The sequence below is a fragment of the Equus asinus genome, chromosome 12 (genome assembly GCF_041296235.1).
Source record: "Equus asinus isolate D_3611 breed Donkey chromosome 12, EquAss-T2T_v2, whole genome shotgun sequence".
NCBI lineage: Eukaryota > Metazoa > Chordata > Mammalia > Perissodactyla > Equidae > Equus > Equus asinus.
This window is the reverse complement of record NC_091801.1, coordinates 29,403,554-29,546,572: the sequence shown is the minus strand read 5'-3', so window position 1 is coordinate 29,546,572 and position 143,019 is coordinate 29,403,554. Positions and strand designations below refer to the sequence as shown.

At 44.9% G+C, this 143,019-nt stretch overlaps 3 protein-coding genes, 2 long non-coding RNA genes and 1 pseudogene across 14 annotated transcripts; 2 read left to right on the top strand and 4 right to left on the bottom strand.

Moving 5' to 3' along the window:
• The first annotated feature begins 2,511 nt into the window (after window positions 1–2,511).
• On the top strand, window positions 2,512–9,339 carry MRPL15 (mitochondrial ribosomal protein L15). The gene is made up of 5 exons (XM_044744177.2): window positions 2,512–3,121; window positions 3,987–4,141; window positions 4,741–4,906; window positions 7,392–7,515; window positions 8,011–9,339. The coding sequence occupies exons 1-5, from the start codon at window positions 3,014–3,016 to the stop codon at window positions 8,346–8,348; spliced, it is 891 nt and encodes a 296-aa protein (XP_044600112.2). The 5' UTR covers window positions 2,512–3,013; the 3' UTR covers window positions 8,349–9,339.
• On the bottom strand, window positions 8,560–23,521 carry LOC139039898 (uncharacterized). The gene is made up of 2 exons (XR_011493218.1): window positions 20,811–23,521; window positions 8,560–20,614 (listed from the first exon to the last, which is right to left on the bottom strand). It is a non-coding gene; the product is annotated as an uncharacterized lncRNA (long non-coding RNA).
• Window positions 23,522–32,400: 8,879 nt separating this feature from the next.
• Window positions 32,401–44,715, bottom strand: LOC123275868 (ral guanine nucleotide dissociation stimulator-like). 2 transcript variants are annotated; one of them, XM_044744168.2, is made up of 14 exons: window positions 42,224–44,715; window positions 41,668–41,784; window positions 40,612–40,802; window positions 39,037–39,149; window positions 38,542–38,903; window positions 37,549–37,764; window positions 37,086–37,189; window positions 36,523–36,589; window positions 34,939–34,992; window positions 34,446–34,520; window positions 33,849–33,881; window positions 33,362–33,483; window positions 33,052–33,155; window positions 32,401–32,727 (listed from the first exon to the last, which is right to left on the bottom strand). In XM_044744168.2, the coding sequence occupies exons 1-14, from the start codon at window positions 42,356–42,358 to the stop codon at window positions 32,570–32,572; spliced, it is 1,851 nt and encodes a 616-aa protein (XP_044600103.2). In that variant the 5' UTR covers window positions 42,359–44,715; the 3' UTR covers window positions 32,401–32,569. The 2 variants fall into 2 exon arrangements, with proteins under 2 accessions (XP_044600103.2, XP_070337377.1); XM_070481276.1 differs by having other exon boundaries at window positions 33,362–33,447; window positions 42,224–43,456.
• Window positions 44,700–83,844, bottom strand: LOC123275873 (uncharacterized). Its single transcript, XM_070481278.1, has 5 exons — window positions 83,269–83,844; window positions 81,509–81,581; window positions 47,316–47,494; window positions 46,945–47,136; window positions 44,700–46,723 (listed from the first exon to the last, which is right to left on the bottom strand). The coding sequence occupies exons 1-4, from the start codon at window positions 83,789–83,791 to the stop codon at window positions 47,099–47,101; spliced, it is 813 nt and encodes a 270-aa protein (XP_070337379.1). The 5' UTR covers window positions 83,792–83,844; the 3' UTR covers window positions 44,700–46,723; window positions 46,945–47,098.
• Window positions 65,895–70,962, bottom strand: LOC123275869 (elongation factor 1-alpha 1 pseudogene; annotated as a pseudogene).
• A 1,692-nt stretch (window positions 83,845–85,536) lies between the features above and the next one.
• Window positions 85,537–124,960, top strand: LOC123275875 (uncharacterized). Of its 9 annotated transcripts, none has more exons than XR_011493215.1 (8): window positions 85,538–85,552; window positions 86,038–86,132; window positions 88,740–88,781; window positions 109,599–109,688; window positions 110,952–111,210; window positions 111,742–112,135; window positions 113,273–113,671; window positions 122,218–123,302. It is a non-coding gene; the product is annotated as an uncharacterized lncRNA (long non-coding RNA). The 9 variants fall into 9 exon arrangements; XR_011493212.1 differs by lacking the exon at window positions 88,740–88,781 and adding an exon at window positions 88,855–88,898 and having other exon boundaries at window positions 86,020–86,132; XR_011493213.1 differs by having other exon boundaries at window positions 86,020–86,132.
• Window positions 124,961–143,019: the final 18,059 nt, after the last annotated feature.

The window sequence follows — 143,019 nt, the reverse complement described above, 5'->3', positions numbered from 1 at the left end:
GTCATAAGATAAGTGAATCCACAATGTCAAAAATTGATAAAACAATTAGTGATTGAGATCCTTTAATTTATAAATATGGAGGCAGTCACCGGAAGAAATAAAAAAAAAAAGTGAAAAGTAATTGCCTGTGGAGAACTTTTGTTCCTCATTATTATTTTGTATGACTTGATTTTTTTCATAACAAATGTATGCGTTAGTATACTTTAATAAAATTAAAACAGAAACTATTTAGCTGTGAATGAAGGCCTTGAAGTCAGGGCCAAGCTTTGATACAACTGGGTAGGTTTTGTCGAGGTGACATTTATTTCCAGCCCCTTCCCGTGCCCTCTGATTAGCTCTCTCGGAATTGGTTTTCTCCCAGTATCAAAGGGATTCACTGCCCTCCTGCCCCTGGCTTCCTCCCGCCTTCCCTGAGGAAAAGCACATCTCTGGTTCTTTTCTGCTCCTCAACTTTGATCATTACAAAATGAGTCTATTCTTGGTCTCATTCTAAAAATGATTTGTTTTTGGCTCATGGTAAAAATCAGTAATAATCTAATAACTGAAATTCCCTTCCTCCTCCTGTTCCCATCCCTGCCAAATATTATTTAATGTGTGATCTCATTTAGGGAGATTAGATGGGAGAGTTTTATATGCATGTTTTTGTTGTTTTTTAATCTCAGAAACAGAGGGTTAAATTGATCAGATGCTTCACTTCACGGTGTATTATTACTATGGTTCATACAAAGTACCTCATGTGATAAATTTATCCCCTTTTATTTTCATCCCCCTCTCTCAGTCTCTACCCACCTTGAGAATTTTAATTCTAAATAATGAGCTCAAAAGAATTCATCTCTGTTGGCAGACTGTTAAGGCACTGGGATAGGTAGGGGAAAATTATTTGGGAGTGTGTGAGAAAGAGGCCTTCCCAAGGAACTTCAAATTACACCATCTTTACAGGCTTGTTTTATTCTTTTTACATAATGATTCAGTAGTCACTATCAACTGGGACTGGAATTAGGATGGACTTTAAATCTGTTGTTGAGATGTTTTCTTATGACAAGGTCTCATTAAAATCATTTAAACAGAGTATAGCACAACACCCCAAGCAGGTGGGTGCTTAATAAGTATTATCATGCAATGATAATGATGATGTAAAACTATAGGCTTAAGGTAAGGGTTGATGACTTATTCACCACACACCTTAACCTACATTCTTAAAACACAGATGAAACTCATTAAATTATTTTGACAGTTTTATATGCTTCATCAGCATGTTGGATATGGGATAAACAAACGGCCTACAATTAACTACAAACAATTATTTCCACCATTATTAACATATGTTCACCAATAACACTATATAACCTACACAACAAAGAGCATCTACTTGCAAGAAATGCAGCACATTGTTTTTTATTTCCTGTATCTCATCTATTCAATACACATTTTTTCCATGAGAAACATTATTGGTGTTAACACTCATCCGAAAGTTCATTACTTAATGCAAAAGATTTTCTAGGTAGAGAAAAAAAATTGTATATATTTCTGTAGATTAGAGCACATTTTGCAACATATTTTGTAATTTTCCTCTCAGAAGTATGAAAATTCTAAAGAAAAGATTATGAAATATATTGAAGTGAAACCTCTTAAAGGCAGGAACTAGCTTATTTTTTTTTCAGTATTTTCTTTTGTACTTCTAAATAGAGTCTGGACTTTATCTTCACATTGTTTTATAGAACTCATATATCTGTATTTTTCTTGAATTTGCATTATTAGGTCCACAAGAGACATACTTTTTTTTTAACTTTTATAAAATACTCCATTTGGGAAAGTCTGTCCTACTAGATTTCAAACAACGTGGGAGCAAGATGTTGTTTGACTTCATCCACGTATATCTTTCAGTAACAAGTTTCAGTGTCTTGCTCATAAATATTGTTTAAATAAAGCATGAATGCAAAATTTTCTTTCTGTAGTATTTTATACTTCTTTTAAAATAACTTCAAAAGGGTTTAATTAAACATAGAAGTAGCTCCCCTCCAAAAATTTCTCTCCTTCACTATTTGTGATCACTAAGAGGAACCAGAAAGAACAACTCCCCAGCAAGACAGTGAAATATAAAAAGAATAAGAGAAAGAAAAAGAAAGGAACCTTGTCTTCTATACCACATTCACTTAAGACAAAAATAGGGAAGCTATTTTTTTGCTTGAAAATAATATTATGTATTCTATGCTGCAGATATTCAATTTTATATCATAGGAAACACTACTGTTCTACTAGGAGGCAGTGTAAGTGTGAGTCCTGGCTCTGCCGCTTGTTGTGAGACCTTGGTCAAGCTACCCGACCTTGCCAACCCTTACCGTCCCGGTCCGTAAAAGGTAGTAACATCTACCTCCACAAGCGATTGATCGAATAAGGCTGACAACACAGCGATGACACGTGCCAAGCGCTCCTATGGCACCTGTCATCACGAGCAGCAGCTCAGTGAAGTTCGTTATCTCAGCGACTCGGTGGGTCAATGCAGTACACGTAGAAGCACGCTGATGGGAATGCGTAGGTTGAATTTCATTACACAGGTTAGTATTAGCCAGGCATTTTACTAGCTGGACTCTGAGTATTGTTTAATCTCACTGTGTTTAATTAGCCAAATTCAAAATTAGTAATTCTGCGCTCAGGTTATCTGATTCTCCAGGGCGCGGTCAGAGAAGACACTGCCTCTTGAGGACCGCAGACTGCAGCGTTTGCAGTGCGCGTTTGCTGTGGCGGAAGAGAACACCGGACGTTCAAGCCCGGGCTCAAGCCACGATCTCTCAAACCCTGATGACATCCGCAGCGAATTTACAAAAAAAAAAAAAAAGGCAGAGCAACACCGACATGTCAATCTTCTAAAGCTTCCGAAGCCGCTGCCGGAGTCCAGGGCGCTGGCTCGCTCGCGGCACTGCGACAGGGGCGGGGCCGCAGCCGTAAAGCAGCGCCCCAGACCACGTGGGCTCCGACGCGGCCCGGTGCCCTTGGAGGCTCTTCCTGGGGGGTCATGGCAGGTTCGGTGCAGGGCAGTGGGTCCAGGGCTCTGGACCTGCTCCGGACCCTGCCCCGGGTTAGCCTGGCCAACTTAAAGCCGAATCCGGGCTCCAGGAAACTGGTAAGTGGCTGGTGGCGTTGCGGGCAAGCGCTGGCGCACGGGGCGATGGAAGCGGCCCTGCACTGCCCGCGCTTTCCGGGGACTGCTTATTCCAGAGGGTATTGGGATGGAGGTAGGGTTTCTGAGTCCCTGTTCTCCTTAACTGCAGAGGAAAATCTTCTCGCGTGGTCTCAACTCGTAATACGGTTTATGCTTAAAAGCATAATTATGCGAGGACGTAGGAGCGAAGTCGCACTGCAAAATGATTGTCCCGTTCAAAATTGGAATTAAAATGAAGGACTTTTCCAGTATAGTTTCATGGGAAAGAGTTGAATTGATTTATTCCGTTAGATGTCTCTTCAAATCACTAAATACAGCCAGAAAAGCTGTTAGGTGACGTACTGTAATTTTGAAAATCAGTCCGTTGCCTTCGTGAAGTGACAGGAAGTAAATTAAGAAAAATGTTTTCTTTATAAATTAATCTTTAAATAAAATAATATATGGGTAGCAATGACATATTTACAATTCCAAAATAAAATTTCTTAACTATCATGTAAGCTTTGTTTGTTGTGGATGTTTAACTCTAGGTTTTTTTCCGTTCCAGCCTGTTGTAGAATCCTTATCCCCATCCCATCCTTGGAAGTTTGCCTTTGAAACACAGCTTGCACTTTGGTTGCAAGAATTAGGTACATCTTCAGAGGCAAAGATGCTGATTTAGAGTGTTTGGACGCTAGAGCAGCTAGGACAGTGCTTGGCACAAGGTAGTGTTAGCTAGTACTGGTTGGTTGGATGAATAAATGGTGTAACAAAAAATATACAACGAAAAGATGAGATACAGTTTATAAAAAGGCATCTGTAGATCATAAAACTTTGTTCTTTCTTTTAGGAAAGACGACCGAGGGGGCGGAGAAGAGGTAGAAAATGTGGCAGAGGCCATAAAGGAGAACGACAGAGAGGAACCCGGCCCCGACTGGGCTTTGAGGGAGGCCAGACTCCATTTTACATACGAATCCCAAAATACGGGTTTAATGAAGGACATAGGTAGGATGCTTTGCTTTTTAAAGTCGAAAGCCCTGTTTTTCGCTGAGAATCACCTAAAAAATAGCTTGGTAGAAATTGATAGTCACTTTGAAGCAAACTTTTGCCCCTGTTCCTCTGAAGCGTCTTTAGTCGTGCAATTAGTTTGGAATAGTAGGGAAAAAAGCCCAGACATTGAGACTGCAAAATGGAGATAATGATGCCTGCTCTCCTGGTTGTTTAGAGGCTTAGCAATAATATATATAAAAACCTGGCTCATTGTGATTACCCAATAAATGACAACTACCATGGTTACTTTGAATTCCATTAATGCATAATTCAGATAGTGGGTTAAATTTTCCCCAAATTTGTTTGTTTATTTGTGTAAATGAGTGAAGTAAAATGCTTAAGAGGCAAATTATTTTTAGCAAAATAAAGGAAATACTGGTTTTGTTTCATTACCAAAAATCAAGCAGTATAATGTTTATGTTGTAGTCAGGAGGGTCTTATTTTGTTACCATCTGAATTGTTGGAGGAAAATAGAGAACAAAACTTTTAAGTTGATTTGGAGAACTTAGAGGAAGAGAGTTGAGTTTTCCAACTGTTACTTTCTTGTTTTGTAGCTTCAGACGCCAGTATCAGCCTTTGAGTCTCAACAGGCTGCAGTATCTTATTGATTTGGGTCGAGTTGATCCTACTCAGCCTATTGACTTAACCCAGCTTGTCAATGGGAGAGGTGTGACCATCCAGCCATATAAAAGGGATTATGGTGTCCAGCTGGTAGAGGAGGTAAGTCTGGATTAGTATTTTTGGAGTTAGATAGGAGGCTATTTCTGATTTTCATATAATCTATACTCTGCCTCCTTTGTTTTTATCCCTTTTGAATTGTTATAACCATTACATAGTGGTGATTGTGTTTATACTCAGTTGTGGTTTTAGAAAGCCAGCATGATCACGTCGAGGGGCCTCTGTTCCCATGGTCCGGGAATGCTCTTCTCCCGTGTGTCCGTTCAGCTTGTTCCCTCCCTCCCTTTGGTTCTCTGTTCAGATCTGATAATATCAGAAAGGTCTTTTTTGATTTTCTTTTATAAAGGAGCACTCAGCCCCCACCCGCTTCCCCCACAGTCGTACTCTGTCTGCCTTACTCTGCCCGAAGTATTTTTTCTTTGAATATATGAACACCTGACATTTATTACTAAGTAATGCATTTATTTTTCATTGTCTTCCTCAGTGTGATGTAAGTTCTTTGAGAGCAGGTACTGTGATTCATTCCTGTGTTTGCAATACTGGAAATATTGGCTCATGATAATAACTCAGTATTTATGGAAGAAAGGGATCAAATCCAATTCTAATCGCAGTAAAGGACTTTTCTATTTATAGAAATTGGCCAGGAATTTCATAAGCAAATAAACGTGTTGTTAATTAACTACTCCTCCTTCTTGTTGTCAGTAATGTAACTGTGTGAGTAACTTAGTGTCCACTAGAGGGAGGCATATGTTTACGGAAAAACCTTTTAGATTCCTTTGAAAAAGTAAACCTTACGGATAAAGGATTTTCAAATAAGATGATTTGAAGATAGATTACCGAATATGCGATTAAGTCTCAGTATCCTACTCTGGGTGTATAAGGGAATGCACATGTAAATTGACATGGAAAAATCCGTGACCTCTTCAGCTGTTAAACTGCGCATCCCAGCAACTCACAGGTCTGTGTCTATTAAACTAACAAAAATAAGCCTGAAAACGACACCAGGGCAGTGGTTGTGTAAGTACAGTTCCACATCGTTTACAGCTCTGTAAATTGATTTCAGATTTGTAGTAAATAGTGGATAATAAGACTTTCTGATCCTTCAGCATAAAATTACTAATTTGGAAAGATATGTTTTCAAGGAAAAACAAAATAAACCTAACTGATAGAAAGACATTCCTAAAAATGCTTTTATAATACTTAAAATACTGAAACTAACCCTAATGTCCAAGGATGGGGAGTGGTCAAGCAATCTATGGAATAGTAATTAAAAATCACAAATTATAGGGGCTGGCCCTGTGGCCTAGTGGTTAAGTTTGGCGCCCTCCCCTTCTGTGGCCTGGGTTCAGTTCCTGGGTACAGACCCACACCACTCGTCGACGGCCATGCTCTGGCAGCAACCCGCAGACAAAATAGAGAAAGACTGGCAACAGATGTTAGCTCAGGGTGAATCTTCCTCAGCAGAAAAAAAAAAAAATCACAAATAATATGGCAAGACCTTACTTTATTGAGTCAAACGTACCATAATTATTAAAATGCAGGTCGGTATCATAGATGGAAAAAGTGTATCTTAGAATTGATGGAATATTTTTTAAATATATTAAAGGTTCATAATTAATAAAAGGAACTTGATTGGGAGCCAGCTTGTTTCAACCACACCAAAATAGGAAAAAATTCTTATCACTACAAAAAGAATGGTAATGATGCCATCTTTTTATTTTTGTCAGAATCTGTTTTGAAATTAAAATATAGCACATCCTAACTAAAGTGATCAAAAGTAGAACTTAACAAAGTTCAGGACTACATTTTTTAGTGTTGACCATGGTAGGGAAAGGTAAACTTATTTTCTGTCAGTTTAGAGGCTGTAATAAAGTCAATAATGAATGCAAAGTGGATTTCTGTTGTTATTTGCTCCCTTTTTTCCTAGAGGGGTTGATGCCTCCAAAGCTCAGATATTTTATTCTTTCACTGATTCTAGCCCACTCGTCCCCCTCTTTAACCTTCTCTTGGCCTCTTGCTTATTAAGGGATAGGAAGATAAGTCATGATCTGTATCCTACAGCGTAATGTTGTGGTTAAGAACACATACTGTGGCTGGACTGTCTGGGTTAGAATCCTAGCTTTGTGATTTGGGGCAAGTTATTTAACCTTTCTGTGCTTCAGTTTCCCCATCTGTGAAGTTGGTTTAGCAATAATGCTGTCATAGGGTTGTTATGAGGGTTAAACAACCAACTATTACCGAAGTACTGGGAATGGGTGCTTATATTGGTATCTACAAAATACGTAAAGTGAAAATATAGTCATCTCTGCTCACAGGGAAGGAAAATTGGTAAAAGAAGGGGGCCTAGAAAATGTAAAAGAATTTGATGTTATTTGATAGGACCTCAAAGCAGAAGTCTTTGAAGTAGGAATTGCTGTTACATTGTGGGCATTTTGGAGGAGAAAACCCAGTGTCAAAAGGAAGCTTGCCATAGTTAATTTACTTTTAGCCAAGCTAGCTACTCACAGACTATTTTGACGTGTTACAGGGTGCTGATACCTTTAAGGCGAAAGTTAATATTGAAGTACAGTTGGCTTCAGAACTAGCCATTGCTGCAATCGAAAAGAGTGGTGGTGTCGTTACTACAGCCTTCTATGATCCCAGAAGTCTGGGTAAGCTTGCTGTGCAGTCATTTTCTTCTCTCCCTCTTTGTCTCATGCTGGCTGCATGTGAGGATTGTAAAAGTCCTCATGGCTGTTTGACTTGCCGTTTGGACACCTCTGTTTTCTGTTTCAGGATTTCTTATTAGTGCTGTGGCTGGTGGGGCTCTGTCCTCTAATAGACCTCAGCCAGTAGGTCATGAAAAGGTTTTGTTTTTGTTTTTGAACACAGGGCTTAAATACAATGTTACCTATGTCTAGAAACTCACTAATGGTTGGTAGCCCAGGAGTAACTCTGACTTTCAAGATACAAACTTTTGAAAATTAAGCATTTCCATTTGTTTACTTAAAACAAGCTTATTTAATTAAAAAAGTTCTTGGAATTAAGTTCTCATCTTGGTCATATTTAAAAATTAATGATTATAAAATACCATTATTAAAAGAAAATCATGTAAATAAAATAGTCAACATTTGCAGTTCTCTTTTTTAATTTAAAAATTGTTTTAGAAATTCTATGCAAACCTGTTCCATTCTTTCTGCGTGGACAACCCATTCCAAAACGAATGCTTCCACCTGAAGCACTGGTGCCGTATTATACTGATGCAAAGAATCGTGGTTACCTGGCGGATCCGGCCAAATTTCCTGAAGCAAGACTTGAACTCGCCCAGAAGTATGGTTATATTTTACCTGACATTACTAAAGATGAACTTTTCAAAATGCTTACTACTCGAAAGGACCCAAGGCAGATTTTCTTTGGTCTTGCTCCTGGATGGGTGGTGAATATGGCAGATAAGAAAATCCTGAAACCTACAGAGGAGAATGTCCTCAAGTATTACAGCTCATGAATTCCCTTCCAAGAAAGCAGAGTTGTAAAAGAGGACTGGAAAAGGGACTGAAACATACGTATTTCTCTTTGCATTTTCTTAATTTGTAATTCTCTGGATGTTCATGTTAGTTTTTCATGTAATCGTCTCTCTTGCATTTTTATCTAAAATTAAAATGAAAATGCAGTAAGCAAGGACTGCATAGAGGAACGATCTGTGTGGGTTTTCTCAATTAAAGATACAGAATTCCTGGTTTTCTACCAAAGGAAGAGTAGAACTTTTAGAATATTTCTGGTTGATTTTTTCATGATCTTTTCATCGGTTTTGTCCTATTGTTACAAATCTGAATGAATGTGCAAGTGGAATGGAATTGATTCATAGGCCTGCTCAGTCAAAGTTACAGCAATTGCTAATGAGCTGGTGGCCCCTCTTAATCATTACCCTCAAGAATCTCTGCTACCTGGTGTCAAGATGAAAGCCTTCAGCTCTAGGTAATTAAGACATGGGATCTGAGTTTAAGGTTTAAGACTGGTGAACAGCTTCTAAGGAGTATATTTGCTAGCAAACTGGAAACAAAAATTCCAAGTGAATTCATTTTCTCAGTGCTGATATGAGTAGACTGTGATTAAGCCATTAACCTATTTTCTTGAAGAAGGTAAGTGTTCTAATTCTAACTGATATAATTTTGCTTATTTCATAGATATTGGAGACCTTTGTCTTTCAGTCGTTTTAAAAGATTTTGAGAAAAACTGTTCAGTGATTATATAAGCCATAAAAACAATTGGTAGTGTGAAAATTAGTCAGTGAATGTGAAGATTCAGCAGTCAGTAAGCTTGTTCAGCTTTTGAAAGATATGTTGTATCTAAACCATATGAAAGCTTAATTTATCTTGAAAGCTTAATTTATCTTGATGCAATTAAGTCTTGAATAATTCATGCTAATTTTTCCACAGTAGAAAGAAAATGATCCCTCGTTATTTATTTTCTTAAAATAAAAAATTTAAAAATGTAAATGGTGCAGTATTTTGTTCTTTTGGCTTATCGACTTCCTATACGGTTGACCTCAGATTCAATTTCTAAAGTAATTTGTGTACCAAGAGTCTACTTCAATTTGTATCCAGGATTCTATAATTTGGCTTGTTATTAAATCATTTCTTAATACCCAGAACTTAGAAGAATCACTGGTAGGACCATCTTCAATGATAGTCACCTAGGAATTTCAGATGACAGGCAAAAGTTTAAAGACATGTTTCTATTTTTCAGAGAACCCAGGTGACAGAGTTGGGGTGTTAGGGTTAGTTTTAGCTCCATTGATAGGAACCCCAAGTCATAGAGGCTTGAATGAGATAAAGTTTATTTTTTTCTCACGGATGAGGTACTGAGATCAGTGCAGGGCTGATTGCTGGCTCTGCTCTGTGAAGTCTGAGAACCCATGACTTCTTCCTATTTAGCTCTCCCATCCCTAGACAGATACACATCTTCATGATCTAAATAGAGATGTCTGAGGAGCCAGCTTTTCCTAAGGAAAATTCCTAGAAGCTGCCACAGAAAATTTATGTTTATGTCCCATTGGCCAGAACTTGGATACAGTCCTCCTTTTTCTGCAAGGGGGCCTGAAATTTTTACTTAGGCCGCTTATGTTCTTAGCTAAAAAGGTGAATTATGATAGGTGTATAAGAGAGTGGGTATATTGGACAACCAGCAGGGGGATTGACCCCTATTTTGGTATTAACCAAACTTCAACCCTGAGGTTAATTGACTTACAGTAGATAGACATTGGAAAAAGGTGAGAACCCTTTAATTCTTTGTTTCAGTAGTATATCCACCATTCTGGAATGCTGAGTTTGTAACTGTGGGCCCTCCAGGGCCAGTTCAACTCACCCCATCTCTTATCAACAGAGTGATTAAGAATTGCTTTTCAGAAAACGTGCAAAGTCACATAGCCAGAGAATGCATGGAAGAGGAAATCTTGACCTGAAATGATGGGCGGAGCCAAAGATCCTTCTTCCCATGGCACCCAAGGACCGGGACACGACAAGAACTTGAAAATCGGACTCTTAAATCAGAAGCGAGGGGTCCCTCACTCAGCAAGATCTGTGTTAAATTTCCTTCCCTACCTCATCAAAAACGTTTAGAACACTGTAATGAAAGTTTAGAACATCATCCTAAATGTTTAGAACCCTGTTGTAAATGTTTAAAAGCTTACTGTGAATGCTTGAAGCCCACCAATCAAAACCTGTCCCACCAGCATTTCCACGTGCTAACCTGCTCTCCCTAACCTTGAATTTTGCCCCAAATCATGAACTGGGGAGACAGATCTGAGGGCACGCATCCCGTCTCCCTGCAGGTCAATCTCACAGAATAAAGTTGATGTCTTTTCCCAAAGGCTGATGTCATAATTAATTGGCCATTTGTGCACATTGGGCAAGAGAACCCCAATTTTGTGTGGTAACAAGCTTAGTAAGTTATAAAAGTAAGTTGGTTAATTCATCAATCTTGGTAAGGAAAATGTTTTGGAAGGAGAGTGATGAAGCACAAAAATCATCTGAGGAGTCGTTTGCTTTTTTCTGTGCCTGCTTTTCCTAAATATTTTAACAATAAAGCCATCTTATGCTTCCTATGTTAGGTATCTAAAAAGTTACATTTGAATGTAGTGTATGAAGGAAGAGAGAGAGGTTGCAAGTGTGGGGGATCAGAATTGGCCACCTCAAAATGTGTCTCTTTGGCTTGATTATTTTTAAGAACAAAAGACTTCCAAAGAAACTTTGCCCTTCTGCCTAACTGCCTGAAAGAATTTGAGATGGCCATCACCATAGATAGCTCTGGGTATCAGTAGACTGTGAGGGTCCTTGCTAAGCCCATTTGATCAGAAGGTCTCCTTTGGGTTCCATTGTCTATAGAGGCCTAGCAAACACTTGTTTAACAAACATTTACATTTTCGTCTCCATGTAAATTGCCTGCCTTCCCTTTGAAGCCCCAAACTACTGCACGGCGCCCAACGTACTCCTTTGTCTTTGGCTGAAAATGATATTTAAGGTGGCAGCTTTGGCCAGTCTGTCGAGTTACTCAGTTTTCCTGGGTTTCTCCCATGTATGCAGGTTATAAAACTTTGTTTGATTTTCTCCTGTTATTCTGTCTCATGTCAATTTAATTCGTAGATCAGCCAGAAGGACCTAGAGGGTGGAGGAATTGTCTTCCTCCCCTGTGCAAGGAGAAATAGCAAGGTACAAAGAGAATGTTTTGGTTGACTATTACAGTGAGTAGGGGAGTAGAATACATTGTCTGATTTTTAAGTCACTGCTGGGAAAAGTCCCCCAAAACCTGTCTATATAAAAGTAGTACATGCTTGTTTTGAAATTATGTAATATTGAAGTGTAAAAAGTAAAAGGCCAATTCTCTTACTGTTGCCTGTCCCTGAGCCACTTGCCAGAGGTAACTAAACTGCACTGCTAGTTTGGGTCCTTTTTAAAAAAAAAATGGAAATGGAATAGACTGTTGAGCTATTCTGACCTTACTTGTTACATCTAATATTTCAAAGACAGTTTTTCCGAGTACTTTCCATTAGGGTATTTAAACTTTGCACCCTTCTTCCTAAGATTTGAAATAGGATCCATTAGACAAATCACTTCACCTTTCTTAGCTGTGTAAAATGCAGTGACACTTAATCTTTGTATAATACAAGAGTTGAGTAAAGTGACCTATAAAGTCTCTCTCTTTCAGCTCTAATACCTTAATGACAGAGTTGTTGCCTTGGGCTGAGGACAACTTTGACCTCAACCTATTTGCATGTAATGAACTTCCTTAAATTTAAACACATCCTGTTCTGTATCGGGTCACGAAGTATGGAAACAGACCCGCGGGCCGTTTTCTCTGTGCCAGAGTGTGGGGGCATAGCTCTAGGTAAGTTACTGCCCCAACTTATTTGTGTTGCCAGAGGTTTTCTTCGTGTGATTCACTTCACAGCTGTCCTTTTGGAGAGGCGGGTATCGCCTCAATGGGAAAAGTTCTTAACTGGAAATGGGGGAGGAGGTTAGACGGGTAAAGGTAGATTACGAGGCCCACAGCCTTCCAGTCTCAGAACGGACTCTTGAGGGCCCTTCGGTTCCTCTCCCCCACCCCCTCCGTGGAGAATCACTAAGCTACCCCTAGCAACAGTTAACGATGGAAAAGGAGACAGCAAACACCAGGCTTGCTTAATTGTGGCTGTCTCAGGTGGCCTAGAGGTGAAAGGAAATCGGGATAGAATGATAAAGGGAAGAATGAAAACAGATGTCTGGTGAAGGTGTAATGCCCGGATTGTACTTATTTTTGAGCATGGGCTTCATCACAGACAGCTGGATCCTGCTCTTAATATAATCGCATAGATAATTCTCAGCCAAAACAGGCACGTGCCATAAGATCCATCCATTCTGTTTCATAAAGGCACTGTGTAGCAGGCAGACTCAAGTTCACTTGAATTATGTGACAGTGCTGGACCCTGAGGTACTGGCATACTGCTGGTCATTTACAAGAATAATGAGGGAGAGAGTGAGATGGCAGATGGTAGCTTTATCTTAAAGAGTTCACATCACTTGAAAATCTAAGTATAAAAGAAAGAAGGCTTCACTCTATATGTGAGTCCTTCCCTGGTGTGTAACTTCAGCCTGTTTTCAGTATATGTGTCCTGTTTGTGTGCAAGACAGAAAAACTTGAGTTGATATGCATTAAAAAAGATTTTTTAAGGGGCTGGCCCGGTGGTGTAATCGTGGGGTTCGTGTGCTCTGCTTCAGTGGCCTGGGGTTCACAGGTTTGGATCCTGGGTGCAGATCTATGCACCGCTTATCAAGCCATGCTGTGGCAGGAGTCCCATATATAAAATAGAGGAAGATGAGCACAGGGCCCATCTTCCTCACCAAACAGTATACCTTAAAAAAAAAAAAAGTCATGGAAGTATGGAATAGAAGGCCTTGAGTATATGATCCAGTTAGTGTGGGGAGGCAAAACAGGCAACCCCACCTAAAGAAGGAGTGCTGCTCAGTGCCATGATAACTTCACCACCACTACCATCACAATAACAAATCCAACCCACAAAGGAAACTTTGGTGTGTTGGTCTTAAATTGGGAGTGAGACTCTCCTGAAAATGAGAAATCATAAGTATCCCTCATGCGGGTTCAGAGTACATGATCATGTTTCTGAATCTCCAGAATAAACTATAGCCAAGAAATAGTTCTGAAAAGTTATCATTGGTTTGCATCCTATAGCAGATTGTAATTTCCACATACTGCCTCCCCAATATATATCTCTTCTCATGTCCTCTCATTGCGTCTCACAAAGCCCCCTCCTCTTAACCTTGGATATGTCTCTTAAAGTTCATGCCACAAAGCATGTCAGAAATGATACTATGTGCCTTCTGAAGAGAGGTTGTAAAACGTAATAGAGATTCCACATAGCTCTCCCTCTTTGGACAAGTGCCTTTGGGGCTCTAAGGTAGATATAAGAAATAGGAGTACCCTGAAGTTTGTAGACTAGAGAGAACACATACATATTGGGAGAGCTTACTAAGGAGCCCAGCTGTTCCAGGCCCCAGATGGTCAAGTCTTCACATGCAGGGGCCACACATGTGAGGGAGGGAGCCTTCAGATGAGTCCAGCTATTGAGCTGCCCAGGCAGCTGCCCAAAGTAATACACAGACTGTTGAATGAATATGACATCAAACAGGATGTCATGGTATTCCCATGAATTCTCAGATTCATAAAGCCCAGCACATCGTAAGCAAAACCAATTGTGTAGAAAGTTTAAGGCAGCAAGGTCAAGGAGGACATCTTAATAGCATACAGAGAACAAATCAGTATTGCCTGTGAAAGAATATCAGTTAAGACTTGTAATTGACTTCTCAGCAACAACATAGATGGCAGAAGAGAGGGGAATAATATCTTTCAAGTGTTAAATAAAAATATCTCACCTATAATATGTACACCATGAGACTATATATGATATTTAAACACATACTATCAAATTGTACAGGCTAAAACAAAAAGTCTTCAAAGAAACTCTTATAGCACTTGATGCATATATTTAAAAGAAAAAAAGACCAAAATAGTTACCTTGGATCCTGATTTAGATGTCATAAACAAAACAGAATAAAATATGCAAAAAATATGAGAAATGAAATGATAAAGAGGACAGGAATTAACAAATTAAAATCAACAAGTTAAATAGAATCAACAAACTGGAAGTTGCATCTCTGAAAAACTGGACAAAATTTAGGAAGCTCTGGTAAGAGTTATCAGGACAAAAAAAAAACCCAGAAAAGGAGCACAGAAAATTGTTTAGAATGAAAAGAAGAGATAACTAGAGACACAGTAGGGAACATAATATTAAAACCAGCCATTGAGCGCTACAGAAGTATGTGTTATATGATACAAATAGAAATCAACAACAGGTGAGATAAATAGGTTTTATTTATTTAAAATGATCAAGATAAGAAATGAAATGGTAAACAATAAATTTTAGAAGGAAAGGGGACGATAAGGTCATGGGAATTTTATGTAATGTTCTATTATGCTGTTCGATGTGTTCACAGGTATCCATAGTAAATTGTCTGTTATACTTATCCTGTTTTATGTATGAAATATGTCAGAATAAAATTTTTAAGAGACACTTTTCTTAGGGGGTAATAGCAGATTCACTAAGTGAGTCTAGCCAACTGTGTGAAGACATTTTACCGTCAATTCAGAATACGTGATAGTTGCATATCTTTCTAATTAGATATCTGGCTGGGTAGCAGAAGACAATGTAACTGTTAATATAGTTATGATTGCTTACGTTGCAGAAAAAAACTTGTATCTTGACTATTTCATCTATGACTAATCTATCACAAAACTTCTCTTCACTATAAAAGTGAAGATTTAATTAATTAAAATCTTCTTCAAGGCTAAAAAATAAATCATCATTTTATTGGTATAGTTTATATAACAAATATTCCACAACTAGCATTTTAATATAAAATAACCTTATTTTAATAGTTAATATTATTTCATATTTCTCCACTCTGCACAGGCAATTTCCTATGTGGTTTCAGTGGGCACTTTTCATTGTTCTTGCCTTGTATTAATGATCCAGAAATCTAAAAAGGGTTATGACATATTCAATAAATTTGTGCATGTTCAATAAATTTGTATTCAATAAATATTATTTGTGTTCAAATAATGGAAAATATGCCTTTGTAAAGCACAGGCATGTTAGTCTTGGATTCTTTTTATTGTTGAGACTGTTTTATGACTTTCTCTCAATAAAACCATAAAATCAAAATGTCCATGCAGGGGTTTATGAAGCACCTCTCACCCAACATGGTGAAGCTAATGATAGCAAACCTGTTTCCTGAATCTGCTAAAATACCTGGAGAGGACTATTGTACAGCATGTGCACAAACAGGATGTCTGGGAAATCCTTTTCTTGGGAAACCCCTCATCTGGCAGCTGCACATAGAAAAAAAGTGTCAGTTTCCACAAACTGTATTTTAAATATTGTAAATATATGTCAAACAACATCTTAGCTGTCATACTTTTGAAAGAAACAAATGAGAAAGACCTTGACAAAAATTAAGATATAATTACTGAAATCATGAACATCAATAGTTACTAGAACATTACGCAAGCTCCCTCTCTCATTGCATTTCTCTTCTACTAGTAGAGACAAAAAATGAGTGACAGAAACGTTAAATCATTGGATGAAATTTCTTTAACCGTCATTTCTTTCCTAAAAATAAAGATCACACCATCTGAAGGATCTGAGTTGAGGGGAACAGAATCTATGCTCAAATTATATTAACAAAATTTTTTCTCTAACTATTCTAATAGATTTAATTCTCTGCTGTACATGTTTTTATGGCTGTGGAAAGGGTAGAAAAAAAATTTTCCCTCTAACATTTTGTGACCACATGCTTCCATTCACATGGATTTTTGTGCTAATATTTGTATTGCTTTACTTATGAGGTCTGGGAACTCAGACGACACAGGATTTCTGAGATAAAGTCGCACCAAATGGAAACTTTCAATCTAAAATAACAAAATACAAGAGGAAGCAAGCTATCATGATGTCAGCAGCAGACAGAAACAAATCGCATCATTAATCTGTCAAGAAGAGCAGAATCGAATTATTGGGCGGAGACTATGTGGTGTAGACTGGCTAGCTGTTCTCTCAGTGTGTTTCATCTTCCTCTCGGATTCAGAGATGGAGTCATTACATTTCCAAGTTTCCCTTATGGTTGGCTATGGCCGTATGACCAAGTTCTGGCCTACGGAATGTGTCACTTTCAGGCCTACTTGATGTAAACTTCCAAAATACAATCCTCCATTCTCAACCTTGCAGAATGGAGAGAACAGTATGGGTTTGGAGGAGGAGGATCCAAGATGTATACTCAAATAGGCACAAGGAAGACCACTCAGCCCCAAATACCTGTTGATCTGATTTCTGCTTGCAAGGAATATATGGCACAGAGACTGGTTGCGTTTTTGCAGCAACAGCTAGCACTAAACAAATCAATAAACTATAAAATATGTGTAAGTGATTAAACAGATAAAAGAAGGAATTGAAAATAAGAAAAAGAAAAACTCTTTCAGTAAGGACCAGGCAGATTTGGAAAAGAACCAAAGTGAATACCTATAAACTATATGCATCATCTTGTATATCTCGGGAGGAGACTAATCATAACTAGCTTTAGACATGAATTACAGTTATTAAAGTTGTTAAAATATCACGAAAGTAAGAGAGAAAGAAGATAAAACCCTGTTTCAGGAATCATATGAAAGCCTGGGGGAGGGTGTGGTCTTTACTCCCAGGGATCATCATCTGTATTATTGATCCTTCAGCCAGTTGCAGCTATGTGACAGTGAGGTCCAGAGATGGTCCTCTGCTTCAAGCAAATTTGGAAATATTCCCTTTAGCGGCTGCCACTCTGATCCTAGATTAATCCATAAAAGCTATGATCTTAAGCATTTTCCATCAAGCTAATGAAGCTCAGCCATCAGGGTCCCTACACTTGCTTGCACTCCTTAAGGGCCTTGGGATAAAATCTAGCAGTTTGTTCACCTGGTCAGAGATTTTTTTGTAATGTTGAAATAGTTTTAAATGCAATTGACTCCTGTCTCCAACTCTCAACTTTCCCTACATCCCACATTCTCTCGTATCAGAAGGCTTGAGAACGACAAAGCTGACTTAGGGTATGACTAAATTTGGCTGAATGGCACTGATTTTTGAGGTTTGCAGTCACATCTGTATTGTTATTTAGAACAGATGTAGCAAGATGACCACTCTCCACTGTGCTGATTCATCCTGCACCGTTGTGACACAACAGTGTCACAAAATATGTCAGGTGCAGCTCATGTCCTTTTTTTCATTGGAGTAAAGGCTTCTACCACAGTTCCTCATGCTGTTGACTATTTCAATATTTTACAATAGTTTACATTTTCTTTGGGAATTTGGCTATTATGTGGAATATGTTGACTACAGAGCAACTTGAGTTTTTCTTTATCATTTAAATGTAATAAGATGCTCATTATACAGCTGTTCAAGCCTTGTAAGGTGAGTACAGCAAGGTTTTGAAAACTAAAACATATTTTTGCTGAATTAGAGGAGAAACCCATTCACAAATGAGATGCAAAATATGTATTTAAAAAGCTAATAAAGTTTGAATCCTCTATCTTAACTGAAACGGCATTTGGAAGAGTTTCAATGAACCCTGTTAGAAGTGGCAGATTCCTGGTTGGGTGTAGGAAGTTGCTGTGGATGGGTGGCACGGAGGCTCCAATATTTCACATCCCTCGGTTTCTGTGCCCTTCGCCATGTGACTTGCAGCGTCTGCCAACTCAGCCCTTCGAAACAGGCCTAGACTTGTGAGCTGCTTTGGTCAACAGAGTGGGCAAATGTGCCAGTGTGCCAGTTCTGACCCTAGGCCTTCAGAAGCTGTGTGTGCCTGTGGAGTTGATTTCCCCTCTGTCGTGATCATGAGAACACGTCTGTGTAGCCTGTTGGGGGATCAGGAACCATGTGGAGGAGAGATGCCTCACTCCCCCTAGAGGACATTCCAGACCAGCCAGCACCCAGCTGACAAGCCAGCTGAATGCGGACACCTGAGTGAGCCCAACAGAGCTCGGCAGAGCCCGTCCGAGACCAGCGCAAGCAGCCAGCTACCCCCGAGACTGTGCAGAAATGGTCAGTAACAGGTTTTTTGTTCTACCCAAGCTATGTTTTGAAGTGGGTTTATTATGCTCGTTATTGTGACAACAGATGCCTGACATAGAGGGATGCATTCTTTGTTTTGGTTTTTATTAATGAAAGAAATAAGAGGAAAAACAGCTAAGAATTAGGGAAATATGGGAAATGTAATAAAATGAGCCCTAAACTTCATAGACATTATTCAAATACTGTAGTGGGCTGCACGGTGGTCCCCAAAAGATATGTCCACATCCTAACCCCTGAAATTGGTGACTGTTACCTTATTTGGAAAAAGGGCCTTTGCAGTTGTAGTTAAATTACAGATTTGAGATGAGATCATCCTGTAGGATCCAGGTGGGCCCTCAATCCAGTGACAGCTGTTCTTATAAGACACACACAAGAGAAGACAGACATAGAAGAGGGGGCGACGTGAGGACAGAGACACATTGGAGGGATGTGGCCACAAGCTGAGGAAGCTTCAGCCACCAGAAGCTACAGGGGCGTGAAGTGGATGCTCCCCACAGTCTCTGCAGGGAACGCGGCCCTGCCGACAACTGGATCTGAGAATCTTGCCTCCAGAGCTGGAGGAGAGGACATTTATGGTTTTTTTAGGCACCAAGTTTGTGGCAACTTGTTACAGTGACCCTAGGAAATTAATGCAGGTACCCAGAAGTAATTTGTAGTCAAAACATTTTAGATTCTGACCAAGCCGCTGCCTCAGAAACCACACGAGCCTCTTATTGTCTGTGTTGGTCTCTAGGGAATGAGCTGGTCAGAGTCAGGAAGGAGGGGCTCGAGACCTTCCCATCTGTTCACCAGCAGCGATGCCCTGACACTCACCTGAGCAGGGGCCCTGGGGGGCCCAAGTCCAGGCCTGAAAATGACCAAGTGGTCCCTTGTGAGGGGGCTCAGAGTCTGGAGGAGAGAAGGACAAATGCACAAAAGCAGGGACATGTGAAAGAAAAGAACAAGTGCTAACCTGAAAATGAAGAGTGTGTGAGGGAGGGCTGGGCAGTCACTGGGTGGGAGAGTCTGAAAGGCCTCACTGAGGTGACATCTCCTGGGGCCAGGAAGAGAAGAGGGAGCCAACCCTGCCCAAGTCTGGGAGTAGCGTGGCGGGGAGGAGGCACCACTGGGCAGAGACTCACAGGCAGAAGTGAGTTTGATCAGAGGAGGCTAGAAAGGTGGCCAGTGTGGCTGGAGGGAGCCTGGGAAGAGCGAACAGCAGATGGGATGGATGGTAGGGCCAGGGCCTGGGGCCTGGTGGACTGTGTTAGCTATCTGCTCCTCTCTGGCAACATTACTCGAAAACTTAGCTCTTATAAAGCACCATATCTAATAGCTCGCAATTGCTGTGGGCCTGGACTCCAGGCACAGCTTAGCTGGGTGTCTGCCTCAAGGTCTCTATGGAGTTGGGGCTTTGGCCTCAGCTGAGGCTCCGCTGTGGTGGGATTAGCTCCAATGTTGCTCACATGACTATGGTTGGGATTCAGTTTGGACTGGGAGCCTGAGTTCCTTTCTGCCTGTTGGCATGGGCGCTCTCTAGGCTGCCGTTTTGCTGACCAGCACCTGATATTCGATTCCGTCTGCTCCGCTCCTTCCCCTCAACACACAGTCAAAAGGAGGAAATAATACTCTGCAGACAGCGCACTCAGCGTTCAAACTTGAACACGGGTTAACAACAGAGGGAAACTGGGTGGTTGTGAACAAGCGTGGTAAGGGATTGCTAAGAGAATTTCATCCTTTTTTGGAATCTTTCAAAATTTTATGAAAACTTTAATGTGTTTGAAAGTGGAGAAAGTAAAGAAACGATTCCTCGTTGCTCCCTCTGGTCCAGCCCTCTCCGTGCTCCCAGCCCCATGCTGCACACCTTCCACCCCAGCGCCTGTCAGCCTGGGTTGCTTGAACTCACCTGGTGAAACATCTGGGTCCTCATGTGCTTCTGCTCTCACTCATCTCTGTGGCCTGTGTCCACCGCAGGCCTGAGCCCATTGCCTCCCGTGCACAGTTAGAGAGAGAATCCTCCCCACACCGAGACCAAGGGACGGAGGACAAAGCCACCATCTCCCACACTTCCTCTCTGCAAGAGCATCCTGAATGGAGAAGGGAATAAATGAATCAATTAGTGAAAATGTTGGGAAGGGGCTAGTTTCTTGACTCCCTGATCTGCCATGTGAGGACAGGGCACTAATATTTCCTGGTGCATTTAGAAGATCAAGGCCAAGAGGAGAAATCTGCCCAGCTGGCAAAGACGGACCAGCTCAGGAGTGTGAACAAGTACCTACTCACCTGTGTGTCGGTGTCAGGAGCTCAGCCCCACCTGTCTCCCTCTGTGTCCTCATCCAGGGACAGTCTGAAAACCAAGCAGATAAAGCAAAGAAAGAGAAACATGCCATGAGAATCCAGGCTTTAATAACATTGCTAGAACCAGCAGTCATGAATCCCCCCCCCCCAGACATACACCTGCCAGTGACCCTGCCCAACCCATGCACCTGCAGGTGACCTGAGACAAACAGGACAGCCTTCTCCTCTCCCAGGGCTAGGGGTAAGAAGGCTTGGACACTGCTGCTCATAAGGAAGACAGTAATAGCCCCACTTGTAGGTAAGATGATATTCAGAGCCTTTTAAACTTGAATTAGACCTCCCATTTGGAAGTATTATTTAATTAATATTTAATGCCTGGGATTAACACCAAATCCTAGGAAACCCTCACAGTTATCACTTGGGAATTCTTGTCTCTACAAGGACACCGCTCTGGAATTTCTGAGGTATTAATTCTTGGTTAGGTGCACACACGTTTCTTCTCCAGCACCCGCCCCAGCCCTCTCTAGCCCCCACCCTCCCTGCCGTACCCTGCCCCCTGCTCCCTGACACACCCATCCCCAACTATCTTGGCTCTCCTCCAGGTGGGATTCAGGCAACATGAGGACATTGACCCTGACTTGCCCTCCATGGCCTTGGACATGTGGCCAGGCCACTTTGGGATCTCCTAATGGTGGGTGAAACATGTCAAGGACTCACATCGTGTGAGAAGGTTCACTGACTCTCATTGTGCATATCAGGGACCAAAGAGCCCTCACACAGGAAAGAAGCAGGAGGACACACGTCATACATAAGTCTACTGGTGTGTGCCACGATCCCAACAGGGCAGATAGGCTCAGCAAATGCAGAGTGCAGGAATTTAATTTGGGGAGTAATTTAGTTGACTTCTTCCTGAAACTGAGGATGAAGAGGTTAAAAAATCTTTCCTGGACTAGAAGTAGAGAAAAAACCTTTGAGATAATCTTTGCTAACTGCAACTGTACATACTCAGCATAATCAACTGTTGTTCAAAACTAACCAGATCTTTCTGTCCCTCCCTAGTATGTGAGCGAGTTGTCTTTCCCAAGAAGTAAAGGTCCAGACATCAAGATTCAGCCTCACAAGGCCAAATGCAGGCTGAAGATGAAAACTAACCAGAAAAGTCCGGAGAGTCAAAGGAAAAAAATCTCAGCCTTCAAGGCCAAGTGCAGGCTGACGGGAAGGAACCAACCAGCAAGGCAACATGCTCCCCCTCCCCTGCCTAAAAGCCCAGCACAAGCTGCCTCCTCTGTCTAAAACCCCTATCTTCTTCCCTTCGAGGAGGTGGATATGAGTTCTATCTCCCATCTCCTAGTCTGCTTGCCTTTTGATAATAAACCTCTTTCCTTGCCACAAGCCTGGCATTTCCAGTTTTGGGCCTTTCAGTGTAACAGGTAATGAACCTGTGTTTGCGTTCAGTAATATTCACATATCTTAGTGAAATGGTGTCTGGAGATCTGTCTTTGTAATTAACATCACCAGGATTATACCTTCTTCTCACAATTTATGTGTATTAAAGCATGTGTCACCTCCAAAGTACTACCCACATCAACGTTAATAATTCTAAATACGGCATGGACGAATAATGCAGTGTGTCAGGAACAGGGGTGGGGTACAACCTTTAGATCCCGAGCTCCTGAATAGAGAAACCATGTCTGGTAGTACGAATTGAAACCCAGTGAGTGGGAAATACACGTATTGGCTCATATAATATTTCCCTGAGGTTTCCAGAGGTGTTACCCCTTTGACAAGTGAGGTGACCTGCGCTCAGAAAGCTTTAGTGATACCCCAAAATTCCATGCTACAAAATGAAGAGCTAGAGTGTAAACCTACCTCTGTTGTCTCTGAATCTCAAACTTCGAAACGTGCTAGTCTTGAGGGAGTAGGTCCCAGACCCAAGTTGTACCTGGGTGTCCCCTCAGATGAACGATCAGACACTCTTCCCTCTCACCATGACTCTTCTCCTTTCAGCAAGTTCCCACAGTTACTCCCCATGTTAAGCTGCTCCTAATTCAGGGGAACTTTCAGTGCATTGACCCAAATTCCCAAATATCAGCCCTCTGCTCTCCTCTGTTTTACGGATGTTTCACCTCCACTTACTCATGTCAGCACATATGCACCAGGAACAAACGTGCTCACGGCCCTCCAACCTTTTACCGCATCTGATGATCCCAGCTGACTCCAAAAACTGGATCGCCCTTCTCGTGGCTGCATCTGCCGCAGCACGTGATTAAAACACTGACCAGGTCTAATTGTGGCGTCACAAATCTCCCAGTGGCTTTCAAAATGATGAGACATCCTACGGTGCCTTGATAATTGACGCGTCCTTCCGTGCTTCATAAATATTTCAGACCTTCACCGAGCCTTTCGAATCTAAAAAGTTCTTGCCTTTCCTCTCACTTTCCACCAATGGGATCATCTCCTACTATGTTGATGAGTTAGATCATTACAAGAAATACTTGAGCTCACTGCCACAAAGTCTACAAATATGCCACCATTCTTAACCATCAATGACTCCTCTCCTGATTCCATTGAAAATTCATCTTGATCCTTGGTTTAGCCTAATTGTCTCCCTTCTTCCTCTTCTCTAGAGAAGTTTTATTATTGATTCCAAATGTCATGTTCTCTGCTAGCAAACTCCCCACCCCCATCGAATTCCTTTCACTCATTCAATCTCTTCATTATTGAAACAACAGCCTCTCCTGAACCCATTTCTCTCTAGTTCTCACCCCACGTCTTCCTTCCCCTTCACAATGAACCTGAAGGATCAGTGTTCATGGAATTACCATCTCCTCACTCCCCCACACTTCAGACTTACTGAATCACCAATGGTCTGTGTATTAATCAATCTTGATAATATCACAGCTATCTCCCCATAATTAAATGCAAAGAGTGTTTCTGCATCTTTCTAATACTTGGAACAAACGCAGAACTGGGCCACGATTTTCTTTTGGAATGATTCCCTGTCCTCGGTTTCTCGACATCTCAGGCTGCTGACTGCCTGTGAACCAGCTCACACTCCCTGGTGTCCTTCACCGGGTCCTTCTCACACAGCACTATTGCGAAAGCTCAGGACTCAATGTGAGCCCTATTCTCTCCATTGACCCTACGTTGTCTCAGTACTCTTGTGCATTTCTTCTATTGCTTCAATGCCTTCCACTGTTATCTCTATGATGACGATGTCTAAAAACCACGTCCAGATCTTATTTCTGAGCTATAATGCTACAGGTGTATGTTATAGGCACCTTAAGCAAACATATTTCCAACGGAAGCTGTTAACTCCCCCTCGCCAACTAGACACCCCTTCTCCTCTCGGTCTCCGATCTCGTCTGATGACTACAGTTGACATCCAGGGAGTGATGTTTAACGCAAACTCTCAGAACCACCTGACAGAACAAGCACTGCTGCTGCCAGCACACTGAGCAGTCACCCTTCATCTCCGCCCCAGGATCCACACACGTATTCCTACTCTATACTCCGTTTCAGTTCAAAACGTCAGGTCCTCCGAGATCCCTTTGTTCAAACTGCTGCTGAAGTAAGCCTTCCCTCCCCGCCTGTTGTCTGGTGACTTTCCCTTCAGGCCACTGTGGAACAAATTAGGACATTCTTTTGATTGCATATTGTGTAACCTTTGAAATTGTCTCAAATAATAGTAAAATGATTATAATCACAGTGGATATTTGAGAACTGAGATATGAAAGTAGAGAGCAGAATCCTGATTTTATAAAAACAAATGCATGTTTACCTCTGCAGGGAAAGTTCATCCTCTATCGCACCAAACAGCATCCTCCCAGGGGATGAGACAGTGAAGCACGAGGCCTGTGCTCATTAAAGAACAAGGTTCCTGCCAGGAGGCCAGTAAGTTTGTTTTTCCATTGTTGCACCTCACAGTTAGACGCTTTGCGTGCCCTACGTGAGCAATTCATTTGATTTTTTTTGTTTCTTTTCCAGATTGGCGCCTGAACCAACATCTGTTGCCAATCTTTTTCTTCTTCTTCCCCTTCTTCTTCTCCCCAACCTCCCCTCCCCAGTTCATAGTTGTGTATCCTAGTTGTAGGACCTTCTGGTTGTGCCATGTGGGATGCCCTCTCAGCATGGCCTGATGAGCCGTGCCATGTCCCTGCCCAGGATCCCAACCCTGGGCTGCTGAAGCGGGGCACGGGAACTCCACCACGTGGCCGTGGGGCTGGCCCCCCAACTCATTGAATTTAACATGTGCTCTCTCTCTCTCTCTCTCTCTGGGTTGTCTTGTTTCAGTTTCGATGGGGTAGGGAGTAAGGTGAACATCCCTGAGGACTCCCCTTGCTGAGTGGACATGTGTGGTCCTGGTGAAAGCCCTCACCCAGTGGGGCTCCTAGAGATGTGACTCAGGGCCACTAATTCCCTTTTGGTGCCTGGCAAACTGGGACTCATCTTCCTCTGTCTGCTATTTGCTCTGTATTATGTCTGCTCCTTTGGAAGACAAAAATTTGTGTCCAAAGGGAAAGTTCCAGAAATGCTTCCAGGGATGATGATGGGACTTTGATTTCCAAGTGAGTATTTCTGGCATCTGATTCAATTCCGTTGTCATTAATCAAAAGCTGGCTCGTTCTGGATTGGTTCCATCCTTTCACAGCGATAGCATCATCTTCTACGGTCATTACCAAAAGTGATCATTTCGTTTGAAAGCTCTTCCCTTAGAAGCCACTGCTGTGTTAGTACTTTATCAAGTTAAAACACTTAATTTTACATGCCTGGGTTTCTGTTTTGGTTTTTTGGTTTTTGAAAGCAGCTGAGCATGTTTGGACTGAAAATGAAAAGTATTTATTATGGAAGTACCCATGCTACCTCATTAGGATAGAATAGGACATATCATTTATTTGTTATAAGATGCGAAAATTCAGAAGTTTTCCCTTGATCGGTAAAATTGCCCCTCTCAAGAAAGTTTTTTTTCTTGATGTTCAGTAACTTATTTTGGAGACCCACGGGGTCATGTCCAGTGAGATAGTTCTGTTGGAGTGAGGATAGTGCTGCTACAACCTGTCCTTCATGCCACCTGCGACATGCCCTACTCTGCACCAAAGACCAAGGACGGTCCTTCTGAAGACAGGGCTATGTTTGCATTATGAGTTGAGAGATGCTGCAAAGACCTCCTATGGTTTCCCTTCTACCCTACACTACACAAATAGACACTTATGCTTTTAAGTCTTGACATTTCGTCTCGAGTGTCTGTTAAAACATGAGTATCTAGGATAGAAAGCGGCTGTCATCCAGAATCTTACCAGGGTTTCCTGCTGGCCACTTTGGAGGACAGAGCAGAGTGACCCACTAGGGGAGGGGCGCGTGACTGCCGGGCCTTGGGGAAGAGCTGACCGGAAGCTGACTCACCAAGGACTGTCCATGCTTGTCTTGGTTGGCAGTGACAGCAGCTGAACGCAACTTAAAGGATTTTAATTTGCATGCAGCTTTGCACAACAACTTTCCATCTTACTTCATCCTCCTTGCTTCCTGTGACATTTGGGGATAGGATAGTTTCAGGGATTCACTGAACTTGTTTACAATGTCCAAATAGTCTTGTATGATGTGTGCGCTTGTTAATTGAGGTATAATTGACATATACTTTATATTAGTTTCATTTGTACAATATAATGATTTGCATGTATCGTGAAATAATCACCACGATAAGTCTAACTAACGTCTGTCCCCAGACGTAGTCAATATTCATTTTCTGGATGAGGACATGTTGTGTTTTAAGGTGCAGAAGAATCGGTAATGATGTCATACTTTTCCGTATACAACTTGATGAATTTGAACATAAGTGTCCACCCATGAGACCATCACCACCATCGAGGCCATAAACATATCCATCATCTACCAAAGTTTTCTCCCACCCCCTTTACTATTATCATTATTTTGTTTTAAGAACACTTAACAGAATATATACTCTGTTAGAAATTTTAAGTACAAAACACAATACCGTGAGATTGCTACATTGTACGCTAGGTTTAATTTTTAGAGGAACCTCCAGACTATTTTCCATCATTACAGTATTAGTTTACATTCCCATCAACAGTTGCAAGGCTTCCTTTTCCTCCACAACCTCACCAACATTTGTCACCTCTACTTTTTTTGATAATAGCCGCCCTAACCGGTGTCAAGTGATATCTCCTTGTGGTTTTGATTTGCATTTCCCTAAAGATTAGTGATGCTGAGCACCTTTTCATGTGGCTGTTGGCCATTTGTGTGTCTTCTTTGGAAAAATGGCTATTCTACTCCTTTGCCCATTTGTTAACTGAGTGCCTTGGTGTTTTTGCTATTGACCCGAGAGATGAAAAAAGAAAAAAAAAGTCCAGGCATTATGGATGCTTCCCAGTTGATGCAGATGATTTTGTCTTTATGGTGATGAGAAAATATCGTGTTGTGTGCTTTTTCTTCAGCAGTTATCATAAGACTAGCAGTAGAATGGCAAAGCAGATAATCAGGATCTCCCGGGTTTCCAGTTTTACAACACAAATAAGACGAGTGGTAAGGAATTTTTGATTATTTCAAGGAAATTATTGAGATCACAGTCCGTGGAATGTAGGACTGACAGGTCCACGAGGAAATTAAAGTGAGGACATGGTGATCTGGCATCATTTCCGATCTGAAGGAACAGGTATCTTCTGTATGAATGTTTGAAGACATATTGGAAATCAGGAATTTGTGGTGGATGAATACATTTTCTGAAGGGTTTATTTCTTTATTTAGGAGGAAGATTACCCTGAGCTAACATCTGTGCCAGTCTTCCTCTCCTTTGTCCGTGGGATGCCTCCACAGCGTGGCCGATGAGTGGAGTAGGTCTGCACCTGGGATCTGAACCCGCAAACCTCAGGCCCCTGAAGCAGAACACACACAACTTTAACCACTCAGCCATGGGGCTGGACTCTAACTTATTTAGTTGTGAACATGATCGTTTGGGTTATGTAAATGTCAGGACCTGGGAGTGAGTCGCTAAGAGTGGGGTAGTTGATAATGTCACAATTGATTTAGACCCTAAAGAGGCTAAGAGCAACAACTGGCCAATGGGTTAACCAAAGGAATAGTCAGAAAACACAGAAAGGATGGGAATTGGGATCTATAGTAAGCTGGGGGATCACGTGTCCTCAGAGAGAGTGCCAGGACTTGCACAGAGGAGAATGGCAAGAGCAATAAAAGAGAATAAAATCACACTGAAACAAGGAGGGGGTGTTACGAGATGGGGGAGGAAAACTGATCTGGAGCAGTCCTGAGTTTTGACCTTGAGCTTTCTGTCCTTGACCCAAATCTGCTTGACGATGTCCTGGGACACAGGTCAGAAGAGCTCCAGAGGGAGAGAGGAAGGGTGGAAGTATAGGGAAACTGAGATAATTGTCCTAAGAAGCCATGCTTCATTTCTCATTTGGGTCCAGTTTCATGATGACTTTTACAGGATGAGAGGAAAAGAAGTGATGATGGTCAAGTCTTCGCAGAGGAAGCTGCGTGATCGTGGGAATCAACCCAAACCAAAGCCCGGATTAAGAATTCCCATCTCTTTGAGGATGCGCAGTTACATATTCAGAAGGCCAGTTACTAGAATGCCATCCCACCCAGCAGTGAGGGGTCATTGGGAGAGCACGTGGGACGAGCCCCAACAGGTCTGCTGGCAGGAGAGAAGTGGTAAGCCCTTTGGCACTGGCCATACGTAGCCTTGCAAAATTGCACCTTGCAGCAGAGGTGAATTCCTGCGGGGTGTGCTCGCATGGGGTGCCCCGTCCGGTCCCATACACACCTCTGCCCGTCCTCAGATTTGGCAGAGATGATTCTGGGAACTGGTCTGGGCATCCCACAGCTCCACAGCCAACAATTGCTGGTGACTGTGGAAGATCTGAGCAAACAGGAGGGGACAGGGAAGAGGGCGGGAGAGAGCAATTGTGGACAGGCTCAGCAGCGAGGCAGAGAAAGTGAGCGCCCAAGAAGGATGTGCTGACAGCACCAGGAAAGAGAGGAGACGCTGGTGCCCCTGCGATGGAGCCCGGCACTTCACTGACGTCTCCTTGAAGGGTCCCACGTTTTCTTGCTTGAGCTCTTGCAACTTCAAGACATACCAATCCTTTTCTTTTATTAAACTCCTCTGTGGGACATAGGAAGCATAGACAGGGATTTCTTGTGGAGGAGAGACTGGATTTCAGCTGAGTAGAGCAAGGAGGGCTTTCCGTTTCACGGTGCTCTCGCATTTTCCTTTCCGAAGTATATTATTTATCTGCGCTTGAAAGTCACAGAGAGTTACCGATTCGCGGGATGATTCCGTTGTCGCCCTCACAGCGACACAGTAAAACCTACCTAGTCGGAATGGATCATTCCTTCTGTGTAATACTCCGGTAGATTCCAAAGATCATTTCAAAAGCGCTGGTATATCTCTGTTCTCAAATAAGAGGTCTGCTTCCAGGTCTCCATTTTTCTGCTCTTTATTGCATGTTAATTCAGAGTTGCAAGGAGGAAATACCACATTCGCCTCAATCTTTAGATCTCTATGTGCTGGAAATTGGATTCACAGAAATGGACAAGGCCTTTGAGGGATCGTGCTGTCAACAGAGACCTTTTCCGGCATCAGCAACGTGACAATAAACCGCTGCTTGTTAGGACTTGATCGTCTATTGGAGGGATGGAGCTTGCAGTATTATGGAAATCCTCTTTAGAATTGCTTACCTTCACGTGACAGATTTATCAGTTTCTGAGAGTGATGTGTTAAAAAATGACCTAGGGTGGCGCAGGGCTTAAACTGGCCCACTCCACTTTGGAGGCCCGGCATTGGCACGTTCGGGTCACGGTTGTGGACATTCACACCGCTTATCGGGCCATGCTGTGGCAGACATCCCAAATGTTAAATAGAGGAAGATGGGCACAGATCTTAGCCCAAGGCTAGTCTTTCTCAAGGGGAAAAAAAAAAAAAAAACGAGGAAGGTTGGCAATGGATGTTAGCTCAGGGTGAATCTTAGCCCTTGGGCATCTTCAGCTGTGGTCATTTGCAAAATATGTAGACCATGCATGTACTGGGCAAGCCCAGGCAGGACAGCGCAGCCGGCCTCCCGCCTGGGTGCTTGGGCTGCTTGTCCGTCTGGGTGGATTCAGTGCAGAGAACGATGACCACGGACTGCCTTGCTTCTCCCTCAGAGTTTACCCTGAGTTTTCTCCATCTTGACATGCAAAGCAGACACTGTCTGGAGCCCTCGTGTTCCTCTGGGACTCGGGCTTCCCTCTGCTCCTCAGCCTGGAGAGGAGGAAGCCCACGTGTGGACTTCAGGAGATTCCTGACCGCGTTTTGTGGGCTAGCACGTCCTGGGCTTGAAGTCCCCAGGGAATGAGCAGAATCCAATCCAGGTAGGACTGCCATGACCCAGACCCTTCAGGAAGGCAGGTTATGGTCGCCTAACCAGGCAGAGCACCATGACCAGCCGCGGGGTTTGTGGAGGGCGAAGGGAAGATGAAATGGGTTCTGGAAGAAGGTGCTTATAAATACCAGCTACCGAGAGGGAACCAGCTGCAAAACCGTGCATTTGAGGAGTATGAGTATTATTTCTTGATTCTGTTTGGAGTAAGTTAGAGTGCATGATATATTTGTGTGTGAGTGAACATATATATATAGCTCTCTCTCTAAAATTTATATCAAAGTAACATAAAGACTGATGAGATACAGGTGCTGCACATGTGGGCCTCTTTTTGTTGGCGATCAGTCCATTTTTGGCCATTGGAAGCCCAAAGAGGCAACGAGTTATTGTCCTCTGCCGTCTGGTAGGCTCATGACAAACAAAGCGCTGCAACCAAAGGGTCGGCTCTCAGGAGCCTCACGGCCCTGTGAGGGAAACCCCTTGGACACGGTGTCTTCCTCCTGGGCCTGGACTAGCCTTGGGACTTGGCACTTCTCTTTCTCTGTGGCGGGAAGGTACAGCCGGCTCCGGCTTCCATTTAGAAAGTCACCTTCCTGGATGGCTGTGCCATACCAAGAAGGGCCTGGGCTGCTGGGAACCAGCATTCCTCCTCAGCTGCTGGCCGTACTGAGGAGGCCTCCCTGGCAAGGTTCACGCTGCTGTGTGTCTGGGTGACACTTGCAGCCATCAGAAAGGAGGGGAGAACTCAGAAGGGCCAAGCACTTCCTGTGGTCCTAGTCTTACAGGGGCTTTCCCGGGGTGGGGTTGGGGGGGGGCTTTCAAAATGCCAGGTGGTAACCCTCTAGCTCCTGGTCACCGGGTGGGTTCTTGGAGTGAGCTCGGAGCAGTGTCTGCTCACCACCAGACTGGAACCATTTAAGTGTTTTAATTTTGTCAGGCTGTGTTTACCCATCATCCGTTTGCTTGCGTTCCCTGCTGGACCCCTCAACCACCCTCCTCTCACGACTCATCTCTGAAAGCTTCCAACAGGAAAGATTCACACCCACACCATAAACGGAGCATAAGGCTGGGCAAGAGAACACAGCCCTCCGAGGGGCTGCATGGTTTATAGGCTCAGCTCCTCCTGCCCCGTTAGGATGAGTCAGAAACAACATGCCTGAGTGTGTGAACAGGTCATTGCCTGAGACCACACACCTCAGAACCACAGGGGCCCAGATGTCACCCTGGGCAGCGAGGGAGAGTATAGGTCATTCTTTGGCCAGGATTAGGGTATCTAATGTTTGCAAAGCAGACTCCACCCGTGATCCGTCAGACCCTGCCAGGGAGGAGTGGCCACGAGGTACGGGACAGAGAGGCCGAGGCATTCGAGGGAATTTCTGCCCTTCCAAGAATTGTAGAAGGAAGTGCACGGAGGCAGGGAATCCTGGTGGACAAGGAGCAGTGATGCGTCGGGAAGGAAGCCCAGATGCAGCCTTCAAAGCGGCATCACAGATCTGTCCCCCTGGATACCAAACTTGCAGGGAAAGGAATTCAGAGCCGTGGACCGGGATCCCAGAGGATTCCAATCCAGGTGAAGGGTGAACATGGAGCCCCCAGAGGGGCCGGGGGAGGGAGGGTCCTGCCTGCCCTTAGTCCATCTGCACATGACCTTCTCCGGCCTTGACCCTCCACATGCACGTTTTGAGCTTTTACATCGTTCTCTGCACTTAGAGCTGCTGCTGTCCAGAGCCTGATTAGAAAACAAGTTCCTAACATCTGGTGAAGAGGAACCTCCACAAGAGAAGCCGAAAACGTGGCCTCTCCTCCAAAGGGGTGGAAAAGCAGCCACTGTCCTGGGGCAGGTCGTGGTGCTGGCCCGTGCCATTTGAAAGACACCCGCATTCCAGTGGTTGTTGCTCTGCCTGTGAAAGTACCTCCACCCTCTAAATGCCAGGAGTTCTGGGTGCTGTCTCTGCTCCTGACCCACGTGAACCACACTGAAATGAACCCGTCCTCTGAGTAAGGGGGGGCGCGGAGGTGTCCTTCAGTATCCAGGGAGGGGCCTGGCCCTTCTCCCTTCTCTCACATACAATAAGCCGAGACCCTGCAAGATTTCTTCATTCCAGGAGGAACGCGAGAGTCTGCGTCTCCTTGACACGAGCACAGGAGGGGAAAGAACCAGACCGTGACTCGCAGGCTGGAACAGAAACAGGATTTTAACATCAGATTCAAAACTAGCACTAACTATTAACACGAAAGAAATACGGCCCCTTTCCAAGTGGTAAACAGGCGCTGGGGTGGAGATGCCAGGCCTGTGGGGTGGGGTCGTCCCCTCCCTCTTGGGCTCCAGGGGTCCCAGGAAAAGGCTTAGAATGTTCTTCTCCCCATCAGCATGGGAGGAGTCGGCCTGGGGCCCCGCGTGTTTCCCAGCTGTGTCCCCGCCGCTGAAGAGCAGGCTGCACTCGAGCTGTTGGAAGGACCGGGATCTGCCACTGTTGCTGGGTTCTGCGTCAGGGGTCTGGTGACTGAAGAGAAGACACTGATGATTGGGGGGTCACACCAGTATCCCAGCCCAACACCTCAGCCCCACTGCATTCTGCTCCAAACCTTGTCCTGAGTGCTCAGTCAACACTACCCCATTGTCCCTGACATGGGAGCTGGCATTTCGCTTCACCCATTTCACAGAAGAGGAAGCTGAGTCCCACAAAGGTCAAGGGAATTGTCCCTCACAGGCCTGGTCAGCAGTGGAGCTGGGATCCCCGTGCCGGCTGTCCATCTCCCTAGGCCCGTGCTTAGCCCGAAGCTTTCCGGAGCCCCTGGCTTCAGTCCCTGCCTGTCTGGACACTCACCGAGCCCTGAGCTGAGAGATGCGCGGTTCTTCTTGGGCAGGAAAAACCGGCGCATCTTGCCGGCCCTCTCCTGTGGGGGCTCCAGGTGGCAGGACAGGCTGTAGCTAAAGGACAGAGTGGACTTTTCAGCTACCGGGAGCCACACCTCAGGTGACCCTCCCAGAGACGGCCAGCAGTTGGAGTCCCAGGGCCCCACGGGGGACCATGCGACAAGCCCCGGGACTGACCCGGAAGCCACGGGCACGGGCTCCCTGGAGCTGGCCATCAGAGAGAGTCCGCCTTGCCCTCACCAACTCCTGCCCCGCCTCACCTCTCATCCTCGCTGAGGGGCTCCATGGCCTCGAACCAGGCCCCAAATCGCTCCTCAGCCTCAATGTGGTAAAGATGGACTGCCTCCTGGAGCAGGAAGATCTGCTGGGTGACTTTGAATTCCTGGGAGAAAGGACATGATGCAGACGGGGCCTGGGTGGGGGACCGTGCTGGGGACTCAGACAGGTGAGAAGAGGGTCAAGGAGCTGGTCTGGGGTCTTGGCCCACATGGGAACCCTCCTTCCCTCCAATTCCGTGCAGGACTTGCTCGTTCTCACAGTTGGCTTGAAATAGCTCCTCCTGCAGGAAGGTGTCCTTGGTGCCAGCCCCTTCCCCCACGCACCAATGGGACGGCTTTCCCAGCTCTGGGTGCCGAACTCTCCCAAGAAAAGCAAGGCCCAAGGCATCGGGCCAGAGAAGGTCTTCCCCGGAGGAGTCTCTGATTGCCACAGCCCCACCCTCCGCACGGGGAGGCCACAGCTGCTCACCTCACTCCTTTTCTCGTAATTGATCTCATTTCCCTGGAAGGCAGAGAGCCAAAGTCCATGAGCAACAGCCCCCTTAGCCCATAGCTAGCCCCCGTCTCCACCCTTTCTCAGGTTGCACTACCAGCAGGGTCGACCAGGGAGCAGGCGCTACCAGAAACAGGAATGGGTCCCGGGCAAGACTCTGAGCTCCAGAGCAAGGAGGCCACGGGGCTATGGCTCAGGGACATTCTAAGACAGCCCTCTCTGACAGACAGACAGACTGAGGCCTCAGGCAGGAAGGGATGCTCAGCCACTCGTGTGCTTCCTGCCTTGGAGGGGCCTGGCTTCACTCCCTGCAGGGGCGGGGCCTGAGGGAGAGGCTGAGTCCAGCTCAGACACACCCTCCAGCAGCTCCGCAGTCAGGCAGCCTGGACTGGCGGCTCACCTGGATCCTATATTCACTCATCACTAAGATGGGCATGACACCCAGCTCCCGGGGTGGCTGTGAGGCCCTCACGAGAGGACTCTGCCAAGGGTTGTGAGCTCAGGCCTCAGTGCAAGTCTCTCCTCCCAAATCTCCGAATCCTGATCCCCAGCCCCACCTCCAGGCTCACTCACCTCCAGGTAATCCTCCATGTTGGTGTCCAGCAGCAGCAGGTAATTGAGGAATGTGCCAAGGAAGGGGACGAGCCCCTGTGCCAGCGGGGTGGAGATGGTGATGAGATCCCGCTCTCAGGAGCCGTCAAAGACCTCTCCTCCACTCCTCACCCCAGCCTCCTGCCCAGCCCAAGCTGCCCACCTAGGCGGCCTCCCCCCAGTTTCCTCCTCTTCTCTCCTCCAGGAACCCCAAACTCCTCCAGGCACCTCCCAGCAGCCGGCTCTGGCTAAACCCAGGGTACGGGGTCCCCACCCCTCCCTGTCCCAAATCCGTTGTGCGCCCATCCGTTCCAGGCCTCCTCCTGGTCACTTCCAATGCAGGCATTTCAGGTCTGTGGCACCAGGAGCAGGGCTGGAGGAGAAAGGCTCCCTCTCTGCTGGTAGAGACCTCCGGCTAGGAAGGGGAGTCCCCTCTCCTGCAACTCCTGGGCCCCTCCTCCACAGGCACCCTTACCTTCTGGGCACCTATGGGGCCCGTCTCCAGGCTGGTCAACATAGAGGTCGCCTCCTGCCAGGGTGTTGACAGGGCCAGTGAGCCGATGCTCCCCTCCAAGTGTCCTCCCAGACCCCTCCCAGATCGGGGACCCTGGACATGTGGCCCCAGTCACCTGGTGCCCCTGCGGCTCCCACCTCCAGGGTGCTCTGATTCCAGAGCCATCCCAGCTCCAACACTCACTCCTGTGTGACCTTGGGCCTGCCCAGGCCTCCCTGAACCTGTTACCTCGTCTGGAAGGTTTGACGAACTCTGTCTGCCTCCCACAGTCTCCTGAGGCCCAAGCGTCATCTGACCGTCATCACTGCTCTCCGCTCAAGCCTGCCTTTGGAGCCAGGTCCAAGCTCCCCACATTCCTCCCCACCCTTGATCCTCGTCACCCACTGTGAGGCCTGCACCACGGCTCATCTCCCTCTGGCTCCCAGATGAGGAGACCAAGGCCCACACAGGGGCAGGGACTTGCTCATGGGGCCCCAGAGGAGAGGCTGCTCCCCCTCCCAGCCACAGGCCCTGTCTCCTCTGCCTTCACACCACCCTCTGCCCAGCCGCTGACCACAGTGCTGTCCTCGGGACTCTCAGGCTGTGTTCGGGCCCCCAGCTGGGCCGAGCCATGGATGGAGGGAGATGAGGTGTCTCAGGAGGCCTGGTCAAGTGGCTTCTGCCAGCCCCAACCCCCAGGAGTCTCTGATCCCAGGCCGAGGCCAAGGCCTTGCTAAAGCCCTCAGCTCCCTAGGATCCCCTCAGGGAGTTCCCCTGCACAGAATTCTTTCTTCATCCGCTCAGGATGGGGACCCCGAATGCCACGTCTGACTAGCAGGGGAGGGGGCGACCAGGGCACTGCGGGGTGGCATTTCCTTTCTGTTTTACGAGGAAACTTCTGACGTCTGGGCGGGAAGGATCCCTGAAGAAGCCATCAGTTCCCTGGGCACTTGCCCTTGCCCTCCGGGGCACATGTCATCGCCAACAAGGACCTGGGTGAGCATCCCACTGGGACTGTCTGCAGCGCCCACTTTAGGGGCCAGAGTGGGGAGTCACAGAGGGGACACAGATCTGTCCCAGGTCCAGTGTCCGTCCCAAGGCTGGGAAGCCCCTGAGTGCCCCCGGCCCGTGGGATCCGGCAGTGCCCATCCCTCAGGCAGGCAGGGTGCCCCTCTTGCGAGGCACAGTGAAGACAGAAGGAGCAGTGGGGCCCTGGCTTCCTGAGCACAGACTGGGCTGACTTCGGAAGAAAGGAAGCCCGCCCACTCGCTCCAGCCAGTGGCCAGGAGGAAGATGCAGGGCAGCTGATGGAGCAGCATGGAAGCCAGACACCGGCACCTTCTGCCAGGTCCTCAGCCTCCTGGAACAGTCCAGCCCGCACCATTCTATCCCATGCCCCTGGCCTCCTGTCCCAAACTGCCCCCACCTGCCCATGGAGCTAGCACATCCCTCTTCCTGTCCATCTTTTCCTGACCAACTTCACGTGACAGGAGAACCAAAGCTCATCCTGCCGGGTCCCCTCCCCTCTCGCTCCCCCTCCTTCCAGATGTGCAGCCTCCGTCTTACCTTCACCAGCTGCCTCCTGCTCACCCACTGGTCTTTGATGAACCTCTTCAACTTTCGAGAGCTCTTCCTGAGGGGAGAGGAAAGAAGGAAAGAAAACCCGGGGCGGTTGAAGGCGAAATGCCTTTTGTTGAGAACCCGGAAGGTTCAAAGGGCCTGGGGCCTGGACGAGGGTTTTCCCTGGGTTCTTCGGAGCTCTGAGGTCACCGTGGGACTCGGGTGGAGGCTCTCCTGCGGTCACCTGGGGCCTCCATTCCCACTCCGACTGAGCACATTGTTTCTAACAGTGTTGGTTGCTGATGAGGGCTCCGTTGCTGCGAAGTACACCCTTGGAAATCTCCAGTGTGGCTCAATCCAGGATGTGCCAAGGGGGGAACCTGACTCCTGAAGCAGAACCACTGCCTAGGGTCTCAGAGAGTCTCAGAGACCCGAGAAAGGAGGCCAGTCCCCATCCCTAGGGTCCGCTGCCTCCCAGATGGTCCTAGCTGAATGAGGGGTCCATGGCAGTCGTACGGGGGATGTCTGGTCCGCCCTGGTGGTGCTTGGATGGAGCACGGCCTACCCACCTGGCAACTCGTCCCCATGTCTTTTGCAGACGGCTGATGGAGGGGCTCTGCAGAGCAGACACGATGGCACGCAGGGACGCATAATTGCCAAGGACTCGGCACTCCTGAGGAAGGGAAGGGAATGAGCTGCGACGGCGGGCTGGAGCCCTGCCTCCTCTGGCTTGTGTCCCCTCATGGGCTTCTGCTGTCCTGGATGAGGCAGATGCCCAGGGAAGCCAGGGAGGGCACACCTGGGAGCTGATGAGTAACGCTCGCGGGCAGGAAGATTTTAGCTCAACCCAGGGCGGGAAGGGAGCTTCCCACCACTGGGACCAGCACTCAAGGTCAGCAGGCCCTTGGCAGCAAGGGGCCTAGGACTTTGCCGAGGCCCAGACCACCGACTTCAAGGCTGAAAGCTGCGAGAGGAGAAGGGGCAGTCCCCCTGACTCCAGGGAGGGGCTCCCTGGGCCCTGCCACTACTGACCTTGGCCACCTGAATCCACAGCTCGACGACTCTGGCCCTGTCCTGGGCCGTCATGCTGAGGTCCCCAAGGCACGTCGTGATGACGCAGCGGGACACGTGAAGAAACTGGTTGATAGTGGCCCCAACGGTGGGAGCCAGGTACTCCTTGCTCCCATTGGGCCGCTGGCACCACACAAAACCCAGGCAGTGGCGGGGCTCCACCTTCTTGAACAGCTCCTGGGGAGGATGGGGACTGTCACCTGACCCTGCCACACCCGAGCTCAGAGTCTGCAGGCCCCCGCAGCCCCAGGCAGGAGGCACTGGTCAGCTGCAGCTCAGGAACCTGAGGAGGTGGCCTGAAGCTTCTGGGAGTCTCTGGGTTTTGTCTGTGTCCGCTGAGGCCGCCCAGCGCAGGATGACCGAGGACCCAATAGGCGCGGGGAAGAGAAGTCCCATTAGCTCGCAGCCCAGTCTTGCTTCCCCCAAGCACCAGAACACGGCTCACACCTGCCCATCTCAAGGGGCATCTTCCACCCGTTCCCATCACCCCCTGGTCCCACTCCCCTTTCAGATGCACATTCCCCCGAGGCAGCAACAACCGTGGGCTTTGTTTGCCTGTCTTCCATGTAGGTAAGGACGCACTAGGTGTCTAATAAGTACGGAGGCTGTTGAGGCCTCCTGGGCCGATGGGTGAGTGACCCAGGACTTGGCAGCACTCCAGTGAGCTTCCCTCCCCCACCAGAGGGCTATTCTCTGCCCCGCTTCCTCTCTGTTCGACCTCCTCCATCTGCACAGCCACTCTGCCCAGCAGGTGCCCTTAGTGTGCTCTCTACTGTCCATGTGGGGACAGCAAGACTTGGGGGCCAGAAGGTGGCCCAGGTCACCCGGTGGGTAAGTGGGGGAGCTGTGACTTGCACCCACATCGTTGGATTGCGGCTGAGGGAACAGGAGGTCTGGGGCAGCTGATGGCCCACCAAGGCGGGCCCCGCCTAGCCCAAGAGCCCCGCTGCTCACCGCATCCATCCGCGTCAGCTGCTCGGCCACCAGCTTCGGAGGGAAGTCCAGCAGCTTAGGCCTCTCCTCTCTCAGCTCGGCGCTCACTTCTGCGGTGACTTCGGCAGCTGGAGGCAGAGTTCGTCCAAAAGTCAATGGCGCATCTTGCTCCAGCTCAGAAGCTGGCACTGGGGCTGAAGCTGATGGCCCTCGCTCCGGCCCTGGAGAGGCCGATGGAGGTGAGGCTGCTGGAGGTGAGGCTGCCGGTGGTGAGGCTGCCTCCAGCTCCGGCGCGGACGGTGGAACTACAGCTGGAGCTGCCTCTGGCCCCGGAGCTGGCCCTTGCTCTGGCTCTAGAGCCGGCAGGAGCTCTGGAACTGGCGCTGCAGCAGGAGAAAGAGAAAGTTTCACCTACGTACCCGACTTTACAAGACAGGAGAGACTCCGCTGTCTTGAAGGGAACCCCAGCCCATGGACCCCACCGCAGACAGTCTTCCCAGACTGCAGTCCCCTCACCTTCCAGCTCTGCCCTCCTGGGCCCCAGATGTTGCAGCTGGACCTGGGGAAGGTAGGCAGGGCCTCCCAGGTGCGACCCAGGCCAGATGACACGCGGAGAGGCCAGCCGCATCCTGAAAGAGGGAAAGGGCGTGGGCTCCCAGAAATCCTGCATTGGGTCCAGCCAGGTTCCCACCATAGAAGACGTGGTACTGGGCGGAAGCAGTTGGGCCACAGAGCCAGAGGCCTGGCCGTCACTTCCACACTGTCCTCCCAAGGCACCCTGCTTTGGGTCTGGGCCCTGGGCCTGCCCCTTTCCACCAGGGGGGAATCCCACCCCGGCGCTGACTCCTGTGTGGCCATCCTGGCAGTGGCAGGCCTGCTCATCCAGCAGGTGGAACACGGGGTTTGTGTGAGTCTCTTCTTCCCACTGCCACTCTTCTCGAAAAGAGCCTGGACACAGTCCAGCCCAGCCCTCCACGCCCTTGTGCAGGTGGACTGAGGACTGAGGCCGATGTGTGAGCGGCTCGCTGACACCCCTCCTCTTCTGGGCCTGCTGGTGGTGGTCAGAAGGGGTGGATATGGAGAAGGGGAAGCGGAGGGAGGCGGGACTGTGGTGGGGATGGGTCGCTAGGGAACAGCTCAAGCCAGCCTCCCCTCTGGTTCCCAGGGGCTCTGGGACCCCACCCACAGCTCTCTTTCACTCCTGTCCCCTTGGAGTAGAAGCCATCAGACCTCAGCCCTCCCAGAGGAATCAAAAGATGAGTGAGATCAGACTTGTGCCGGGCCCGCCCCAGCCACAGTCCTCTGTCCTCTTGTTCTCCCCCAGCCCTGTTCTGTGGAGACAGGAGGCCCTCGTCTGGCACTCAAAGAACACTCAGGTCTTTAGTTGGCGCTGGGGTCCATCATGCATGAGAACGTGGGAAGAGGCCTCCAGTCGTAAAGGAGCATAGGAGGGCATCCCCTGGGACAGGCGGGGGATAGGATCTGTGGATGATATGGTGTGTGACTATCTGAGTCTCAGGCTGCTGGGGGGGGGGGGGGGGGTCCAGGGGCTGTGTCTGCTTCATTCACTGCGTTGTGCCAAGTGTCTCTAAAGCTCCTGCATGTCACAGGTGCTTAATATACGGTGTTCTCGAATGAACTCCAACCAGAAGCATCCCCGGTAGCTGAGTGGGCCTGGGGCCCCTCCGCGGCCCCGGAGACCCCTCCTTGGCTACTCCAAGGACCCTCCCCACGACCAGCTGGATGGAATCCCACACTCCCTGCCAGAGTGCTTTCCGTGTGCCTTTGCAAACTCAGAAAGGCCCCATCCCAGCGATGGGGGAGCAGACTGCTCTTCATCGGGGAGAGGGAAAGAATAACCAGGAACAACCACGGCACGTCTCTCAGCCCCTTCTGTAGAGCCAGGCCCCAGGGAAGCACCTGCCGTGGCTCATCCCATTCGTGCCCACCAGAACCCGATGAAGTTTATCCTCTCCCACTCCACTTTGCAGAGGAGCAATCGAAGCTCAGAGAGATGGAGGGCCGTTTCCAAGACACACAGCTGGCAGGGGGCAGAGTCACCACTGTGCTGAGGAGGGGCTGGGCACTCACGTAGCAAGTAGGTGGTCCAGGACCCCGTGGGAGGTGAGGACAGCCGCGCAGTCGAACATGATGGTGGTGACGTTGGCCATGTTTCGAGGCGCCAAGGCTGCTCCCATGGACTGCGGCAGCCTCTCCAGCAGGCCTGCCTGGAGGGCCCGCATCCTGCAGGCCTCATTCCGCTGCCCGAGTGACTCTCCGCGCTGGGTGAGATGAGGAAGGACACAGAGGCACCAGCACCAGCGTGAACCTCCAGGAAGTCAAGGTCTGGAGGTCCCCCAGGAACTGTGAGCCCCTCAGGGATGTGTGCAGAGGAGGGACAGGATTGCCCACAGCCAACCGGTTTCCAGGCTTGAAAAGTCCAATTTGAGTTTGGGCGGGGGAAGGATTATACGATGAGTTCCTCAGGACACTTGGCTGGCTTGGCAAGGACAGACCGCCCCGCACCAAAGCGTGCAGTAAGAGCACTGACCAGCGAATCCAACACAAACATCCCCATTCTAGAGATGAGAGGATGGAAGCTTCGGGCTGCCAAGTGGCTGCTCAGGGTCCTGTGGGTCGGAACTGAGAACCGCCCTAAGCCAGGGCTGCAGGACTCCCCCGCTCCCCCACCTGAGGCTTCATGTGCTCCTGACATGACGGGAAATGTCTGGGGGGAACCTCAGCCCTCCCCAGTCGGGAGACAGTGCACAGGCAGACAGACGCTGTGAGGATCTGGCTGACTACAAGAAAGGACGCTGGTTTTTCTTTCTTTGACACGAAAGGGAGGTTTGAGACCCTCGTTACAGAGGTCTCAGATTCAGAAAATGGCAAATTTCAAAGATGCCCCTGGCCGAGTGTGAAGCGCAAACATCAGTGTTTTGTCTACTCCGCCTAGGGTTAGGAAAGAGCGACTTCCCACCCTCCTAGGTAGCTGGGTGAGGAGGCGTGGAAGTCCAGATGCCTTTGGGACTGGGCCCTTGGGACACTCCAGTGGGAAAGCCCTGGGCGGGTCCAGGGGAGCGCTCCGGATTTGAATCTGGATTGTGGACACACCCCGGTGATCTCAGGGCCCCGGGTGTCACTCACTCTCCCCTCAGTCCAGCCCCGGGCAAGGTCGGTGGTCTGCTGCACTTGCTCCCTGTCCAGGGAGATGGAGCCGTAGGACCCATGCGCCAGCTCCTGGACCATCTCCTGGGTGGAGCTCTGCAAAGACAGCGTCCGGTGGCCACGGCGGCAGGTAGCAGGGGCCTGCGTGCACTTGCCCACAGGGGGAAAACTCTCCCGCACACCGAGCACAGACAGAGGGGCATCCGCATAGACCTCCAGACAGGCAGCGAATGAGATGACACCTCATGGGCTTGGGATTCACCTACGCGTAGGGCAGCTTGGCCCCCAGCACTCACCTTCCATCCTGCCAGCCACCACCTGGGGATATGAACACGACATACCGCCAGGCTTCCAAGCCCTAACCGTCTGCTCCCGTCCAGGGTAGCTCCACGCTCATCCCTGCCTTCCGTCACTCCATGCCCGCCAACACACACACACAATAAGGGTCAAGGGGTGTGGGGCTGCCCGCATGGGAGGGTGGGATCACACTTGTGGCCTGACCCGGAGTGGCCCGCCCTGGGCTGCCTTCTGTTACCTGAGGGTTCCTTCTTCCGAACGGCCCGAGGTCTTGGAGGTGCGGTCTCAGCCAATGTCGACAGCGATGGAAAAGACTGTCATTCTTGGCTTTCTGTGCGCCAGAGCCTCGCAAAGAGGGGATACATGAACACATCCTCCTGTGTCGAGTGTCTCTGGTCAAATGGGCTATGTGTACAAAATGGCTGCCTGGTGACCAGAGTTCTAAGTTCTGTTGGGGTCGGTCGCCAAGGAAGTGAGGTCATGTCTCCAAGGTTCCAGGATGGGGGGGCCCTTCCCTCCATCAGACCCACCCAAAGCCCCCTCGGGGCTGTTGACCGCTCACCCTCCTTGCCCGTGTCATCTCCCGAGCTGTACAGAAAGTTCCATCACAGCCCTCCCCACAGCTCCTTGGGATCGGAACCAGCGCCCCAGCTTTGAAGAGAGAGCGCCCAGTTCGGATCTCCTTTTTCCTAGCAGTTCTGTGTCCTGGAAAAGCCACTGTGCCTCTCAGGGCCTCCCCAGTCTCCCAACCTGCACGATGGGATGGCGCTAGAAACACATTCCTAGGGACGTCTTCGGGTGGACATGTGATAGCGCCTCCCATATCTGGGAGGTGGTGCCGCCTGGGTCTGGACCCCGAAATTAGAGGTGGAAGAATTACAAGAAGGGGTGGATGCAGTCGGGAATACCTCTCCAAACAGGCCTGGATTCCAGCCGTGTGATTTGGGAAAAGTCACTGCCCCTTGGGGGCTCATTGTCAGGTCTGCACCTTCAAGGGTTGGAAGTTCGAGGAAATTCAGATATTGTCATTCACTAGCATTCAACCTTTCCCAGTCTCCTGTTGGCCTTAGAACCAGACCCAAGCGCCTCATTGTCGGCCTATGTGGTGGGCAGCCTCCACCAAGGCTCCCAGCGCTCCCTCCCTCCTGCTGTGCACATCCTTGTGGAACCACTACATCCTGAGTAACTGGTTTCTGAGCGATAGAATACAGCCCAGCTGATGGAATGTCACATCCCAGTTTTAATTACAAAAACTCTGTCACTTCCCTCTTGCTTGCTTTCCTGAGTTCCCTCCCTTTATCTCCCCCTCTGTTTCCATCTCTTGAGCGCTCTCTCTGTCACATTTCTGGAAATGAGATAGCAAGTGGCGATGATTTCAGTTGCCCTATGTAGAGGCCAAGGGAGGAGAGATCTGAGGGAGTGCCCAGCCAACAGTCACGTGGAAACTCAGACTCTCAGTCCCAATGACTCCTGACACCACCCGTGTGAGTGACTTGGGAGCAAATCCTCCCCTAGTCTAGCCTCAGTTGAGACTGAAGGTCCTGCTTCACGGAGACCTGGAGACAGGCTCCCAGCTAAGCCGTGCCCAATGCCTAGACCACGGAAACCGGGAGAAGTTCAATATTCGTACTTCAGAGGTGCAACTTTTGGGAGCAATGTTGTGAGAGAGAAACCCAAATGAACGCAGACTACCGGGTTCCCTGATCTGGCCCTGTTAACCGCCGCCCCTGCCGCAGCTCCTGTTGCTTCTCAGGCTCCCTCCAGCCGCCTGGGCAGCTTTCTGACCTCCTCTGCTCACGCTCACTTCTGCCCCAGAGTCTCTGCACCAACAGCGCCTTTCCCCCTGACTCCCTGTTCCTGGACCTACGCAGGCGTGGCTCAGTCTTGTCCTTCTGGTCACAGCCTAGGTCACTTCAGTGAGGCCTTTCAGAGTCTCCCAGGCACAGTCTCTGCCACCACACATCTCACACCTGGAAGCGTCTTCAACTGTTTCCTCCTCCTTGCTCCCATTTGGATAAAGCGAGCCCAGGACGAGGGGCTGTCTGCTTTGGCTGAAGGAGACATAATTCCTTCTGGTTGCCCCCGGCACACGGCTGTCTCCTCCAGGCTGAGTTTTTCCCACCACCAGTCCATCGGGAAGGCACACTAGCCTTCCCTCTCTCCCGTGGGGCTGGTGTCCCAGGAACACGGTGAGCCGTCCTCTCTCCCTGTCATGCAGCACCAGCCCCTCACCCCACGGCCAGAGAACTAGCACCCAGTCTGAAACTCCACCAGATCCTGAATTCAGTTACTGCTGAGACCCTCCCATCCATTTGGGGATTCCCTGGTACCTCCTGAGGACGTCTTTCCCTGAGACCCCACTCCCAGCCTGCCCTTGCTTATTCCAGTAACAATGGCCTTTCCTCAGAGCCCTCCCAGTCTGGAGAAGAAATGTGTTGAAAGGTTCTCTGTGTTAATTTTCAGGGCCAGGGGATATTGGTAGAAGGAATTTGGGTGTTTCTGTGCAGTAGTTCCCAGGAAGAAGATTCAGCCCTAAAAAGAAATGAACTTCTGACACATGGTACAACATGGATGAACCTTGCCAACCTTACGCTCAGTGAAATAAACGCAACCCAGAAAGACACCTGTGATACGGTTCCCCTTACATGACGTGCCGAGCACAGGCAAATTCATCGAGATGGAAGGAAGAATAGAAGTTCACAGGGGCTGGAGCTGAGGGTCATGGGGAGGCAGTGTTTAATGGGGACAGAGTTTCTGTTTGAGATGATGAAAAGTCTTGGAAATGAACACGGTGATGGTTGCACAGTATTGTGAGTGCATTTGATGCCACTGAATTGTCCGCGGAAAAATGGTTCAAATGGCCAAGTCTAGGTTATGCATACTTTGTCACAATCAAAAGGCACTTAAAAATGGAGCGGGGGGTCAAGATGCAGGTTCTGGGGCCCTCAAGTCAGCGTGTGGGCCAGGTAGGTGTCCAGGGTCTGAGATCTTGGACCCTGGTGAGGCTCTGGAGCGGTCCTGATTGATGCTAGTTTACAAGTTCAAAGTACCAGGATTGGAACAATTTCACCGATTGGGGGATAAGAAAGGAAACAACTGCGTTCAGTCCCATCCAACGTGGAAGAGACCTTTTTCTTAACGGGAAGCAAATGTCAGTCCTTCAAGGAAGTCACTTCTCAACGTCTCTACCCCTCCCCAACCCCACCCGCTACTCCCAGAAAGACGCCGCAGTGCAGAGCTCGGGTACCGTGGTTGTGGCCTCATCCGTGAGTCATGTTTGGGGTCAGATCCCCTGTTTTCCTTCCCCAGCCGTGTGACCCTGGGCGTGTCACTCAACAAGACTGAACCTCCATTTCTTCAACCATAAAATGGGGAGAATCATCCTTGTAGGGAAATTATGAAGGTCACAAGACTTTCTCAGAGGAGGTAGCACATGGCAGAGGCATTATGCTGAGAGCCGCGCCCCACAGGTCACACGTTTTCTGATTCTGTTGATACGACCTCCTCAAAACAACAGCATTATAAAGATGGAGAACAGATGAGTGAAGGCCAGGGGCTGGCCGGGCAGATGTGACTATGAAAGAGCAGCACGAGGGAGGGCTTGTGGGGATGGGACAGTTCTGTGTGTGGATTGCAGTGGTGGTGGCAGAAATCTGCCTGTGTCATAAAATGGCATAGAACCACGCGCGCGCGCAAACACACACACGCACCCCAGGGAGCTCATGTCAAACTAGCGACCTCAGAAGTCTGCGGTCTGTGGGTTTAACACTGTCAATTCATGTCCTGGTCGTGCCACTGTACTAGAGTCCCGCAAGATGTTAACCCCCGGCAGAAGCTGGTGGAAGGGTCCAAGGCACTCTGTCCTATTTTTGTTGCAACTTCATGTGCTTTCATATTTATTCAAAGGGAAAAGTTAACAGTGAAAGACACAACAGGACACAGCCTGGCATGTAGTAAGTGGCAAACAACACGGTTCTCGGTGACAATTCTTTGCGATTGTAATTGCATGTTCATTTCCAGTCTCTCTCGAGACACAGTGACCTTGGTGAGGGACGGACACACCTCACTAACGTCGTCTGCCCTCTGCCCAGCACAGAGCACGCGCCCACTCAATATTTGTCCACTAAATCCCCCGTGGTTCCTGCGCCAGGTGTTCTTACGTCCATGTTCACTGACCCTCCACGACAACCTTAGGCAGTGTTATTCTTCGTGCTTGGCAGGTGAGGAAACTGAGGCACAGAGAGGGAAAGTAAATTGTTCCAGGTCAACACACTGGACCGATGAGGAGGTGCCATGCCCTGCTCTGGAGGAGAGCATAGGCTGTCCATGGCAGCTCCAGGGTCCCTCACGGCGGCTCCTCTCTGCGACTGCCAGGTCCTAACTTTGAGGCCAAATAGCTTGACTTCCTAGAGGGAGCTGGAGAGAGAAGTCACCTACCTGTGGCGCTGGGGAGGTCGGTGGCACCAGTGGGTTCTGTGGGAGGAGCATGGAGGTCACAGCAGCTGAGGAGAAATGGTCTGGAGTGAGACCGGGGACTCCGAGGGGGGCATGGAGGCCACCGCGTGCATCTTTCCTATCCAGCCTGAGCCACTGATTGCGGGTCCTCTGGCTTCTTCTCCCGTGGGTGCCCTGGGATGAGGAGATCAGTTGCTCTCCCTAAGGGGCCTGCAGCACACGGTCATCAGAGCCCTGAGGACTCACCGCGGGGAGTGAGGGCTGAGGTCCGATGTGTAACCTGCTGTGAGAAAAGGAGACAGAATTGGCATGCAAGAGGGGCACGAATGTCCAAGATACAGCCCGAGGACCACCAGCCCCACCCACAACTGACACTTCCAGTCTACACGGTTCCACATTATGATTTAGGAGCAACTATCTCTTATTCCTAAAAGGCTGACAAATCAAAGATCCCGTCCCTGTTTTCATGAGTTTGCAATTTATGTGTGAGATCAATGCACTAACCTTGCTCGAACATGGGTTTGCCAATTGTGCTCTTCAGGTTCCAGAGGTATTTAGAGGTGCTGGCAGGGAGAGAGAGGAATAGCCAGACTCTTGAATGCCCATTGGCTTCAGAGGGATACTCTCTTTCATCTGACTGGAGAAAGGCTTCTGTGCCTCAGGCAAGGGGACGAATCACAGCCCCAGAGTGCAGAGCTGCAAAGGGAAGAGAAGGATTCACAAAGTGCAGGGCCCTGGGGGTCCCTGAGCCTTGAGGGAGGTTGCTCAGCTGGAAGACTAGACACACAGGATGGCTCCTGAGGAACACTGGAGAGTGCACATCCTCCTGGGGCCCATCCTTAGCTTCAGTATGGGGTTACCAAATAGATGCTCACCATCGACGTAGAGGCTGTCGCTGTCCAGGATGAAGGAGCCCAGCTGAGTGCCCCCACAGGTCTCATGTCTCAGCTTCCGTGACAGCCCCTCTTTTTCCAGCTTAAGGCCCACAGTGTCAGGATGGGGAGTGAGGACAGTATCATCTCCGCCGGCTGTTGCATTTTTCTCAGGCCTGGAGCTGGAGGGACACAGGCATGGGGAGGTGGGGACTCCAGGCAGGGGCGCTGAAACGCCTCCCTGAGGGAGGGGACAGAGACGGCAGGAAGACTGATGGGCAGCTTGGAACAGCCTTGGTGCTGGGGGAGGGTTGTAAGTGAATAGGACAGCCAAGGTCCCTGAACACAGAGGAGGTAGCACCTCCAAATGTTGATGTCGGTGCTCAACTCTGAAAGGACGTTCATGATACGGCAACGCACACCCTAACAACAAAGCGTGCGGCAGCGAGCGGAGGCAGGACTCTGGGCACAGGACCAGGTGAAGCAAGGCAACATCAAGTTGCTTAAATTGCAGCTCTGCCACTCGATTTCTGCATGCCTCTGGGTAAGTCTCCCAACCCCTCTGGCTCCTTTTCTTCATCTGTCCAGTGAGGTGAGAGTACAGACCTCACAGCACTTAGCACTAGTAACTGTTCGATAAAAAGCGGCCATTTTCCTTAGGTATTAATAGGGCCCGCATTCTTGGTGTCAATGGACCTGGCAGGGAGAGAGACTGAGCCTTTTGAAGGCAACACTTAGGGCAAGCAGCCGTCCTGGGATGGAGGCGGGGATTGGGCTGTGTGGGATCTCAGAGCCAGAAACCTCTCAGGGCCAGTGGAAAGGGAAGACACGCTGCATCACGGCTGCAGGACAATGGCGAGGACCTTTGGAGCTGGGTCATTTCATCCTCAGACAAACGGGTTCATGATTGGGAGGTTCACGCGAGGGCTGAGGCCACCCAAGTGCTCATGCGGGGGTTCCCACGTGCTGGGGTCCTTCTCACAGTTGGGTGTAAGAAAGGGTGCGAGTCCTTTACCGCTTATTGTCTACATGTCGGGACCTTTGCTAAGCACTTTTCATTTCCATCCTCACACAAATTCCTCTCCCCAGTGAGAAGCAGAGTCTACTTCCCCATCTCTTGAATCTGGGCTCGGCCACATGACAGGCCTTGGCTAATGGATGTTAGTGAATGTGACGGAAGCAGAGGCTTGGGAAGCACGTGTACACTAGGGCTTGCCATTTCTTGCTGCTCCTGGAACTCGGAGCAGCTCAATGAGCCCAAGGTGCCCACTGGGGGATGAGAGAATGTGCGGGAGACCCGAGGTCCGCCAGCCAGCGGCCGACCGCAGGCACATCAGTGAGCCTCAGCTGAGATCAGCTGAGCCAGCCCCGGCAGGAGAACTTCCCAGCAGCATTCAGAACAAATCACCATCCAGCAGAATGTGGGCTAAATTTGTTCTGCAGAAAAGCAAACTGAGCCCTTCCGATTGACCGATGAGGTGGCCGAGGCACAGAGAGGTTTAGCAACTGGTCAGGGACACACAGTCTTGAAGCCGGGAACTACGATCGGAACACAGGCCTGTCAGACCCCCCAAAAACCATGTGACCACCGTGCTCTACTGCTCAGGAATCCTTCTGGGGGCGCGCAGACATAACTTGGTCTGTAGCACATGTCACATATTTAACACTCTGCTGGAATTAGGCGTGTTACACAAATGGTTGAGCTGGTCAGGACGGAGCGGTGAGGAAGTGGAGAGTGTGCATCATGTCTACAGCATGTAGAAAATGTGCAGGGTCTTGACTCACGAAACAAAGAATTCCTGAAGGCAGAATTCAAATTTCAGGACTCCAGTTTACATCCCATGACTCCAGACTCACATGGCAGGATTAAGGGATGGGGAGGCCCAGCCTGGGTCAGGACACAAGCATGAAAAAGACTCATAGACTTGACTTTTTTCTTCTTTTCTTTGAGGAAGCTTAACCCTGAGCTAACATCCACTGCCAATCCTCCTTGTGTGCTGAGGAAGATTTGCCCTGAGCTAACATCTGTGCTGATCTTCCTCTATTTTATACGTGGGATGCCTGCCAAAGCGTGGCTTGAGAAGTGGTACACAGGTCCACGCCTGGGAGCTGAGTGGGCCAGTTCACCGGAACCACAGACCGCTGAAGCAGAGTGTGCACACTTAACTGCTACGCCACCGGGCCAGCCCCCATGGACTCAATTTTAAAAATGAATGTTCAGAGCTGGGATACGACAGGTTCCACGGCATCAATCAAGCCTCTATATCAGGTTCCTGGAAACTCAGGGGCTCTCAGATCCACATTGGGGCCAGATGAGGAGACAGGGCTAGAGTCAAAATCATGACTAAGATCCAGAAAGATTTTCTGTCTGTTCAAATAGAACCCACAAATGTGGACATGTACAGACATTGCTACATCCATGCATTCATTCCTGCAAGAAGCATAAAGGGAGTGTCAACTAGGTACTCGGCGCCAAGGTGACAAATGCCTAAAGACTGAATACAGCAAATGATAGTAAATTCCATGAAAGAAATACTCAGGGTGATATGGGAAGAGAAAACCTGAGGGCCAGGTGTGTGTTCAGAAGTGCTACTTCATAGAAGGTGGTCTGGGAAGGTCTTTCAGAGCAGCTGATGGTTGAGCTGAGATTTGAACGGCAATGAGGTGCCAGGCATAGCTGCTCTGCAGGAAGAGGTAGGATAAAGGCCTGATAGAGGTTAGGACATTAGTAGAACAGACAAGTGTCTGAAGTGGTTAACGACAGAAAGAAACCGAGAGAAAAGAGGAAATGAGACAGCTATGAGGAACAAAGATTGGGAATGTGGAGGTCCTCACACACAGGAGAGACAAGACTGAAATTCTTTTGCCAAACGTTGTTTCTTTCCTCCTCTCCCTCTTCTCCCCAGTGCCTCCCAGTACATAGCTGTCTATTCTAGTTGCAGATCCTTCTAGTTGCACTATGTGAGACACGGCCTCAGCATGGCCTGATGAGTGGTGCCAGGTCCGCACCCAGGATCCAAACGACTGAAACCCTGGGCCACTAAAGCAAACCACATAAACTCAGCCACTTGGCCACGGGGCCGGCCCCCTAGACTGAAACTCTAGCCCAACGCTCAGCAGCCCTGCTATCTCTTCCCTCCAGGGCAAGGGCACCTGCTGAAACGACAAGTGTTAAGCAACCCCAAAAGGACTACTAAGGACAGAGGCATCTCATGAGGAAACAGTGCACAGCTACTGAGCCTCTCCCCACTCTTCTCAGGACAGGAGCATGTTGATCAATCTTTTAGAAGCATGTTTCAACTGAACCCCCAAGTAGGAAGAGAACAGAGGCTGTTTGATAGTAACCTCCTAGTTAAGCATCCTTACTGTAACTCAACCAGAGACATGCACGCCACACAGTGGGATAAACCCAGATTTTAAGGCAATATTCTCATTTTTCCTGGAGACATTAGTGATGCGGATCAAATTGAAGGCATTAACACCCTCTGAAAAGTTATCTACTTTTCTTCTTTGGCTTCCAGGATAAAGGAGCAAAGGCCCAGTCCTGATAGGTTTAAATTACTAATACTGGGAGATGTTCTGTTTCAGCTGACGCATCTCAGACACTCCAGGGTTCTGCAAGGGCACACACTTCAACCATGTCCTTGTCAGCGCTGGACATGCAGACTGAGTCACCTTCTCCTACATATGACCATCAGGCCAGGGAGACAAGTGTCTCAAAATGCCTGTGTGCCCCACTCTAAGGGTCTTGGCAGTAGGAAGGGCTAGGTTCCCAGCAGTCTCACTAATTCTAAGCCCTCAGAGACTGATCATGGAGATCAGGCTGATGGAGTAGATACAAAAGGTGTTTATTTCTCTCCTGGGCCTTGAAGGCAGTGGAGAGAAAAGGGGAAAAACAGTAGAGGGACAAAGAGAACACTCAAAGTTCATCAGTCTACAAATCTGCCATTTCTGTGCACAGCTTAGGTAATTTCCAGGGAGATTAAACACACACACACACACATGCGCACACACATGTGCACACACAAACAAGAACTTGCATACGGAGCGTCACTTATTGTTTTGGCCTGAGCGCAAAAGATATCCGGAGGATGTCTGGTTCCTGGATCAAGAAGCAAAGGGGAAATAACCCACCCAGTATCAGCTCTCCATATCGACAGACACTTGGCTTCAGATATTGAAAACAGTTCAAATAATTTATCTCACGTGCAGCATGTAAAGCCCGCAGGAGCAGGAAAAGACACATCAGAGAGAAAGACATAGCAGGGTGTGCCCAATATAGACAGAAAACCAGCATCAAAGCTGAGCTGAGGAGAAGACAGAGCTGGAGTCAGTCTACAGGCTCTGCCCTCAGTAAGGAAAATTTCTCCTCATGTAGCCACGGCGTATGCCCAATACTACTCTGCCTCTCAACTGGTCGAAACACAGTGGGGCATGTGCCAGACTGGCATGCCAGACAGGGCACAGCTAGAAGGAGAAACGAGGCATTTATAAGGGAGTCACAGTGCTGAGACCTCGCCCTTAGAACCCGTGATGAGAGCAGACTGGCTCCCCCTTCTTTCCACTGCTTCATTTCAGTCCCATCAAGGAGCTCTGGGGATGCTCCTGCCCTGCAGCTCTGCACCTGTCTCCCTCCACCCTGGTGAAAAACAATTAGGAAAACCTGCTTTTCCCCTCGCCTCTATGATTTCCTCTGGGTGTGAGCAGCAAGACGTTGGTGGCAGGGTGGAGGGTCAGTGAGGAGGAGCCAAGCCCATGCTGAGATAGAGCTCTGCAATTCTGTGTGCACGATTCATGTCCCTGCAAGGAGCTTGGGGTGGTGGTGTTAGACACTGCTCTGAGGGATTGGGCAGGTTTGGAACAAGCTGGCATTGGAATCGACAAAGGATTATGTAGCATAAACTCATCTGATGCTTTACAGGAAGGTAAAAGATAAACGTTAGTTATTAATGACCTGTGTAACATATAGAAGGTACTTTATTTATCTCAAATAAACATTCATTTATCTCAAACTTAGTTATCTCATACCTAGAACCTAACTTCCCACCTTCAAGAACTAGAAAAGGAAAAGAACATTAAATCCAAAGCATTCAAATGGAGGGAAATAATATAGACTGGATCGGAGACAAATGAAATAGAGAAAAGCAATACGGAAATCAACAAAAGTTGGTTCCTGGAAAAGATCAGCAAAATGCACAAAGCTTTAGCTACATTCACTAAGGAAAAAGAGAGATGACTCAAATTACTAAAACAAGAAATGAATGTGGGAGCATTACTATGGATTATGCAGAGACAAGAAGGATTATGAGAGAGTACGATAAACAACTGTATGCCAACTGATTGGATAACCTGGATGAAATGGACAAATTCCAAGAAACACAACCTACTAAACTAAATCATGACGAAACAGAAAATCTGAAGAGACCTAGAACGTGGAAGGAGATCGAATCAGTAATCAAATCCAACGAAGAGAAGCCCTGGACCGCATCACTTCACTGTTGGATCCTACCAAACATGTAAAAAGTAATTAGTACCAAACCTTCTCAACTGCTTCCAAATAATTGAAGAGGAGGGAACACTTTCTAACGCACTCTATGAAGCTAATGTTACCCTGATACCAAAGGCAGACAAAGACAGTACAAGAAAAGAAAGCTACAGACCAATATCCTTCACGAATAGTAATGGAAACATCCTCAACAAAATACTAGCGGATTGAATTGAGCAGCATATTAAAAGGATTCTACAGAGTAACCAAGTGGGATTTATTGCTGGAATGCAAGGATGGTCCAACATACGAAAATGAATCAGTGTAATAGATCGTATTAAGGAAATGATGTGGGGAAACCCACTAGATCTTCTCAATTGATGTAGAAAAAGTATTTGAAAAACATTCAACACCTATTTGCGACAAAAACACTCAACAAAATAGGAATCCAAAGAGATTTTCTCAACATAAAAAAAGCCTATGTTGACTTCTCAGCATAGTATCAAAGTCCTAGCCAGGGCAAATATGCAAGGAAAAAGATAAAGGCATCCAAACTGGAAAAAAAGAAGTCAAGTTCTCTCTCTTTGCAGATGACATGATGTCAAATATAGACACCCATAAAATTACGCATGCACATCCCCACACACAGAGAGAGTTAGAATTAATAGATGAATTGAGCAAAGTTGCAGGATACAAAATCAACACCAAAAAAAGTCATTTGTGTTTCTAGACACTAACAGCAAACAACTCAAAAAGGAAAGTGAGAAAACAATTCCATGTACAGCAGCATCAAAAAGAGCAAATTGAGGGCCCGCCCTGGTGGCGCAGCGGTTAAGTGCACACGTTATGCTTAGTTGGCCCTGGGTTTGCCAGTTCGGATCCCGGGTGCGGACCTAGCACCGCTTGGCAAGCCACGCTGTGGCAGGCATCCCAGGTAGAAAGTAGAGGAAGATGGGCACGGATGTTAGCTCTGGGCCAGTCTTCCTCAGCAAAAAGAAGAGGCTGGGCAGATGCTAGCTCAGGGCTAATCTTCCTCAAAAAGAAGTTTTAAAAATAAAATAACAAAAAAAAGAATAACTTCTTAGGAATAAACTTAAGCAAGCAAGAAAAAGACTTGTACTCTGGAAACTACAAAGGGCTGCTGAAAGAAACTAAATGAGACATAAAATGGAAAGACGTTCCGTGTCATGGATTAGGAGACCTGGTATCGTTAAAATGCCGATACTACCCAAAGTGATCTACTGATTCCATGCCGTCCCTCTCAAAATGTGATGATGGTTTTTACAGAAAACTCTATCCTAAAATTCGTATCCAATCTCAAGGGACTCGGCATAACCCAAACAATCTTGAAAAAGAAGACCAAAGTTGGCAGCATCCCACTTTCTGATCTGAAGACTTCCTACAAAACTACACTCATTTAAACGGTGTGGCACTGGTACATAGACTAATGGACAGAATCTAGAACTGAGAAGTAAGCACCCATATGTATATGTGGTCAAATGACTTTCAACCAGGACGCTAAACCATTCCATGGGGAAAGAGCAGTTTTTTCTACAAATTATACTGGGAAAAGTGGCAAAGTGAAGGCAAGCTGGGAGTTTTCCATACCTAAGGAGGCCAAGGCAGAATTCTTGAGATGGCACCACTCATCAGGGTGATGAGCCCTGGGGGGCAGGTAATTACATCGGATTCATTAGGCCACTGAAGGGGCAGTGTTTTCTTTTTTTCTGGAACAGACGCTTCCTCTGGCTATAGATTTTCCTTCCCTGCACACAATGCTTCTGTGGAAACTCCTTACGTAGACACACAAACGCCTTATCCACTATCCCGCTATTCCACTCAGCATGGCTTCTGATGAAGGAACTCACTGCACAGGAAATGGAGTGTGGCAATGGGCAAATGCTCATGGAATTCACTGATCTTTCCACGGCCCCACTATCCTGCAGCAGCTGCCATGACAGAACAGTAGAATGGGCTTTTGAAGACTGAGTGACAGTGCCCCCTAGGTGGCAATACCTTACAGGGCTGGGGACATGTCCTCCAGGAGGAGGCTCTATGTGCTCTAAATCACTGTCGTGATATGGCACTGATGTTCCCGTCGCCAGGACTCATGGGTCCAGCGGGCAAGGTGGAAATGTCAGTGGCACCACTAACTTTCAGCACTGTTACCCCTAGTGATCAGAATTTTGGCTGAATGTGCATGTGACTCTAGGTTCGGCTGGTCAAGAGTCTTCATTCCTAAGGGAGTTAGGCATCGACCAGGAGACACATTGATTGCATTGAACTGGAGGTTAAGATGGCCACCCACACTTTGGTCCCCACATGTCTCTGGCTCAACCGGCAAAGAATGAAATGTTTGTCTGGGCTGAGGTGATTGATCTTGATGCTCTTCCCTCCAAGAAGAAGTTGGACTGCCGCTCCACAGTGGGGGTAAGGAAGCCTATGTCTGGACGTCAGGAGATTCCTTAGGGCCTCATTGGTATCAGCGTGCCCTGTGATTAAGTCAATAGGAAACTACAAGACGCCCACCCAGGCAGAACTACTAACAGCCTCACCCTTCAGGAGTGAAGGTTAGGGTCCGCCAACCAGGGAGAGAATCACAACCAGTTGAGGGGCTTGCTGAGGGCATAGGGAATATGAAATGGGTGATGGAAGAAGGTACTTATGAATACCAGCTACGAAAAGGGGACCAGCAGCAAAAACATGCATTTGGTCGACACTTTTCTTTCTTATTGTGTCATGGTTCGGTTTGAGAGTGTGTGTGTGTGTGTGTGTGTGTGTGTATATATATATATATGCACAATGGATACATACAATGTATACATGTGTATATATGTTAAATTTTCATGAATGTAAACAAACATGGCATGATATGTGACCCACGCTGCAAACATGGGCCTCTAGTGGGTGAATGTCAGTGCGCTTTTGTGCGATGGAAGCCCAAAGACGAAAAAATTTATTTGCAGAGAAGTTTGATTAGAGAGAGCTCTGGGGGCTCAAAGTAGGCAGGTTAATATTAATTATAGTTTAATACTGAATATAATATTTGTCTTAATAAAATAGATAACTTTATAGAGAAAAAAAGGAAGCAATCATGAAAGAGTAAACAGGGGTGGATATTTTAGGAACCTAAACCCAATGGCTACTTCTTAGTACAGTTATTGCTTTAGCCGTCCGACGATATGTTGTATTTGTCCTCAAGGGAAATGTTATCTAATGAGAACTCTGACACATGCACAGCTTTTATTTCAGGAAAATCATGTTGGTCCAAATCACACTAGGTCAATGATGTTTGAAGAACAGTAGGAAAAAGAGACTGTGCCTGGACTGACAGGATCATTTTAGCCTTTGTAACAACAGACTCTACTGTGACAGCTGAATGACATTCACCCTTGGCAATTGTAATAACTTTATAAACTGCAGAGCACTTTACAACCATTTTCTCTTCTTACTCTCTTAAGAATCTTCTGAGTTAGGACTATATCACGCCACTTAAAATTATTTTTGAATAGATAATACATTTACCTGGTTCAAAACTCAAAATGTACAGGTGAGTATTCAATAAAGTAAACATAAGAGAATACGGTAAAAACAATATATATATATATATATATATATATATATATGAAGTAAAACCGTCCCCGTCCTGGGAGAATTCAAACAAGAAACACCATCCCACAGAAAGAAAGGATTCTTAACTCTGCAGTGAAAGGCCTGTGTTCACATCCCAGCTCTGCCACAGATGGGCTGTGGGACCGCGGGAACAACAGTGCTACGTGCCGCTCCCACTGAGAGCTGGCCTCCAGCTTCCTCACCTTGAAGATGAAGGGAACTCACAGTCTCACATGGACGGCAAAGATTACACAGGATAACGAAGGTGGCAGCGATCGGCACGAGATGTACTCATACATAAGGTGTTCAGATCGCATGAAACAAATGGACAACAGTACAGAGTAATACGGTAAAGTTAAGATTTGGTAGGAAAATGTCTCAGGAAAAGATGAAGTCTTCACGGCGAACAGGTGAAGTGAGCTGGCTTTGCAGGCTGGGGACGGTGTGGACTCCGGTGGGGGCAAGCCACAGTAGAATCGTGGTATTTCAGAGCTGAGTGACTTCAGTCATGCCCAGTGTGAAGCCACCACTGCTTAAGAAGCCCCTTAGAGAAGCGGTCCCAGCTCCTTAGAGAGACCTTGGCCAAGGTCAGCAGCTGGCTGGCTAGACAGGTTGGAGCAGGAGTGCAGGTGCAGCCACGCTGGTGTTGCCCAGGTGGGGGGAACACAGCAGCAGCAGGAGCAGGTGATTTTAACTGATAATTTAAATGATTTTAATAGTTACATACTTACTTTAGTGATTAGCAGGAGAAAGGTAGCCAGTCTACCAGAGCTGTGAGAGCACAGGGTAGGAGAAATGAGGTGGAAAGCAAGAATTCTTCATTGAAGGAAATGGGAAAATTTTGGATGTGCAAAGGAAACGAATGGCTCACATAATTTGCGGGGGGGGGGAGGGCGGTGTTGAATAATAAGATACCAAAATTTTGAGCTTAAATGACTTGTAGGCAAAAATGATGGTTTTTTTTTTGGAGAGGTGGGCAGGCAGAGTTGGAGGTGAAGAAAGTTACTTGGAACAGGAAGATGAGTAAACTGAACCTGGTTTTTCACGCTGAAACAAATGCTTACGACTCCAATTGTCACAGTTCTGAGAGAGAAGAAAATGGCTGTCACCTCATTTTTTTAATGAGGCTTAAGTGAATAGTTAAGTCCCAAACGTTCCAAAGTACAAATTGCGTGACTTTAAAATTCGGTTGGAATTCTCAATATTACCCTCTCATGGGATCCAAAGGGTTCCGAGGAAAAAAGTCCCCATTTTTCCGAGGAAAAAATACACACGTACAGTATTTTCTTCCTCTCTTTCTCAAGACGCCGTGCTTTCCCTCTGCGTTATACCTCAGCAAACACTTCCCTGTCCTCCTGCTCAGCCCAGGAACTGCGGGAGTGGCGCTGCAGGACAGGCGGTGACCGCAGCTGACAGAGGCCCCTAACTGCGAAGCTCTTACAAGGGGGGAACCTGATCATTCACTGAATTGTTGAGTTGACGGGATTCGTGTAGCTGGTTATAAATTGATCATCTAAATTCATTCATTCAAGCAGAAATCGATTTTGTAACTCCTTGAGAGTTTGTAATAATGCTTACCTCCCACTGCTAGCTGCATTCTCTGTTTCATAAAGCTGGTCGGAAACAGCTGGATTCAGGTGACCTGCTTGCTCATTAAATCTGTTACATGTTCCTTCTAGTAAATGATATTAAGCTGAAATGTCCTAACGCTGATTTTTTTCTTTAATTTTATAACAGCAATAACCTAATTTGTAACACAAAATAACAATCTCCTCGGATTACTTTGCCTTGTGAAAATATTTTATGCATTTTTCATTTACACAAAGGTAATGGAAAAACACTTAAACTATCTGTTATTTAAACCACAAGAGACATGTTACTGAAAGTCTGATAGCTACAAAATGATTGTCTCTTCACAGTCTTTACTTTATATCTGTAATAAAAGGCGGACAATTCAATTCATTGGTTAGTAAACTACGATAGCTTTTATTTTATTTTCTCTGCACTGCTAGAACTAAAATCTGATTGCTTTTTAAATTCATTTAGAAATAGACTCATTACTTTCCTTTCCTCTCTCTAACCTAAAATGTCTAATGTCCATTTGGAATCTCACATTTTCTTCATCAACAGAAGTTGTAACCTAATTCTAAATCTCATATTAAAAGAATCGTTTTCCAAGCTATTCTCTGTCTGAGTACAGAGGGTGAGTAATGAAATCAGAGCACCTGCCTCTTGTGCATGAGACTATTAAATACTTATTTCTAGTAACCTCCTGATTTCACTTCCTTTTCCTAAATAAAATTTAAAATAGAAACATCCAGGATGCCAGAACAACATAGGTAAAATATGTCATGAGACTGGAAGTGACCAATCATTTTTATTGCTTTAATAAGTGACAGGAGTTTCTCAGATCAAGGAAGGTAAGTGACTGGAGCCCAAATTCTCCTTCTTTTCAAATGCTCCAGCATCTACACAGGAAGCCACGCTCATCATTTTATGGCCTCAAAAGCTATAACTGTTAAAAATTAAGATAACGCTTGTTGACCTGCCTTTCCAATAGGAACCACCTTATGGCTGAGATTTTAAACAGGCTGATCAAAATAATGTCACTAAATCTGTAAACATACTAAGACTGAAGACTATTTTAGTATTAAAAACTGAGCTTAAGTATTTTTCTAAGTATTATCCCTAGCACTGAACTTATCATGTGATGTTATTTCAAAAGTTTACTTAAAAAAATTTCTAAAGACCATAACTATTCATATCACAGTAGTTAAAAACAGAACTTTAACATATTAAGAATAAACGGCTTTATAATCCTAATCTTTAAAAAAGTTCTTTAAGAATTAATTTTTATTTTGAAGTGCACGTCTCAAGGTCAAAACGAAGTAACATACTCACTCACTCCAAATGTATGTGGACTTCTTTGATCTAACACAGAGTTTTTTTTTTTTTTTAAAGATTTTATTTTTTTCCTTTTTCTCCCCAAAGCCCCCCAGTACATAGTTGTGTAGTCTTCGTCGTGGGTCCTTCTAGTTGTGGCATGTGGGACCCTGCCTCCGCGTGGTTTGATGAGCAGTGCCATGTCCGCACCCAGGATTCGAACCAACGAAACACTGGGCCGCCTGCAGCGGTGCGCGCGAACTCAACCACTTGGCCACGGGGCCAGCCCCAATCTAACACAGAGTTTTTTAAGGAAAAAAAAAAAAGAGGAAAGAAGAAAGCCCGCAGCATCTCTTAAGTGAGGCAGCCCCTAGAGTCTACCCAAGTGAATTACCCAAAAAAGGTGGTGGAAAGATAAAGCGTTAGCACCTTCCTTCTCCATCTCCCACCTGACCCTCCTCCTGAATGTTTTCCTCAAAAAAGAATGTAGAATCCATTGACAATTTCTTCGAAAACTTTAGTCTAGTGAAAACAGTAATACAACTCGTGTCCAGTAGGATATGAAGTAGAAGGACTCAGAGCTACATGCACGTTATCAGCAAAACCACTCAAGAAGTGAAGTGAAATACTATTTTCACTGAAGATCGGGGTTAGTTTCTTGCACGGTACAATGCCTACTTTATCTTGCATCTCCTACTTCACAACTTACCCTCCCAAACCTCATCCTGGTCCAAGACACAATCACCCTCCTCTACTTACAGCAGCGATGTTCTAACCAGTCTCTGGTCCCCCTTTGGTCACCGTGCCCCCAGTCTCCACACGCAGCCCGAAAGCTGTCCTCCAATGTACGTGATCACCGATCACTCCTCAGCTTCGGCAGTGCCAACTACGGAGGCCCACAACGCCTGGGCCCCTTTCCCACTTCTCCCTCACTCGCCTGGCATCTCGCTGCACCGTCCTTCTTGAAAGCTGGCCTCCAACAAAGATCCAATAACAGAACATTCAGAAAGGGAGTCACTGCATGTTCTCAAACTATTTTTCACAAAAGAAGGCAAAGAGAATACTTACATCCATTGAGTAAGTAAGATTTCTAACATGTTCTTACAGAGAACATGGACACAGGATCATGGCTCACTATTTCCGGAACATGTGAATACCATTCAGTCTCCAGGGTACTCCATTGCCTTTACGTCTAGGTAGTCAATAAATCAATAATAAACTATTTTTTCCTTATCACTCATAAAAAACTCTACTTGGTCTTCAAATTCACTCCCAGATTTCTGCCCAAACTCTCTGCTTACTGCTTGCGCGTGTACTCTGCTGAGAACTCCTCAGTGGTCCCCTTCTCCAATTTCCCTTTTCACTCCGTCCTGAACGCCACTGCCATCTTCTGTAAATGGTTCCTGATCAGGGGACACGTGTAGAAAGCACCACCCCTATCACCTGAAAATCTCAGTACTCACCCTGGCACCTGCACCGCATGAACACACGTCAACATACCAACAATATGATAACCCATGTTCTCCCCTCCTGCCACGCCCACGCTGCCCTATCTGAACGCTTCAAGTAAGAACGGAGCATTTCCTGATATGATTTCTCAGAAAATTTTAATTTTAATCACTTATGTGGTTCTCAGTTATTTCGTCACAGGAAATCTACATGATTTTCAGTAAACTGTACCTTGACCTGACTTGGTTTTTGTTGATTTTCCTCATTTTTTAATCAGAAATAATTTCAAACTTAGAATTTACAAGGATAGTAGCAAGAACTCCCTCATGCTTCCGTCTCCTTCCTCACTGTAAATGTTTTGCAACATGGGCTCTATCTACTCTCCCTACATACACACTGTTTTTTCTTTTATGAACCATTTGAGAGTTAGTTGCAGAACTGATGCCCTTCTACTTCTAAATCTTTCACGGTGAGCTTCCTAAGAACAGGGACTTCCTCTTCAAATTTCACCAAATGTCCCAGTAACGTCCTTTAGAGCAAAAACAAACAAATCCAATCCCAAAAGCAAAGAAAGAAAGAAAAGAAAAGAAAGGAACAAAGAGGAATTCCAGTCTGGGGTCCACACCAGGACCATGCACTGATTAGCTGGCATCCCCCTTCATCTCCTCTATGCTGAACAGGCCCCCATTCTCCCGATCTACAGTGCTCTCGTCATGTATTAAAAGTACAGCCCAGTCATTGAGTAAGATGTTCCTATACGTGAGTACCTGATTCAAACTGTTTTCTATACCCTAGACCTAAAAAGCATTTTACACTCATGAAGCATTTAAAACCCAGCTCAGAATACATTTTTCCAAAGAACTTTCCTTTGATTAGGGAGCACTGTTCATTGTTACTTATTTGCTGAGTGTTTTGTTTCACTGTTTAACACTCCAGCTTCCATCTGATTTTTAAAAACCAACTTTATTGAAGGATAACTTAGTCAAGAAATTAGACACATTTTGAGTGTGTGGCTCAATGAGTTTGACAAATATACGCACCCTTATAAGTACCACCACATACATAGAAGACACAGAATATTTCCATCAGCCAAAAAAGTCTTCTCATGTCCCCCATGCCAGCCCCAGGAGACCACAGATCTGGTGTGTGTACATCACTGTCAAGCAGGATCGCCTGTAACAGATTTTACAGTGAATGGAATTGGATAGTACTCAGTCTTGTATGTCTGCCATTGTTTGCTCAGCATAGTGTTTTCACAATTCATCCACGTAGCTGTACATATCAGTAATTCATTCATTTTTATTGCTGAATAATATTCCATTTTACGGATAATTTGCTTATCCATTCACCCGTAGACCGGTATTGGGATTATTTTTAGCTTTTGGCTATTATGAACAGAGCTACTATAAACATTCGTACATAAATCTTCACATGGACGTGTGCTTTTATTCCTCTTGGGGAAATTCCTAGGAGTGGAATTGCTGGGTCATATGGTAAGTAAGCATATGTTTAATTTTGTAAGAAACTGCTAAACTGTTTTCCAAACTGGCTGTGCCATTTGACATTCCCACCAGCAATGACAATTCCAGATGCCCCACAGCCTCACTAACATTTGGCATTCTCAGTCATTCTAATTTTAGCCATTCTAGTGGCTGTATAGTGGCATGTCATTATGGTTTTAATTGGCATTTCCCTGATGAAGGGTGGTATTTAGCATCATTTGACGTGCTTTTTAGCCATCTGAATATCTTCCTTTATATATTTTTTATTCAGTTCTTTGTCTTCTTAAAACTGAGTTGTAGGTTGTACTTTGTGTAGTCTGGATTCAAGTCCCCTGTCAGATACACGCATAGCAAATACTTCCTCCTAATCTGTGGCTTGACTTTTTTTTTTTAGGACGTCGTTTGAAGATGAGACGTTATCAATTTTGATGAAGTCAAACTAATTGATGTTTCCTTTTGTGCGTTGTACTATTTATGTCCTAGCTAAAAAGTCCTTTCCTACATCAAGGTCAAAAAGATCTATGTTTTCTTTTAGAAGTTTTACAGTTTTAGCTTTTACATTGAGGTCTATAATTCACTTCAAGTTAATTTTTGTGAAGAGTGTGAGGTAAGGGTCATGGTTCATTTCTTGTTTTTTCCTGTACAGATATCCAAATATTCCCATAGTTTGTTGAAAAGAGGACCCTTTTTCCCTTTTTCCCTTTGTATAAAATCAACTGAGCATATACGTGTGGCTTTATTTCCATCCTCATACCAAAACCATCCTAACTGGATTACTGTAGTTTCACAAGAAGTCTAGAAATCAGGAAGTGCAAGCATTCTACACTGTGTTCTTTTTCAAAAGTGTTTCGACAATTCTAGATCTTTTCATTGGCACATAAGTTTTAGAGTCAGCTTCTAAATTACTACCAAAAAAGCCTGCAGAATTTTGATTGGGATTGTGTTGGATCTACAGACCAACTTGGGGAGAATTAACACCGTAACAACACTGAGCCTTCTTATCCATGAATGAACATAGTAAGCGTCTTCATTTATTTAGGTCTTCTTTACTCATTCTCAGCAATGTTTTATGGTTCTTAGCGTTCAGGTCATACATAGATAAATTTTTTCCCTAAAAATAACATGTTTTTTTTAATGCTAAAATAAACTGCATTTTTAAAATTTCCTTTGCAGTTCATTGCTAGTATACAGAAATATAACCATAACTGACTTTTGCACAGCCACCTTCTAGCGGGAGATTCAGTTAATTTCCTTTAGTTCTACAAGCTTGCTTATCAATTCCTTAGAGAGAGAGAGACAAAACCATCATTTTCCTTTCTAATCTGTATCTCTGGGTTTATAGTTTTCATCAAATTTGGAAAATTTTCAGCCATTATCTCCTCAAACATTTTTTCTGCCCCTTCCTTTCTCTTCTTTCCTTCCTAAACTCTAAAAACAAATGTGAGGCTATAAGTATGGTCCCCTGAATCACTGAGGCCCCATTCTTATTTTTCCTCCAGCCTTTTCCTCCATGAAATTCTGCTTGGATACCTTTTAGTGCTATGAGTTCAAGTTCACTACTCCTTTCTTTTATAGAATATAACATCCTGAGAAGCCAATCTAGTGAATTTTTCATTTCATATATATTTCAGTTCTAGAAGTTCCACTGGTTCTTTTGCACGTTTTTCCATCTCTCTTCACATTTTATCCACATTTTTCTTTAAATCCTTGAGCATATTAATAATTGCTCTTCCCAAGTTTTTAGATGCTAATTGCATCGTTTCTACCCTTCTTGGTCTGTTCCTATTGACTAATTTCTCTCCTGATCATAGGTCATGTTTTGCGACTTCTTAGCACGTCTAGTAACTTTTGATTAGATGGCAGCTGCCGTAAACGTTAGGATGTTGATGTTTGGATTTTTCTGTCTTCCCTTCAGAGTGCTGAAGTTGTTCTGATGGCAGTTACAGGTGCTTGCGGGTCAGCTGATTCTTCGGAGGCTTGCTGTTAAGCTTTGCTAGGGAGATCTAGAGCAGCTCTCACTCTTGGGCTGGTGCAGCCCAACCACGAGGGGACGATCCTCTGGATCATGAGTGAACAGGACTTCCCTCCAGTCTGGCTGCAGGAACCTGAGTGACCCCCAGTCCAGGGGGAGCTCGAGAGTTTGCAGCTCCCCAGCAATAGTTCTCTGACTGCCCTTCTGGAGCTTCCCCCAGCGCACACGTGGATCACTCTTCTGCTAGTGACTCCAGAAAAGCCTGGGCACATTTCTGGACTTATCTGCATAGCTCCTCCTTTTCTTGGGTACCCAAGTGGCTTTGCAAATTCCAGCCACGTGGGTCTTCTAAGCTCCTCAGTGGGTGATCTCCAGGGCTGCCTGGATGCCCTCTCCCTGAACTGTGCTAAGGAAAGTACCTCCAGAAAGAATGCTGTGTGACTGCAGGCTCACTTTCTTTCTCTTCCCTGAGGGATCACGGTCCTCACTGCCTGTTCTCTAATGTCTGAAAAGAGTTGTTCCATAGATTTCATCGAGTTTTCTTCCCCTCTCTCTCTTTTTTAATGGTGTGAGGGCACATCCTATACCAGTTACTCCTTTATGGGCAGAGGTGGAAGTCTTCCTCCATTTGATTTTTATTTACTTATGGAAACATTTTGTCCAGGGACATGGACCACGTTTTATTCTTCTATTCAAGAGTGCACCTTGTACAGGACATTGCATACAATTGATATTTAAGAAATGACTGTTGACTGAAAGAATGACTTGCACCATATATTATATAGTTTACCTCTCGATGTGGTCAGTGTGTGAAATAATCTGAATCATGCATAGTTTTTACTGACAGAGCTGTCATATATGTTGCTGGCTGAAGATCAGTGTTAGACCTCTACACACAGGGCATCTTACAATTTTTCCTCAAATGATAATATACACCTTTATTTAAAGTAAAAACTCTAATGTTTCCCAGTGGCAGGGTCCAGCAGCCGCAGTTTCATCTTCTGACAGAGTCTGAAGCTCCACCTTATGCTACCCTTACAGCTTTTCTGGACTTTATACAGCTTTCGTACACAAACCTTCAGCTTGCCGTGTAAACATGTTGCTTCCCCCCCACCCCACTTTCAATCTCACTGGGCTTTGCTTGGGCTATTCTCTCTGTTCACAACCCTCTCGTGCCAGAGAGTCCATGAAGAATCCCCTCATTTCTTCAAGTCTTTGCTCATATCTCCCCATCCCAACAAGGCCTACCTGTACCTCCCATGGAATATGTGACTGCCCATCTCCTCCCCATCCAGGCCCACAGCCAGAACTCCCAATCCCTGTCACGCTTCTCCACTTTGTTTTTCACTGTACTGCACCTTTAACAAATTACGTGATTTACTTACTTAGGCGTTTTGTTTGGTGTCTGTCTCTCTCCGGCAGAACAGGTGCCCCACAAGCAAGAATCCTTGTTTTGTTCGTGTATGTATCCTAGGCACGCAGAACAGCACCAAGCTTAGTGCTCAATAAACTTTTGCTGAACAAATGAGTCTCTGCCACCCTCGCCAATGGCTACTACTACAACAAGCATGACTTCCATTCTCACAGCTGTGCAATTCAGGCGTGAGGAGGGGAGAAGTCCTAAGGCTCTGACATTCATACTGTGTCCCTGGTTCCATTCTAAGCTAGGAAATGCTAACTTTTTTTTTTTTCTCATTAAACTTTGTTTTAATGGGTCTCAAAATTCTGTGACAGATTTTTGGTCAAGTTGTTTCCATTAAAAAGTACTGATTTTAAAAACTAATAACTTAAAACTGCCACACAAAAAACCAAATGGTCCACAAAACATTCTCCTTTCCTTCTGAAGGTTTTATGATGCATTGTTATCATTAACCAGTCTTTTACTATTAAACTTAAATGGCCAATTGAGACAAACAGTTCTGAGACCGTTCCACCACTGATTAAGACTGGGGTGGCAGGTATTGGGGATACTATTCATTTAGCCTTCTGAGCCTTCTGGGCAGACTTGGTGACCTTGCCAGCTCCAGCTGCCTTCTTGTCCACTGCTTTGATGACACCCACAGCAACCGTCTGTCTCATGTCACGAACAGCAAAACGGCCCAGAGGAGGTTAGTCAGAAAAGCTCTCAACACACATGGGCTTGCCAGGAACCCTATCAACGATGGCAGCATCACCAGATTTCAAGAATTTGGGGCCATCTTCCAGCTTCTTTCCAGAACGACGATCAATCTTCTCCTTCAGCTCAGCAAACTTGCAAGCAATGTGAGCTGTGTGACAGTCCAGCACAGGCGCATACCCGGCACTGATTTGGCCTGGATGGTTCAGGATAATCACCTGAGCTGTGAAGCCAGCTGCTTCCATTGGTGGATCATTTTTGCTGTCACCAGCCACACTGCCACGGCAAACATCTTTGATAGACACGTTCTTGACATTGAAGCCCATGTTGTCCCCAGGAAGAGCTTCGCTCAAAGCTTCATGATGCATTTCAACAGACTTTACTTCAGTTCTAACACTGACTGGAGCAAAGGTGACCACCATGCCAGGTTTCAAAACACCAGTCTCCACTCGGCCCATAGGGACAGTACCGATACCACCAATTTTGTAGACGTCCTGGAGGGGCAGATGCAAGGGCTTATCAGTTGGATGAGTTGGTGGCAGGATGCAATCCAGAGCTTCAAGCAGCGTAGTTCCACTGGCATTGCCATCTTTACGGGTGACTTTCCATCCCTTGAACCAAGGCATATTAGCACTTGGCTCCAGCATGTTGTCACCATTCCAACCAGAAATTGGCACAAATGCAACTGTGTCTGGGTTGTAGCCAATTTTCTTAATGTAGGTGCTGACTTCCTTAACGATTTCCTCATATCTCTTCTGGCTGTAGGGTGGCTCAGTGGAATCCATTTTGTTAACACCAACAATTAGTTGTTTCACACGCAGTGTGTAAGCCAGAAGGGCATGCTCACGGGTCTGCCCATTCTTGGAGATACCTGCTTCAAATTCACCAACACCAGCAGCGACAATCAGGACAGCACAGTCAGCCTGAGACGTGCCTGTAATCATGTTTTTGATGCAGTCTCTGTGTCCGGGGGCATCAATGATGGTCACGTAATACTTGCTGGTCTCGAATTTCCACAGGGAGATATCAATGGTGATACCACGCTCACGTTCAGCTTTCAGTTTATCCAAGACCCAGGCATACTTGAAGGAGCCCTTTCCCATCTCAGCAGCCTCCTTCTCGAATTTCTCGATGGTTCTTTTGTCGATCCCACCGCACTTGCAGATCAGGTGGCCAGTCGTGGTGGACTTGCCCGAATCGACGTGTCCAACGACGACGATGTTGACATGAGTCTTTTCCTTCCCCATTTTGGCTTAGATTTTGCGGTGGTTTTCACGACACCTGTGTTCTGGCGGCAAACCCATTGCGAAAAAAGCAGGAAATGCTAACTTTTATGAGGTTCATGTAGAAGAGTGAGCTTCGGGTCTTTTCTCTCAAAATTCTATGACGAGACTAACCAAAGGTGGGCATTCTAATGAGGGAACTTGGCTGAACTTTAGGCTTTGAACACTGAATCTAGGATATAGCTGAGAGTGTAAGTACATGAAGTGGGTTAAGTGACGGAGTGATGGCCATAGTGAAGATTTACTGGGCTCCGAAATAGGAGAGAAATCACTGAACATGAGGCTCAACTTCTGTCATATCTAAGGAAAGCCCATTAAGGGAAGATCAATTTTAGAAAATGTTAAAGAACAACCAGGTTTAAATTTAGCACCAATACTGAATACTTATTGATTTTAAAGAAAAATATATACGCATATGCTATAATGCTAGTACCCCATTTTAAATAGAAAAATTACCATACATGACTCACCTTCTCTTCACTGAAAGAGAAATTACTAATCTTAAAAATGAAATTGTCTAATTGCTACTATATTTACATTTCTCTACATTTTATCGGTGCCAAAACATTTAAAATACATCCTTCTAGAAAATAAATATACTACAGAAGATAAAACTAGTTGAAAACACAACCATGTAATGTTTTAAGGCACTGCATTCCATTAGACAGAACCCAAAGTGAAGTGTGTACAAAGACACAATGTGAAGTTTATACGTGAGACTCTTCCCTTCTCTCCGATTTTGGTCTCCAGTGTTAATCTACGTGAAGTCAGCTCCCTAGCTACACAAAACATAACTTCTCAGGATTTCTTTGAATTGTTATAAGCAGGTAATTAAGTAAACTAAAAGAAGTCTAACTGAAAATTCAATGTGCAAGTAAGCCGAGATACACTTGATAACGATTCCATATGCTAATGGCCTTGGTGCCACGCCAGCTCTTTCCTCTGAAGTTCTCAGATTTCATCAATCTTTGTGGACTGGCAGCTCAGCAGCTCCCTCACCTTCACTGAGCCACAAACACGTCTGGGCCATCTGTGTCCTGAAGACAGGGGAGGACATATCAGCATTTCCCCTTCCCCAGGAATTCAGTTGACATTCTTTAGTAAAATACACAAAAGAACAGATTGCGCTTCATCTATAGGGCAATTTCACATTTCGCAAAGCTGTATGGTGCACAAATCTCATCCATACACATCTGAGGTCGTCAATTCATCATCTCATTATATCAAGAAAGAACAAACATTCAACAAATATATATTGAGTGCCTAGCATATGAAAGGAAGTACACTGATATGAACCCATTCTTTGCCCTCACTAGGCTCATATTCTATTAGAAGCCATGTGACATATACGCAAAGGAACTCACACAAACCCAAATATGATCACGTGTGTGATACATACCAAGATCTATAGCAGTATAATGAGCAAGAGATCCTACTCCCAAGTAGAATAGCTGGCTAAAATAGTAGAAATGTTATTTCAGCTAAACCTTGAAGAAACTAAATCCGTTTTTGTCTTTTGTTGAGGAAGCAGATAGGAAGAGTTAAACATCTCAAGTAGAAGGAAGGGATTAGGCAAAGCCAAAAACACACACAGTGAGTGTGCAAGGCCGTGAGCAGTCCAGACAGCGACAGCACTGGCTGTCTACTGCACAGCAACTTAAAACAAAGGCAAATGACCAGCCCGGACCAGATCACAGAAGGCTCTGACTTCAAAGCTGGGATTTATCCAGTAGCGTCAGTGGGGAGTCACCAAAACACAGCACCGCTTTAGGAAGGTTAATTTTTCAGTACACAGGACATAGTATAGGTCGAGAAAGCCTCGAGACAGAAAAAGTACATCCTAATAGTTTAACTGATAAAGCCCAGAACTAGAATGATGTCAGTAAGCGGGAGTGTAAGGTGATTTAATAAGTATCTTAAAGTGATCTAGAAAAGTATCTTATAGTGATCTACAGGAGATGAAACAGAAATGAGGAAATTTATGCAAATATAAATTAAAAAGAAAAATCTTCATCAGAAAGCTTATTAGAACAAGTACCTTGTAACCAACGGAGACAGGGGATGGGGTCTTTCTTAAAGAAGAATTCAAAAATCATCCAATTGGGACAGTTTAAGGGCTCATTTTTCTGGAGACAGATTTCGTTTACTCATTCAACAAACACTTATTGCAAGCCTACTGTGTACCAGAAAGCATCGTTAATTCCCTCAAGAACAAAGCAAACAACAGAACACGCAGGGGATTCACTGTTGGCCCTTAAGAAAGGCATCATCTCTGTCCTCTCTGAAAGAACTGGGACTTGTTCCACTGGAGAAAGAAAATGAGCCTCGAATTTCTTCCCATAGTCAGGTTTCAAGACTCACAAGACATAGCAGGTGTTCAGACTACAATAATGAGATGTGTTATTCCCAAATCTTAAAGCACATGCTGCCTATGCAAATTCAACAACATCCAACTCCACAAAGATGTTCAAATATGCAATTCCACTTAGACTACCAACTCTTATCCAAATTCTCAACTAGCTGTTCCTTGACTAAAAAGTTACATGTAACTTGATCTTGAGTGTTACCCATAAAAAATTATTAGCCCAGCAAGAAACTCCCAAAAGAAAGTCCCCGCTCTGACTGAAACAGTCTCTGCTATGCTTTAAAAAGAAGAAAAAAAAAACACACTTGCAAGAAAGAAATCGAAACACTCCAATACTCTTTAAGAACAAGAACAAAACAAATCAATAGCAGCCCTCTGATGACACCTGGTGGCCGCTTCTCACAGGAAGTTGCTTTCAGCATTTTAAAGAAATTATTCCAGGAAACGTTAACAGTTCTCAACCACTTCACATGCTATCTTGACTATGGGCAGCACACATGAAGTCTCTCCCCTCATTTCCCTCCTTTTTGTTCCAGTTTTCACTTATCCCAATCTTGTCTTCACTTCTCTTTTCATCTCTTCTCTCTTTTCTAACCAGTAGACATTAAGGCAGCTTGAGCTTGCTTTCTGTCTCTTTCTCACACCCTCTCTCTCTCTCTCACACACACACACACACACTCACAGACATCCTCTCTCACTGGTACAAGGCCACCCACACAGGAAACCACCTTCTCCCTGCCTCCATCCCACGCCATCTCACCCTTCACCCCTCCTAGACTTACCCAAATTAGTGGTGCGAGCAGTGTGCAGTTAGCACGGTAGTTAGCATGGTGAAGTCACAACAGGGGATAGTGTGCAGCATGGCTGGTGTGCACACACGTGCATTGATAAAAGCTCCCAATGCTCTTTTGCCCTTTCCCTGTGAGGAGCTCAAAAAAGGACAAACTCCAGAAGTTGTGGGGATCCCACAGCACAGGCTCCTCCTGGAAGGGCAAGGTAGGACAGGTAAGACTTCCTACAAGCCTATTGCGAGCTGAGCAAGACAGGAATAAACGGAAATTAGTGGACTGCTCAGATCTCTTTCTTAATCTACCATTTTCAATTGGACCTTTTATTGAAAGTATGTCTTATACGATTACCTGATTTAATAAAGTACCACCAAGTCCATATATAGTCTGTTCATGAGAAAACTGTAGTATTCGTTGTCGTTACAAAACACCATGTGCATAACCTAAGGGGAACCAAAGGGAGCTGTGCTTTATGTACTCCTCCTCTCACCACACTCTCCCATCAGAAACAGCAATTTGTAACAGAGACCACAAAATAAAGTATCTGATCCTACAAAGAAAAAAATCACTCTTCTATGAAAATGCTAACGGTCACAAGTTGAATAACTTCTTCCATGACAAAAGAGTAAAATTTAACACCCTAAAAACCATTTATTGGTAACATCAGAAGCAATTTTACCACAAATGGACGTGCAACATAGTTGTTTATTCACAACGGGATCAGCTCCTGAACACTCGGGTCCAGCCAAACCCACCTCCTCAAAGTGCCAGGGACAGGCTGCATTGCATTCCTAAGGGTAAGTCTGTTAACTCTACCTTCCCCCACCAGGAAAATGCCTGTGGCGATTCAGAATGAGTCCACAAATTCTCTGACACTCCCTTCAAAGGGTGGAGCCTAATTCCCTCCCCTTGGTGTGGGCTGGCCTTGGTGACCAAGTGCTTGCAAGGGACAGAAAACAGTGGCAGTGAGGGTTTTTGGCTCTGGAGACAGTCACAGAGGTGCCGGTATCCTGCTTGCCCCCTCTCTTGATCACTCCGCCCAGGGAAGTGGGGGACCTGTCGCAAGAACACTTCTGCAGCCTGTGCACATGGAGGCCCAGGGGGCAAGGAACCGAAGCCTCCTACCAAGAGCCAAAGAGGAACTGGGGCCTCCTGCCAACAGCCATGGGAGCGAGCTGCCTGCAGAGCAGCTCCTCCAGCCCCAGGCAAGCCTTCAGATGATTGCAGCCCCTACAAAATCCTGACTGCAGCCACAACCAACCGGGTAATGAGCCTACTCCACACCCTGACCCACAGAAACTGGGGGATAATAAATGCTTATTTGCTTTAAGCCACTAAGTTCTGACATAATTTGTTACACATCGGTAGATAACTAATATAATGCCCTCTCTCTCCTTTGCACCTTGTCAAGAGTAGACAGGGCTCAAGTTCACCCCTCGTTTGTATATATTTTACATAGATTTCCTTTCCTATACCCTCCAACCTTTAACAAGAATGTTCTATACTATCACAATAGTATTAAGGTACACGGGAGGAGGTCCATGAAGTATACTGGTTGAAGAGAAGAATTCCCATCAAACTTCTGAAAGATTTCAAAACTTAATAAACTGACATTTACATTTATGCCTCTCCCACTACCAAAACCACACTTGACACGGCTTACAATGAAAAACTGGGATACTAAAATCAAGAGTTATTAAAGAGCTAACTAACAAAGACATGAGGTAGAGAGTTTTAAATTTAGATTTGTATGGAATAAAAGAAATGTCTTCATGTTTCCTGAAAAACCTCATTTTGGATGAAGGCATTCATTCTTATTGGCCCCTAGAATCATTTATAGCAAACAACTAGCCTCAAAGATAACAGTAGCCATGAGTTCCTGTCCAGCTAAGCTCAGAAATGTTAGCAACCTCTATTTCTACTCTTCCCCAAACCTGATGGGGCGGCCCATGCAGTAAACACCTATACAGCCACATGCCACTGGGACTGAATGAGTCACAATCCTTTTGGCCACACAGAATACAAAACTTCCTCACCCTCACCTAGCAGGAGGCATTCAAACTTCAGAGATGTAGGGGCCTCTGGTCACAGGACTCACATCTGATTAGGTTCCACCTCCAAAGCATCTCACATGCCGTGTCTAGCCTACTTCTAAAAATAACCTTCCCCAGCCAGAGTCCAAGGACAAACCGAAGACAAGCTACAACTATGTGCTCTTAAGCCCAAATGGTCAGAGTAAATAAAACTATCGACGGAGAGAAAAAAATTCGCACTCAAGTCAGAATACAATACTGTTCCTATTCCAGGGGATACCCATGTTCTATTTCAAATACCTAATTTGATTTTGCCTGCAAGTTAAAAATTAGAATATTTGTTTAGTGCTGAAGTTAGAGCTAAAACAATCATTAAAAAGCCATACTAATAGGGATCAAGCCATGGTGACTGTAACAGAATAAACAGACCTCACCCCTTTCATTATCAAAGAGTCTCCCCTTCCCAACACTACTCGTGAGGATGTAGTTAACAGCAACATAACGTGACAAGTCATGGGACAAAAATAAACTGTAACATTAGCCCAGTTTTCTTACTTCACTGTTTCTTTTATTAAAATGTTCCTACACTTCAAGTACTATTTTCCAAATACATTAAATTGATCCAGTAATAAAGTCAATTTTATGACGATCTTAACCACCTCTGACAAAGCTATCTTGTGTAGTAGGAAAGATTTTACACAAAAAGTTAAAATTCAATATATCTCCTTTCAAAATGTATTTTTAAAATTAATGCTTTGTTAATATTTCCATCTAATTGTTTTCATTTTTTTTAAAAGGAAGAAAATTCTTATTGGAACAGGAAAACAGCATAAAAAAAGGAAAATTCTATGAGTAAAACAGAAAATGAAACATTTCAATGCCGTTAAAAGCAGGCAGACACACAGGATCATTCGTGTCTTATGCCATTTGAAAAGGTTGTTTTATTATCAATGTAACTAATCACAATGAAACCATCTCTTACAACTAAAGACATTATAACGAATTTTCTTCACAGCTACAGAGAGATGGGATTTGCTGTTTCACATCAAATAGAACAGGCTACATAAATTCTTCTTCCTATTTATTGTAAAATATAATTTCACCTATAAAATCAGTCATGAAATATTAAAACTGAAACAACAGACTTTATATCCTTTTCTTAATTTAGTTTAAACGGTCTATTCGCTGAAAAAGGGGGTGGGAGTACATGTGATAGAGCCCCTACTTTCTCATTACGTATTTCCATGAGACCCTTCATTTTCAAGAATTGATAATGCAGCCAAAAAAAAAGCATTCCATAATAAAAGTTAGTATACTTTCCTTAAATAGTCCCTTCATCTTTTTTCAAAAGGCAAGAGAAGGAAGCACATAGCATGCAAAATGCTGAGGAAAGGGAAGAGAATCGGGCAAATAAGATTAAAGAAACACATCACACATGTACACTGAAAATGCTAAACACCAAGTGCAAACGAGCATCAAGGTGCGAGGAGGGAGCCCAACTCCTCCAGGAAGTCGCCAGAGCATACGTGGCCACATTTAACGCCTCAGAGCCTCAGTTTCCAGGTTTGCAAAGTGACAGTTCGAAAGGATTAAAATTTCTAAATCCAATGATTAAGTCCCACAGTGACAGGAAGGAATTGCTGAACACTCAACCAGGAGAACAAAGTATTCTTAATAACAGATTTCGTTCTCATCCCAGCAGCAAAAAAGAGGAAGAAAAAGGCATTTCCAAAATGTAAATCGGAGGGAAATATAACTTTAAAAACAGCTAAACATACATTCCATGCTGTTCTTGCTCAGACAAATTCATCAAGTCCACTGAGAAGAGATGAAATGCAATGGCTAATCAAAGAACTGCAAGAAAAAAGACTAAAACTACTAATTTTGGAAGAAATCTGGAAAACACTGTAATTCCAAATGTCAATAAGCTAACATACAATATAAAACTATCAAGCCTCAAGATGCGTGGAATACAAATTACTAGGTATCAAAGATCTGAGAGTTAAGAAAATACACTTAGAAAGAGGAAAACCTCAATATTAAATTTTTAAAATGAATATAGTTCTAAGCAAGTCCATTTATATAATAAGGTTAATAGTTTTTTTTCCCTTCTGGGTGGTGAAATTATAGGTAGGCTTTTTTCCTTCTTCCTGGCACTTTTCTATACTTTCCAAAATATATTACTTCAGGGGGGAAGACTAACGGGGAAGCTTAAAAACAATTTCTATACATGGTTGAAGTAATGGAAAATGATGACTCCTCTCAAGAAGAGAAAGCCCTTGAGTAGAAATACATTTATGACTGTGGTTCCTGGACTAACTGAGAATCTGAACGAAAGGAAACTTAGAAGGTGACTTGTTCTAACAGTCTGGGATGTTTGCGTCTAGTTTTGATCAAACACCCAGAGACACCAAGAAATTTACCAATGGCTCATCAGACCTCACACGCAACTAGAGAATGGAGGGTGGAGGACTAGTATCATGAGCACACCTAGCGCCCAAGTCTTGTCTGCTAATATCATCCCCTGAAAAGGACCTGGGCTCCTCAAGAAATGGCAGATTCCAGGGCTAGGCAAGGTAAGTACAAGATGAACCTGGAGCATCTTATGTCAAAAAGTGGGGAAATGCTTAAAAAAAAAAGATGTGACAAAGACACAGGAGTCAGCTTGAAGGGGCTCCTCCTGGCCAAATTTGGGACAATTGGAGCACGATGGTAATTAAGTACCATTAAACCACTAAAAGTACAAATGAATAGGTCCATATCAATGACTGGAAGACAGACAGATGCGGACAGACAGAAGGACTGATGGAGCAAAGGGATGACTATAGAAGAATGCTGAGGGCCAAGCGGTAAATAGGGAGGGAGCGCAGGAGATAGAAAATTATACTGGCAAAGACGCCAGCAGGCAAGAATCACCAACGGATGCTAAAGCTAGGGATAATTTTGATATGCAGAATGTTTGAATAGTGTTAAAGCATCTCCCCACAAACTGTTTATTAGCTGCAAGGGAAGGAAAGAAATTCAGTAACTGCACAATAGATAAATCGGCAAGGCCTTGCCAGGAGTGACCATACTAACATCCTCAATGAAGGGCAGATGGATATGGTATACCTCCAGATATACCCCTGAGAAGGACAGGGCACCCATAAGTGGCTGCAGCCGAGGATGTAAAACCTGCAGCTAATCAAGAGGAAACAGCAACAAACACAAAGTGAGGAATGTTTTCTTTAAAGAAGAAAAAACAAAGTGGGGAGGACTACAATCTTCACAAGTGTCAGTGCCATAAAAGACAAAGACAGGCTATGGAAATGTTCCAGATCAGAGGAGGCTAAACAGACATGACAATAAAATGCAGTATCTGATCTCAGACTGGATCCTGTGATGGCACGGAAAAAAATGCTATGAAGGATATTTTAGGTCAACTGACAAAACGAACCACGATGGTTAATCTTACGTGTCCACTTGACAAGGCTAAGGGATACCCAGATACCCGGTAAAATATTAGTTGTGGGTGTGTCTGTGAGGGTGTTTCTGGAAGGGAAAACCATTTGAATTGGTAGACTGAGTAAAGCTCACCCTCCCCAGTGTGGATGGGCAGCATCCAATCTATTGAGGACCTAAATAGAAGAAAAGGCGGAGGAAGGACAAATCTGCCTCTTTTTTTTTGGCTTGAACTGGGACATCCATCTTCATCTGCCCTCAGACATCTGCAATCCTGGTTCTTGAGCCTTTGAAATCAGACTGAACTATCTCACCAGCTTTAATGTTTCTCCAGCCTGCAGAAAGCAGACTGTGGGACTTCTCGGCTTCCACAATCATGTGAGCCAACTCCTGTAACAAATCTCCTCATGCATGTATCTATATCTATCCTATTGGCTCTGTTTTTCTAGAGAATCCTGACTAATACAGATTTTGGTACTGAGAGTGGTTCTAGAGGAGCAGAATATTAACAATGAGTTTTCTGAATTGGTTCTGGGGTCTCTGGAAAAGGCTCTCTAACCTAACTAGATTTAAAGATGCTAATGGCTCTATTTCCAGTAGTAAAGAGAGCATTTATATATAGTCTATGGCATGAACTGTTTATGGAAATACACAAAATATCTGTGTTGGATACTTCTAATCAAAAACTTATAAGAAGTGAAGAGCTAAGAGACTCTGTATATGATACGAAAATTTCTGGAAAACTAAGGACTATAATAATGGCTTTGGTTGGTTGGCCTTAATATCACTGGACAAAGCAGTGGAGGAAAATGATGAGCTCAGAGATTCGAATTCCCAGCTCAAGCACAGCATAAATGACCTAAGCACTTCTAGGTGTGCAGTGAATGAGAGCCTGATTGCCTGTAGCTGTTGGGGTGAAACTGCTGATCTCAAACACAGAGAATCTCACTCTGTGACTGACTGAATTAGAAGGCAAACTGAACTCTCAGACTAACAGCGTGTCTACTGATAAAGTGAGGGCATTGACTAAAGGAAAGACTGGGATTCTATAAATTGAGATGAGGATGTGTGGGAAGACCCTCAAGAAACTAGGGATATTGAGCCCCTAAATTTGAATGAGTCTTCTTTGCCAGCGGAAGAGGTCTTCCCACCCCCAGTGGCAGCAGTATTTCCACCCCCAGTGGTAGTGGCCTGCCAGTTCCTATAATACATCTTATCACATAAATATCTACATATATTGGTTCTGTTTCTCTGCAGAACCCTAATACAAAAACCAATGTAAATTTATAAAATTGAAAACTTTATTACGGTTATAGAAGGAAATATCCCTAGTCTTAGAAAATATACACTTAACTGTTTATAAATAAAAGGTCACGGTATATTCAATTTACTCTCAAAAGGGTCAGGAAAAAAAAGGTAAGAGCATGTGTGTGTGTAAAGAGAATGTACACAAGACAGCAAGGGTGAGAGGAAATGATAAAACACATCCAGAAAAATGATAACAACAGATGAATCTGGACAAAGGTTATATATGTATTCTTTTCCTATTTTTTTATTTTATTTTATTTTTTTTTAAAGATTTTATTTTTTCCTTTTTCTCCCCAAAGCCCCCCGGTACATAGTTGTGCATTCTTCGTTGTGGGTCCTTCTAGTTGTGGCATGTGGGACGCTGCCTCAGCGTGGTCTGATGAGCAGTGCCATGTCCGCGCCCAGGATTCGAACTAACGAAACACTGGGCCGCCTGCAGCAGAGCGCGCGAACTTAACCACTCGGCCACGGGGCCAGCCCCTATTCTTTTCCTATTTTTATTTTCACATTTTTTAATAATTTTGAAATCATCTCCAAATAAAGAGTAAAAAGAAAAAAATGAGGTGGGCTGATTTTGTACACATGGCTTACAAAGACCTCTGCAATATCTCCAGTAACGGTCAGAGGGTCAAAAGAACATAAAGCTCCCTAGCAATGACAAAAGTTTTCTTACACCTCACAAAAACTGTACTCTACATAGCAGCCAGTAGCTCCCATGAAGACTCTCAGACCCAGAATCCTTTACCTCCAACTAAGGGTCTACAGTAAATTATATACTTTCTTCTGCAGCCGTGTCTCTACACTAAAAAGTTTCAACTCCTTTGTCATTAAAAAAAAACACACACACACAATTTGTTGGAACCTTTCTATCAATTCCTGTCCACTGTGGTGCCCACATCAGCCTTAAAACAGTCCCGGGAGACACTGATGCAAACAGAATGTCACACGTTAAAGGATACCTCCTATTCCTGGCAAAGCTGGTGAATGTGTGTTGAATTTTATAAAATTTCAATGGTACCAATTAGCTACCTACAAAGATAAACCTTTCTCCTGTCCAAAGAAAAAGAATGCAAGATGGCACATCAGAATTTACTAGCAAAGGGGCCGGCCCTATGGCCAAGTGTGGTTGGGTCCGCACACTCTGCTTTGGCGGCTGGGGGTTCGCCAGTTCAGATCTTTTGTGTGGACCTACACACTATTCATCAAGCCGTGCTGTGGTGGCATCCCACACAGAACTAGAATGACTTGGGGCCAGCCCGGTGGCGCAGCAGTTAAGTTCGCACGTTCTGCTTCTCAGCGGCCCGGGGTTTGCTGGTTTGGATCCCAGGTGCGGACATGGCACCACCTGGCACACCATGCTGAGGTGTAGGCGTCCCACATATAAAGTAGAGGACGATGGGCAAGATGTGAGCTCAGGGCCAGGCTTCCTCAGCAAAAAGAGGAGGACTGGCAGTAGTTAGGAGGAAGAACATTGGATTAAAATAGCAACCCATGAAGCTAGAAGACTACAGGCCAACCAAAGCATTAAGGGTGAGTGGAAAGTTTTTGGACATGGAAGGACATACTGTGTATCCTTCCTCAGGAATTTACTGAAGGATGCACTCCAGTCAAGTAAATGAAGAAGCAAAGAACAAAATGGCATTGGATCCAAGAAACAGGGATCAAACAAAGAACAGCAAAGGGCAAGGCCCCAAACTGTAGCTCTGCAGAAGGCCTAGAGAATGAATCCAGATTGGGTAGGAGTGCAGAGGACTCAACGGAAAACAAAAATGCACAACAGGTATATGGCAGATACGATGGAACACCTGCAAAGAAATTAAGGATAGGTACACAGAAAACTAGGCAATTTATTTTTTAAAAAGTAATCATTTGCTCCAGAAGGGAAAAACTGTGCGGAAATTAAATACAGTACACTGCTTGGTTCTGAAGTACACAGAATCTACATGGTCAAAAGGTAAGCAACAACTACGGATTCAACTAAAAAATGTGATATAACTATATGAAAATGATGGAGATAATTTCGAGATGCTAAATCCTTATCCATGCCAACAAAAAAAATCCAGGAGATGAAATAATAACAAGAAATTACAGTGTAAAAACTTATTTTAAAATATGGAAATAGACACCAGAAGAAACAGCTAAAAGTTTTAAAAGTGGTTACAGCTGAGAGGAACAGGGGAGTGGGGGGAGAAAAGGGTGAAGAATCATTATTTTCACTTTGAAAAATATTCTAAATAAATAAAAACAATAGTTTCTAAAATTTAAAAGTATATAAAACAAGACTGCATTAATCAAAGAAAAAGAAATTTATTTATTTTTTAACTTAGTGGAACCCAAGTCCTTTATATACCATAAATTTCCTTAAATTTTAATCTTCCAAAAAAAAAATCACTTCTGGATAGTTCAATTCTTGTACATAATATTTATCAACTTCTGTTCCCTTTCCACTCTAAGCATGCTGACATCTAATACCCAGGAACATTTCTCAAGAGGGATAAGTTCCTGTTTATCCATTTATAACTTTCCTCTCAATGTTCTAACTCAAGGCCAATTTTTTTTTTTTTTACATATGTCTGAGTTTAAATTAAATATTGTAGAATCTGAGCACTCATTAGCTCATTGGGGACTTTAAAAGTGTTTTAAACCATTTCCTAAATAACTGCTGATCATTCTACATAGCAATTCATCCTGCACGGGGTTAACAAGTAAATCAATTTTAAATACCATTTTCATCATCTTTTTTTTTCTTTCTTTCTTTTTTTTTTTTTTTGGTGAGGCAGATTTGCTCTGAGCTAACATCCATTGCCAATCCTCCTCTTTTTTTGCTTGTGGAGGATTTGCCTTGAATGATCTTCCGTGCCAATCTTCCTCTATTCTTTCCTTGTGAGATGCCTCCACAGCATGGCTGATGAGTGGAGTAGGTTCGTGCTTGGGATCTGAACCCACGAACCTGGGCCGTCGAAGTGAGCATGTGGAACCTTAACAAATCTGCCATGTGGCTGGCCCTATCATCTCTCTCTTAAACAGGACCTGTAATGATTCTCCACTTATCATGGGATTGAGTTCTAACTCTTTCTGATATTTATGAAGGTTCCTAGTCTGCACTGATCTCTTCATAGTCCATAACTCTCCAAAGTGTACCCTCCACTTTTGTTAGGCAAATCTTTCGGCCTCCTCTGCACAATATACTGTTTTTAATGCCATCTCTTGTTAATGCTGTATCCTAAAGTTGAAAGCCTTCACCTAAATTTTACTTATCTTAAGGTCAAGCTCAAGTCCCATGGCTTTCTAGAACTGCCACTTTAGCCTGCACGGACTCATCTCTTCTTCCTTGAATCAGAGAACAATCAATACTTGCTTCTTGTAGGTTCAAAACTGTGTTGCTCACTATTGATAGGGGTCACTGTGTTTCAAGCAAGGCTAGTTACATAAAAGAAAAATAACAACTATTATCTGAACATTTAAAAAATTCAGCTTGATTTGAATTTCTTCAAAATCAACCATAAAAACTCATCATCTACCAGTCAATAAACAACAAAAAATCAGAACAGAAGTCACTGACCTTCTCCCCTCTTGCAAACTACTCTCCCTCACCTCACACAAAACAGTTGACCTGACGAGCCCATAAGTGAGCGGCTCCCACAGCACACTCAGGATGAGGGACAATCCCTAACACATTCAAGAAAGCATATCTGATGCAAGGGAATAAAGGGTGTTTATGCAGGAACACATCTGGATCCACTCAAATTTATTTATATTTTTAAAAAGTAAATCACTTTAAAGCTTTGGCACATTTAGTATTTATCCTAACAAAATGCCTGCTACTCATAGCTCATAACTAGTGGTTTTGTGTCAATACCACAGTTGAGTAAAACTGATTTCAAAGCCAATCCAACTAGCTACTGCATACCATTATTACACTAATGACTACTGTTTTACAGAAACATATTTGTACTTACTTCAAGGATACCTTTACTTTGGGTTTAAAATAGGGTGCATTCTGGTCTGCCAAAAAGACAATTAAATCATTTCCTAAAAAAGGCAAATACATGATATTAGAAAAATGTTTCCTGGTAACATATCCAATCAGTGGTCACAAGAAGTTTTCCAGGTACTTTTCTCAACAAGAAAACTTTTATTTTACTCCAGTTCATCTGCCCTCTCAAGGTTAGTCCTACTAATCTATGGAATGGGAATTTTTAACTCTATCACAAATTCAATGTTCAAAGCAGCAGAGAAACAGGAAGGATGAACATGGAAAACCTAGTAGGTCAAGATAAATTAAAGCCAATGGCTTCTGCCAGGAGTCAGATCGGTTGACTTAAAAGAACCACATAAAGGACATACCTTATAACTATATTATATATCAAGCCTTGTCCTCCCTAAACCTAAGAATGCAGCCCCTTACAAGACTGCTTAGTTCACCACACAGATGCATCACACCAAGGACACAGGAACACCCACTGTGGGTATTGGATTAGCAACAAGGACATGATTATGTATTTAATCAGAAAAACCTGAATTGCTTGCCTAAGACCTTCCTCTTGTGGATCCTGTGGAACCATTCCCCAGGTCGATGCATTTTTGGAGCACAGTAAGTGCTCACTGGGACAGACTTCTGAAATTGTTTAAGCACATGCAAGCCACCTTTAAAGTTAAGTCTCTGTATGCAGTAGCTCCAAGTTTGCCAGTATGCACTCGTCTTGCAATACAAGGGGTCATATAAACAGAGGAACAATATTCAGGATCCACAAGAGGCTCTGGGGTCCAGGCAAAGGCCCCAAGAAATCTGAGCCAGAATTGTGTCATTCAAGGTCTGTATAAGCACATCTCTTCCTTCCTTCCACCGCCTTGACCTTAAACAGTACCTGCTTCTGTGGGTACTCAAGAGCACTAAGACCCTCTAAGCCCATTGTCAGCACCAAGATTTACAAAAAACTTTGTTTAGTGATGGTTAGGAAAAGGAACTCTCAAGAACCACGAGTTGGCAAAGAAAGCAGAGATGTGAAAGACTAGGGTGGTGACCAAAGCTAGAAAGGATCAGGTGCACATAAAAGACTAGTCAGCTTAGGAAAGAGAAGAATCTGCAGTTTGAGAATCCTTTCCCAAGGAGACATTGGGTTTATCAGTGGTCCCTGCAAAATGCATGTGTGAACTGTGGAGTGTTCAGGGCGTTGGGAGGGCACAGGAGCTTCAGAGAAAGCTGGGACGCTGACAGCGGGAGTATGGGGTGAATTAGGTAAACGAGGCAGGGAGAAGTCTCCTATGAGAAGAACTTGACAGGTTGCATCAGTTCATCAATGGGAAGGAATACTGGAGGAAGCAAAGAGGTAGGGGATGGAGAGACCTCGGGAGGGAATGTATAGGCAAGCTACAAAGACTCCTGGGAATCAGGAGGGACTCTGGAAGGCGGGTGATTCTATGGGGAGGAGGGGGTGCGTGGGTGAAGGCCTAGAGCTTATTAGGAAAAAAACTGGGGTGTTTCCATTGCTTTTGGGGGTTAGGTCAAACAGTGGGATGGCCAGGCCAGGCCCTGGCGTTGGAAAAGATGGAGAAAACCGGCAAGCTGTCAAGGATGCTGGAGATAAAGGGAGAGACACAGGGCTGGGAGAGAAGGGCCGGGAAACGCAGGAGGACTGGCCATCCGAGCAAGGGGTGTGGGGAACATCGGGAGGGGCACGGGGACAGTGGACAGAGGGAGGGCCGGGCAAGCACCTACTTTCCCGCAGCACGAAGAGGTCCGTCTGCTTGTCGGAGTTGAGGTCTCCGAAGGCCGCCAGCGTGCCCCAAGCCTCGGCCCCAAAGAGCTCGGCCGTGACGTTGTGCAGCGCCCGCGCGGGGACCGGCCCAACTCCCGGCAGCGCGAGCCCTCCAAGCAGCGGCGCCAGCAGCACCCAGGAACTCGGCAGCCGGCCCGCCGCCGCCATGGCAGCCCCTCGGCCCCGCCCGCCGGCCCGGTGCCGCGCTTGACGGCAGCGGGAAAGCACTGTGCCGCCGGCCGAGAGAGAAAGGCGCAGCCCCGGCGCTCGTACGAGCCGCCGCCGGCTCCCCGCTGGCTCTCCGCTGGGGCGGCCGCTCTGACGCCTGGGAGGCCGTGGAGCTAGGTCGAAAACCGCCCTCGCGCTCACTTCCGGCCGGCGCGCCTCCCGACAGTGTCGCGCGGGGGGGCGGGGCCGGCCGGGGCTGACGGGCGGCCCCGGGGGCGGCGGCCAGAGCGCGATGGCCGGGGCGGCGGGGCTCATGGCCGAAGTCAGCTGGAAGGTCTTGGAGCGAAGAGCCCGGACCAAGCGCTCAGGTTTGGCTGGCTGGGGCGCCACCCCTTCCCCTGCACCGTGGGTAGTGCTCCTCCTCAAGCGCCTCGGGCGGGAGGCAGGTGCAGCCCCTGCGATGGAGCTGTGCTGGCGTGTACCGCCTGGGAAAGCAGGCGGCGGCCCCGGCCTTCCTCCTGCTGACTCCCGTACCTTTAGAAATTGGACAGTGACCCCAACTTTACTCCGTGTGTGTTTCACCCTAGAAAGATGGCAGTGATGCCAACTTCTCCGGAGTCGTCGTCTTAGAAATCAGACGGCGGCCACTTCCCTAGGAAAGAGTGTGTTCTCCCTGTGTTTCTCCTCAAAAGTCAGGTAGCTTCGTTGTTAGCTGTGACTATGATGTGGTCCTAGAAAACCGGCGCTGCTCCTTGCCTTATTTCATCTCTCCCTTTTACATTTCTCAGAAGTTCTGAGCCCGAGCCAGTTATCTGTGTGGCAGAAGTTGAGGGGGACAGGGCCTCAGGCCACGCAGTGGGTCCCATTGAGCATAGTCAGGGCTCAGAAGGAAGCCGGCCCTTCCCCGGGCAAGCGGCCCTGGGACGCCTAGTTCCCGGTCGCGGCTCCCAAACCCAAGGCCGCCGAGGTCAGAAGACGCTGCGCAGGCAGGTAGAACACTTCAAGTGTCCTGAACTGACTTCTTCAAATTGCAAAGTCACGACTTCGAAGTTAGCGCTTGTAGCTGGTAACTCTTCTGAGAGACAGGATTGAAACTTCCCTTATTCCTGGCTGGCTGGATATAATCTTGAGCTCAAAGTGTGTCTGTAAACAGGAAAGATGGTGGAATGAAAAGTCTTCAACTAAGACTCTTCTCTTTGAAAGGATTGATGTTACTATATGTCCGTGTTGGGAGATGCTAATGTCTATGTGTCTAATCTAAGAACACGGGAAAGCTTAGGCCTAGGAAAACTCTCTCTGCATTTGGTTCATATTAAGAGGGTTTTTTTTATTTCCCTCAGCTGATATGTCCCCACTATATTTTGGACTTTTCCCATTTATGAAGTTCTTAGTTGTCTGTTGTGCATTCTGCCTTTTTTTTTGGTTAAATTTTGAATAAAGTATCTGATTTCATAAATCATACAGAAGAAATTCACCCAATCTTTGTTGCTAATATTTTTAAACCTCAAAAAAAGTTTTACATTTATTTATGTAGGATTATAGCAAAACTACCACAAAAGTATGAGAGCATTTTTCAAAAATAGTCCCTAGTACATTTTAGAGTCAATACAGTTACTTGGAGTGGTCACATATATTTTTATTTCACACTTTCTCTTGAAATTTTTGTGTCGTGTTTGAGTTAACCACTAACAGTGTGTCAATATGGCTATAAAAAGTGTTATTGGATTGATAATATCTGGTCAAAGAGAGTAACTGGAGTTTTCTTACAGGGAACTGAATTCTGCCCTCAACATATATTTTTACAGCAATTTCTCCTTTCCTTTAGAAGCACATTGGTTCATTTTCTTCTCCAGTCTTTATTTCCTCTGAAATGCATGTCATAACAGTAAGCTTTGAAAACCTACCGTCTCTTTTTAACTTAGAAAAAAATTTGAAATTTTATTTAACTATTGTTGACTGCGGTCACTTAAATGCAATTTCACGCGCAAAGTAGTTAAGTGCATGGTGTAAATGTGGGGTGCTCCTTCATGTTCACATCACAGTAGAAGGAGAGACCGTTTGAAGTCATTCCTCCAAGTGAGTTGAGATTTCAGATTCTTCCTCTGGTAACTGAGGTGTAGACTGTAAGGTTTCTTGAGTGAATCATTGACTGACTATGTCATTAAAAACAATCAACTGATTCCTGTTACTTTTGGAAGAGTATATACACTGAGCTTCGTTTTAAACTTGGACTAAGCTAACTCTGATGCAGATGCCGCTGCAAAATTCTGAGCATTGTTACATAGTAGCATAATCGCTTCCCTGCTCAATAAAGGTTGTCACTCTTATGTAATGTGTAGTAAGCGGCTATATTTCCTGTCTCATCTATATAAGCAAATGTAATTTATCAAAGAAAAGAAAATCAAGTTTTCAACTCATGAAAGAGAAAATAAAATTATAATGAACCTCAATTATTGCCTTTGTTGCACACTGCATCATCTTAATAACTACTCACACTGCTTTCAATTAATCTAATGCTGATTGCTCTAACCCTCACTAAACAGTTTTGAAAATTGCTGTAGTTTAGCCCGCGACGCTTATGATTAGAGTCAACAATTTGAAATGGCCAGCTCACCTGATGCAGTCGTCTCTTCTCCACCAGCTTTCTTAAGGTCTGGTAAGTGTGTAGACCCCAAAAGGGTCACTGGTAATTTTAAATACCTTTGTTTCTGAAAGTTCTTGTCACCATATGATATCTTTTTGGTTTTATTTCTTCTTTGGTTGGCCCAAGCCTGAGCATCATTTCTTCTATTATTAGGCTCCAATTTGCATTGTATGTTGAATGTGACCTGTTGTGTTGTTATGTGGGACATGAGACGTTCAGAGTGGAGTCCGTGCCTTTGTACTTGCTCTGTTTGACAAGGGGCAGTTTCTCAGTGTCTGGGAAACTCAGTTGTCAAATGGGTACATAAAAAGTCTCTTGAATTATTTTTGTCTTCATGCATAATGGAAATAACTTTTATACATTAGAAATTTTGGTCAGCATCCCAATTATTTACTCTTCATCAACTCCCCGTGAGGTAGATATTTTTATGTACATTTTCATAGACAGGAAAGGGAAGCTCACAGAGTGAAGCAATTTGCCCCAGGTCTTGAGACTATTGTGTTTCAAGGCCATGTGCTTGGTCTTCAATCCCATGGCTTCCTGGTGTAAGGGCTGGAGGGGATGTTGGCACAATGGCTCTTACACTGTCATGTTGGTAGGACCCTTTGCAAGCTGGATGAAAGCTGTGGAATTGCTCCCCGGATGAGTGCCCAGGATTTTGAAAAGAATTTTGAGGAGATTCCTGCATCCAGGAAAGACCATGTATGGACTCCCATTAGGAACCCAGGCCTGTGGATGTGTCCAGTCTTGCTTTACAGAGGAAGAAAAGGCTTCATTGAGTGGCCATAGAGCTGAACTGAAGACTGAAGTCTTTAGGGCTGTTTTCTGCAAGTCGTGACCCACCTTGGGCCATTTAAAACCTGTTGTGTGTGTGAACACTCAGGGAGAAGACTGTTGGCAAGAGGCTGCTTTGACTTTAATGTGCCTTAAGCAGAATATTCAATCTCAGAACTCATGAACAGGTAAATGTGAGAGGAGCCAGCCCAAACAGTGACAGTGAAAACTCTTTTAGCTTCACCGTAACCATTCAGAATTGGTTCTCCCCTTTATTTTCATTTATATTTCAAGTCCTCTTTTTGGCAAGTTGGAGGAGGAAAATCTTAAAGAAAAGAAATAGGAAATAGCTTAAAGAAGAATACAGTTCAACAGGAGAAAACAAAGCTTACACTTTAAGGAATGAAAATGATCCTTGTTTTTAGCTGTCATCTGCTAAATGACAAACTAGGATATGTAACATTGCCCAGTGATTTCTCGTTTAATCTTTAAACTGAGAGAAAAAAAGGACAGAAAACTTTAGGCAGTCTGTTCCTTTTTTGAGCACCAGGCTCTTTTCCATCTAGGCTTTCCTAATAAGGGCTCAGTGGGTTTTCAGCATTAGCTAAGTCCTTCAGCAGTTATGGGGAAATAGAATGCTAAAGATATGCTTTGATGCACCAATAGTCTTGAAAATTTCAAAATTTAAGCACTGTGCTTTAACAGTACATACAGTGTTTGAAGGAATATACAAGGAACTTTTCCAGTACCATGCTATTCAATCAAAATAGAATGCCTCAAGAAACAAAATAGAAAAATACCAAACTTGATGTTGAAGCCATTTTAAAGACTGATTCCTTAAAAACTACTTTTCAATATTTATACTTTTGTGTTCCTCTAACTAAAAATTTAGTAATGACTATAAAGAAATACTTAAAACTTTTATCTGTTAAAATAAATACTCAGAGGGGTTTGCATTTATAGTTTATTTACTAATTTGGAAATACTGCATTCATGTTGGAAATGATTTGTTTTCCTCTATTGTGTTTCCTTGGACATTATCATTGTAAGAGAGTGTTTTATGGTGTAATTTCATTTCAAAGTCATTTTAAAGCGTGTGCTGGGTTCACAGCTGAGCTTTTCCCTGGTACTTTTGGCTAGAAACTATCCAGTGTTACCAAAAATGAAAGCCAGTATCTTGGTTATGGAAAATTAGTTTCCAAAGTACCCGGATTATTTTATGGATTTTAACTCCCTTTCTTCCTCCTAGATTTGATTCTGCTGTTTTTTCTTTGTTTCTACTCTTTCTTGAATTTAGTGTGTGTCCTGCGTTTCTATGCGTGCATGCTTGAGCTGTGCTCTAACTGCTACTGTGTCGGTATGTGCTGTGGTTGAATATAATTTCTTCAGTTCTGATTGCTTAAATCCAAAAAGAGATCTGGATGTCCAGGTTTTTCTTTAAAGAACCTTGATGTAAAATGTACAAGACAATCAACTTATAGGCAAATTCCACAACCAAAATGAATTAACTAATTACTAGGGAAGGAGTGTAGCATCCAGTACCTGAGATTGCTTTCATTTCTCATTTGACTACTACAGTTATGTAATATATTAGGTTAGCAGAGTTGGTCAGCTATACCAGTCACATTGGTACTATAGTTCAGTTATTTATAGTAATTGTAACATTTTTGTGGTGAGGTAAGAAATGTCTCGGCATTTTCGCGTTTATTCTTAGATGATAATTTTTAAAATTACTCCTTCTTAAAATGAATCATCAGCTTATCTCTATCCTGGCTCTGTAAGTTTATCAGTATCTCTCTGTGTTTATCAGCATGTGACTTGAGTTTTTTCCTTATTTCTTTTTAGGTTCTTTGATTTGATTTGGTTTGATGGGCATATCAATACCTGGTAAAGTTTTGTTGTATATTCTGGGCAAAACTCAACTTTTTATTTTATGTGACTGACAATTTCTTCTTTTTAGGCATTTATATAGCAGCCTGGTCTTCAGCCTAATTTAACACTCAGGTAATCAAAAAGGTTCTTGTGGGTTAAAGAGACCATAGGCCTGAGGCTTCTGGACTGTTGTGTGTCTTGGCCTCCTTTAAGAGCCTACGGAAAAAGTACACATTTGTTTTCCGCTATACCTGAATCTCATCCTGGCTCTGTTGTTTAGTGCCTGTTTGATCTTGAGCAAGTTACTTTCTATCTTTGAGACTTGATTTCTTTCTCTGTAAAAATAAGGGTAGTAAAACCTACCTGGAGGAATTATTGTGAGGATTAAATAAGATATTGTAGGTAAAGCACTTGATATTTAGTAGCTGCCCAATAAATTTTATATCTTATCTTTCCTAAAAATGTGTCTTTTACAATATTGCTGATATGTATTTAGGAGTAGGACTTATACAAAAACAGACATGGTTGCTTATCTCTTTCTTTCATTTTGGTATCTACCCTCAAAATAGCCATTTGATTAAGAAAACTTGTCATGCTAAAATACAATTAGCTAGAATCAGATTACCCAGAATCTAGCTCTCATTTTACGCTAAGTCCATTTCGTTATCAATAATCACTGCAAGTCTAAAGAAATTGTTTCTGTCAGTTTCCGTGGAAACTTCTGTATGACAGCAGGAAGAGCAGTCATTATTTTATGTATAGTTAGAAGATATTTTTGTCTTATATTGGGTATGCAATGAATTCCTTGCAACTAGAATGGAATTTTCAGAAGCAATTGTAAATTGTATCCTGCGGGGAGCTCTGATCTCTTCTTGCTAGGTCCTGTCCTATAATCTTATAAAATTTAGGAAATAGAAGCCGTATGATACGGCTTAGCTCCCTTGGTATGAATCTCATTGACCTTAAAGCTTACTTTCTTTCTGTGTCATTATCCTCAGAAAAGATAATGCTTCAGATCTTGTAAGTGAAATGGTTTCGTGAAGAGTACTGTGACTTGTCTCACTGCGTTAGATTGCTGCAGAAGACTCACCTTGTGCATCTTGAAAGCTGTTTTCCTCTTGCTGTTTTATCTTCAGTCTTCTGTGAAGCCAGAGAAATAGTAAGAGGAACTCCCCAGAATTCCTGGTTCTGATCCTGGTGCCTACTGAACATTTCCAAATGGGTGTATATGATGGGCATCTCAAAAGTAACCTGGCCAAAACAAAACTCTTATTTTCTAATCCTGTTTCTACCCCAAATATGTGCCTTCCTAAATCTTCTCCACCTCAGTGAACTAAACCATTGTTCTTCCAGCTACTCAAGCTAAAAATGTAGAGGTTATTCCTTATGACTTTACCCTTTTTATTCAGTTCTTTTGTAAATCCGTTCTGCTCCATCTCCAAAAACATATACCAAAATCTCTGTGTTTTTCTCCAGCTGTACTCCTACCTCCCTAGTCTAAGCCACTTTCATCTCTGTTCTAAACTATTGAAATAGCCTGGTTTCTTGTCATCACATTCTTGCCTCACTGCAGTCTGTTTTCTGCCCCACAGTGGGAAGAATCTTATAAAAATGTAAGTCAGATCATGTCACTTTCCTGTGATCCTTCATTACTTTTAGCATAGAATCCACAGTCCCCTCCCTTGGATGACCCCAAGCCTGCGTCTCTTTTCTCCTCATGGAATACCCTTCTCCTCCCCTACTGCTCTCCAGCCATGCTCACTTGCTTTGGCTCGTTAAGACACAGTTTTGTTTTCATTTAGCCTCTCTATAGTAGCTCTTTCTTCTGCCTGGAAAGCTTTCTATCCCGCTGTTTGGGGAGCTTCTTCCTATTGGTTGTCTTTTAGGTTCTCATCTTAAACTTAGCCTCCTTAGAAAGGCCTTTTCTTCCTACTCAATCTAAGTGGCCCTCAGACACATCACTCTTGATTTTAATTGTCTGTCGTATACTTCTCATTATTTGATATTTTTCTCTTGGCTTCCCTGTCCCATATGATGGAATAGACTTCATCAGTTTTGTTTACTCCTGTATCCCTAGAGCTCAGAAGAGTGCCTGGAACATAATAAATGCTCAGTAAATCCTATTCCTTATCATGTCTGACTCCTTCCCACCCCTTTTGAGAGAGTGTCGTAATGTGGTTGGTATATGAACTGTGGACTCATACAACCAGTCTTAGATCCCAGTATGATACTTACAAACTGTGTGAATCACTTTTGCACCTACTTTCCCTCATTATATAGTGGAGATAATAGTATATCCCTTGTAAGTTCTAGTGTGAAGATGAAATAGTGTCTGAGAAGTACCTACTGGTTGTAGTAGTGGTACTAATGATAACAATTATAAGGTTGATGATGACATCAGTGACAATTTCAGTAGCTGATTTTCATTGAGTACGTAGTAGAAGACAAGTAGTGTTCTCAGTGCTTTATATTTAAATCTCACAGTAATCCTATGCTATAGGTGCTATTGACTATCTCTGATGAAAAAAATGGAAACCCAGAGAAGTAAACTAGCTTATGTAAAGTCCCATCGCTAGGGTGCAGACTCAGGCAGAGCCGCTGCTCCTAACCACAGCTACCTTCCCCTTCTTCACCGTGTACAGTGCCTGGTGTTCCATAAATGAATGGCAGTGATTATTTGCATCTTGGGAATGTTTGCTGCTCTTCTCTCACTCATTTCAAATTAATTAATGTTTATTGGACCTCTTTGATGTCGTAGGAAGTTTGTAATATATGACACTGGTCTTAGAGAGCTCGTAGCCTGATGGAACTTCGTGCAGAGCTAGAGGTGACTTCAGTACTTTCACATACATACTGTATTCCTTCCAGTTGTTTCCTATGTAACTTTCCTGCCTATAGCCATCGCCTCCCGTTGTACCACCTCTCTAGCCAGTCCATTCTACAAGTTCCTGTCTGGGTGATTTTTCTAAGAGAACTAATCCTGTTACTTCCTGCTTAACACCACTTGTCAGCTCCCTGTCTCTTGTAGGATTAGGGTATGACTTAACGGAAAGCGTCTCTGAAAGTGACATTTGAGCTGATGGAGGAAATAGGAGTCAAGTGAGAAGCTGGAGTGAGGAAGGTTCTAGGCTAGCATTTGGGGATAGATAGAGCTGGATATTTGAGGAGTACTGAGAAGGCCAAAGGACAAAGCATTGTGAATGACAGGATTAGGAGAGAGAGGATGACTGGGATGGGCAGGGCATTGGGAGCCTTCAAGATATTTAGATATTATTGTAAATGGAAGGGAAAGCCATTGAAAATTTGAAGTAATGGAGTGATAAACCTGAGTAATATTTTATGAAGATCCTCTGACTACTATGAAAATAAATTGGAAAGTGGTGAGAAGGCAGGATGTAGCCTGATGGCAGAAGCCATGTGTTACATGTCTCTGTCTCTATGTTTAACACTTAGCACGGTGCCCAGTGCTGGCATAGGGGCACTCAATCCATGTTTCATATTAAATAATGAATGTCTGTGAAAGCACAGATAATGACTCTGTCATCTGTCTGGATTTAGAAAATGTGGCCACCTTTATTACGCATTAGAATCTATCCAAAATTTCTAACGTATCTTCAGCTCTACAGACTAACTTTGAAATGTGGCCCAATCAACAGAGGAAAATTTCCTGTGTGTATATATGGCAAATTCTTATAAATCTATATCTTATATTATTATAATTATCTCTGTTCATATTTGAAGTGGCAGATTGACCATTCTGTTTCTGAGGAATAATCTGCAAAGAGATATTTAAAATAAGAGCATGTTTGGGGCTGGCCCCGTGGCCGAGTGGTTAAGTTCGCACGCTCCACTGCAGGCGGCCCAGTGTTTCGTTAGTTCGAATCCTGGGCGCGGACATGGCACTGCTCATCACACCACGCTGAGGCAGCGTCCCACATGCCACAACTAGAAGAACCCACAACGAAGAATACACAACTGTGTGTGCTTTGGGGAGAAAAAGGAAAAAATAAAATCTTTAAAAAAAAAAAAATAAATAAGAGCATGTTTTCTTAATTTACATATTTCTGAGAGTAATTATCTTTGCTTTGTGGAATCTTTCTATGAGTTTTTAAAGTTGTTTCTATCAGTTCAGAGATCCTCATGTTTGGATATGTTATCTTGTTTTTGTGGGAATACACAATGAAGCTCAATTTGTTATATCCACTTAATCCCAATTCTCAGTAGTCGTGTAGCTTTGATGATAGTCATTTGCTCAATGACCACAAGGATTAAAAAAAATAGCCTAGCAGGCTGTATAGTTAATTATTGTAATTTGAAGGAATAAAAAACTATTTGAGAATTAGAAATTATCACTGGACTCTTTCTTCTGCTGCATTACACTATACGATATTGATATTTGTACCAAAGACGGTACCAAATTTAAGCCTCTCCTCAGTCTTATTTATTCTACTTTTTAAATATTTCTTTAGTATTCCCTCCCCTCTGTGTCCCTGCTGTCACTATCTTAATTCAAGGCCCTATGATGAATGTTTTAACCAAAAGCGGACTCTTGTGCCTAGGACTTACCACTTTTCTAGCAGTCCTTCACGATGCTAACAGAATTATCTTTCTAAAGTTTGGATCATATGACGTCCTTGCCTCAGCCTCCCCAGTGGATCTCTGTCGTTCAAAGGATAAAATGAAGACCTGGAGTCTGCTGTTCAGCATCCTCTTCTGTTAGGCCTCTGGATACCTTTCTAGCCTCCTCTTTCACTTACGTTCTCTGCTGCAGTGCTGCTAAGCTATCTGCAGCTCCCAGATGGGCCGGTCACTCTCTTTCTGCCTTCTGCACCTTTATGGTGAGGTTCCCTGTGTTAAATAGCCTTTCTCTGTAAGCTTGGTGCACTCCCGTGATCTTTTATTCTGCTCCAGTGATCTCTTATCTTTACATATTTTGTGACATCCCCTCTCCTGCATCCCAAGTTTCAATTAATTGCTCTGCTGGTTACTATGTACTTTATACATGCTTCTTTTGGCTCTGATGTCATTCCTTTGCTATTAGATAATTGTTTATCGGTCTCCTTTCTAGGTTATGAAATCCTTCAGGTTAGAGACTGAATTGGTGTAGCTTTGTGTCAGTAGCCCACGATATAGGGCCTGGTGCTGGGGACTTAAAGTTGAATGAATTATTGAATGATGCTAAAAAGATTAGTGCAACTGTGGTGCAGAGTCAACTTCCCAGCATTCTATGATGTCTCATCGTTTCAGCTTTTTGTTTGGGAAATAAAATTTGGTGAATTTGTTTCCTATCTATTTTTGAATAAGGATGTATCATTTTCATACTAAATATAGTTCTCCCACTGGTCAAGTCCACAAAGCTTCAAAGTTCAAATTCGAAAAAGAAATATAATGAAGCAAAATTGTGACCTTAGTGTGTAATAACTTTATCACTTGGTGAGGGCATTCTTGATTGTTCTCTTAAATTGTGGACAGCATCTTTAGGGCCAAACTACATGGCTCTGACTGCCTTTGCCACTTGCTTAAAAGTCTTGAGCAGTCTCTGTGTACTGACTTTTGCTTTCCCTGAAGGGAAAGTGGAGGAAATCACATAGATTAGTCATCTACATTGTTATCAAAATGTAAGTTATCAGTAACATGTTTAGTCTTTCACACATAGAGAAGGTCAACACATTTTAATAGATCTTTGTCTATCACAGGACAGACTTTACCTAAGATACCAAGAAATTTGAACTTGGCATTTAAATTTCAGGAATATGGTAATGAAGGAGAGTAAAATGATACACTTTTAAATGAAGTGATAAAAAATTAGCTTCCTAAATCTTGCCATGTAGAGAAAGTTCAAAATTTTTCAGAATAAGAAATGATATAAAATCTATTTCTATAAAAGTCCTAAATACAATGCTAAATATTGCACTAGAGAAAAATCTCTGTTTTTGTGTTAGACCTCTTCAGATCAGAGACTAGCAGTTATTGCATATTTAATTTATAGATGAGAGCTCTTATTCTTGTGCTTTGCAGTTGACTTGAACTAATAGAAGTAAAAGGAAGTGGAAGCTAGGTAAAGGGCAGGTTATCAAGTATAGGATGGCAGAAACACCTCATTTACACTGCTGATGTGGACAGAGTGCAGTGAGCAATACTAGAATTGCTTAGAAAACAACTTAGTATTTTGGGGACAATTGTCATTAAAGCAATATTTCTGATTTAAATGTAACCTTGGAAGCAGGTTATATGTTGCTGTGAATCTACATTGTTTTCATAATAAGAAATGAAATTTTCAAGAGAAGACCCAAAATAATAACTATATACTCATTCTTTTTTTTTTTTGTTTTACCTGAGACCAAAAAAAAAAAAAAAAAAAAAAGCAGGGCCGGCCCTGTCGCCTAGTGGTTAAAGTTCTGTGTGTTCCTCTTTGGCGGCCCAGGGCTTGGGGGATCGGATCCCCAGTGTGGACCTACTCCATTCATCAACCATGCTGTGGAGGCATCTCACATACAAAATAGAGGAAGATTGGCAGAGATGTTAGCTCAGGGCTAATCTTCCCCGAGAGAAAAAAAAGGAAGATTGGCAGTGGATGTTAGCTCAGGGCAAATCTTCTTCACCAAAAAAATCAAAAAACAAAAAAGGCATTCTTCAGTGTTTAAGTTCTTGCTCTTCTACTTGTTAGCAGTGTGACCTTGGATAAGTCACTTAAGCTCAGTTTTTTAAATCTGTAAAATGGGAATAATAATAGTACCTACATAATAGGATTGTGAGGAAATTGTGCATATAAAGCTCTCAACACAGTACTTTACACATGGTAAATGCCTAGATAATGTTAGCTGTTTTTATTATGATGTGGGTAATAATGAGATGATTATATTGTTCTTTCCCTTTTGATCTCTTTGGTGAAAAGTGGATTTACATGTTTATGTTCAATCTGGCCTGCTGTATATTGACAGCTCCCATTAAGTGTGGTGGTCTGGGTGTACTGGTAAATTATATTAACATTGAGCTGTGTCCTTCTCTGGGACATAAAGGACAAAATAATGAGGTAAATTAAAATAAACCATCAGACCCCTGAAGAGGGAGTCAGGAGATCTCCTTTCTGGTGTTAACCCTGCTCTTAATAGCTCTGCATTCCTGAGCAAATTGTGAATTTCTTCCATGAGTTAAGGCGCTTGGACAGATGCTTATTCATCTTCCTTTCTGCTTCAGAATATTATGGCTCTTGACCATTGACTGTCGGGGTAGTCAGAGGAGAATATTTATAGAGTTTTAGGGCCTATGCTGTGTGATTTTAAGGCAGATCTTACAAGACGGGAACTGGTTGGGATTGGGGAGAGTTGATGACATGTTATCTTTGGATTGTTACAGTATTTAAGGTCTTGAAGCAAGCCTCGATGAAGAATATGTTAGTCTTGATGTTAAGCTATTTGGTTTATTCACAGTTTTACCTTCTGTGGTTTATAGAGTTGGATTTTCCTAAGACAACAAAGTTGCTATTTGATTTTGATCCCCTCTCTTTTCCTCCCTTCCCCTTCCCTCTCTCATTTTTTACAAGATGGAGTTACTGCCTCTGTAGAGCCCTAGATGTCCTTGAAATGCAGATTCTGATTCAGCAGGTCTAGGATGAGGCCTGAGAGTCTGCAGTTCTAGCAAGTTCCCATGCAAGGCCCTCCTGCTGGTGGATGGACTGCACCCTGAGGAGCCAAAGTCTATCTATAGCACCATACTTGTGACAGCAGCAGTCCTTTGTAGCGTCCTCATCTCTTCTCTGTCTTGTATTTTAGACCCTAGATCTTGGGCTCCAAATTAAGCTTCCTCATGTTCCCAATCTTGAACTTAGCCTTTGGATAAACATGTCATTATCGGCATCCCCGATTCCCATTAGGCACAATCTCACACTTTCTATGTGTGACCATGGCTGTTTCTGCAAGCTGCCTTTCGCTAGTGTGGCTCTCTGCCTCTGTACCAGTTTGCTGGTCTACTGCAGTCTCTGACTTCTGGCCTGAGTTCACCTGGACCAAATCCTTTTAGTCAGCTGAGCCACTGCAGTTGGGTTGCCAGTTTAGGGCTTCCATTTTGAGGCCATTGCTGTATATTAATAAGTTAAATTTTCCAACAGATGTTATCAGAAATGGCTGCATATTATTCACATTTCCTTCCAGTCTCTTTACCGTACATGATTTCTTTTTTTTTATTGAGTTATTGATAGGTTACAATCTTGTGAAATTTCAATTGTACATTAATGTTTGTCAGTCATGTTGTAGGTGCACCACTTCACCCTTTGTGCCCACCCCCCACCCCACCTTTCCCCTGGTATCCACCCATACATGATTTCAGTAATTATGTTTAGTGATCCTTTCTATGTCTAGAGGATCATGTAGTCTCCATTTCAGCAGGCAGCTCTGCTCCACGATGTGACAACTGCCTCCATTTTCAAGGAGTTGCCTAGCCATTTGAATGGAATTGAGAGGCATAATTGGTCAGCATTAGAAGTTAAGCTGCTCCTCCCCGCCCCCAGCCCCCAGCCCAGTTTATTTTTCCGCAAGTATTTCTTTGAGAAACTGAAGTGCTGATTGCTTGAAGATCTTTGTGGGGGCGGGGCAGGGGGGAGGGGTTGAAGAATCTGGCCTCTCATATCTCATGCAGCTTATCCAAATGATGCTAGTAGACACTGGTTTTACAAGTCTTTCTGTCCTAGTCATCCTTGTCAGGTAAGATTCAGTCATCTTATAGAGTGAACATAAAAATGAGAATAGGCGCTTCAAGTAATAGAATATAATTTTGTTTGAAAAGAAGGGGAAACAAGCAGTCTTTCAAAGAACTAGCAAGTTCAAGGCTGATTTCCATTATGGTTTCCTGTTACAGTAGTAGTTTAGTTTCATGTGCAATAGTATAAGCTGAATACCTTAAAATCCATTGTCGTGACTTTAGTTTTCATTTCAATTTTTTGCTCTAGTAAAATCCTTATGACTAAATTATAATGCAAATTAGTACAGCAAAATTTTAGTAGTCTTAGTGTTCACCCAGAGTTACATTTTTTCAGTTTTGTATTACATAAAAAAACTGATAGTCCATAAAAAATATGGTGAAGTTAAGCTACACATAGAATAGACATGGAAATCTTTTAAGCCAAACTCGATGGTTTGGGCAGTGTATTGCTTGATGAATGACATACTTAGACCTTAAAGAATGCCTATTATAGTATTCCACTTCTATAATTTTAAATGTATTTATTAGAAGGTAGATTAATTTCCATTTTAATCTTTTCAATTTAGCATGGGTGTGGCAGCCTAATACCTATGCTATACTTCTTAATGAGAGATTCGGTTCTCCCCCCAAGGGTCTTGAGTTTACTTTGTCTCCCCACAGAGACAGCACGCTTTTCTGAGATGTTTCACAATTGGGCCTAATTAGGCGTGGAGATTGTTAGTGACTTGTCAGTGAAATTAAGGTTAGCTCTGAATAGTCATGCTTCAGAAATAATTATCCATTTTGGTTATAAAATTTGATTGACGACCTGTCAGCATCACTCCTGTCTAGCACAGGGTCGCATTTCATTGCCACCTCCCTCTTCTACCCTCAGCCAAGATCCTTTCTCTGGCAGGGTTAGAGAAGGCGGTGATCTTGGTTTCTGACGGCTCCTGCACGGAGGCACCAAGCTATGTATAGCAGCCCTAGGATACTTTAATATCACACTTAGAGCTTAAATTCCACTCAGTTGTCTTTTTCTGTTTCTTAAAAATTACTCGTTATTTAAATTGCTGATTTAAAATCACTATGTGGGGCATCCATTCTTGCTTTGATCAAGAGGATTCTGATGTTAACCTGACAAAAATCAATTAATCAAGAACTCCTTGATTTCTTACTTTGTGACCAGACCTATGCTAAGTGTTGGAGGAGATTCAAAAGTTTAAGAATGGGGAAGGAGGCAATTAGTATCTAGTATACCCTGTGTTAGTTTCTTTTCTTAAAATGTTTCATTTAAGTCTCAAAGGACCCTGTGAGATTATATAATTTTCCCCACTTTACAGATGAACAGACCTAGCTCAGAGAGAGCCCAAGTCCTGGAAGTGATACCACTGTGATTTTGAGCCAGGGCTGTCTGTCTTCAGAACCCATGTTCTGTTCACAGCTTCTTAGGTTTTAAGACAGTCTCCATCCAGGAATTTCTTTACCCTCCGGGGGTTGATGGAGACGGTGGGAGAGAGCAGGGAGGCCTCTCTTTTACTTGATTGAAGCTTGGGTTTAACGTTACTCACTATAGAGTGAAAGTTGGCTTGTAAAAGACGTAACTTGAATTCTATACAAGAAAGTTTGGTCAATTAATGAATTTATTGTAGGTGGGTCTTTACAGAATGCAGTTCATCCACACAGACCCTCAGGATAGCCTTCGAGCAAACTGCTGAAGTCTGAGGGTAGAGGGTAGGAAATGGCAATGCCATATCTGCCCTATTTCACTTAGCCAGTATTCTAAACTTCACTGCATTTTGATGAGAAGAAAATTAGCTAGCATTCATGATCTACAAACTTTATGCTGTCTTTCAGAAGTATTTCTAGTTTTACTCTGGGTGGGAATATTTTTATTCCTATGATCAGCTTACTTTGCTAATGCATGGTTTCTTGTGATTTTTTTGATTAACATTCAAGACTTCCTCTATTCATGCCTACTTTACAGAGTGTCATCAGGGCAATTTTTAATTAGTAGTAATAACATTCATATTAAATACATTGCTGAACTTTGCCGAGAAAGGAAATACAGACCAGGCAGGCTTCATCAAAGTGTAGATGATAAATGGAAATGGTTCAGTTCCATTCTTCAAATGCTGAATGGATTGAAAGTATTATTTCTGTAGGACTTGTGTAGAGTAATGTATGCCTAATGTCACATGTTTTCATCACTACAATAACAGAAGACATAAACAAATTAAATATTTCTTGTAAAAACTGGCAATGATGTATAGTGAATTTTTTTGCCCTTCCATGTAATTCAGTTGATATTAACCTAAGACTCTATCATTTAAGTCTTAGAAGTTTGGAATTTAAAATTTTCACTGTAGTATCGGTATCAAATAATGACTCTGGGTTTCTCTTGAGAAATCTTATATATTCAGCTTAGTATTATGCTTTATAAACTGGCCCACTTGTAAGGCTCTACACATTTATGCTCGTGATCAAATCATTGTTAATAATATCCTTTTGTGATTTCATTCAGGTTTTTCTGTTGCTCCTTTATGAGCGATAGAAATATATATTTATAATTATATATATAAAATATATATAATTATAAATATAATATGATGAAATATAATATCACTCATAAAGGAGCAATAGAAAAACAGAACAGAATAGAATAAAATAGAATAGAACAAGTTAAATTACTTTGTAGTCATAGCTTATGTTATTGATGAGTGAGTCTTACTTAACGGCATCTGCCCTGATGAATTATCTTAGTCATTGCAGCTGATTCTGAGTAACTTTTGGCAAATTTTAGCTATCAGAGGGTATTAATTCCATTTGTTCAATAAATATTTATCGAGTCCTCACTGTGTGCCCGGCAGGCACTGTTGGCACTGGGGTTATAGCAGTGAATGAAACAACTGCTATTGAGAACATTTCATAGCTTGTACCGCTTCTGAATGCATTTTTTTTTTTCTTAAAGAGGAGTTCCAAAAACTTTTTAGAAAGATTAGAATTGCTGGAATACAGCTCTGACTTCACAGAAATACAGACTCATGGTACATTGTGGCAAGGTACTCAACTAGACTATAAATAAGAAAGGAAAATGAAACAGCTAATTGAGTGATTGGTATTCATAAGGTGAGCACATGAAACATCAACCAGGTTTAATATCTTTAAATAGATTTTATAGGCCATACTCCTTCTTTAAAGGTCACCGGAAGAACTTAATACCTTTTTATTAAAAATAAAGTGGGAACAGTGAATGGCCTTTTCACATCTTATTTGTATAAGTTGAATAGGTAAATTTTACTTAATTTTTACAAAGTTATTTCTTATTTGCCATTTCATATTTTACATTTAAAATGTTTTTTTACCCAGCTTGCTATGGAGAAACTTACAGACTTAAAAAGTTAAGGGTTCAGATGAACTGTGATCATAAATTATGGTTAAGTGAGTAAAGGTATATGTTTGTGTATATGTACGTGTACATATAATTTTGGAGCAGTCTGTTGTTTAAGGCAGAAAATGAAAGCAAGGATTAAGGGCTTTTAACTCTTCTCAGCCAAGCATTTCTGTGAGGTTTCATGGTATTGGGAAAAGAGCACACATGCAGTTTGTCTTCAGAGAGCCCCGTGTTCAAATTCAGACCAATATTTCACAGCTTAACTTCTTTGTGCCTCAATTTACTGCCAACCTCCTAACTTTGTTATGATGATGAAATGGGACAGTGTGTAATCTTGTATAACGCATAGGAGTAGGCATTCAACCTTTCCCATTTTAAGGAATTATACAAGTAGTAAATGAATACCTTCTTATGTAATATTTAGATATCAGGAATATAGAGTAAAAATCACTGTGCTCTCCCTAGTAGTAATTACTTGTAAAAGTTTGGCATGACTCCTTCTAGGCTTTTTAAAGTACTTAGTTATCCATATATGCATATACATTTATAAACATCACACATGCATAGTTATTTTTACTTAGTTTTGCAACACATAGTATACTGTATGCCTTGTTTTATGACATTACTTTTTCACACTATTTTTTTTGGTTTCTCATGATATTACAAATAGATCTACCTCCTTCCTTTAACTCTTTCAAGGTACTTCATTGAGTGGAGGTGTCATAATTTATTTGTTCCTGCATTGGAGGCACATTTATTCCTTAATGTTTTAAATTTTTGTGCATGGTGGAACTGAACAGTATAGAAAACCATGGTTTAAGTGTTTTTTCTTTCTTTTGCTAGGAGATATGATCTTGAAGATACTCAAAGTGCTGCGTTATGTATAGTGTATATCTTTAACTATAAAAGTTAACTTATATCCATTCTAAAGTTAGTAAGATAAGTTTTTCAGCTTGTCTGATCGTGAAAGTTGAAGAAGTGGCGCTTGATCGTTAAACAGAGGGTGTGGATGGGGTAGGATCAGGAGATCGCCTGTGAGAATCAAGTTGAAAACTGGTCGTCAGAAGGTTCCTGAAATTTATTTTTGTCAGCTTCTCTCTTTCTTTTCGTTCCTTCCTACCAAACATTGACTGCCATCTAATATTATTAGATATGGTCCCTGTTACTGGTCAGCTTCCAATGTAGTATAACACACAAATCAAATAGTGAAGATAAAATGCGTTGTGATAAGCAAGAGCTGTAATCAAGGTATTTGCGAAGTGCTGTATGGTTGCAGAAGACGGGACAATTAAGTCTGCCTGTGGGAATTCAAGAAGGCTTACCCCCAGTCATGTGCATCACCTAGTTCAATTCAGTAAATATTTACTGAGAACCTCTTGGTGCCAGCATTAGGGATACAAAGTTGAGAATGTATTGGAATACCTTGTCCCTTCTATAGTAGTGTCGTTCTAGTTTTTATAGGTGGAGGAATAAAAGGGAATTTTAAGATGAAAAAATTATTATCTGATGTTAATGATGTAATTTAAATTTCAAGTTGCTTGAAAATATATTGTATCATATTTAGATGATACGTAGGATAAGCATATAGATTATATTCTGGAAACACTTGCTATCTTAGCAACTCAAAAATTAATGTTTTAATACTGATAAACCACAGATGTGGTTTGCATATATTTTGTATGTTCATATATGAGGCTGTGTCTTTGCTCTCCCATGCCTACCTGGTTGGCACCCTTCCTGCCTGCCTCACCTTCTCTGCATGCATATATGAGTACAAGGAACAGACGCACCTCGTGAAACTGTGGGGCTGTTTGACTTTCCACAATACAAAGTCGTCAGATTCTGCTTAGTTCCAGAGAATCTTGTGTGGGCTATGTTGGCTCAGGGAGTTTGGTTCTTACTGCTTCCTTGTCCATACTCCCGTCTTCGTTTATTAGCCGCTGGACTTCAGCCTTCAAAAGCTGGACTCCTCAGGCTTTCAGAGGCTGGTTTCTGACTGAAAATCACAGCTCTTCACATGCGTCCCGTCTGTGAGACCAGCTGCTCTCTGAGAGCTGAGGCGGGAGCAGGCTCTGAAGTCGCGGTCGTGAGAACTGCTGGACTTCAACCTGTTCGATTCCCAGTTAGGCAACCACTAGTAAACGCAGGGGGGATACTGAGTGATTCTTTCCTTGGGCTAAGATTCTACTCTCACAGATTTTAAGTATTTTTCTTCTAGAAACCAAGACCCATAGAAACATGAAAGTATGCTGTTTACTTTATGTTTTAACTTTGTGTCAATATCCAGTGTTGAGTGCTACATGGAATACTTTTCTAAGAAAATGAGTCTGTGTTACTCCAGGCAATGAGGATTTTTAGGGACATTAGTGTAACCACACATAAAACTGAGTACTAAGCTATTTGTAAACGTCATATGTCCATGATAGGTTTGAAATCTTGCATAAAATTTATATCTGTGAGAAAATATAAGTAGGCCAAATGCTACATTATTAGATACTAGAGTTTTTATGTAGCTTTTAAAAATTAAGTTGTATTATTTCAAGAGGAAATAGTCTATTGAATCATGTAATTTTGGATGTTCCATGCTTATAATTTAGGATACATGGATCTTTCTTGTCAATACTTTGTAACCAAAAAAAAAAAAAAAGGTAGGGGCTGGCCTGCTGGTGTAGTGCTTAAGTTCAAGTACCCTGCTTCAGCGGCCTGAAGTTGGTGGGTTCAGATCCCGGGTGTGGACCCACACTGCTCATCAAGCCATGCTGTGACAGTGTCCCACATAGAAAATAGAGGAAGATCGGCATGGATGTTAGCTCAACAACAATTTTCCTCAAGCAAGAAGAGGAAGATTGGCAACAGATGGTAGCTCAGGGCCAATCTTTCTCACCAAAAAAAAAAAAAAAAAAAAGATGATGGGACCAATTGGATCTTTTAAAAAGTATGAAAATCAGTACTTACTTTAAAAGCAGTTTAGGGGGCGTCCCGGTGGTGCAGCAGTTAATTTCGCACGTTCTGCTTCTCAGCTGCCCGGGATTCGCCGGTTCAGATCCCGGGTGTGGACATGGCACCTCTGGGAAGAAGCCATGCTGTGGTAGGTGTCCCACGTATAAAGTAGAGGAAGATGGGCATGGATGTTAGCTCAAGGCCAGTCTTCCTCAGCAAAAAGAGGGGGATTGGCAGTAGTTAGCTGAGGGCTAATCTTCGTCAAAAAAAAAAAGCAGTTTAGAAAGCAAATTTCTAATGGATTAAATACCTAAATGGGAAAATTTATTTTTTACATAATAAAAAACTTAGAGAACTGAGGTGACTGTATGTATAATCGAGGGGTTGCCTTTTTAAACAGAAAGGAAAATATGAACCAAGTGAGGAAAGATAGATATATTTGACTATTAAAAGTTTTTATATTGTAACATTGGTATACTAATGAAAGCTCCTGGGAAGATATTTGAAATAGAAATCTTAAATAGCAAACAAAATATGCAGAGAGCTCTTAGAAACTGATGACAAAAACACTAAGAAAGCAATAGCAAATGGCAAAAGGATGTAGGCAGTTCACAGAAGGGCAAATCCAAATGGCCAGTATGAACAGGTTCTCAAGCTCACCAACAGCATGGGAAGTGAAAAGTGAGTAAAAAATGGGATACTGCCTGACTCCTGTCAGGTTGGGAAAGCTCTTAAAAGAATGGAGCACTTACATTTCTGGTAGGAATGTGAGTTGCTTTAGCCTTTTTAAAAAATGCCATTTCCCCTTATTTTGTAAAAAGTACATTTATTGTCTAATTCAATACTGCTTCTGGGAATTTAGAGCAGAGGTGGGCAGACGTTTTCTACAAAAGGCCAGATAGTAAATATTTTAGGCTTTGCAGACCATATGTTTTTGTCACAACTGCTCAATTTCGTGTGACGTCACTGAATGCAGAATTGGGAAGAGATGTGTTGTAGCGTGCTGTTATAGGATATTTCCAATGTATAGATATAGATATAAATAAATTCAAGAGCGTATATAATAGTAACCTGTAGTAAAATAAATTAGGAAGCAATGTTTTGAATCTTTATCTTTGTTTTTAATAATTATTTAGCTGTAAATTTACATAATTTAATTTTAAGTTATGACTGTTTCATAACCAGCTCCCCAAATTCCTGAAATTTCACAGTTGACTCTCTCTAGCTGGTACTATCTGGCTGTAGCGTACTACTGGCTGTATCTATGTATAAGGATGTTTTGTGGTATTGTTTGTAATGGCAAAACTAGGAAACAAATTATGTATCTAATGGTTGGGGAGTAGCTGAATATGTTATACTGTATCAACACCCTGCAATATATAGAAGCCATTAGAAAGAACCATTGCCTTTAGTGATGTCCATATGTATTGTTAAATGAGAGGAACAAGTTGCAAGGATGAGTCTATTTCGTGATGCCATTTTTATAAAACAAGCAATGACAGACTCTGTCCTCATTTATGCATATGTGTTTGATTATATAAACATGGAAAAACATACGGTTACCTGGGAATGAGGACAGAAGAGGACAGGAGGTGAGGTAAGGGAAAAAAAGAATAATGTCTATGATAAAACCAGCATGTATGTTAGAATTCCCTGTGTGCTAAATTTTATGTATGTTTATATATACTGCCTAAAGAAATGCCTGAGAGTAATGTTAATGATGCCTGTTTTAGGGTGATGAAATTTTGTCCTTTTTTTTTTTTTTTTTTTTTTGGTGAGGAAGATTGGCCCTGAGCTAACATCTGCTGCCAATCTTCCCTTTGTTTTTTTCCCTCCCCAAAGCCCCAGTACATAGTTGTACATCCTACTTGTAAGTCTTTCTAGTTCTTCTATGTGGGAATGCCACCATAGCATGGCTTGATGAGCAGTGTGTAGGTCTGTGCCCAGGATCTGAATCGGCGAACCTGGTCCGCTAAAGCAGTGTGTGAACTCAACCACTTGGCCATGCGACCAGCCCCATGTCTTTTTTCTTGTAATCTGAAAAGAAATTATTTTAATTGAATGAGAAAATGAACATCCTATAGGACTTTTAAGGATTTAGATTTATAATAAAATTTCTATCCTGTGAAAGGGCATACTTGGGTCAGTGCTTTAATAAAACTTACCGTTAGTGATACACTTTCTTACCTAGACCTTTTCATGTGTATCACTTCAAAAAAATCTTAGTAGGTAGCATCTTGTTTCATGAGACGTGTATAAGTTTTACAACTATGACATTAAGTATGTGCGCATGTATGTACATATGTATGTGACTTCATGTCCTCCTAGATTTCAGTTATCTTCATATTTAAACGGCACTCATTTTTTGAAATTACTGTTGTTTTCAGAGATTGCAGTGCATGAGTTACCTGTTCTCCAAGCCCCACAGGGGGAGTGAATTTTCACGTCCTTTGTCTTTTAAGGAACTCGCCTCTCTACTTTGTGTTACTCTTATTCAAAACCCTACTTTTCCTTCTAATCTGTAGGCATTGGTAACCTGCTAGATGTGGGGGCCAGAGTCTTATGCACCCAGTGTATGTATTAATTGAATGAATAAATACTAGTATTTATCTTAGTCTATCATTATACGTGGAAAAATGATAAAACTACTTCCAGGATCATCAAAGTCTTGATTAATAACATTTTCATATGTATTAAAGAGCTTTGAATCATGTAATGAAAAGTACTACGCCAAAATAATAGACTATTGATGTTTTGGTTTGCTGATCAGTTTTCTACCTTGAATTTCCTCTTGGATCTTTTTTTTTATTCTTCTAACAGTTGGTATTTGAATTACCATTGTTGTGATTTCTTAAGAGCCCCCACCCCCCCCCCCCCATAACACTCAGAAACCTTCTTGGTGTTTTATAGAGCAAACTTCAGAAAATTTATGCCTTTGTTAAGTTTATACTCTTTCTTTTTTTTTTTTTTTGAGGAAGATTAGCCTTGAGCTAACATGTACTGCCAATCCTCCTCTTTTTGCTGAGGAAGACTGGCCCTGAGCTAACATCCGTGCCCATCTTCCTCAAGTTTATACTCTTTTTTAATATTGTTTCTGTCTCATAGAAATGTCTTCGGAAACTCTTTCTTTAATCTTGATAGAAAATAGCCCTTTCCTCCTTCATGACAAAGCTGTAATATTTCTTCTCAAGTAGCAACTTCCGCTACTGCTTCTTTTGTATTGTTCTCTGTCACTGTATCTCTTTGACAATAATGTGTTCTGAAATGAAGATGTAGATTGTTTTTTTTTAATACCAAGGGAACTGACAGGTATAAGGTTGACATATTTAAACTCATTTTACAAACTTGATAGCTGGTAAGTTTCATTTTACTTTGTGATGTTTGGAAATAGGCGTAATTCAAATGGGGAAAACATAGAAGGAAAAACTTACATTTTAAAAATTCATTTCATTTTGAACTCTAAACATTAGAGTTTTCTGTCATTTTGCGTCTTTTTCCTCATTTTGGGGAAATCATGCTCCATTGATTGCTTTCTCCTGCTCATTTTTATTTGTACTAAGGCTTTTCAGATGTCCAATTCTTGTTTAAAATGTTGCCATCGATTACTTTTCCTTTGACTTCAGGTTTGTGGTACTGTTCACCATAAATTGTGTGGAACATCCTTGCTTAATTGTATGCAGTTATTTCAGGAGCAGTGCAATGGTGATCACTAAAATGTTACCGTTTACCTAGCCACGCTGTTCTTAATTCACCATGGGCTTTCTTTGAAGATACAGGAAAGTATAAGAAAATATTGATTCTTGGTGAATTAGGTGATTTTACTTTTACGCTTTTCTCCTATGCTTTAAACATCTTCTTGTTTAGCTCTAAGTAGGTATTGATTTTATTGAAACGTCTGGTTTTCCTTTGTTTATTTATTGTTGCTTCTAAGACATTCCATTGGCAATTATTATTGAGAAGCAGATGACAGAATCATTTTAATCTTTTTTGGGAGGGGAGGATCACCTTAATGTAATAGCACTTTGAAAAATAAATATTTTTTCACTCCGGAAACCATGATACAATGTCATTAAAACAATCTTGCAAAATAAATTCACCCACCCTTATAATGCAGATGGATTTCAGTTTTGCATATTCTATTTCAATATTTATCCATATGCACATTATTGTTTTCCTACTTGTAGTGAAAGTATATATGCAACTTTTGGTGATTTTATTTTTCTTATAGAAAGCAAAATGTTAGCTCTACTAATAGAGCTCTAAATAAAAACAAATATTATTCATCTACAACCCTTCCACGCCAGCAAAGGTGTCCACTTTAATCTTTGTATATATGTAGGCACAATTTAAAACCTGTGAAGATTTTTGTACCTGATTTTATTTCATTAATTATTAGATGAGCTTCACTGAGAATTTGTAAACTCCCAGTGCTTGATGCCTAAAGTGCAAGTCGTGGCCATACTGTTCTTCCCAACTGCCAGGCTGCCCAGATACTCATACCCACCCAGAGCTGAGTGGATGCAGGGAGGCAGAGGGCGTGGCTGGGCCCCTGCCTCCTGTACGGGAGTCCTGATGCTTTCCTGTCTGTGTTGATAGGTCTCCCCATTCTTCACCATGGGGTCATTCTGATTGTTGTCATTGTGAAGACTCTTTTTTTAGAAAAATCTCTTCACTCAGAGCAGGTCATTTTGTATTCCTTGTTTTTATCCACAAATCATCTCTCTTTCCAACCGAAGATAATGGGAGTATTGCCTGAATGTGTGGATCCTTTTCTTACTTCCTTCGTAATGTTTATCTCCCTAAGCATAAAGGGATTCCTAACACCTTGGCTTCAAACTACCATACTGGTCATAATTTTACGAACATAAATACTTTAATTTTCTTTAAAAACAGATGCTTAAAGCATGCCAACATGATTTCCCCTCCAGGTAAATTATAGGTTCAGTCTTGTGCTGTGTGGTTAGACTATATGACATGCATTACCTGAATCCATAGGTGGATTAATTGTGACCTTGAGATGTTTATGATTTCTGGGTGCTTTTAGCCAGAATGAGAGACAGTACTTAGTCTGATGGCTGAAGGTTCAGACGTCTTCTTTTCAGTCCGCAGTCGAGAAGTGCACTAGTCAAGTGAACAATTTTCTGTATCCATTTTGTGGCAAATTACCATGATTAGTATGTGTTCTGTAGCTTTGGAGCACTGTGCTCTGCTAACACCTTGGAGTAGTTTTCATGGCTGAGAAGTAGAAATCTTTCTGCTTATAGTCCAGATAATAAGGCAAGAGTATTATCTACCTAGGAGAAATTGGAGACTTGGCAGAATTTCAGTGTGAAAACCATCTGAATATTCCTGAAGTGGATGATTTTGGAACATGTCAGCATTATCTTTTTCCTTGAGACTTTTGGGGTATGATCATTTGACAGAAAATTGCCTGATGAAGCATGAGCATAAGGAATAAGGTCTGGATTGCAGGGCATGTAACTAGGTATATTTTTCAAAGGGAACTGAAATTATGGAGCTAGTGACTACCACCTGAGTACTAGTGATATTTCACTTGCAAGGACCAGCGTACACGTGAGTTAGTTGGATTGACTGCCGGGCGTAAGGGTGGGGGTGTCTCATAACACTTAGAACTCTCTGTACTTAGTACAAGAGTGCTTTCTGCTCTCCCCTTCCCCCACCAAAAATTTGACCAGTGGGAAATATGATAGTTTACGTATAAAAATGAAAATTAGTTTGCTAAGTAGTACTTCTTCATTCGTTTGGTTTTGTTGATCTGGATGAAAATGACTGAATTTCATGGATTTTCATCTTTCTTTTAGGCTCAGTTTCTGAACCTCTTAAAAGCATTAATCTTCCAAGACCTGATAATGAAACTCTGTGGGATAAATTGGATCATTATTACAGAATTGGTAAGCAAAACCTGAGGTAAACATTTCCTTAGGTAGCTGTGACTAGTATTTACTCTGCCTTCGTTATATTGCGCACATTAGGTGATGATGTTGGTCCCTCATTTGGATGTTGGGGTAGTTTCAGTGCTTGGCAGCCATATATTCCAATTGCATATTGATACGGGGACTATAAAAGGAATCTAGCAAGTCATATCTGTCCCTGAATAATTTTAAAACTATCACCAGTGTCCTCTGTGTCCTTTTAGCCTTCATAAACATCACCAGATTTGGAACCAGAGGCTATTCTTGATTAATGCTTACACAGACAAAGATTTTGCAGTATTCATTGCTCATTTACGTATACATGGTTCCTAGGTGGTTCTGAAGCTTTTATATCCATTTTTCATTCATTGAGGTACAGAATTACTGTTACTAAAATCAGGCCCCTGGTATTTTTGGTTTGTTTGTTTAGTTTTGTTTTTGCCAAGATCAGCCTGGCAAATTTTGGTTTTCGATACGAGTAAGCAGCTTTGAGATATGTGTGTATAGGGCTTCTCTTTGTTCGTGAGACTGTAAGTTGGAAAGACCTATTAATTTTTTGTCAGTTTGCTTCTTGTGCCATTTACTTGGCCTACTGTGGCAAATAGTAGACAATTTGGTTTATTTGTCTCCCCTGAAATAAGGGGTTTTTTGTTTGTTTCAACCTCATGTAAAACTGTAATTCAACTTATTTTGGTCAAGATTCTAGTATATGTTCTATTCATATGTTGCCCTTTTATTATCTCTGTAGCCATAACCAGCTAAAGAGATTTAACTACCTTTTTAAAGAAATGTCAATTGTTTACTTCAGACTATGAGGACCAATTCTTTACTCTGGGAAAAATAACAAATACCCTCATATTCTGAAAGAAATGGTAATGATAATGTCAGTTCAGTCTGAGAAAAAGAAAAATAAGTTAAATTTCATTTTTTAATCTCTGTGAAGGACCAGAGTGCTTTGGACCTTTGAAAAACTGTCCTAAAAGTAGTTGACACATGCCAATCCAGATTAGATTAGTATATTTTTGGGAAAAACATTACTCATCTGTGTATAGTTAGACAAGAATAAGATAGCTTTTAGGAAATGTAGTTTTAGTGTGCTTAATTTTCTATTTTATTACTCTTTTATAAAAGTTCATAAAACATTAATCTTTTATTTAAGTGAAAGATTCCAAAAATAGTTCACTTGCTGTTTTCATGTCGTATATGGAAGGTTGTTTTTTGTATTTTTTTGTATTGTGATAGACTTGCAACACTGACTTCTCTTTCTGACGGTGACACCTAACACACCCCCCGCACCCTGAGAGCTCGCTGGGAGATGGAAAAGGTTCTCGCTGTGGAGGAGCTGTTGGAATAGGGAGTGGAGCCAGGACCAGGACACCCTCTCCACTTCTGATGGCCTGAGTAATCACAGAGCAGGCAGGAGGCAGCGTGGCTCAGCTGGCCCATGGGGTCACTGTGCCCTCCGGAAAAGCTTTTATTTCACAATCCTTTTCCAAAAAATGTAAGACACTTTAACCGTCGAACACCATCAGCCCCTTTCCCTTGCATTTGCTTTTGATGCTATTTGGTATTTCTAAGGGAAATATTCGAACAATATTTTGAAATCTTGATTTGAAGATTCATTGGCTACAAGGACCAAAGTTCTGTTCGCTTTGTTTTTTTCTGTAAGATGAGAATAAATAGCGTCAACCTAGGTGGCAGGCACTCAGGAAAATGAAAGTAATTTGGGGAGCTTGCTGTCTGTCTGCATTTACAGGCAAGTTTGTCAGGCTTCGGGTGTCAGAATACCATTTATAGCTTAGAATATGGCTTTGAGCCAAGAAGTATGAGTATTTTTTATTTGGCAAATACTGTCAAGCTGCGCTCTAAGAGCCGGGGCCAAAATACAGTCCTACCGATGATGCTACAGAGAACCCCGCTCCACACATTCTCGCAACACTGGATTCTTTGATGATTATTTCATCATTAGTAAGGTTGTGCAGATTTCATATGCTTATGAACTACTTCTCTGAATTTCTCCTTTCTCTGTCAGGTTTCTTCATCCATCCGCAGTCATTTGCATCTTACAGCAGTAACATAAGAGATGAATATTCATGCTAACTGAAGGAGGACCATGAGCCGATCGACTGGTGCGAAAGAAAAGATTCCCGTAATTCCCCCAGTGTATTTAGGCCCAACACAAGCTGGGCGCCTCTCTGCCAGAAGCCTGCTCCGAAGACCTGGAGGGGGAGAAGACAAAAGTGCTTCAAGGAGCTGCTAGTGTTTCACCCTCCTGGAAGCGTTCAGCAGTCCTTGCTGTGTGGAGACTGGAACCAGGGGATCATGGCCCGTGGCAGCGTGCTGTGTGGCCCAGGAGCACGGGGCAAGGAGCTGTTGGAAGTGCTCTCTTTTGTCACTTAGCCTGGCCTAAGAGTTCCCTGTAGCTCGTAAGCCTGAAGTCTCAATCTATACATTTCTTTGTTTATTCTAAAGGAAAGAAGCAGGAAGTTCATTTTTACCGGTGACCTTGACTAGATGTTTTTGATGATGAAGTTTAATGGGTTAAAGGTTCATCATAGTTTATTTATATCATTATAAAATAACGCCATCCTTGTTTTTAGATCTTTTCACATTTCTTTAATGAGTGTGCTTCTTGAAATAAATTATACACACACGTACACACATCCATAGTTTAAAGCAAAAGTTTTTCAACTTAATTTACTTATTTTTATTGTAGCTCCATCTCCACCTATAATACAAATAATGTCATATCATTTTCAAATTTTACCTGGACTTTTAGTACAATAATTGTTTTAGTCTTTCTAAAATATTTTAGACACTATTAGAGAAATTTTAAAACATTTCTTCTCCACAATCATTCATCAAATACGACTTGTGTATTATACGTAAGATTTTTGTATTATCTTTGTTTTCTTTTAAAGAGAAAAAGGTTATTCTAAGGGGGGAAAATTTAATTGCAAAAAACGGCTTATAGCGATATTTCGAAAGTCACCATTAAAAAGTATAGGAAATTTGATGAAATGGCTCTTCCTAGTGTTCTGAACCTGGTACTGCAATATGCAAGCGCCATAACTTGTATCAGCGTTTCTCCAGCTTTAATGTGTATACAAATTATCTGGAGATCTTATTACAGTACAGATTCATATTCAGAAGGTGAGGGATGAGGACTGAGATTCTGCTTTGCTAGCAAGCTCCAAGTGATGCTAGTGTTTCTGGTTCATGGAATTTCGAAGAGTTTGACCATAAGTCTACTTGTCTAAATAGAATTAGAAAGTTCTAATTATATATAAAGATCGTTTTAGACATTCAAAAATTCATAAGTTAAATTCACTTTTTCCATTTTTTTTTACAAGGGGCAATATATTAGTTGAAATGAATTGGTGATGTTGAATTGCTAATTGCAGAAAAACTAATCCCCCAAATGAATTTCCTTTCATGCTCAACCCTTACTTTTGTAACTACAACATCTGAGAATACACCCGCTTACTCCTTTCCCCGCTGCCTTACTGTTAAAATGGTTCTGAGAGCAAACGTCTGCATGTTCTCTTTTGTCTCCCTGGCAGCTGACTTGGCTACATTATAGCAGGGCCCAGCCTATTGGCCTTGGGAGATGAATTTTCCAGCTGAGAGAACTAAAAGCAGGTGGATACAAAATGACTCGCCTCTGGCCCTAACAGTTGCAGAGGGACCTAGCTCAAGCAGTGTTTACTCTGAGATTCTGCTGCGTAAGGAAAGGAGTCTGTGCCGTTGGGGACTGTCTTCCCCGAAGCAATCCACGTAACTTCTTCACAAGAGTAAGGATGTCCGTGCTTATTGCACCTTCGCTCTGCCCGGCACTTGCTAGATGGTTTGTGTACCTCCTGTCTCACGCTCAGCACCACAGTCGTCTGAAGAGGGCACCACTGCTCTTGCCATTTTGCAGGGGAAGCTGCTGGGGCATAGAGTTTTAATAGTCCTCCTGGGTAAGCAGCCAACTTGGGACACACACCAGGACCATCTCATTCAAAACGCTTGCTTTAAACCACTTTGCTACCACATTTCACCCTAGCTTGTGAATACACATGTTCTGAGGCTTCTCTTTCTTAAATAGTTTGCAGCTGACTTTCAAATATGTATGTATCGTCTAAAAACGTAAGAGTTTATTGGGGCCTGCCGGGTGGCTTATGCACTCCGCTTCGGCGGCTCAGGGTTCGCCAGTTCAGATCCAGGTGTGGACCTACGCACCGCTTGACAAGCCATGCTGTGGCAGGCATCCCACATATAAAGTAGAGGAAGATGGGCACAGATGTTAGCTCAGGGCCAATCTTCCTCAGCAAAAAAGAAAGTAAGAGTTTATCTACTCTGTATCCTTAAGATGCCAGGAGGTACTATAAAAGTCAGTTTTGGAAACTTGGGAAAGTGAACATCTAAACAACTGTGTAGTGTTTCTGGGAGAGTTAAGTGAAAATCATTGTAAAAGCCACTGTTGCTACTTTTCATTTGGTTTTCCTTTTTCTTCGTTTTTTTCTTTTTGGTCACCGGCTGTAACCAATGAAGAACTTGGGTTTGCTGTGCCCAGACTCAGGTTCTGATTTGTTTAAAATTAAGGGTGAACCAGAGCGTTGGGTGTAGGTTACTTATAGCAACTACTGCCCTGTGATTTACTTATTCGTTCACTTAGTTGTCTCTTCCCTTCTAGTGCCCTGTGCATACCTGTAGGGCAATAACTCTGCCTCTCTGGTTTTAGTATCTCCGATGCCTAGCATTGTGTCTGGTATGTGAACATTGCACGTTTGTTGAATATAAACTTATGAATAATTAATGATTCTAATTAAGTCAGACCAAATGACTGAGAAATACTCACATTTGGTCACTAGGTGGTAGACTTGCCTAATTTTAGATGGCTAAGGATTTTTTTTTTTTTTTTTTTTTTTTTGTAATTTTGAAAGTCTCTACTTCCTCACTTGAAGGGGACAGGAGAATCCGTTGGAGCCCTTTAGAGTTGGGCAGAGTCTCAGGGATCATTGCTCATGACTCTGTGGGTCCCTCACTCTAGTTTGTCAAAGTGGAGGGCCATTCACTCTCTATGCTACTGCATACAGGTAGCCAAGAGAATACCTATCATAAATTTTTTTTCTTTTTTGATACCTTGTTGGATTTTATTAGCTAACACATTTTGTAGAAGGATGACATCTATATTTGTCGGTGGAATGGGACAAAAATCACTTTTTCACTACCCAAATTTGTGTCATGGTTATTCTAGCCTCAAGAGAATGGGTTGGTGAGTCCTCCATTCTGTTCCTGGCCCAAATTGGGTAACTCGTACTCTATGTGCCCTGAAGTTCATTAAAGACCACTTGTAAAGCAATCCACATCCAGGCTTTGTGTGAGGTGTGGAAAATTATGTTACAAACCTAACTTTGTTGAAGTTTATAATCTCTTCAGGTTTTTTTACCCATTATGTGCAGGGTCATAAACTGAACATCTGACAGGTTTAATTAGAGAAAAAGATAACTAAACAAGTTGACTTTAAAGCTGACTTCAAGTGTTATACCCCAACAGCAAATAGAAATATTCCCTTCATAAAGAAAAGATTAAAAAGGTATAAAGCAAATCTTAAAAGTTAAAAAAAAAGTAAATTCACCTCTCCTAGTTTATGACAGTTCAAATACACGAAACTAAGGAGACGAGAGCTCTAAAGAGCTATTTATCTCGTACGTATAAGACCTTGAATGGCTGATAGTTCATGTGACCATGACATTGACTTAGGGTTAATTATGCATTTATAGACGGTTAATACAGTTTTCCAATAATTCTTCTCAGGACAAGTCTATATGGAAAAAAATCTGAGTGGTAAGAGATTTACTATCTGAATTGAACACTTGAGTGATATTTCGTGGCATTTGATGTATTTAGTATTAATGAAAGGCATGCTTAATTGAAATGCAGAAAAAAGGGAAATTTTTGTACACAAAAAGAAAATCAGAGTATAGCAGACTTGGTGTGGAAATGGAATTAACTGCAAAGAAGAAAACTTATTGAAACAATTTGCTGAAGTCCATGAACATAAACTAGAAAATCTGGATGAAGTGTTTATTTTTTTCACGGAAAATATAATTTAATACAACTGGCTTCAAAGGAGCTGACTAATTAGAATGGAAAATAATAGTGAAAGTCCCTTGAAATACCTCAGGTGAACATGTTGTCAGAAAGAAATCCTCCAAAATGTCTGAGGAACTGGCAAGTCAGGTGCTATTTAAACTAGTCCAGGCATGAGGAGGCAGGGCTAGAGGGGAATGAATTGGCTTCCAGCCTCAGGTGAAAACAAGATCACGTTTGGGATTCAGCTAAGTCTTTCCAAAACGGTTTCTGAGACGGCTTTTGCACTCCTTACTCACGTACCTAGAGAATATTTTGTCAGCTTGTCCATACATTGATGTACCTTCCATTTGTAGGAGCTAACAGAAAATCTGTCCAGTTGATAGCTATATCATCCAGCTAAATGCCAGCTCTCTCCACTCACAGTGGATTCCAGCAGACTGGCCCGCTATCCAGATGATTGAGAGGAGACCCGGGGAGCCATTCATAATGGTTCTCAAACACCCTTGTGCGCCAGAACCTTTTGATAAGTTAAAAAATATAGACAATAGGGCTCTATCCTCAGAGATTCTGATTCAACTGAGACCCAGGTATCAGTACATTTTTTAAAGCCCTCCAAACCATTCTAATGTATAGCCACGTTTGAGAATCACGAAGCATGAAAAGGTGTCAAAACATAAGAAAGGAGTTCAAATATTTAAAGAGAGTGTAGGATTTCCATCTCCACACCTGTGTGACAGCCTCGCCAAGGCAGAGCAGATGCGTCCGCTGTTACTCTGCTAACGTGTGGAATTCAGCTAGGAAGAAGCACAGCAGAGGTGATTTGATCATTTTCTTTATACCACAGAGATCTGGGCTTCATAGAAATATGTCTATTTAACTTGGACTTATAAGACCTTGAGTGGCTGATAGTTGATGTGACCATGACATTAACTTAGGGCTAATTATGCATTTATAGATGGTTAATACAGTTTTCCAATAATTCTTCTCAGGAAAAGACTATATGGAAAAAAATCTGAGTGGTAAGAGATTTAATATCTGAATTGAACACTTGAGTGATATTTTGTGGCATTCAATGTATTTAGTTTTAATGAAAGGCACGCTCAACTGAAATTCAGAAGAGGAAATTTCTGTACACAAAAAGAAAATCAGAATATAACAAATTTTTAAAGAGATGACTAATGATAAAGTACTTTCCCTATGAATTATTAAAACATGTAAAGCTGCATTCATTAAATAATTTGTTCCTGATATGAAAATAGGCAAATATGTGAAATGAAAAGAGCAGAGAGCGTAAGAACTAAATTCATGTGTATATGGGATTGCCCCACTCCAGGGATACCATAGGGCAAATAGTCACCTCCCCACCCAATTTACAAAAGAGTTGTAAAGGTAGTACAGAGAATTTCTGTACACACCTCACGATGTTTTAGTTATCATCTTGCAGTTTAAAAAGCAGCATTTGATTTGGTGGGTATCTGATGAGTAAATAGGGTTGGTACATTTGAGTTCACAATTGGAGAAAAATCTCCCTCCCAGCATAGTCAAAACTGTTACAAGAGACTGAAGTGTATTTCACGTCTGCACTTTTTCACGCCCAGTACACAAGGTGGTGACGGCGTGAAACTCATCTGGGGTTCATAGTCTCTTAAAAATTTATTTTTAACAAATAAAAGTATAAAACAGTCAGGATTGATTTCTAAGAATGAAAAGACGTTGGAGAGAGAATTACCTGACCTTACGAGATGAAAAAATTCTCCCCATTTGTCTTCTCAGATTCCTGTAGCAGCAAGTATCTAACAGTGAAATAGAATCATGTTTTGTAAAAAAGAAAAGAAAAAATGTTTTGGAGACCCAGGGAGACAATAACATTAATGAAGAGTGTTTGCCTTCAAAAGTTCCTAACTAGTTCTCTCTAAGTCCTTATTTCATCTCTAGAGACTATTCACTATACTAGCCATGGACCCTGTTTTATTATATAAAAATATAGTATAACCTATCACCAGCGTTGGTGGGCAAGAATTCTTGATGGGATTTTTTTTTTTTTTTAAAGATTTTATTTTTTCCTTTTTCTCCCCAAAGCCCCCCGGTACATAGTTGTGTATTCTTCGTTGTGGATTCTTCTAGTTGTGGCATGTGGGACGCTGCCTCAGCGTGGTCTGATGAGCAGTGCCATGTCCGCGCCCAGGATTTGAACTGACGAAACACTGGGCCGCCTGCAGCGGAGCGCGCGAACTTAACCACTCGGCCACGGGGCCAACCCCAAGGATTTTTAATTAATTAAGTTTTTGGTGAAGAAGATTGGCCCTGAGCCAACATCTATTGCCAATCTTCCTCTTTTTGCTTGAGGGAGATTGTTGCTGAGTTAACATCTACGCCGGTCTTCCTCTATTCTACATGTGGGACGCCACCTCAGCACGGCTTGATGATCGGTGTGTAGGTATACACCCCAGACCCAAATCTGCAAACTCCGGGCTGCCTAAGCAGAGGGTGTGAACTTAACTACTACACCACTGGGCCCCATTGATATGATATTTATGATGTGTACTGTGCCCCATTTTCAGAGTATGATGTAAGTTGGCCTGAGACAGTAGTTCTCAAACTCTCGTGTGCATCAGCACTGCCTGGAGAGCTTGTTGAAGCAGACTGCTGGGCCCCACTCCCAGAGATTTCCATTCAATAGGTCTGGGGTGGGAGCTGGCAGTTTATATTTCTAACAAATTCCTAAACGTTCCACTTTCCTGGCTGAAATGGATGCTTCTGCTTCTGAACCCAGGACAGCTCTTACCTGACTTCCTTATTCTCATCTCCTACCTAATACTCAAGATACCCAATCATCAGATTGCCCTCATTTCTTGACAGCACCATTTACAGAAGAAACCCTTGCTGTCTTAGCTCTCCACAAAGCCACCTGGCAGGAGGCCAGACCCTTCAAGAAGCCCAGCCTAGCATCTTACTGAGACACCCAGGCCTCCCCATGGGAGGTGTGCTTCTTTGTCGCAGTAAGTTAATAAACCTAACATGTGGACTTCATATGCGTGTCTGTAGGCACTGGGCTTTATCAGTACGTACCAGTGCATTTGACTTTTTCACGTGTGAAGGTTGGCTTTCCATTACTTGGAGCCAAACCAGGTTGACAGGCACACAGGTAGTTTCCAGTTGTATTGGTACAAGTTTTTTGGGGCGGGCAGGCAGTGCTATGATGGCATTCATCTCCAGCTGCAAAATGGAGCAGATGGTTCCTAGTCAAACCAGCTGAATATATACACTCCTCCTTTCCATTAACAGTGGTGCCAAAGACTTCTCTGTGGACTGATCATCAGAAATATTTAGAGGTATTTGTTGAAAATATAAATCCCAAAGTAAATCTCAGACCTACTAAAAGGGAATTTCAGAGGAGGTGAGACTCAGAATCTAATGCTTTCACAAAAACCCTAGCACTTTCATTTAGCATACGGGTTTGGGAGGATGGCTGGATTGAAGAGAGAAGGGATTTTCCTGAGTTACTAGGAGTTTAACAACTATCTAAGTGTATATTCTCTGGGCGAATTCTAGAAGTAACAGCCTGCTGTGCAAAGAGGTAATAATTCTCCAGGGTTGTAGAGATAATCAAAATGAGAAGAGAAGACTAAATTGTTAATACAATGTCAACATCTAGTAGAGGAACTGGAAAAATTGGAAAACATCAGCTGTTATACTGTCACGATTCCCATTTGTTTCCTGGTTGTTCCTTTTGGTAATAATGTGTTCAGGCCACTCTGTTTGCTGAGTAACATTTCCGACTATGGACGGCCTTGGGCTTTGGCTGAAAATCCTGTTCTATTAGCTAAAGTTATTGCAGAATGAATTAAGACTCTAAGGTGTGGAGTACTTTCAACATTCGCTGCTGTGTTTTTGTTTTTTTAAGCAACCAATAAAAGAAAACTCAATTGTAGACATGGTTTCAGTTTTCAGTTCTATGACCTGTTTTCTTGCTGGCATCTTTCCTCACCTTGGCAACTTTTCTCTAGAATCTCAAACCATAGTCTAAGAAACTGGTTCAATTTTGCTGCATCTAATTCCATTCTCATTTTCTAAGGCTTACTTTATTTGGACTTACTGTTTCAATCTTCTGTGTTGTTTGTAAAATTGTGCGTTCGAGAACTTGATATAAATCCTACATCCCTGGTGGATTCGTAACCCTTTGTAATGTTGCACGTTGCATTTGGGGGACAAGAGGTAGAGACATTTTCACATGAGTGAAAGAGTGAAGAGTGAAGGAGAGCATAGGAATTCAGTTTAGACCCTGGACTGCCTCAAGTCAACTTCCTGCTCTTGGGTCTTTGTGTCTTGAATCCTTTTCTGTGCTGAGTTTGAGCTTTGGCAAGTGGTACACACTTTGTAAACGTTTGTTCAATGGATGATCAATGCACATGATGCAGCTTATATTATTTGGAAAAAAAGTTCTATTTCAGTAGGGATTAATTAAAACTCTTTCGGAGAAAGCTTGAAGCAATCCTCGTGGAGAGTCTGACTCAGGGTGTGAGCTGTGGTTCTCAAAGTATGGCCTCTAGGCCAGCAACACCAGCAGCACCTGGGAGCTTGTCAAAAATGCAAATTTCCCAGCTCCACCCCAGCCCTGCTGAATCGGAATCTGAGTCCCGGGCTAGGAATCCATTTGAACAAGCTCCCCAGGGCATGGTGGTGCACAGTCAGGTTTGAGAACCCCTGCGTCTTGGCTGCTTATAAGATAAAAGAGTTCTCTGACAAACATCATAAGAATTTTTTTTTTTTTAAAGATTTTATTTTTTCCTTTTTCTCCCCAAAGCCCCCCCCCCCACCCCGGTACATAGTTGTATATTCTTCGTTGTGGGTCCTTCTAGTTGTGGCATGTGGGACGCCGCCTCAGCGTGGTTTGATGAGCAGTGTCATGTCCGCGCCCAGGATTCGAACCAACGAAACACTGGGCCGCCTGGAGCGGAGCGCGCGAACTTAACCACTCGGCCACGGGGCCAGCCCCCATCATAAGAATTTTTAATAAGACCTGGTTTAGAATTTCTTGGTCTTTATTCCTTTCTTTTCTGTGAACTCAGTGGAGTGTCACGAGCCATCTGTCACTGTTTTAAGCCATGGTTTTCCATCAACCAAAATTCTTGGGTTTATGTAGCACGTGCTTCTTAAACCCCAGATCAGTTTCAGTACTAGTTCTATTTCTGATTCTTTCCTCTTTATCACCTCACCAAACCTATTACTCATTTTCTCTCTCCTATAAAGCTTTCTCTCTCAATCTCCCACATCTCCTTTCCTTTTCCAAAGATCCAAGTCCTTTTTACACCTCCTTATCCATTGTCCTGTCTCGCACCCTTTCTCCATCGTCTCTGTAAGGAGATGACTATAATTGTCGGGGCGGGGGTGAGATTTCTTTTTGAAACTACTTTTAATTTCTTTAGTTCTGATATTGAGAATCTTTGTATTTAAGACTGATGAGATAAAATTATAAAGAAAGAGATTTATCCTCTAACACGGGTTTTGACAAAGGTATAATGCTATGTACCCACCGTTATAGAATCATATAGAATAATAGTTTCACTGCCCTAAAATCCCTGATGCTCCAGGGCCATAGAAGTCTGTTAAGTGTGACTCTTGTCCTAGTCATAGACGTTTTGGATGTTGAGGAGTATTGGGGTTCTTTCCAGCTAGTATCCTCTTTATTCTTTAGAGTGAGAAAAGGGAGGAATTTCCCACGTAGTCCCATGTTCTCACAACAGCATAAATAATGGAGGAAACGAATGTTGAAGGTGTAGAAGTGGATCATCACAACATATTGATCTCTGGGATTAACACGGTTAAAAGAACTGAGGAAGAAGAAAGGAGGTCAGTTTTTAGAAACCAATAATGCAACTTTATTTCTGCATTGATCTTGAGTTACTGATTTGGAATTTTCTGAATTCAGCATGACTATTGCTTCCCCAGGCAGGGACACAAGGATTTGTGGGTGTTCTGAACACATGACTGGTATGCAGCCCTGCATGCGTAACACATGAAATGTTCTGAGGCTGCCCTGGGCTCTGGTCGTGTGAGGCTGTCTCTTCCTATCTTTGACTTTGGAGGGCATGACGCTAGAGTGTTCTTGGCTGAAGCCGGACTGGCATACACCCTTTCTGATCCTTTCGCCTTAGACCTGACATCACATCCTCTGATGCAAGTCATTTGCATCATGGCAAATGGCATGCATACAAATGGCTTGTTGACACAGGCTTGGGACTCAATTTGCGTAAAAGGAGGCAGTCCCTGGGACCTTGCTATCCATGGACGCAGGTGAAATCATAGCACCAAGGACTGCCAAACAAAGAAAATGTGCATACCCCGTCAACACTCTGTGCACTTGCTCTTTGAGATTATATCCTTTGAGAGAGGCATAAACCCAGTCTCTGCTTTTCATCCTTTTTAGGCACCTGCGAATGGCACCAAAGGAGACATTGTTTCATCGCTCCCCATAGCATCCAGCCTTACCTGTGGAAATTTGTACAGTTCTAGCAGTCTTCCAATCTGGGCAGAAATTGACTGTTGTGTTCCTGTAAGTGTTGCTACAGACTTGCTCTCTCTCCTACAGGTGTAATTAGGGAGGTCCTTGTCCACCCCTGAGAGCCAAATGAAGGAACTCTCCAATGTCCTCTATTCACTGTGCAGAGCTTCATAGAGATCAAACCCCAGAAACGTGTTGGGTAAAAGATGGGAGTTTCTGTTAATTTCCTCAATGGCAAAAACCAAGGCCAGATCATACTGGTAGTTCTTGTAGTGAAACCTGCATGGAGGGCTAGGGATCCTTGGGAAAAGACTCAAACCAGGATTATCATCAAATCCAATACAGTGACTTAATTAAGGGTGAATGCCCAGTCAACTCATTCTATCTGTGTCAACAGCTGGCTCTCCTGAAGCCTTAGAATTTACAGCGAAAGCAAATCACCTAACTTACGCTCTGCAAAGACGTTAATGAATTACACACATGTGGAGAAAAATTATTCAGTTTACAAAGGAAAGTATAATGAATGGAAAAGCAGGTCACATTCAAAGTAGGTTTTGGAAATGATTCTTTGATTCAAGAACCAAATGCTTGTTCATATGAACACATCATTAAATGCTTCATAGAACAGTAACAATATTAACATGAGATTGGAGACAGCCCTGGGGAGGAAGAGGAATTCTGACTTAAGGTTAGGGGGTAAGCAGAGAAGCATGACATCTGTGGGTTGAGAGTGGTGCAGCAGAAGGCTGGCAATCAAATTGCCTAAGCTTCTGCCTCATCAAACTTGTGTCTCCGCCACCATCAATAATCGGCAAGCTAAGAGGAACTTCAGAGCTTCCTGACGAGGAATCATCAAACGGCAGGAACATTTGGGAAAAGCATGAAGGACTGAAAGGACTGGAAATGCTTCAGAATCTAAGAGACACAGCATTGTAAATTTTAAAAAATGAAAATGTAATTATCAAAACTGACTCAAATATAAAATAAAGAGAGAAAATTATACAACAGTTGCTACATAGTTTCAAGAGAATGTTTAAGAAATAAAATTCCTTGGGGCTGGCCCCATGGCCGAGTGGTTAAGTTCACGCGCTCTGCTTCAGCGACCCAGGATTTCGCCAGTTCAGATCCTGGGTGCAGAGATGGCACCGTTCATCAGGTCATACTGAGGCGGCGTCCCACATAGCACAGCCAGAGGTACTCACAAATAGAATATACAACTATGTACTGGGGGGCTTTGGGGAGAAGAAAAAAAAAGAAGATTGGCAACAGTTGTTAGCTCAGGTGCCAATCTTAAAAAAAAAAAAAAATGTAATTAAAAAAAAGAAATAAAGGGGCTGGCCCCGTGGCTGAGTGGTTAAGTTCGCGCGCTCCGCTGCAGGCAGCCCAGTGTTTCGTTGGTTCGAATCCTGGGCGCGGACATGGCAGTGCTCATCAGACCATGCTGAGGCAGCGTCCCCCATGCCACAACTAGAAGAACCCACAACGAAGAATATACAACTATGTACCGGGGGGCTTTGGGGAGAAAAAGGAAATAATAAAATCTTTAAAAAAAAAAAAAAAAAAGAAAGAAAAGAAATAAAATTCCAAAAATACACCAGGCCTTGATGAATTTACATGAGCTGTCACATGTGAGCCAACCTGCCCAGGCACAAGGTACTCTGAGCTGGTGTGAGTGGAGAGCAGAGGACAGGAACACATTTAGCCTCTCCTCCTACAATGAGATACAAACTCCCTGTCCACCATCCAGGTGCCTGAAGCTGTGGGGACGTGTGAGTTGAACTGGCCTTCTGCCCCCGGGAGATTCAGGCCAGACCTTGCCTGACTCAACAGCCCCCAAATTCCGCAGCCCTGACATGGGCTAAGAAACCATCATTTGTGCTATTGTAAATAACATCATGTCAATACTTTCAAAAAATTTAGATAAACTTCACAAATTACCATGAAAATCAAACTTACCAAAACTGTCTCAAGAAGAAGTGAAAAATCTGAGTAGCCCCATATGTATTAAAGAAATCAAATCCATAGTTTAAAACACTCCCACAAAATTTTCCTGTGGCTAACAGCTTCGCTGGTAAATTCTACCAAACATTCAAGAAAGAAAGAACAGACACTTACTCCAGCTCCTCCAGAGAATAGGGAAAATGGGGAAACTTTTTGATTCGTTTTGTGAGAATAGCTTAAATTCTGTAGATCTTAACAAGCTCGTTACAGGAAAGGAAATTTACAGGCCACTCTTTATCTTGAACTAAATTCATATATCCTAGAGAAATTAGCATTCCAAATTCAGCTATATTTTATAAGAAAGCCATGTCATGACCCAATTTTGTTTATGTAATGTAATTCAGTACACTAGCCCCTGAAAAAGGAGAAATAATGATCTCAATAACTGCACTTATCTATTATATATGCTATATAATCGATTATAAATAGAAGCGGTTATGTTGTATTTCTTGGCGTGTGTGGTGTTAACACACATGTACACTTTTTGATAATTTCTTAGTCTGTAAACATACGATTTGAGCTCTATTCTGATTGTATGTCATACTTCAAAAAATATGTTTATTAAAAAGAGAAAATGAAAGCACAATGAATGAAAAACACAATGATTATCTAATTAAAAAGTGCCTGGAGGTCTAACCAGAAAGTTTGGGGAAAAAACAAAACAAAACGGACATAACAGCTTGAAACACAGAGTTACTTAGAGTTGACAACAAAATGGAAATTGCCTTATTGAAGGTGAAATTGTAGATACATGTGTGCATGTGTGTATACAAACATGTGCATATACATACATAATATACGTATGTACACATTATATAAGTATGCATGTTTGTATACACACAGAATTAGAAAACTTTGAACATTGGTTTTATACCGAGAACCGGAAATAGTCTCTCTCTCTCATATATACATTTTCTAAATCCTATTTTTTACAAACAAACTACACTTCCATTGAACAAACATCATCTAATGGTATAAAGTGGCAGATAACCAGACATTCCATTAAAGCATGACATGTTCAGTTATGGAGGAAGGTACAGGATGCTGGAAAAGCCTATAGGTAAATACCTCATCATGGTGAGGTTGTGATTCACAGGTGAGGTGGCTCAGGCTAAGTCTGTAAGGAAAAGTGAGTGTTTGTGACCTGGAGAAAGCAAGGAATGATGGATGCCTCAGACAGAAGGAAAAAGCATGTACTAACACGTCCAGGGGGGAGTGGGTGTGGAAGTGTTTGAGAACTGCATGAAGGTTTGAGAATGTTAAAAAGCAGAGCAGAGGTAGTAGAGGTAGGCAAGACCAAGGTGATATAGTATCATTTTGGTCTTTATTTTTGGTCTTGGTGGGTGATAAACGTGATCCCATTTATATATAGAAATTTCACTCATGATGCTGGACTGGGGCAGGGAACCGGAGTAGGAGGTTATTGTGATATCACAGGACAGGAGTGACTAGAATTAACGGAAGTAGCAGAAGTGAAATCAAGGCGAAACATATTGGAGACCATTTTAGATGGCGGAGAGGGTGTCATTTTGAAACTCCCCAGGAGTGAGGTCTATGACTTGGTCATCTCTATTTCCCTGGAGCTTAGCAAATTATCTGGCTCATGGCAGTTTCCCAATAAGTGCTTGCTGGTTGAGTGAATAACCCCAGGCCATAGCTTATAGGGTATAACTCAGTGAGATACGTCTTGCCGCTTTCTTGTGAGGAAAAAAAGTGCTCTCACAAATATGCAGGATAACTATTGGGAAGAATAATGGCTGTTTAATTACCCATAAAGAAGATGGGCAGTTATCAACTGGGAGTCATTCGCTGCAGAGCATTCATTATTTGGTGTCTAGAGCAACAAAGGAGGACAATTTGGCTAAACTTATCCAATGCCCTTCTTTGGGGACCTGTGAATGAGACAGAATTACTGAACCTGAGCTGATGGTACTTTGCATTTCTCCCCAGACATGGATCAGCATGTAAGTGTCCAGATCATCAGTATACCAACAAAGAGCGAGATGCCTGCCTACAAAAAGCTGTGACCTTTCTGGCTAACAAGGACTCCTTGGGGATGGCTCTGGCCTGCATGGCTCTGTGCTGCTCTGTCCTCACAGCTGTGGTGCTGGGGGTCTTTGTGAAGCACTGATACACCCCTATAGTCAAGGCCAATAACAGAACTCTCAGCTACATCCTGCTCATCTCCCTTGCCCTGTGCTTCCTCTGCTCCTTGCTCTTCATCGGCCATCCCAACACAGCCCCCTGCATTCTTTAACAAGTCGCATTTCGAATTGTTTTTACTGTGGCTGTTTCTACTATCTTGGCCAAAGCTATTACTGTGGTTGTGGCCTTCAAGTTCACTGCACCAGGGAGAAGGATGGGGCAGTGGTTGGTGTCAGGGAAGCTAACTTCATCTTCCCATCTGCTCCTTTATCCAACTGAGTCTCTATGGACTGTGGCTAGGAACCTCTCCTGCCGTCACTGACATCGAGGCACATTCTGAACATGGTCACATCATCATTGTGTGCAACAAGGGCTCGGTCAGTGCCTTCTGCTGTGTCCTGGGCTCCCTGGCCCTGGGGAGCTTCCCCTTGCCTTACCTGGCCCAGAACCTGCCTGACACCTTCAATAGAGCCAAGTTCATGACATTCAGCATGCTGGTGTTCTGCAGTGTCTGCGTCACCTTCCTCCCCATCTACCACAGCCTCAAGGGCAAGGTCATAGTGGCCCTGGAGATCTTCTCCATCTTGGCCTCCACTGTGGGGCTATTATGCTGCAACTTTGCTCCAAAGTGTTATTTTTGTTGTTGTTGTTAAGGCCAGATAGGAACACTCTCACGAGTTAAGGGATAAAACACATTCTGGGAGCAATAAGCCTTCTTAAAATAAATGTGTTTCTTAAAATAAATGGAGGCAGAAGACAAAGCCACGCCATTCTTGCATCAGATTAGGTTACACTTTGTGATTTACTTTCTTCAATGAACATTCAACTCTCCTTTATTTAGACAGTGTCAAGGGCACTATAATCCTAAAGCCAAAGAAGAAAAGTGGATAACTTTTCAGAGGGTGTTAATGCCTTCAATTTGATCCGCATCACTAATGTCTCCAGGAAAAATGAGAATATTGCCTTAAAATCTGGGTTTATCCCACTGTGTGGCGTGCATGTCTCTGGTTGAGTTACAGTAAGGATGCTTAACTAGGAGGTTACTATCAAACAGCCTCTGTTCTCTTCCTACTTGGGGGTTCAGTTGAAACAATAGATCATGCTTCTAAAAGATTGATCAACATGCTCTTGTCCTGAGAAGAGTGGGGAGAGGCTCAGTAGCTGTGCACTGTTTCCTCATGAGATGCCTCTGTCCTTAGTAGTCCTTTTGGGGTTGCTTAACACTTGTCGTTTCAGCAGGTGCCCTTGCCCTGGAGGGAAGAGATAGCAGGGCTGCTGAGCGTTGGGCTAGAGTTTCAGTCTAGGGGGCCGGCCCCGTGGCCAAGTGGCTGAGTTTATGTGGTTTGCTTTAGTGGCCCAGGGTTTCAGTCGTTTGGATCCTGGGTGCGGACCTGGCACCACTCATCAGGCCATGCTGAGGCCGTGTCTCACATAGTGCAACTAGAAGGATCTGCAACTAGAATAGACAGCTATGTACTGGGAGGCACTGGGGAGAAGAGGGAGAGGAGGAAAGAAAACAACGTTTGGCAAAAGAATTTCAGTCTTGTCTCTCCTGTGTGTGAGGACCTCCACATTCCCAATCTTTGTTCCTCATAGCTGTCTCATTTCCTCTTTTCTCTCGGTTTCTTTCTGTCGTTAACCACTTCAGACACTTGTCTGTTCTACTAATGTCCTAACCTCTATCAGGCCTTTATCCTACCTCTTCCTGCAGAGCGGCTATGCCTGGCACCTCATTGCCGTTCAAATCTCAGCTCAACCATCAGCTGCTCTGAAAGACCTTCCCAGACCACCTTCTATGAAGTAGCACTTCTGAACACAAACCTGGCCCTCAGGTTTTCTCTTCCCATATCACCCTGAGTATTTCTTTCATGGAATTTACTATCATTTGCTGTATTCAGTCTTTAGGCATTTGTCACCTTGGCGCCGAGTACCTAGTTGACACTCGCTTTATGCTTCTTGCTGGAATGAATGCATGAATGTAGCAATGTCTGTACGTGTCCATATTTGTGGGTTCTATTTGAACAGACAGAAAATCTTTCTGGATCTTAGTCATGACTTTGATTCTAGCCCTGTCTCCTCATCTGGCCCCAATGTGGATCTGAGAGCCCCTGAGTTTCCAGGAACCTGATATAGAGGCTTGATTGATGCCGTGGAACCTGTCGTACCCAAGCTCTGAAGATTCATTTTTGAAATTGAGTCCATGGGGGCTGGCCCGGTGGCGTAGCAGTTAAGTGTGCACACTCTGCTTCAGCGGGCTGTGGTTCCGGTGAACTGGCCCACTCAGCTCCCAGGCGTGAACCTCTGTACCACTTCTCAAGCCACGCTTTGGCAGGCATCCCACGTATAAAATAGAGGAAGATCAGCACAGATGTTAGCTCAGGGCAAATCTTCCTCAGCACACAAGGAGGATTGGCAGTGGATGTTAGCTCAGGGTTAAGCTTCCTCAAAGAAAAGAAGAAAAAAGTCAAGTCTATGAGTCTTTTTCATGCTTGTGTCCTGACCCAGGCTGGGCCTCCCCATCCCTTAATCCTGCCATGTGAGTCTGGAGTCATGGGATATAAACTGGAGTCCTGAAATTTGAATTCTGCCTTCAGGAATTCTTTGTTTCGTGAGTCAAGACCCTGCACATTTTCTACATGCTGTAGACATGATGCACACTCTCCACTTCCTCACTGCTCCGTCCTGACCAGCTCAACCATTTGTGTAACATGCCTAGTTCCAGCAGAGTGTTAAATATGTGACATGTGCTACAGACCAAGTTATGTCTGCGCGCCCCCAGAAGGATTCCTGAGCAGTAGAGCACGGTGGTCACATGGTTTTTGGGGGGTCTGACAGGCCTGTGTTCCGATCGTAGTTCCCGGCTTCAAGACTGTGTGTCCCTGACCAGTTGCTAAACCTCTCTGTGCCTCGGCCACCTCATCGGTCAATCGGAAGGGCTCAATTTGCTTTTCTGCAGAACAAATTTAGCCCACATTCTGCTGGATGGTGATTTGTTCTGAATGCTGCTGGGAAGTTCCCCTGCCGGGGCTGGCTCACCTGATCTCAGCTGAGGCTCACTGATGTGCCTGCGGCCGGCCGCTGGCTGGCGGACCTCGGGTCTCCCGCACATTCTCTCATCCCCCAGTGGGCACCTTGGGCTCATTGAGCTGCTCCGAGTTCCAGGAGCAGCAAGAAATGGCAAGCCCTAGTGTACACGTGCTTCCCAAGCCTCTGCTTCCGTCACATTCACTAGCGTCCATTAGCCAAGGCCTGTCATGTGGCCGAGCCCAGATTCAAGAGATGGGGAAGTAGACTCTGCTTCTCACTGGGGAGAGGAATTTGTGTGAGGATGGAAATGAAAAGTGCTTAGCAAAGGTCCCGACATGTAGACAACAAGCGGTAAAGGACTCGCACCCTTTCTTACACCCAACTGTGAGAAGGACCCCAGCACGTGGGAACCCCCGCATGAGCACTTGGGTGGCCTCAGCCCTCGCGTGAACCTCCCAATCATGAACCCGTTTGTCTGAGGATGAAATGACCCAGCTCCAAAGGTCCTCGCCATTGTCCTGCAGCCGTGATGCAGCGTGTCTTCCCTTTCCACTGGCCCTGAGAGGTTTCTGGCTCTGAGATCCCACACAGCCCAATCCCCGCCTCCATCCCAGGACAGCTGCTTGCCCTAAGTGTTGCCTTCAAAAGGCTCAGTCTCTCTCCCTGCCAGGTCCATTGACACCAAGAATGCGGGCCCTATTAATACCTAAGGAAAATGGCCGCTTTTTATCGAACAGTTACTAGTGCTAAGTGCTGTGAGGTCTGTACTCTCACCTCACTGGACAGATGAAGAAAAGGAGCCAGAGGGGTTGGGAGACTTACCCAGAGGCATGCAGAAATCGAGTGGCAGAGCTGCAATTTAAGCAACTTGATGTTGCCTTGCTTCACCTGGTCCTGTGCCCAGAGTCCTGCCTCCGCTCGCTGCCGCACGCTTTGTTGTTAGGGTGTGCGTTGCCGTATCATGAACGTCCTTTCAGAGTTGAGCACCGACATCAACATTTGGAGGTGCTACCTCCTCTGTGTTCAGGGACCTTGGCTGTCCTATTCACTTACAACCCTCCCCCAGCACCAAGGCTGTTCCAAGCTGCCCATCAGTCTTCCTGCCGTCTCTGTCCCCTCCCTCAGGGAGGCGTTTCAGCGCCCCTGCCTGGAGTCCCCACCTCCCCATGCCTGTGTCCCTCCAGCTCCAGGCCTGAGAAAAATGCAACAGCCGGCGGAGATGATACTGTCCTCACTCCCCATCCTGACACTGTGGGCCTTAAGCTGGAAAAAGAGGGGCTGTCACGGAAGCTGAGACATGAGACCTGTGGGGGCACTCAGCTGGGCTCCTTCATCCTGGACAGCGACAGCCTCTACGTCGATGGGGAGCATCTATTTGGTAACCCCATACTGAAGCTAAGGACGGGCCCCAGGAGGATGTGCACTCTCCAGTGTTCCCCAGGAGCCATCCTGTGTGTCTAGTCTTCCAGCTGAGCAACCTCCCTCAAGGCTCAGGGACCCCCAGGGCCCTGCACTTTGTGAATCCTTCTCTTCCCTTTGCAGCTCTGCACTCTGGGGCTGTGATTCGTCCCCTTGCCTGAGGCACAGAAGCCTTTCTCCAGTCAGATGAAAGAGAGTATCCCTCTGAAGCCAATGGGCATTCAAGAGTCTGGCTATTCCTCTCTCTCCCTGCCAGCACCTCTAAATACCTCTGGAACCTGAAGAGCACAATTGGCAAACCCATGTTCGAGCAAGGTTAGTGCATTGATCTCACACACAAATTGCAAACTCATGAAAACAGGGACGGGATCTTTGATTTGTCAGCCTTTTAGGAATAAGAGATAGTTGCTCCTAAATCATAATGTGGAACCGTGTAGACTGGAAGTGTCAGTTGTGGGTGGGGCTGGTGGTCCTCGGGCTGTATCTTGGACATTCGTGCCCCTCTTGCATGCCAATTCTGTCTCCTTTTCTCACAGCAGGTTACACATCGGACCTCAGCCCTCACTCCCCACGGTGAGTCCTCAGGGCTCTGATGACCGTGTGCTGCAGGCCCCTTAGGGAGAGCAACTGATCTCCTCATCCCAGGGCACCCACGGGAGAAGAAGCCAGAGGACCCGCAATCAGTGGCTCAGGCTGGATAGGAAAGATGCACGCGGTGGCCTCCATGCCCCCCTCGGAGTCCCCGGTCTCACTCCAGACCATTTCTCCTCAGCTGCTGTGACCTCCATGCTCCTCCCACAGAACCCACTGGTGCCACCGACCTCCCCAGCGCCACAGGTAGGTGACTTCTCTCTCCAGCTCCCTCTAGGAAGTCAAGCTATTTGGCCTCAAAGTTAGGACCTGGCAGTCGCAGAGAGGAGCCGCCGTGAGGGACCCTGGAGCTGCCATGGACAGCCTATGCTCTCCTCCAGAGCAGGGCATGGCACCTCCTCATCGGTCCAGTGTGTTGACCTGGAACAATTTACTTTCCCTCTCTGTGCCTCAGTTTCCTCACCTGCCAAGCACGAAGAATAACACTGCCTAAGGTTGTCGTGGAGGGTCAGTGAACATGGACGTAAGAACACCTGGCGCAGGAACCACGGGGGATTTAGTGGACAAATATTGAGTGGGCGCGTGCTCTGTGCTGGGCAGAGGGCAGACGACGTTAGTGAGGTGTGTCCGTCCCTCACCAAGGTCACTGTGTCTCGAGAGAGACTGGAAATGAACATGCAATTACAATCGCAAAGAATTGTCACCGAGAACCGTGTTGTTTGCCACTTACTACATGCCAGGCTGTGTCCTGTTGTGTCTTTCACTGTTAACTTTTCCCTTTGAATAAATATGAAAGCACATGAAGTTGCAACAAAAATAGGACAGAGTGCCTTGGACCCTTCCACCAGCTTCTGCCGGGGGTTAACATCTTGCGGGACTCTAGTACAGTGGCACGACCAGGACATGAATTGACAGTGTTAAACCCACAGACCGCAGACTTCTGAGGTCGCTAGTTTGACATGAGCTCCCTGGGGTGCGTGTGTGTGTTTGCGCGCGCGCGTGGTTCTATGCCATTTTATGACACAGGCAGATTTCTGCCACCACCACTGCAATCCACACACAGAACTGTCCCATCCCCACAAGCCCTCCCTCGTGCTGCTCTTTCATAGTCACATCTGCCCGGCCAGCCCCTGGCCTTCACTCATCTGTTCTCCATCTTTATAATGCTGTTGTTTTGAGGAGGTCGTATCAACAGAATCAGAAAACGTGTGACCTGTGGGGCGCGGCTCTCAGCATAATGCCTCTGCCATGTGCTACCTCCTCTGAGAAAGTCTTGTGACCTTCATAATTTCCCTACAAGGATGATTCTCCCCATTTTATGGTTGAAGAACTGGAGGTTCAGTCTTGTTGAGTGACACGCCCAGGGTCACACGGCTGGGGAAGGAAAACAGGGGATCTGACCCCAAACATGACTCACGGATGAGGCCACAACCACGGTACCCGAGCTCTGCACTGCGGCGTCTTTCTGGGAGTAGCGGGTGGGGTTGGGGAGGGGTAGAGACGTTGAGAAGTGACTTCCTTGAAGGACTGACATTTGCTTCCCATTAAGAAAAAGGTCTCTTCCACGTTGGATGGGACTGAACGCAGTTGTTTCCTTTCTTATCCCCCAATCGGTGAAATTGTTCCAATCCTGGTACTTTGAACTTGTAAACTAGCATCAATCAGGACCGCTCCAGAGCCTCACCAGGGTCCAAGATCTCAGACCCTGGACACCTACCTAGCCCACACGCTGACTTGAGGGCCCCAGAACCTGCATCTTGACCCCCCGCTGCATTTTTAAGTGCCTTTTGATTGTGGCAAAGTATGCATAACCTAGACTTGGCCATTTGAACCATTTTTCCGCGGACAATTCAGTGGCATCAAATGCACTCACAATATTGTGCAACCATCACCGTGTTCATTTCCAAGACTTTTCATCATCTCAAACAGAAACTCTGTCCCCATTAAACACTGCCTCCCCATGACCCTCAGCTCCAGCCCCTGTGAACTTCTATTCTTCCTTCCATCTCGATGAATTTGCCTGTGCTCGGCACGTCATGTAAGGGGAACCGTATCACAGGTGTCTTTCTGGGTTGCGTTTATTTCACTGAGCGTAAGGTTGGCAAGGTTCATCCATGTTGTACCATGCGTCAGAAGTTCATTTCTTTTTAGGGCTGAATCTTCTTCCTGGGAACTACTGCACAGAAACACCCAAATTCCTTCTACCAATATCCCCTGGCCCTGAAAATTAACACAGAGAACCTTTCAACACATTTCTTCTCCAGACTGGGAGGGCTCTGAGGAAAGGCCATTGTTACTGGAATAAGCAAGGGCAGGCTGGGAGTGGGGTCTCAGGGAAAGACGCCCTCAGGAGGTACCAGGGAATCCCCAAATGGATGGGAGGGTCTCAGCAGTAACTGAATTCAGGATCTGGTGGAGTTTCAGACTGGGTGCTAGTTCTCTGGCCGTGGGGTGAGGGGCTGGTGCTGCATGACAGGGAGAGAGGACGGCTCACCGTGTTCCTGGGACACCAGCCCCACGGGAGAGAGGGAAGGCTAGTGTGCCTTCCCGATGGACTGGTGGTGGGAAAAACTCAGCCTGGAGGAGACAGCCGTGTGCCGGGGGTAACCAGAAGGAATTATGTCTCCTTCAGCCAAAGCAGACAGCCCCTCGTCCTGGGCTCGCTTTATCCAAATGGGAGCAAGGAGGAGGAAACAGTTGAAGACGCTTCCAGGTGTGAGATGTGTGGTGGCAGAGACTGTGCCTGGGAGACTCTGAAAGGCCTCACTGAAGTGACCTAGGCTGTGACCAGAAGGACAAGACTGAGCCACGCCTGCGTAGGTCCAGGAACAGGGAGTCAGGGGGAAAGGCGCTGTTGGTGCAGAGACTCTGGGGCAGAAGTGAGCGTGAGCAGAGGAGGTCAGAAAGCTGCCCAGGCGGCTGGAGGGAGCCTGAGAAGCAACAGGAGCTGCGGCAGGGGCGGCGGTTAACAGGGCCAGATCAGGGAACCCGGTAGTCTGCGTTCATTTGGGTTTCTCTCTCACAACATTGCTCCCAAAAGTTGCACCTCTGAAGTACGAATATTGAACTTCTCCCGGTTTCCGTGGTCTAGGCATTGGGCACGGCTTAGCTGGGAGCCTGTCTCCAGGTCTCCGTGAAGCAGGACCTTCAGTCTCAACTGAGGCTAGACTAGGGGAGGATTTGCTCCCAAGTCACTCACACGGGTGGTGTCAGGAGTCATTGGGACTGAGAGTCTGAGTTTCCACGTGACTGTTGGCTGGGCACTCCCTCAGATCTCTCCTCCCTTGGCCTCTACATAGGGCAACTGAAATCATCGCCACTTGCTATCTCATTTCCAGAAATGTGACAGAGAGAGCGCTCAAGAGATGGAAACAGAGGGGGAGATAAAGGGAGGGAACTCAGGAAAGCAAGCAAGAGGGAAGTGACAGAGTTTTTGTAATTAAAACTGGGATGTGACATTCCATCAGCTGGGCTGTATTCTATCGCTCAGAAACCAGTTACTCAGGATGTAGTGGTTCCACAAGGATGTGCACAGCAGGAGGGAGGGAGCGCTGGGAGCCTTGGTGGAGGCTGCCCACCACATAGGCCGACAATGAGGCGCTTGGGTCTGGTTCTAAGGCCAACAGGAGACTGGGAAAGGTTGAATGCTAGTGAATGACAATATCTGAATTTCCTCGAACTTCCAACCCTTGAAGGTGCAGACCTGACAATGAGCCCCCAAGGGGCAGTGACTTTTCCCAAATCACACGGCTGGAATCCAGGCCTGTTTGGAGAGGTATTCCCGACTGCATCCACCCCTTCTTGTAATTCTTCCACCTCTAATTTCGGGGACCAGACCCAGGCGGCACCACCTCCCAGATATGGGAGGCGCTATCACATGTCCACCCGAAGACGTCCCTAGGAATGTGTTTCTAGCGCCATCCCATCGTGCAGGTTGGGAGACTGGGGAGGCCCTGAGAGGCACAGTGGCTTTTCCAGGACACAGAACTGCTAGGAAAAAGGAGATCCGAACTGGGCGCTCTCTCTTCAAAGCTGGGGCGCTGGTTCCGATCCCAAGGAGCTGTGGGGAGGGCTGTGATGGAACTTTCTGTACAGCTCGGGAGATGACACGGGCAAGGAGGGTGAGCGGTCAACAGCCCCGAGGGGGCTTTGGGTGGGTCTGATGGAGGGAAGGGCCCCCCCATCCTGGAACCTTGGAGACATGACCTCACTTCCTTGGCGACCGACCCCAACAGAACTTAGAACTCTGGTCACCAGGCAGCCATTTTGTACACATAGCCCATTTGACCAGAGACACTCGACACAGGAGGATGTGTTCATGTATCCCCTCTTTGCGAGGCTCTGGCGCACAGAAAGCCAAGAATGACAGTCTTTTCCATCGCTGTCGACATTGGCTGAGACCGCACCTCCAAGACCTCGGGCCGTTCGGAAGAAGGAACCCTCAGGTAACAGAAGGCAGCCCAGGGCGGGCCACTCCGGGTCAGGCCACAAGTGTGATCCCACCCTCCCATGCGGGCAGCCCCACACCCCTTGACCCTTATTGTGTGTGTGTGTTGGCGGGCATGGAGTGACGGAAGGCAGGGATGAGCGTGGAGCTACCCTGGACGGGAGCAGACGGTTAGGGCTTGGAAGCCTGGCGGTATGTCGTGTTCATATCCCCAGGTGGTGGCTGGCAGGATGGAAGGTGAGTGCTGGGGGCCAAGCTGCCCTACGCGTAGGTGAATCCCAAGCCCATGAGGTGTCATCTCATTCGCTGCCTGTCTGGAGGTCTATGCGGATGCCCCTCTGTCTGTGCTCGGTGTGCGGGAGAGTTTTCCCCCTGTGGGCAAGTGCACGCAGGCCCCTGCTACCTGCCGCCGCGGCCACCGGACGCTGTCTTTGCAGAGCTCCACCCAGGAGATGGTCCAGGAGCTGGCGCATGGGTCCTACGGCTCCATCTCCCTGGACAGGGAGCAAGTGCAGCAGACCACCGACCTTGCCCGGGGCTGGACTGAGGGGAGAGTGAGTGACACCCGGGGCCCTGAGATCACCGGGGTGTGTCCACAATCCAGATTCAAATCCGGAGCGCTCCCCTGGACCCGCCCAGGGCTTTCCCACTGGAGTGTCCCAAGGGCCCAGTCCCAAAGGCATCTGGACTTCCACGCCTCCTCACCCAGCTACCTAGGAGGGTGGGAAGTCGCTCTTTCCTAACCCTAGGCGGAGTAGACAAAACACTGATGTTTGCGCTTCACACTCGGCCAGGGGCATCTTTGAAATTTGCCATTTTCTGAATCTGAGACCTCTGTAACGAGGGTCTCAAACCTCCCTTTCGTGTCAAAGAAAGAAAAACCAGCGTCCTTTCTTGTAGTCAGCCAGATCCTCACAGCGTCTGTCTGCCTGTGCACTGTCTCCCGACTGGGGAGGGCTGAGGTTCCCCCCAGACATTTCCCGTCATGTCAGGAGCACATGAAGCCTCAGGTGGGGGAGCGGGGGAGTCCTGCAGCCCTGGCTTAGGGCGGTTCTCAGTTCCGACCCACAGGACCCTGAGCAGCCACTTGGCAGCCCGAAGCTTCCATCCTCTCATCTCTAGAATGGGGATGTTTGTGTTGGATTCGCTGGTCAGTGCTCTTACTGCACGCTTTGGTGCGGGGCGGTCTGTCCTTGCCAAGCCAGCCAAGTGTCCTGAGGAACTCATCGTATAATCCTCCCCCCGCCCAAACTCAAATTGGACTTTTCAAGCCTGGAAAGCGGTTGGCTGTGGGCAATCCTGTCCCTCCTCTGCACACATCCCTGAGGGGCTCACAGTTCCTGGGGGACCTCCAGACCTTGACTTCCTGGAGGTTCACGCTGGTGCTGGTGACTCTGTGTCCTTCCTCATCTCACCCAGCGCGGAGAGTCACTCGGGCAGCGGAATGAGGCCTGCAGGATGCGGGCCCTCCAGGCAGGCCTGCTGGAGAGGCTGCCGCAGTCCATGGGAGCAGCCTTGGCGCCTCGAAACATGGCCAACGTCACCACCATCATGTTCGACTGCGCGGCTGTCCTCACCTCCCACGGGGTCCTGGACCACCTACTTGCTACGTGAGTGCCCAGCCCCTCCTCAGCACAGTGGTGACTCTGCCCCCTGCCAGCTGTGTGTCTTGGAAACGGCCCTCCATCTCTCTGAGCTTCGATTGCTCCTCTGCAAAGTGGAGTGGGAGAGGATAAACTTCATCGGGTTCTGGTGGGCACGAATGGGATGAGCCACGGCAGGTGCTTCCCTGGGGCCTGGCTCTACAGAAGGGGCTGAGAGACGTGCCGTGGTTGTTCCTGGTTATTCTTTCCCTCTCCCCGATGAAGAGCAGTCTGCTCCCCCATCGCTGGGATGGGGCCTTTCTGAGTTTGCAAAGGCACACGGAAAGCACTCTGGCAGGGAGTGTGGGATTCCATCCAGCTGGTCGTGGGGAGGGTCCTTGGAGTAGCCAAGGAGGGGTCTCCGGGGCCGCGGAGGGGCCCCAGGCCCACTCAGCTACCGGGGATGCTTCTGGTTGGAGTTCATTCGAGAACACCGTATATTAAGCACCTGTGACATGCAGGAGCTTTAGAGACACTTGGCACAACGCAGTGAATGAAGTAGACACAGCCCCTGGACCCCCCCCCCCCCCAGCAGCCTGAGACTCAGATAGTCACACACCATATCATCCACAGATCCTATCCCCCGCCTGTCCCAGGGGATGCCCTCCTATGCTCCTTTACGACTGGAGGCCTCTTCCCACGTTCTCATGCATGATGGACCCCAGCGCCAACTAAAGACCTGAGTGTTCTTTGAGTGCCAGACGAGGGCCTCCTGTCTCCACAGAACAGGGCTGGGGGAGAACAAGAGGACAGAGGACTGTGGCTGGGGCGGGCCCGGCACAACTCTGATCTCACTCATCTTTTGATTCCTCTGGGAGGGCTGAGGTCTGATGGCTTCTACTCCAAGGGGACAGGAGTGAAAGAGAGCTGTGGGTGGGGTCCCAGAGCCCCTGGGAACCAGAGGGGAGGCTGGCTTGAGCTGTTCCCTAGCGACCCATCCCCACCACAGTCCCGCCTCCCTCCGCTTCCCCTTCTCCATATCCACCCCTTCTGACCACCACCAGCAGGCCCAGAAGAGGAGGGGTGTCAGCGAGCCGCTCACACATCGGCCTCAGTCCTCAGTCCACTTGCACAAGGGCGTGGAGGGCTGGGCTGGACTGTGTCCAGGCTCTTTGCGAGAAGAGTGGCAGTGGGAAGAAGAGACTCACACAAACCCCGTGTTCCACCTGCTGGATGAGCAGGCCTGCCACTGCCAGGATGGCCACACAGGAGTCAGCGCCGGGGTGGGATTCCCCCCTGGTGGAAAGGGGCAGGCCCAGGGCCCAGACCCAAAGCAGGGTGCCTTGGGAGGACAGTGTGGAAGTGACGGCCAGGCCTCTGGCTCTGTGGCCCAACTGCTTCCGCCCAGTACCACGTCTTCTATGGTGGGAACCTGGCTGGACCCAATGCAGGATTTCTGGGAGCCCACGCCCTTTCCCTCTTTCAGGATGCGGCTGGCCTCTCCGCGTGTCATCTGGCCTGGGTCGCACCTGGGAGGCCCTGCCTACCTTCCCCAGGTCCAGCTGCAACATCTGGGGCCCAGGAGGGCAGAGCTGGAAGGTGAGGGGACTGCAGTCTGGGAAGACTGTCTGCGGTGGGGTCCATGGGCTGGGGTTCCCTTCAAGACAGCGGAGTCTCTCCTGTCTTGTAAAGTCGGGTACGTAGGTGAAACTTTCTCTTTCTCCTGCTGCAGCGCCAGTTCCAGAGCTCCTGCCGGCTCTAGAGCCAGAGCAAGGGCCAGCTCCGGGGCCAGAGGCAGCTCCAGCTGTAGTTCCACCGTCCGCGCCGGAGCTGGAGGCAGCCTCACCACCGGCAGCCTCACCTCCAGCAGCCTCACCTCCATCGGCCTCTCCAGGGCCGGAGCGAGGGCCATCAGCTTCAGCCCCAGTGCCAGCTTCTGAGCTGGAGCAAGATGCGCCATTGACTTTTGGACGAACTCTGCCTCCAGCTGCCGAAGTCACCGCAGAAGTGAGCGCCGAGCTGAGAGAGGAGAGGCCTAAGCTGCTGGACTTCCCTCCGAAGCTGGTGGCCGAGCAGCTGACGCGGATGGATGCGGTGAGCAGCGGGGCTCTTGGGCTAGGCGGGGCCCGCCTTGGTGGGCCATCAGCTGCCCCAGACCTCCTGTTCCCTCAGCCGCAATCCAACGATGTGGGTGCAAGTCACAGCTCCCCCACTTACCCACCGGGTGACCTGGGCCACCTTCTGGCCCCCAAGTCTTGCTGTCCCCACATGGACAGTAGAGAGCACACTAAGGGCACCTGCTGGGCAGAGTGGCTGTGCAGATGGAGGAGGTCGAACAGAGAGGAAGCGGGGCAGAGAATAGCCCTCTGGTGGGGGAGGGAAGCTCACTGGAGTGCTGCCAAGTCCTGGGTCACTCACCCATCGGCCCAGGAGGCCTCAACAGCCTCCGTACTTATTAGACACCTAGTGCGTCCTTACCTACATGGAAGACAGGCAAACAAAGCCCACGGTTGTTGCTGCCTCGGGGGAACGTGCATCTGAAAGGGGAGTGGGACCAGAGGGTGATGGGAACGGGTGGAAGATGCCCCTTGAGATGGGCAGGTGTGAGCCGTGTTCTGGTGCTTGGGGGAAGCAAGACTGGGCTGCGAGCCAATGGGACTTCTCTTCCCCGCCCCTATTGGGTCCTCGGTCATCCTGCGCTGGGTGGCCTCAGCGGACACAGACAAAACCCAGAGACTCCCAGAAGCTTCAGGCCACCTCCTCAGGTTCCTGAGCTGCAGCTGACCAGTGCCTCCTGCCTGGGGCTGCGGGGGCCTGCAGACTCTGAGCTCGGGTGTGGCAGGGTCAGGTGACAGTCCCCATCCTCCCCAGGAGCTGTTCAAGAAGGTGGAGCCCCGCCACTGCCTGGGTTTTGTGTGGTGCCAGCGGCCCAATGGGAGCAAGGAGTACCTGGCTCCCACCGTTGGGGCCACTATCAACCAGTTTCTTCACGTGTCCCGCTGTGTCATCACGACGTGCCTTGGGGACCTCAGCATGACGGCCCAGGACAGGGCCAGAGTCGTCGAGCTGTGGATTCAGGTGGCCAAGGTCAGTAGTGGCAGGGCCCAGGGAGCCCCTCCCTGGAGTCAGGGGGACTGCCCCTTCTCCTCTCGCAGCTTTCAGCCTTGAAGTCGGTGGTCTGGGCCTCGGCAAAGTCCTAGGCCCCTTGCTGCCAAGGGCCTGCTGACCTTGAGTGCTGGTCCCAGTGGTGGGAAGCTCCCTTCCCGCCCTGGGTTGAGCTAAAATCTTCCTGCCCGCGAGCGTTACTCATCAGCTCCCAGGTGTGCCCTCCCAGCTTCCCTGAGCATCTGCCTCATCCAGGACAGCAGAAGCCCATGAGGGGACACAAGCCAGAGGAAGCAGGGCTCCAGCCCGCCGTCGCAGCTCATTCCCTTCCCTTCCTCAGGAGTGCCGAGTCCTTGGAAATTATGCGTCCCTGCGTGCCATCGTGTCTGCTCTGCAGAGCCCCTCCATCAGCCGTCTGCAAAAGACATGGGGACGAGTTGCCAGGTGGGTAGGCCGTGCTCCATCCAAGCACCACCAGGGCGGACCAGACATCCCCCGTATGACTGCCATGGACCCCTCATTCAGCTAGGACCATCTGGGAGGCAGCGGACCCTAGGGATGGGGACTGGCCTCCTTTCTCGGGTCTCTGAGACTCTCTGAGACCCTAGGCAGTGGTTCTGCTTCAGGAGTCAGGTTCCCCCCTTGGCACATCCTGGACTGAGCCACACTGGAGATTTCCAAGGGTGTACTTCGCAGCAACGGAGCCCTCATCGGCAACCAACACTGTTAGAAACAATGTGCTCAGTCGGAGTGGGAATGGAGGCCCCAGGTGACCACAGGAGAGCCTCCACCCGAGTCCCACGGTGACCTCAGAGCTCCGAAGAACCCAGGGAAAACCCTCGTCCAGGCCCCAGGCCCTTTGAACCTCCCGGGTTCTCAACAAAAGGCATTTCGCCTTCAACCGCCCCGGGTTTTCTTTCCTTCTTTCCTCTCCCCTCAGGAAGAGCTCTCGAAAATTGAAGAGGTTCATCAAAGACCAGTGGGTGAGCAGGAGGCAGCTGGTGAAGGTAAGACGGAGGCTGCGCATCTGCAAGGAGGGGGAGCGAGAGGGGAGGGGACCCGGCAGGATGAGCTTTGGTTCTTCTGTCACGTGAAGTTGGTCAGGAAAAGATGGACAGGAAGAGGGATGTGCTAGCTCCATGGGCAGGTGGGGGCAGTTTGGGACAGGAGGCCAGGGGCAGGGGATAGAATGGTGCGGGCTGGACTGTTCCAGGAGGCTGAGGACCTGGCAGAAGGTGCCGGTGTCTGGCTTCCATGCTGCTCCATCAGCTGCCCTTCATCTTCCTCCTGGCCACTGGCTGGAGCGAGTGGGCGGGCTTCCTCTCTTCCGAAGGCAGCCCAGTCTGTGCTCAGGAAGCCAGGGCCCCACTGCTCCTTCTGTCTTCACTGTGCCTCGCAAGAAGGGCACCCTGCCTGCCTGAGGGATGGGCACTGCCGGATCCCACGGGCCGGGGGCACTCAGGGGCTTCCCAGCCTTGGGACGGACACTGGACCTGGGACAGATCTGTGTCCCCTCTGTGACTCCCCACTCTGGCCCCTAAAGTGGGTGCTGCAGACAGTCCCAGTGGGATGCTCACCCAGGTCCTTGTTGGCGATGACATGTGCCCCGGAGGGCAAGGGCAAGTGCCCAGGGAACTGATGGCTTCTTCAGGGATCCTTCCTGCCCAGACGTCAGAAGTTTCCTCGTAAAACAGAAAGGAAATGCCACCCCGCAGTGCCCTGGTCGCCCCCTCCCCTGCGAGTCAGACGTGGCATTCGGGGTCCCCATCCTGAGCGGATGAAGAAAGAATTCTGTGCAGGGGAACTCCCTGAGGGGATCCTAGGGAGCTGAGGGCTTTAGCAAGGCCTTGGCCTCGGCCTGGGATCAGAGACTCCTGGGGGTTGGGGCTGGCAGAAGCCACTTGACCAGGCCTCCTGAGACACCTCATTTCCCTCCATCCATGGCTCGGCCCAGCTGGGGGCCCGAACACAGCCTGAGAGTCCCGAGGACAGCACTGTGGTCAGCGGCTGGGCAGAGGGTGGTGTGAAGGCAGAGGAGACAAGGCCTGTGGCTGGGAGGGGGAGCAGCCTCTCCTCTGGGGCCCCCTGAGCAAGTCCCTGCCCCTGTGTGGGACTTGGGAGATGAGCCGTGGCGCAGGCCTCACAGTGCGTGACGAGGTTCAAGGGTGGGGAGGAATGTGGGGAGCTTGGACCTGGCTCCAGAGGCAGGTTTGAGCGGAGAGCAGTGATGACGGTCAGATGACGCTTGGGCCTCAGGACACTGTGGGAGGCAGACAGAGTTCGTCAAACTTTCCGGACGAGGTAACAGGTTCAGGGAGGCCTGGGGGGGCCCAAGGTCACACAGGAGTGAGTGTTGGAGCTGGGATGGCTCTGGAGTCAGAGCACCCTGGAGGTGGGAGCCGCAGGGGC

Coding starts and splice junctions, on each gene's coding strand:
- MRPL15 (XM_044744177.2), top strand. CDS start 3,014: ATGGCAGGTTCGGTGCAGGGCAGTGGGTCCAGGGCTCTGGACCTGCTC. Junction 4,142..4,740: donor GGGTTTAATGAAGGACATAG/GTAGGATGCTTT, acceptor CTTGTTTTGTAG/CTTCAGACGCCAGTATCAGC. Junction 7,516..8,010: donor CTATGATCCCAGAAGTCTGG/GTAAGCTTGCTG, acceptor AAATTGTTTTAG/AAATTCTATGCAAACCTGTT.
- LOC123275873 (XM_070481278.1), bottom strand. CDS start 83,791: ATGAGCCCCGCCGCCCCGGCCATCGCGCTCTGGCCGCCGCCCCCGGGG. Junction 81,582..83,268: donor CCTCTTCGTGCTGCGGGAAA/GTAGGTGCTTGC, acceptor TGCCTTTTTTAG/GAAATGATTTAATTGTCTTT. Junction 47,137..47,315: donor CGACAGCCTCTACGTCGATG/GTGAGCATCTAT, acceptor TTCCCTTTGCAG/CTCTGCACTCTGGGGCTGTG.
- LOC123275868 (XM_044744168.2), bottom strand. CDS start 42,358: ATGTGTTCATGTATCCCCTCTTTGCGAGGCTCTGGCGCACAGAAAGCC. Junction 34,521..34,938: donor GCCCCATAGGTGCCCAGAAG/GTAAGGGTGCCT, acceptor CCGCTGGCACAG/GGGCTCGTCCCCTTCCTTGG. Junction 33,882..34,445: donor ACATGGAGGATTACCTGGAG/GTGAGTGAGCCT, acceptor TCTGCCTTCCAG/GGAAATGAGATCAATTACGA.